The 144,179-nt window shown below is 42.3% G+C and overlaps 1 long non-coding RNA gene across 1 annotated transcript; it reads right to left on the bottom strand.

Moving 5' to 3' along the window:
* Window positions 1-35,421: 35,421 nt before the first annotated feature.
* LOC125754485 (uncharacterized) lies at window positions 35,422-125,352 on the bottom strand. Its single transcript, XR_007408832.1, has 5 exons — window positions 125,121-125,352; window positions 107,888-108,020; window positions 107,191-107,391; window positions 64,475-64,608; window positions 35,422-36,226 (listed from the first exon to the last, which is right to left on the bottom strand). It is a non-coding gene; the product is annotated as an uncharacterized LOC125754485 (long non-coding RNA).
* Window positions 125,353-144,179: the final 18,827 nt, after the last annotated feature.

Raw genomic sequence — 144,179 nt, 5'->3', positions numbered from 1 at the left:
TCCATGCATGTCACAAACATGGAAGCTGAGGCCCAGGGAAGGACTCCCTCCAAATTCTCAAAACTGATTGCACCAGAACCAGCTGCACCTCAAGTCTCCCGGGTCCCATACCAGTGCTTTTGCCACCCCATCTCACCAGCACCATCAGCTTTCAACTGCTATGTAGGCTTCAGCAGCCCGCAAGAGCAGCGTGCAAAAAAAACAGAAAAAACAAAAACCTCAGAGCATGGCAGAGATTTTAGCCTCACTGAAATGCCAATGGCTTCATTCGGCAGCTGTCCAGGTCCCCGCTAAGCTGTTTTCCTCTACTCAATTAGACAGAGCACCAGGGGAAGATCAGGCGGAGAAATTCTCTGGGGTTCCATCTGTTAATAAAAGCCACTGTCAGATTTTCTGCAGTATGACGAATGATCAAAGATTTCTTCCCCCTTTCTTTATCACCTTCTTATTTCAAGGCAACATTAGCCCAAATTACAAGCAAGAAATAGTACAATCTATTTTAAAATGGAAATAAAATAGTCAAAAGGGAAGAGATAGGCCTAATCACTTACACGGCTTCAAATGTTGATGCCACGGAGCAACCATTTTTCAAGAGGGAAGAGTATCTCATTTTGGACAATCCTATCAAATTGCACAAGGCCCATGTTGGTGGAGTCCCTCCCAGCCATGCTTCAGTTGCCTGCTGTTTAACATACGTGCAGGATCTGAGGGCCTTCGGGCACCGGATGCATCAGTGACTGGCAAATTAACAGCCTGTGTCTATATTGACATTCGTGTTCTCAACTTAATGGTTAATTTATTTAATGAACAGCTTCTGTCCTCATTAAGAGGGTAAGATGTCAAAAGTACATTGGACTGGGCAATATGACAAGCAGGTAAGGAGCTATTTTTCCTCATTGACAGGGTTGTTGGCATCATATTCATTTCATAAATATTTGTTTTTGAGTACCTACTATGTGAGTGCCTGGTCCTAGGCTAGGTCTGTGGCTTCCATCCAAAAGAGCTCAATCTCAATGAGTAAGTCAAAAAGCCAGTTTACAAGCACCCAACAATGGGATGAATGTCCTGAAACTCTTTGGGTCAAATGAAGATGATAGAATAAAGTGGTAGCCATTAGATTGATGACTGAAATGTCAACCCAAGCACAAATCTATTAATCTGCTGACTGTTGATAGACATTAGCCCTTCTGTTATTAGGCAATGATGGGGGGCGGGGGGGAAGACCATCCAACAAGAACAGAACCAAGAATTGCCCATCCCAAATAGTATAGGCAACAGAAATTCTATTAAACACAGATAGAACCAACAGTTAGCTCCAAGTGAGATCCTCCAACACAAAGATAGGACAAAATCGCTCTTGCTTCCTCCTCTGTGCTGGGCTTACTCTCAGCTTTGCCCAGCCCTGGTTGCTTTCTGCCTCTCGGCACAGCTGTCTATGAGTACGTCTATCTCCCCTGCTCCAAAGTTAAGCTCATGGGAATTCTGAGTCCCTAGTGTCTAAGCCACCACCTAGGTATGCTGATCTGAGTTAATCAGTGGAATTGAAGTGAAATTCCAAAATAAGGGATATGTTTCTTATCATGAGCATCCTCTCACCCCTTACTTAAGACCAGAAATACAGGAGGTGCTTGGTCGGCTCAGTTGATTAAGCCTCCAACACTTGACTTCAACTCAGGTTGTGATCTCAGGGTTGTGAGATGGAGTCCTCGGTTTGCTGGAGATTCTCTCTCTCCCTCTCCCTCTGCCCCGATCCCCACCACCCCCTCTAAACCAAAGCCTTTTAAAAAAGATTATTTCTCTCTCCCGCTCTCTGCTCCTCCTCCCCCCACTTTTGTTCTCTCTTTAAAATAAATAAAATCTTTTCTAAAAATTCTCTCATCTTCTACCCCTCCCCCTGTCCATGGGCTCTCTCTCTCTCCCTAAAAAAATAAAATAAAATAAAAAACAATAAATATAGAGAGAAGTCCTTAAAAATGCAGATCCTGGAGCCCCACTGTCTGTGTTTGGATCCTGGCCAGCACTTACTAGTTGTGTAACCTTGGGACAAGTGACTAATGCACACTGTGCACCGGTTTTCTCATCTATAAAATGAGGATAGACATAATACTTCCTAGCACTGCTGTGAGCTTTGCTAAATGTATTACTATATGGAAAAGAATTTAGGAGGGGGTGGAGAACCCAGGGTGAGAGGCTTCTGTCAGATTTGTCCTATCCAGGGGCAAAAAGTATCCTAGGGAAATTGCTTCCTTTTCTAAGTGGATTTGCCATTTCCAGAAACTTGCCTATCCTGAGGTATGAGCCACACAGCAGGTGAGTTTCAGCGCCACGCTCTAAGAGTTTTTCTCTTAACTTTTCTGTATTAAAGAAAAATTCTAGCAAAGACTAAGCAGTTGTTACATGGCTCAGTGATTCATACCTTTAAAAATCGAGAATTAAAGGAAAGCCAACAACCTCAATAACATTTCTCGGTAGGCTACTCTCTACACTTGAAAATAGGTATTACATGGGGGCGCCGGGGTGGCTCAGTGTTGAGTGCTCAACTCTTGGTTTCAGCTCAGGTTGTGATCTCAGGGTAGTGAGCATGGAGCCTGCTGGAGATTCTCTCTCTCCCTCTTCCTCTGCCCCTCCCCATGACGCACCTGTGTATGTGTGTGTATGTGTGCACACGCGCACACATACACACTCTCTCTTAAAACTTAAAAAGCGAAATAAAATAAAATGGGTATTGCTGGAGGAGACCATGAACCCGTAGAAGTAGAAATTGTATTTTTTTTCTTTGATCGCACATCACCTGATACAGTATCAGACACACAGTAGGTGCTCAATAAATGTTTCATAAATGAAGAGTTCATTTTATTTTGGGTCACATCTTTTATATATTTCCTTGATGTAAATAAAGCTATGAATTACACTGATGCATATATAGACGTGTGTGTGCAATGCTTCTTCATTTTATTGAAGTCTGTATAGAAAGAGCAAAAGGCTCAAAAGAGATCATAATGGAGGTTGTGGATAGAGCTGTAGGCCCAAATCTACTTTAGCCAGAAGCAACTTTCCAGGGACCATTTTACCCCCTGGTGGGACAAAGACCCTCACATTTTATTTTCTAATTTCCTGCAATGATTTCAGAACCCAAACTTATGAGCATTTATAACTATTTCTAGCCCAACTGATACAGATAATTCCAAATAAAATGCATCAGGGAGCAAATGGGCCTAATGGCATCTACACTGACATAACGCCCACAGGACAGAGATCATGCAACATCATTACACCAGACTTTTCCTCCCTTATCTCCAAAATACTCCTGGCTTCTTCATATCTTTGCTTAAAGATACAGAACTACCCCCCCCCCCATTCTGTCTGTATCCCCTGTTGGTAGGAAAGAAGAAAATGCATGAGATTTCTTTATTCCAGTAACAAAAACTAATCCAAATCTTGTTCACTTTGGTTCAGTTTTCTGCCTTCCTTCTGGATGTTAGCTTTGATAACCCAGATATTAACAAGAATGTTAATTAGGTATAAAACTATTGTGTGCAGAATACGTCAAGCAGGTGTGGTATTTGGGGAGGGGGAAATTTGGAAAGAATTCTAAGTGACAAAATACCACATGTAGTTTAACCCATGAACACAAGATTGCAATAGGTTTAAAAAGGTACTATTTATGATTTTTTCCCTCTTCCTAAATATTTAGGAATAAGAAAAGAATTTTAGCAAGAAACTAAAGAAAAACATTTAATTTTAGGTCACGTTAATTGACCAGAAAGGCTCTACTTTTGTCTAGACTATGAGAAAGAACTCCCTTCCTTGAAGAAAGTAATTAAGAGAAATGGGTATTAAGAGTGGTCCTGTGAGAAATAGAAAACAAGAAAGTCTTTGCAGGTTTAACATCAAGACCACAATTTTAGCTTAGTCATGCTAAAGTACATGGGAAAAATGTACATAAAGTCTTGTATTTTCTATGGAGTTCATTTTCTTCAGTCTGTATTGCTTTTCTTAAAATCAATATATCGTGTTTTTGTCCAATGTTTTAGCTCAGAAACTCAGTAGGGGTCACCTGTTAAACCCCTGTTGCCCAGGCTGCTCAGAACCTATATAACTCTATTGCCACCTGATGCTAACATGTGGAAATTGCAGGGGCAGATCTCTCCACCTCAAATGCATCCAGGACCTTAAACTTGCAGAACAAAGCCACTTTTGTAATTTCACAGAGAATACAGCTTTGACTGACACCAATGCAAATGAGAAAATATAATGACTAAAAAAAAAAAAAACCTAAGTAAAAGCATAAAAGGGGGCAAAATTTTCCACTCTTGATAAAATTACCAACAAAAAATTCTGCACAAGCTTACTTTGCTATGCTGTTACCAAATTAACTCTTGAGCTTTTTTTTTTTTTTTTCCTCCTCTGGTAGAAGTATTTCCAGGAAATTTGAACAATTCCTCCAATAGTTTTTTTTTTTTTTTTTTTTTTTAAGATTTTAACTATTTATTCATGAGAGACACAGAGAGAGAGGCAGAGATGGCAGGCTGCTTACAGGGAAGCCCGATGTGGAACTCAATCCCAGGAACCCGGTATCATGCCCTGAGCCAAAGACAAATGCTCAACTGCTGAGCCACCCAGGTGTCCCTCAATAGGGTTTAGACAACTCCATTGGTCAGGTTAGTAGTACAAATGCTATGATAAAGAGACCCAAAATAACAACTTTTAGTGGAATTTTAGTTTTCTCATTTAAAAAAAAAACAGATATGGATACTTGATAAAATTAAGATTTATTACCAATTTCCTGAGGTCTGATAACACTTTGGTGGGGTTATTTTTTAAGTCCTTAAATATTTGAGAGGAATAAGTAGAATGGGTACTCTGATAGATCACCAAGGCCTGGTATGGTTGCTTTGCAGCTATCAGGGATATCTTGTTGATCAGTCTCATTGTCCAAGAGAGCACTCCCACCACCACAAGCACTTCTTTGTCCACACTGCACACCTTATTTCCACTCACTTCCCACTGCTCTCGATTTTAGTCACATGGTCACCTCTAGAGGTTGACTGGGAAATGCAGTCTTCAAATAGGTGACCATGTATCCAACTAAAAATTCTATTACTATGCAATTATATTCTAAAGATTAAAGGAAAGCTGGTAGTTGCCACCATATCTTGATTGTCTCCTTTAATCTACTCTAGATGTTTGTATACATGGGGTGCTTTGAAGAAAGACTAGGAAACTATCCCCAAATAAAAGGGGCTAAGGAGACATTACAGCTGCATGCCATGCATGATTTGAAATTTTATTTTGCTATTAAGAACATCCATAAGACAACCGGCAAAATAGGAATATGGTTTAGAGATCAAATAATGGTATTGTTTTAATATTAATTTTCTGCTTTTGATAACTGTACTATGTTCATGTAAGGGAATATCCTTATTTTTAGAAGGACTTATGGATAAAGAGGTATCAAGGCTGCAACTTTTTCTTAAACAGTCAAGAGGGGGAGATGGGGAGGGAAAGATGGAGAGAGAAAGCAGAAGATAGAAAACACAAATGGTAAAATGTTCCCATTTGGAGACAAAGGATGAAAGGGACCTGGACAGACTCTTGTACTATTCCTGCAACTTTACTCAAAGTATCCAATTATGTCAAAATAAAAAGTTAAAAACAGCACTGCCTTAGTTCTAACTCGAATTAATTCATTAGATTTTTTTAAATGTGGTTCAGTTATAGTTTAGCTGTTATATAACACCTTAGTTGAATTCAATTTTCTGAAAATTGGTAGACTTACTTTCTATATGGGATTTAATTTAAGCCTTTTTCTACCAGATATTGAAATACATAGAGCTAAGATGGAGCAATTATTTGCAGCATGAGAAATGTAAGAAGAGGCCACCTTTATGCACAGTTCTAGATCTCTATGTGATGTAGCCAGGGATCCAGAGGAGCCAGCAAGGAGGCTTCCTGGCCCGGAAACAGGTGCAGAGAGTGTTCCCCAACTTCTCCCTCTGCTAGAACTGGGAGAGACCCCAAGTTCCTGTCCATCTATGCTCAGGCGTACATCACCAAGACAGTAACAATCTGTGAGCTTCCATTTCTGGAATGCAGAGGAACTTCAGGTCCTCCCGGGTCTTAAACCAAATTCAGCATCCCAAGTCTTAGACCTTCCCCTTGTCAGAACAGACAGAGCAGGCAAAGCCGTGTGAGTACCCAAGTGTTCCCATGCTGCACCAGCATCCAGTGGGATAGGAAGCCAACCTCTCCCACATGGATGCTTTCCAAACAGTAAAAACCCTGAGACATTCAGTCCCACAAATCTCTTGGAGAAACACCAGGATCTATCACAAGCACTCTAGCTTATGAACCTGCTGGCTTTTCTCTGCCCCTGATGGTGCCATCCACCTATTTCAGTGTGGGGCAGAGAATGTCATTCAAACAGAACCATATCTAATTCTAGAGTTCCAACAGTCAGCAACAACCACTGGTCCTTGTCTGGGGTCAGTTACACTTCCACTTCTTTTTAAGCATCAAGCTGCCACATAGTTGTTTAGCTTGTCACATCCCTCTCAGCCTCCACCCTCACCCCAGTGGTTTTAATAGCTCCTATTAGCACTTCCCAAAGTGGGCCCATCAAAGGAAGAGCCAGGGGCCATGAGTGAGCAGAGACCCTGCCCTAAGTGAGCCACCATCCAGCTGTGTTATGTCGTGCTGACTTAAAAGCAGCAGAGCAGCCCATTAGGCTTTGGGCAGCAAGGGGCACCTCTTTTGTTGAAGTCACTTATAAACAGGACCCTGGGGGAGGGGGGGAGCAGCTTTCTGCCCCTTCATGCATAGCTGTACTCAAAGGGGAAAGTAAACTTTTTAAACGTTTTTAATATTTACAGCTAACAGCAATGCCCTGGATTTGCCAAACAACATTCACACCTTCTACTCCTTTCAATTTGAAAAACACAAATTTCCAAATGCCTGTTTTCACAAATTGGGATTTTACTGATGGTGATATTCAGACTCTTTAGATGTTGGTTTATGGGGTTGTCTGCTTATTTGGCTGATTTTTAATTGGAAGAGTCTTCACAGAGATGAATTAAAGAGTATTTCCACCTCAATTGTCTTCTAAAAGAGCCAGGCGGCTAGATAGGGCCAAACAATATTCAGCATCATCACAGACCTATAACCTATAAAATGGTAAATCATCCTGGAAGAACAAAGAGAAACTTGCATGTTCTAATCCTGAGAGCAGATGATTTCCACTTGTTTTTGGTCCTATTGTTCTTCTTTAATTGCCTTCATGGTTCCTATAATGACTTATAACAGCTGCAGCAGAAGCAATGGCATAGATTCTACTTGACCTTCCTCAAGCCAAGCACTCAGAAGCCAACACTCCACGCCCGGCCCCTGTTTTAATGAAACAGACTATTTCAAGCTGTTCTGATCATAAGCTGCAACATGTTGGAGGCTATGACTATTTCCCACCACTAAACTTGCCTCCAGACCTGTCCATGGCCCTTTTCCCTGCATGACCGCTGATGTGATGAGGGGGAAAAAAAAAAAAAAAGAACTGCCTTGAAGAAGGGCATGTGTTCCATTTCCTGACCTTGGCAGCGTTATGTTCTGAAGGACTCTCTTGTTGGAGTCACCATGGAGCAAATCTCTTCCCTCCACTGTAAATTTGTTGAAATGGGGAAGAGAAGTTGCAGAAACACTTGCAAGTAAATAGCCTCTGAAATCAGTGAGGACAGAGAATTACTCTTGTTCCTAATCCCTTTCTTCCTCCTTCACAGAAAGCTGCCAATAACCCTGGCCTGATTCTAACACATACCAGGACCAATTCTACCTCTATCTTTTATGGCCACAATTCCCCATGTCCCTGGAACCCAGAGGTGAAGTGCCGGGAAATGCCACACCCACACCCAGCAGCACACTTCCCTTGAGACGCATATTCTCATTCCTGTAGAGACCAGCTCACCGGGGAGGGAGGCTGTAGTTTGCATAGCCCTCAGCAGGTGCTTTTCACAGCAACACAGAGAACTGACATATTGGGTGTGGAATGGCCAGTCTCCACAGTCAGCCCTCCTCGGCTGACTCTGCAGTTGGGCACATAGTTCGCACCTCAAGCAGAGAACACAGCAGCCTGCCTAGCAAGCTATGATGTCATTAGAGGGCCAAGTAATCAATCTTTTCTACTACCATTTAGTATTTACTCGACATTTACCTGTGTAGCCTGGTGATTAATCCCAAGGACTCTGGTTTGAATCCCAACTCTGCCAATGACTAGCTGTGTGACCTTGAGCAAAAAATACTTCACCTCTTTGCACATCAATTTTTCCATCTGTAAAAGGAAACTACTTCATGGAGTTGTGAACATTCATTGCATTAATACCCCTAGAGTATTTCGAACAAGTGCCTGGCACTTGGTAAACTCTCAATAAATGTCAGCTTTGTCATTATGAGCTCATCTTAATAACTATTAACTGTTCTTGTTAATGTTGGCCATGTCTACCGGGGCCTGTTAGAACCCCAATGAAGAGTCACTAATATTGGGGACTACTACAGTGGGTCACCCCAGATGGAGAGGGCACCGATCAACAATAACCTAGGAAAAGGAGTCATTCCAAATGCCAACTTTGAGCCTCTGACACGCTTATCTTCCCACCCCTCAGGTGCCTCCAGGCAATGGCTGGTGGCACAAAACCCATTTTTCACCTTTGGATCCTCTTCTTCAACCTCTGTCTCCCGGGTTCCTTTTCTCCATTCTTATTCTTCTAAATACTTATGGTTTTCACACTCTTCTTTTCATGCCTCTGCAGGCCTTAGGGCTTCATTAGCAGCACTGCTTAGCATCACAAGGCTAAGATTTCTGATCCCTGCACAGTGCACAAAACGGTTTTTACAGAGGTGTGCTGTTCACACCTCAAGTGTTCGTCTGCTTCTCCTCACCGCCACATAGATCGCATAGGGTCAGTGCAAAATATGCCAAGGGGAAATTCTTCGGATGTGAGAAATTGATAGTTTGAAAAAATATATATATTGACAAGGGAAATTTAAAGTTGCTTTTGGGTTTTTGAAATAAATCATTATTATCTCATCCATTATTTTGCCACATCATGGAGCAACACAAGGGCAGGAAGCCGGAGCCAGAAAGAGCAGCTTCTCCTGACACTTCCAACATTTACTGATCATGGGAGCGTGGACAAGTGAATTTCAGGATTCTCCTTTAGCTAAATTACAGACAAAAATGTCTGAGTTTATCTTATTGGGAGTTATAAGGCCCCAGTGAAATGATATATATGACAGTGTTTTGAAAATTGTAAAGTGCTCTAGCCATATAAAATGATATTTATGATACATCTTATAGCGAGCCCTGAAAGGCACAGAGCAGAGAAGGCATCCAACAAAAAGTCAAAGGCTGGAATTTTAGTTCCAAATTTGCTACAAATTGACTATTTAAGTTTGGACAAGTCACTACCCCTCTCTGGTCCTTAGTTTTCTCATCTATAAAATAAGAGGGTTGGACTAGATGAGCTTTAGACTCCCTCCCCTTTCAACAGTCTTATGAGTCCAAACCAAACAAAAAGAAGAACATCAAACAAAGTAAAGTGGATTATTTTTTTTAAGATAAAAAATAAGGGAAGGGAGAAGAAATGTGTGGGAAATATCAGAAAGGGAGACAGAACGTAAAGACTGCTAACTCTGGGAAACGAACTAGGGGTGGTAGAAGGGGAGGAGGGCGGGGGGTGGGAGTGAATGGGTGACGGGCACTGGGTGTTATTCTGTATGTTAGTAAATTGAACACCAATAAAAAAAAAAAAAAAAAAAAACTAAGTTAACTAATGAGCAAGGAAATGAAAAAGGGCAGTAGTGGCTGCAAAGGGCTGACCAAGACAGACACGGTTTATCAGACACTCCTTGCCCCCAACTCAGACACGCAAATGACATGAATCATTTCTGCAATGTGTTTTCTTCATAAGGAGATTTTAAGACCAACCATTTAAAGACAAAGATTTCTCATTGCAAAAAGACAAATTATGGAGTTTTGCCTATAATTTATCTCACGTCTCATGTCTGCAGGGGCCTATGTACAAGCACTCACAAACACACACATGCACATACACACGATTCACTGATACTTGGCCAACTCTAGTGAAGATCAACAGCCTTCATTGCTTTGATGTGTAGGAGTCCATGTCTCTACATATGTTCATTTCCACAGAATTTTAAAGCCTCTTTATAGGTGAGGAAATTGAGATCCTAAGAGGGTAAAATGAATTGCCAGAAGCCAATGGCTATTTAGTGACCAAGAGAGCAAATCACCTGCTCTGATTACGGCTTTCATTCTATGTTTCATTCTAGTTTCTTGGCCTTAGTATTAGAATCTATCATAAGATCCCAAAATCTTATCCACTGGTTTCTTTCTAAACTTGATGTTTTTCTCACAGTTTTGTATTTCTGCAAAGATGCCTAAGATGACTCTGCAGAAAACTTCTTTGTGTCAAAATCTTTCTTATACCACATTTGCTGGTGAGTTGATAACTGTAAACGTCTACATGTATCAGCACATACTTTGTCTCCTACACACTGGTCATTTGCTCACAGTTCTGTCTTTAAATTTCTTTCTAATTGAACTATCAGCATAAATTCAACCTTCCACTTGTTATTTTTATAATGATTTTAACAATTAACCCATAACTGCCTTCGTCGCTAGCATAATTATTAAAAAATAATGTGTGTGTTCTTTAACATAGTAAGTCTCATTAATTGCATCCTGTCTCACAATGAAATTAACCTATGAAGATCAGAAAGAAACCATGGGATGGAAGCAGCATCAGGGAACTTCCTTGGAGCTGACAGGGCCAATTTTCAAAAAATTAGGCTTCAGAAGGTACGGACAGGGTGTTGGGTGCAGGAGAGATGCAGCATCAAAATAGTAACAACGTCAGTTAGAGGAAGTAGTATCCCAATAAAGGGCTCATGAGGGACTCTGAAAGACATGATGTTAGAGAAATAACACTAATGAAGGAGTTTAGAAAGGATCATAAAATCAAGGCTCCAATCATCAGAAAGAAGAGAATGAACGAGAGAAAAATTCTTTTCCTCTCAGCCAGATGTTTCTAGATCCATAAAACATCGGTTTACTGCTAACTCTCGGGTGCTGATACTTCATGTCCGTAGGTCCAGTGAGTAACCTTCTTATGTATTCATTCTTACCTATGTTTCCTTCTACCTTCCCTTTCATCCATTCATAACTTATCTCCTTATTCCACCTGCCGCAATCCCCAGTTTCCTACGAAACTTCTCTACTATCTTTGCCTGTTGTGTCACCCTCTCTCGGGCTTTTGCTCTCCCTTGCCCTGCCTCTCAGTGGCCATGTTTGCATCAATACCACGTATACTGATTTGTTGCTTTGTCTCTTTGGTCATGGGCTGAACTTGCCATTGGCCCCCTGTTTTCACCCTGAAATGTGGTTGCTACATTTAAGGCACCTCTGGCTCTTACGAAGGTACATATCTATGTACTCTGAAGAATGGTAGGCTAAGGGTTAAATATGATGGAACCCCGAATCCCCACATGACCACCACTACCACTCCTCCTCAAGAGATGTCAATAGTTTTTCATGGCATATAGAAGTTCCAAACTCTTTAGGATGTCTTTCAGAGCTCTCTACTGTTCATTCCAAAACTTTCTTATCTCCACCTACATCACCCATTTAGGGTGGTCAATTCGTTCTCCTGAAAGTAGACAGTGGATGAAATTGACAGTGTATACTATTTCAATAATTATGTTTTTTATTTCTAGAACATTTATTTCCATTTCATTCTTCTTCCAATCTGTTGCTCATTTTGAATGGTCTTTTGCTCCTTACTCATACTTGGCATTCACTCTTTTATTCCTTTAAACCAATAGAACATGGCAACTTTATATTCTGTATCTGGTAGTTTCTTTATCTGAAGTCTTTATGGGATGACATCTGCTACTGGTTGTCTGATCTTTCACTCACGGTGCCTTAGTTCCTTGTTTTGTTATTTGTGTATCTGTTGTTGTGTGAGTTCATGTCCATTGGAACTTTTATATGTGAGGATTACAGGAAGCATGTGTTGAGTGGTTTATTCTTCCAGAAAGGCTATATATCTGATGCTGCCAGGCACCACCAACTTAAAACTGCTTGAAACTAAATTCCTGGTGTCTTCACACCTTGAACATTGTGTGAGCCCAGGCCCCAGATATGTATAAGGGCTATAATTGCTGGGAATTTTCAGGGAGAGAATTTTTTCCTTACTCTGAACCAAAGACTAAGACAGCAGGTTTCTTTGCTGTCCATTTTTGTGTGCCTTTTTGTTCTAGGTCACCTTCTTAGTAAGGATGTCGTCATACAAGAGTCCCAGTGTCGGCAGCTCAGGAGAGAGGTGTACAACTCAACTCTTTACTTAGCACTGGCCCAAGGCTTTGTGTCCTGTTCCCCTCAAGTGATCACCAGGGATCAGAAGACTCCCTGAGGGCAACTGCCAGCCCCCATACACTCTCAGATATCTGGCTTTACTTTTCTACCTTGTCTAAAGTCTCTGAAAATTACCTTTTCTTTCCAGTTCAGCCATGCATTTAGAATGGTTTATTCTATTTCTTGCAGAATTTTTGGCTACTTTGTAGCAAAATTTCATGTTTTATTCACGTTGTTGCAAAAAATGGAAGATCTGCAATTTAAAATCTTTCAGTGTTGTCTCTTGCCCTTAGAACCTTGTATAACTGGGCACCTGGGTGGCTCAGTGGTTGGGCATCTACCTTCAGCTCAGGTCATGATCCCAAGGTCCTGGGATGGAGTCTTGCATCAGGTTCCCTGCAGGAAGTCTGCTTCTCCCTCTGCCTCTCTCTGTGTCTCTCATGAATAAAATCTTAAAAAAAAAAAAAAGAACCCTGTATAAATGTGGTAATTTAGCTTCTGAGATGAACAACTAACAATTCTGGTATAGCACCTCAATACTACATACCCTAGAACCAAGGAACTCTGATTCTCATTTCATTACTCTAGGCCAAGATCACAAATTTCCCTGTAACATGTGAAATGGTATATATTTCTGGCTTTTGCAGGCCATACAGTTTCTGTCACAACTACTCAATTTTCCACCACTGCAGCTGTAAAATGGCCAAAGACAATACATAAACACATGTGCACAGGTATAATCCAATGAAACCTTATTTTGAACACTAGAATTTTAATTTCATGTTATTTTCATGTGTCATGAAATATTTTTTCCTATTTTTTTCCAACCACCTAAAAAATGTGAAAAAAACATTCTTAGGTCATGGACCATACAAAAACAGGTGGCAGGCTGGAATTGACATGTGGACCATAGTTTGCTGATTCTTGCCCTGGACCATGGTTCTCAAATGGGGTACGCATCAGAATCCTCTGCAACTTTTTAAAAACAGAGATGCTCAAACCTACAGAATGACAGTTTCTGATGGTGATGCCCAAGATTGCATAAGTGATTCCTATAAGTACCCCTCACTCAGAAAAAGTTATCTAAATTCTTTTCTTCCTAGAACTTAAGGGGGCCCCCTATGTAACACAGTCTATTATGCACAATTATTCCATTTCTATGGCTCCAAAGCAAGTCACGTAATTACCTAGTCCAAATAACCTGCCACAATGAAAAATAAATACATAAGTAAAAGTGACTAATCCCAATGGCTTTTGGTATATTTATGAAAAATATCTAAAACCTAAGAGTAAAAAATTGATATATGAAAAAGAATACATCACAAATCAAAAAGAAGAGGGATTCAATCAACAAAATAGGCTTGCAATCTGGAAGTAAGAACAATTTATATCCGTATCTCACACCACATACCAAAATAAATACCAGATGCACTAAAGAGTAAAACATAAAAGAATTAAGCCATAGAAAGAAACTAAAAGGCAATTGAATTGAATTATTTATCAAATCTCTGGGGTGAAGAGGAATTTCTATGTTTAAAGGCTTAGCAAAAGCCACAAAGAGAAGCTACCCAGATTTAACAACATAGAAATCTTAGGCCTGCATACATACTAAGATAAAATAGCTGAAGTAAGAGGTAAACAGAGAAATCTGCAGAGTTAAAGTACAGAGCTAGTTGACAAACTGCAGAAAAAAGAGTCTCTGTAGTAATCAAAAGAAATGCAAGTTAATCTAAAATACCATTGTGATCTATCAAATTAGCCAAGGGTTTTCAAAATGAAGCAGGACTCTGACAGGCTAAATAAAGCATCAGCACACTCTGAAATGGCAGAAAAACACAAATCTAGGGAAGGGTTTCAAACCAAATTTCTCCTCTTATTAGGTGTGTGACTCTCCAAAAAAAACTGAAAACAGCCTACAGGTCTAAAAGAGAGGACTAGTTAAGCACACTATAACATATTCACTTAATAACAGATTATGAGGCCATTAAATATTATGTTTACAAATACCATAAACTGACATGGATAAAGGTTACAATATATTAGGTGAAAAAGGCAGGATATAAAATTGTGTAAATATTGTGGCTACAATTACGAAAATCTTAAATAAAATGATTCATAAGGGGGGGAAAGGTGAGAAGAAAGACACAAAGACGTTAACAATGTTTGTGTGGGTGGTACATGCTGCTGACTGTTTTTCAGATTGTGTTTATAAGATTGCATTATATTTACAATAAAAGAAAATGGCCCTTTAAAAAGAGAATCGTCGTGTGAAAACTGGAGTGGGGCGCACCAGTCGGCAGGAAATGGTAAAGTTTCAGGACCGTATTCTGAAATCTTACTATAAAAGCCCTGATTAATGTGAATAGTTCGTGTGGCAAGATCCCAGCGCACAAAGCCGGGAATTAAATTTTAACTCTGCCCTGTGTTTTCTTTACACTTGTTATATCATTAAGACTATAAAGTAAATAGCTACTGTTCTCACTGATAACTAAGTGAAGCTTAATTGTGTGGTTTTAGTCTCAATTAAAATTGCTGAAAATGTGAAAGGCTTTCTAAACAGTCTCACAAATAAATAACACTCGAATGCACAGCCTTCCGCTGGGAACTTGGAGATTTCCTCAGCGTTCTGGAAGTCTCTGTACATAGATCTTAAGAGCTTTAGGTACTTTTGTGACACTTAGATTTACCCTTCTGCTTTGTCTGACCTTGATACAATTTCCCTATTTCTGAAAGGACACTTGAATTTCAAGACAATATGCAATTCTTTAAATGGCAAAGGCATGCAAGTTAAGCATCCAACTCACATCTGCCACAAGCCTTTTGTCTTCAGTCAAGTTCCAAAGAACATGTTCCAATTCACGGTGGTTTCTATAGGGAACTGGCGAATCACAGACAAGCTCTTCCCCCCAAAACGCTCCATGGAGCCCCCACTCCTCTCATCTTTACTTCTTCAGTGTTTTTGAACCTGGCTGCTGGAATGTAGGAGAAGCATCTGCCCATATGTGAAAAGCGGCATTTTTTAATAGGAACACACACTGTCTGGTTGGCTTGTTTCTGCTGCCAACACCAGAACAAACCCTCCCCGTGATCTCTGCCTTCGAGATTTCTTTTCTCCAGGTGGCCAAGATGGAAAGTGCCTTCAGTGCAGACTGATGAATACTGTGTGACAAATCTCATCTCGAGTCACAGCCAGCTCTTCCTGGAGACCTTGTTTTAGGGCTTAGCAAAGTGAAGGACCGTCCATTACAGCTGGGCATTTATGTCTTCAAAATGCTCATTTCTTCTTATGAGACAATAAAATACTTCCTGCAGGCAACAGCAGGTGAGCACAGAAAGCGTCTTAAATATCTGACCTGAAGTGCTAAAGATGCTTAATAATCTTTAAAGTTACCAACAATATTGTTTCCTCCCGTTACCAGGATGTTGTAAAATGTCCTAATTAGTCTTTATGATAATGCCGACACCTCCACAGCACATAAAAAGGACTTTTAATTTTTAAAAGGACAACTCTGGTTGGTTTGATTTTTATCTCTAATTGGCCTATAATGTCTATTCCTCTGGCACTCCAGACAGGCAAACATTAATTTAACAAGCAACTCATACACCATGGGAGACCAGAGAATCGAGTTGGTGGGGCGAGGACGGGGGGGAGGTGGTAAAAGGGTCCAATATTCTGGACACGTAATTGGTTCCATTCTCTTTTACCTCCTGGAAGGTGCTAAACAACCCTGTCTGCTGCTCAGAGGTGTCCTTCTAAGGCAGCTGCCTCCTGAGCACTCCCTGCCCTCAGCCAGTCTCTCCTGTGGCACAATCAGGACTTGGCAAAGCCCAGAGATCCGAGGAGTAAGCACTTCAGAAGACCCACACGAGGCCCAGAAGACCCACACGAGGTCCAGAAGGAGCATGTGTGCTGGACCACGCAGAGAAACTGAGTCCAGGAGAGCAGAGGGCACCCGCTGCTTCTGCACCCCGGGCCCTGTGGACTTAGACTGGTGATCTATCCTCTGTGGACCTGCTTCCTCACCTATAAAATGAAAAGAATGTTCTAAAATAATCTCCAAAATCCTTCCTAGCTTTCACATGGTACAGCTCCGCCAGGAGCACAGATAAGGATCTCGGGTTCCCTGCCAGTTGGCAATGGTGTATTGGCTCCGACCACTGGGACCCATCAGCTCTTCCTGCAACATGCCGTCCAGTGCCGGGTACCCTGTCCCCACCGAGGTCCCCATCACACTGCCCAGGACACTCCCAACCCATGCAGAAGCCACGCACGAGGCGAGTGCACTGTAGGATTCCTCTTCCCCAGCTTCTGCCTAAGGAAATAGATTTTAGATTTTGGAAGAGGTAGCTGAATGATTCTGATGATCTCACTTCCAAAGTGGGACATGTGGCTCCTCCTGAACCACAGAAACATCACCTATGCACAAAAGAAGAGCACAGGCTTTCTCGGTGCGATGAAGCTGGCATTTATCTGAGAGCTCATATGCGGTTGGGGGGCCCTGAGGACTCTAGCTGCAATGAAGACGGGGTGTGGGGACACCGCATATTGACCCCAGATGATTCCAGTTGCTGACTAATGAGACTCCACTGGCTACACCACTTCCACCCCACCCCTTTTCAAGTCCCATTCTCCTCAACAGAGCTGCTGGCAAAGAGAGCAGAAGCCGAATTGAAATAACATTGCTGTTGAAAAGCTTTTTTCTTCCAAAACCAAGAAAGTCATGACAATCTTTTATTTATATTTCCAATACTTCCATTTAGAGTAATATGGGTAATGGCACTGCCTGTTCCCTAGCTGCCCTCTCTCGTAATGGCACTCTTGCCAGGCATCACGCACAGCTCATCAGCAAATCTGGGGCTGGGGCTGGGGCTGGGGGTTGGGTTGGGGGGGTGGCCAGGGCAGGGCTGTGGAGGTGCCTGTGCTACTCGCACACTGGCTACTAGAAACACAATGCGCTCCTCACCCTTGACATTGTGCTACTGAGAGAGTGGCCCTCTGGTCGGTCGATCTTCCTGAGTATCTGTTAAATCAATCACACTGTTAAACACATTAACACCACACACATCCATATTTTTTAATTCCAGGACCATGAAGTGTGAAACAAAACACAAATAATGTAAAGAAACTTGGAGCCAAAATTTCGCTCAAACTTCAACAAGGCTTCCACTCAACCTCTCATCTGTTCCTCTCCATTGATACTTCCCACCTCGTTCTCTTGGCCCAAACGCTAATTAATTACCGGGTAGGGGGAAGAGAGAAATCTGCATGAGAGTGGTGATCACAGTGAAAATTTTGGTTTGCACAACTTTGGATGACACTCAAGCTTAACCTACTCCTGCTACAAGTTACTAGAGTTGGTTTGGGGCGGGGAGGGGGGTTCTTTTCCCTTTTCAGGCCATATGGTACCCATCAATCCCAGCTTTAAATTCACTTCCTTTTGTTCTGTACAGGATCGGATCTAATCACTACTTTAAAATAGAATTTAGGTTATGTTGATTTGACTTCCCCTCAGCCACAAGGGTTGGAGTGAAACAATATTTCTCATACAGAAATGTTGATGTTTTAAAGTGGTAGAATTATTATAGTCTTCCACAAAAAGAAATCAAATTATGAGCCATTTGTGGGGTTATGTGGGAATCCTCAAATTGTGAAAGACCAATTTGCATCACTAGTAGCCACTGTCCTCTAAGTCACTTCGAGAGGGTTGCAAGGACTCAATGCTGGCAAGGCACACTGGGTGGATCAGGGCTCCAGAGGATCACACATCGGTGTCCACCTTCCACCGGCACCAAACACCTTAGGATCTCTGTCACAACTTCCTCACTCAGAAAATGGGAATCATCATATCTTGTAAGGGTTTTGTGAGAGTTAAAAAGATGCAAGTAAATATGGACATGTAAGGTATACTTAGCACAAAATAGAAAATCAAGAAGTGATGCATTGTTGTTATTATTATCCAAAGTAAAAGAATACTCATCTAAGAGTAATGAGGGGGCACCTGGGTGGCTCAGTGGTTGAGCATCTGCCTTTGGCTCAGGGCATGATCTTGGGGTCCTGGGATTGGGTCCTACCTTGGGCTTCCCGAGGGAGCCTCCTTCTCCCTCTGCTCACATCTCTGCCTTTCTCTCTCTCTCTCTCTCTCTCTCTCTCTCTCTCTCTCTCTCCATGTCTCTCATGAATAAATAAAATCTTTTAAAAAATAAAATTAAAAGAGTAATGATATTTAGAAATTATAGCAGAGCTGGGTTGTGGTACAAATCACCTTCATAAGGAAACCTCACAGTAAACAGATGTAAAATATTCCCAACAGAATCCTCACTGAGAATGAAAAGATGAACTAATCTACAAATTCCTGTATCATCATTAGGACACAGATGATAAACAGGCAGCTTCCACTGACATGCCTCTCTGAATACCTACCAAGGCTGTGTCTGAATACCCAGGACAAGACCACAGCCTTGCTGCTCATCACTAGCAAAACTAAAATGCAGCCGAGTTCCTCTCTAATGCTACTTTTTAAAATGTATCTGGCTCCTCCACTCTCTAGTGTGTGGCACCTTCATCTGGCTGGCCCAAGTTTGGCCGTGAATCTCCAAAATGGTGCCTGAACTCTGGCCCTTTCCCTGCCTCTCCCCTCTCCGTGGTGTGTAATGTTGCCAGGGGATTTGATATTAGTCAACAACTGGTTAGGAATAGGATTTAGGATACAAGCATGCAGACTTAACAATTTCATCGGGACCCTGCTTAGACCGCTAGAGTTTATCTACACTTATTCCTGCAGCATTAAAATCTGAGTATCACCCCATGCTTCTTGGGGCACAAAGTCCCTTGGCAACCTTCAGAATATGCCATACGAATAGTCAGCGCATGGCTAGGTCTGAACGTCCCATTTGTCTTCCTGAGAAGTATCATGAGCACAGTCTGACAAGGTGTATCAAGACTAACTCACCAACAACAGGTCCTGGAAAGAGATCTGTCTTATAGATAAAAACAAAACTGGACTAAGTGGGAAAGCAACCTTGCAAAGGAAAAAAAAAAAAACAAAAACTATGGAAAGTGAGGCATTTCAAGGCCTTTCCTGTTAAGTTAATAAAAGGACAATTTATGGAGTGACTCTGATCGGAGGTACGAAGAAGAGATACTTCAAAGCCCACTGATGTCCTCTTCAACGAGGCAGATTTAGCAGTAAGCACACAGAAGTCAAGGCAGGGGGCAGGGAGTGTTGGGGAGGTGACCCTTGTCAGGCAGAAGCAGACCAACTGTGCTGCAAAGGTATCATACACCCAAATCAAGGGGCAGGAACACCTACAGAAAGAGAGAAGCCTGTGGTGTCACCAGCCCCCGTGATCCCTGCCTCATCTCCCAACTGTGAAGCTGCGCGGCAGTACCAGGTGGAGGAGTGCTTCTCTCCTGGATGGTACCGCGATTGAGATCCTTCTATCAAACTACTCTTTATAAGAGCGTAACATGAATTATCCAACTAAACAATAGCAACAAATGAAGTCAGTGATGTTCATGGATCAGGCTTTTCTATAAGCCACATTTAAGTGCATATAAAAAGAGTAAATAATATCTATTTTATCAAACACAGCTTTTTTTCTTTATTTTTAGCCTTATTCTCAGAATTTGTTTAGAATTCTTTCCAAATCACCCGGAATTGTAATTACTTCCAAGCCAAAGCCTCCTCGGGATTGATTTGGACTTGAAGCCAACGTAGAATCAAAAACGTATATTGCTTTCCCTAACTGCCAGCTGTGGTAATTTCAGCCTAGGAAATTGTGATTCTCCTCTTTTACAACTTAATTTTGAAATAACTTCTCACAACTTTCGGCCGTGTTTTCTCAGAGTTCTAGTTCTCTTCTGTCCATGAGAAGGAAACAAAAAAGTTATACCAAAAATCTCTACTACACTTACATGAGGATATTTCCATCTGATGGAGGGTTTTTCAAGTATTATTCTTGTAAAGGAGGTAGGAAGGCCACTCTGTCATCTCATCTTACCTTCATCCTCACTCCTTCCTCAGCTCTTATTTTATGGCATTTTGCATACAGTAGTATTTCTCTCAGCAGTGGGTTAGCAATCTTCCACTTTCTGAGCTACACATTAGGATCTGTTCTGCAAGAGACCAATAGTGGACCAACACTGGGTTGCCTCCCTACCCCATTTCTCCTGCTTCTACATCCTGTCAAAACCCAAATTCACTCAGGTATCTGTATGACTCAGAGAAAGACAACCCCACCCCCAGTTCCAGGGGTAGATCCTGATTTGTTCTTATCCAAACACAGTGATTCTATTTTCCTGGGCAAGTATTGGTCTACAAATGGCCATGTACCCAATTCTGGCCAACAAGACATAAGAGAAAGTCTACCTGGGGCTTCAAAGAAATGTCTTCTCACTTCAAAGGAGACACTGGAAGAAGTGGGCTCTCTTCTTCCTTGGGAGATTTCCATGTTCTATTTTGAAACCTACAACTGCTATTGTCATCTTATTAACAACGTGGGGATGGAATCAACAAAGAAGAGGGCAGAGTCAAAAAAAAATCATGGAGAAGCAAGCCTAGGTCCTGGTAAACTAAACTTGGAGATTCCTTTACCTCCAGATTCTTCCTAGGTGATATATTAAATTTTCTTATGGTGAATCCAGATTAAATGGGGGTTCTTCTGTTACTTGCAGCTCAAAACATCCTAATAGATACAAGATTCCCATAGAAAATAGAAAAGTTTAGCAAATGCATAAGGTTTTAGAACATGGATTTAACTTGGCCATGTGACTCTCTCCTTCACTTGTCTTAACACAGAGACAAATTTATGTCAGCAGTGTTTGCAGTGTCATGGGAGACACACAGATCCAAGTGTTCGTTTGCATTAAACTCTTCAACATCGCAACTACACTCAGTGTTTGATGGCTTTAGTAGACCATTCTGTATAACTGGCCTGTTGTAGAATTGGAAGGGAGTTTGGGGTTTGTTCATGTGTAGTTTTTTTGTTGTTGTTGTTTGTTTTTTTTTTTTTTTTAAGTAAACTGGAACAGCTTGAAGTCCCAGAGGCTAAAAAATTTCTAAGAGATAAACCTAGAAGCTACATAGTGATTTCCAAGAGAAGTAGACCATGGAGCACAAGTATCTCTTGTTCAATGCCAGGACATTAGCGGTGAATAACTACATAAAAATCATAGAATGTGGAGCAAAAGAATGTCATTTTGTTGGGATATAAGACTCATGGAAAAATACTCATTGGAACTTGGAATTGGAGTCAGTTACAGCCATGTCTCCTAGAGCTTTCCAGCTTCCTGTCACTCATCTCTGACCCCGTCCACAAAGCCACCTGAATCCTCCTAGGCTCTGGCACCAACTCCATACACATTCCTACTAATTATAATTAGCATTTGTGTAGATTATGGTTTTCTAAACACCTTCACTTTCATAATCTCTCTTGGTCCAACCCATATCCCTATAGGATAAAAAAATACATTCATTTTATTGATGTATAAACTGAGAGGAAGAGAACTTAAATAAGTTGCCCAAGGTCATACAGCTAGTAAATGGAAGAGCTGAGAACAGAGGTCTTCTAACTTCAAGTTCAAAATTTCCATTTTACTCTGCTCCCCGATCCCCATTCCTGTAAGCTGTAACAAATTTGAAGTTATGCTACTGATCAGCAGCAATTGGTTTGAAATAAGAAATCTTTGTATTCAAATATAAACATGAATATTTGAAAATTGCTAATTTGGGCCAAATGTTGGACTTAAAATGACTGCCAATCTCTTTTGTGTTCTCAAACTCCCTTAAACCATTTGTTCTCATATAACATTTAGCCTAAGATGTAATACACAATACACATATAGTGTTTCCCATGTACAATGTTTTCCAGCTTCTAATTCATTTTAGGCCATCAAAAGAGAACATAAAACAACTCCAGAGCTCTAGACTTTTGCAATTACCTTATGGAGAGGGAAAGGGAAGAGTGGGAAGAGTTTTTACAACTGAGAAAATCCAGATTTCTTATTAGTCATGGTCTAAAAATGACAACCCCCTGCCTATCCAGCAGACCTCCCTCCACCCCACCTCCCAACCCACAAGCTGCAGTTGGCAGAGCCTGCTGCAGACCACATTTTTCTGCCTGGCAATCCATCTACAGGCTTTCGCAGGGAACCCATTTTTGCACACGCTGGACTGGTCCCCATGGCCTTTGGGGCAGAGTACCACCCAGAAGGGCTGGAATGAAGCATGTGAGGTGCCCAGCTGCAGTTCCAGCCCCGGGCCATGGCATCTGGCCACCTATAGCCCACCAGAAAGTAGAACCAACACCAAGGCCCCTCCTTACCCATCAGCCTTCCTCTACCAAGAGCTTACAAGTAAGCTTAATAAAGTTGCTCTGAATACTCCCCCATACTTCCCACCCCCAGCAGCCTTTGTTTATCCAGCTTGACCGCAGTCAGGAGAGTCTGGTGAATGAGGTGAGAAAGGTTACCCTCCCACCAGAGCTGGCAGAAAGTGGAGCAGCCATACCTTACAGTTCAGAAGGAAAGGCATGTGTGATTTATGAGATTCAAGAAGGGTTCCTTGCCCCCAGATGTATTTCTTCAACAACTGTTCAGCTACCTGAATATAGAGGGTAAAACTCTTGTTAAAAATTAAACCTAAAATAAAGTCGGTCCAGGATATCTTTGATGAGAATCCCTCTTCCTCTTTCTCCCTCTCCTTTACTCTGAATTCCTCACACCATGGCCCCCAGGTTACAAACTGTACTTCCCTTTCCACAAAGTCCAAGTTCTCTCTCCATCCCCCAGCTCTACCTCCCCTGTTCTCAAACCAACACATTTTCCCTTAGGCATATAATAATGATTGCTGGAGAATTTAAACCCCCAACAGAGGCCTGTGTTCCAGATGCAAATAGCTCAGAGCAAAATGGTTAAAATATTTTTATACTCTTTCCCCAGGAGGACCATACATTCCATCCAATCAAGGTTCTAGGCCTTGGCTACATGTACAAGTATCAAAGAGTTGGTTTAAGTTTATATTTCCACTTCCATGGTGTCTTAAATTGGGAACCTTGGAAACAGACTTTAAGATAAGTTGTCTGCTGAAGGTTTGCTGGGGAGTGCTCTCAGGATATACGGAGGTAAAGAAAGCAGGACCGGGCAGAGTGAGAAATTGACCCACAATACGGTCGCAAAAGAGACTTGAGGCAATCCAGTGGGATGCTCTAAAGCTGAGATGACCTGTGAGAGTTGCCCCAAGTTGAGAGAAGAGGCCAGGCCTTTCAGTCCTTTTAGCGGCCAGTTATGGGCCTTACATTGTCCTCTAGGAGGGAATGTGCAGCTCCTGTGAGGCAGTTCTCAAAGACTGAAAGCAATTCCTATTGATGGACCAAGCTGTAAGCCATTACATACCAATATTTCCAGGCGCTAGGGATGATTGCATCAGCTCTGAAGAGAGATCTAGATGGAGTGCAACAATATTCACTATAGCCCATCCCGTATGCATTCTATCAAAGGAACAGTTTTCTACTATTCTGGTTGACCTTGTTTCCAGAAGAAACAAAGACCTGTACAAAGACTACTTGCTGCTACAATTTATCTCAAGGCTGAATCTGATAATCATCATCCTCTTCTTCCACTAGATTTATTCTAGATTCCTTTCACTCTTGGCTAGAACCTCTGCTGGTCTAAATGGCATATCTGGTGGGATGACCCAGACCTTAATTTCTGAGGGCTCTGAGCTACTGGTTCCCATGTCAGTCTTGGGCAATGGCTGTTGCACTTCCCTAGTTTCCATTAAGCTTGGGTCAGATGCCCTAGTGGATCACCTAGAAGTCAAACATCTTCCCTGATGTCTTTGTGTATCAGTAGACTTGTTTTCCTAAGATGAGGGTCAATTACTCTTAACAATATGCAACTGCTTTACTTGACTGCTGGTTCCTTGGCATAAGAAACCCAAAGTGACCAGGTGGCAGCCAGTTCAATGGGACACTTACTGTGCCACATTGTGGAAACATTTTTCCTCTGGGAACCAGGATCTTTAGACTCACAGAACCCCAAGTTGTGGGAAAGAAAAGTGGTATCTTCCTAAGTGGGTCACTCGTACTTTTACTTCCTTGGTTTCCAAACCCATGTATGCTACCCATTAAAGAATACCAGGGTGCCTGGGTGGCTCAGTCAGTTAATCGTCTGCCTTTGGCTCAGGTTGTGATCCCAGGATCCTGGGATCGAGTCTCACATAAGGCTCTTCCGAAGGAGACTGCCTCTCCCTCTGCCTGTGTCTCTGCCTCTCTCTGTGTGTCTCTCATGAATAAATAAATAAAATCTTTAAAAAAAAAAAGAATACCATAAAGGCACCTGGGTGGCTCAGTCGGTTAAGCATCTTTCTCCAGCTCAGGTCATAATCCTGGGTTCCTGGGATTGAGCCCCACATCAGGCGCCCTGTTCAGCAGGGAGTCTGCTTCTCCCTCCACCTCTCCCCCTGCTCATGTTCTCACTCACTCTCTCTCTCAAATAAATAGAATCTTTAAAAAAATTTTTTTAAATAAACAATACCATAATATGGTCATTGATTTAAGGTACATATCTTAAATGGAGGGTGGTGCCCCATCCCTATAGTAAATCATCTTCAAGCTGGCATCTAAAAGGCCTCTTTAATAAACCATTTCATCATTCTATCATTCCTGTGGCTTCTGGATAGTGCTGTAAATGATAATACCAATGTGTCCCATGGCCATGTGCCCACTGTAATATCTCCTTTGCTGTAAAATGACTCCCTTGGTCTAAGGCAATGCTATACAGGGTCAATGTCCGTGGATTAAACATTCTGCAAGTTATCAGGTAGTAATACTTGCTGAGGGCCTAAAAGCAGGAAAGGCAAACTCACAACTGAACAATTCTAGTCAAGATGAATAGTCTTTCAAGGTAGTTATCCAATGTATTCAACCTGCTACCAAGTGGCTAGTTGCCTCCTCAACAGATGTTGCCATATTATGGGCTCAGCTTTGGTCTCTGCCGCTAGCCAGTTGCACATTGGGTAGTGGAAATAGTTACATCAGCCTTAGTGATTGGGAGCCATGCTGTTGGGTTGCATCACCCTGATTTTGACACCATAGCAATTCTTTCGTCAGTCATACTAGCACTGAGATGGTCCATGACAGAGATGGGATGATGTTACCTGCCTGAGTCATTCCATTACTTTGTTGTTTTGTAACAACAAGGCCTTCTTGATAGATATTCTCTTGTGATCACGTACATGCAATACAAAATTCATACTCATTGCCCTAGATCCATCTAGACCTTATTGTCCCTGATCTTCTGATCTGTCTCCTTGCAAGCCTCTGACACAAGCAGAAAGGCCATGAGTCTATGTATATCCCTGCCTAGGGCCACTTCACTTTTATATCAAGGGTTCCAACTAGAACTTTGTCCACCAGAGGCCCAATGGGGGCCAGAAGCCAGAAAAACATTGATCCTAATGTTAGTGGAATCTTGTCTGTCCACTGGCTGGTGAAGTCTGGACAAATCCAGGGTACTCTGGCACAAATATGAGCCAATACCTTTCTCAAAAATACTTTCATTTTTAGCCTAATGTCTAATTAGGCATGAAAGGAGTTTCTCACTATGATAAAACCTGGAACACCCGGGTGGACATAGGAGAAGTAATCTTTAGATCACAGGGCATTTTTCAGGACCCATGTCCTGAAAGACTTAGATCAAAACCACTTAGACAAGCATCAAGAGGTCTGTTGAGCCCCATCAGCCATTAATCATCTTAGTAAGTAAGTCATGTAACCTTCTTAGTAAGTCATGTAACATCTTCAAATTTGGCCTCTTTATGTTTAAAATGGAAGTTAATGTGGATGTGGTAGAAAGCCTTGGACTAGGACTGGGCATGATCCTGGCTCTGCCAAATTCCTGTGTGATCTTGCACCAGTACTTCACCCATTCTGGGCCTCCATTTACAATCTATAAATAAAAGACAAGATCTATCCTCTCAGGTTCCTTCCAGTTCAAATAGTCAATATTCTTTGTATATATCCTCAACTCTAAAGCAAGTGGGTCCAACACTTCCTAAAAATGGAGTCAATTTTTATACTGACAACTTTCTTATGGAAAGTTTCAGGTGTAAAAAGAATCAGCTTGTAAAACAGATGACTGAGCATTTCTCAAAATAAACATTTGCCAAAGCTAAGTTAGACAGGGAATTGCCTGGAGTTATGAGCTTCAAATGCAGCATTAAAACTCTTAATAGACTTGGAGATTCATTTGGAGATTTAGTATTTATTAATATCCCCACTGATTCTATTTTGCACTCCAAATTCAATGCAAATGCTATTTTTACCAGCATCTTTATTACATTCATTGAATGGCATGAAGGCATCTCATAGAATTACACAGAAATGTCCTGAAGTTGCTTTTAGAAATTGCTATTTTTATTCTGTAGAGTTAATTGAACCTGCTGCTATATATCTAATTTATGTAAAGCACAAAGACAGCAAGTTGTTAAACAAAAGTGTATTCAGTGCATAATATTAGGAATCGCTCCCTCTAATGTTATGGAATATAGGCTATCAAAAGGATCTTTCTCTCCTAAATGTAATAGCTGAACTTTATTTATAGTTGCATATTATATATATTAAGAGCTATGGAAGCCAATAAATACGGTGAGATGCGGCAATTTCCTCTACTACTATTGGCAGATAAAGTTACTTAAGTCAATATTTTGGTAATTTAAGCATTGATAACCGGCTCTTGAATATATTAATGATGATCCATTTCACTACACTTCTTGATCTGGATCAATTTGTCTATCCCTTCTTTATATAGATCTAACTGGCTCAACTTCCATTCACAGATGTAAAGTACCATCAGTACACATTACTTTTTAGTACTGCTTCCCTCAAATATTGATTTTTAATTTTTTTTGTCAAACAGAATGTGCGCTCTCATTTTGTGCTACTAGGATATACACAGATACACACACACACACACACACAGCTAAGAGCCATCACATTACATGTCATTTTCCTAATAATGCAGGAGCTGATAGGCATGAACATCAATATTTTTAAGTTATTTTTGTTTCAAGAAGCTGAAGCAGACTGGCTTGCTTAAGTAAAGGAGGAGAGAAAAGACATTTATTGAAAGGATCCCAGGTCACTACCCAGAATTAAAAGGAGAATTGAATAAATTCAGAAAGCAGAGGAGCCAGAGCAATCTCCTGACCCTCTGCAGGAGATAATTAACTGATATTTATCAAATATTTACTTGCATATGGCACTGTTCTACGTATTTTAAACATATATTCTCATTTATCTCTCAAAACAATATCATGAGGTAGGTAAGGTACTATCTCTCCATTTTCAAGGTGAAGCAGCTAGGGAGAGGGAAGTTAAATAACTTGCCCAAAGTCATAGAACTAATGAGTGGTAAAGCCAAGACTCCATGCTACTCCTGCACGCTGCCTTTTTTCTAAAGTATGACCACAAGATAACTCAGCTCCATCAACTGCCCAGCTGCCATTCTCCCTGGGTCACTCTTTCAGATTTCACATTCATGGGAAAAAAAACTCCCACCACCCCTTCACCACTTCCCACCAACCTCCACCATCAGGGAGGAAGGGCCATGCTGTATGATAATGGCCCAGAGGGATAATCCCCATGTATCCCATAGCCCCAGAGAAAGGGAAATCCTTATAAGCCCAGAAACCCAACCAAAGTATATCTATTGGGTCATTGCAGTGGGGAGACCACTGAGCCTAGCTCAGAGGAGCTGGGTTGTAATCCCTGCTCTGCTGCTAATTATATAACCTTGGCAAGCCTAATCAACTGGGGCTCCAGTTATTTCATTTATAAAGTTAGGCAACTGGACTACACTTACCCTATTCATTCCACCCCTAAAATTACTTTCTATTTAATAAAAACACAGGTTCACCCTCTTAGTCAACACGTCCTTCAGGTGCCACAGGCTTGAAAACTCTAAGCTTCACAGTTTCCTTTTCTCCACAGCAGGCCTCCAAAAGTCTTTATGAAATCATTCACAAGAGCCTCTCACCTTTGGGGACAGTTCCATGCTTTCTTCATTCAGTCACCATCAAAGAGATGTGGTATTTGGATTTTGTAGCTCCAGGGTCTCCTTAGAAAGCCACCACCTGCTTATCATTTCCAGTGTATTACTCGGCCTCCTCCCCCCAGGCAGAGATGCCCTGGCACAATTCTAGCCTTTATAACAGTGAGATACACTGACTCTGTCCATACCTCATAGCCCCAAGTGATCATCCTGAAATCAATCTCTCATTGTTCCTTTTTCTGTATCTTATCAGAAAGGGAATGCCAAAGTTCAAGCAACTCAAAGGCAGCTAGGGGGTTTAAGTGAGGCTGTCCAGATGTTGTGGACTGCATGTTTTCCTCCAAAAATTCATATGTTGAAGCCTTAACCCCCAGTGTAGTCGTATTGGGATGTGGAACCTTTGGGAGGTACTTAGGCTGAGATGAAGTCATGAGGGAAGACCCTCATGATGAGATTAGTGCTCTTAAAAGAACATGAAGAAACCAGAGTTCTCTCTGGTTTGACATGTGAAGACCCAGCAAGAAGATGGCCATCCTCAAACCAGGAAAGGCTCTTACCAAGAACTGAATCAGCCAGCATCCTGGACTTCCCAGCCTCCAAAACCGTGAGCAATTAACCTCTGTTGTTTAAGCCACCCTGTCTGTGGTACTTGTTCTAGCAGCCCCAGCTGACTAAGCCTGCAGGTGAACTGCTAAAGGCTGTGGATTTTAGCCTTGACCACCTAAATGAAAGTGTTAGCCCTAACTCCCAATCTTTTAGCCCCACCTAACCAATTAAGTTATCAAATATAAGTCACTCCAAATATACAGCAATCCACTATTTCCCAAGAAATGCCTTTGTAGGCATCATGGTTGTAGCAGAGAGAATCATGGCCACCAAAGATTTCAGGTCCTAATCCCTAAAACCTGCAACTACAACTTTATATGGCAAAGATTTTGCAGATGTGATGAAGTCAAGGATCTTAAAATGGGGGTGGTTATTTGGATTGTCTAATTATCTGATTGCCTTAAGTGCCCTCACAAGTGTTCTAATAAGACAGAAGCAAAGGAAGATCAGACGCACATGCAGAGAAGGCACCATGATGACAGAGCAGAGAGAGATCTGAAGCTGCTGGCCTTGAAAATTGGCGTAATGTGACCACAAATCAAGGAATGCCAGCAGTCACCAGAAGCTGGAAGAGAGAAGGAATGGATTCTCCTCTAGAGCATCTGGAGAGAGCACATCCTGATACTGATTTAGAACTTCTGGCCTCCAGAACTGTGAGAGTATGAATTTCTGTTTTCAGCCACCAAGTTTGTCGTACTTTGTTACAAGCAGCCACCAGAAACGAATCCAGTACCCATTCACTTCCTCCCCTCTACTTCAGCGAGCCAGGAATACATACCTGCCCAGGGATGCAGGGCATGGCTATGCTATTTGCTGTCATCCCAAGATGAATGGAAAGTTCATTTCTGCTCTTTGGCTTTGGGCTCAGCCATATGACTTGCTTTGGCCGATAGCATGTTAGTGGATATGCTGCGAGCAGAGACTAGAGGTGTGCCTGTGTGGCTGTGCTTGTCTTCTTATCCTTCTGCCATTGCCATGAAAGAATATTCCCTGGGTAGCCTGCTGGTCACAGAAGAATGAACGCTCTGGGCACCAATGTGAACAAGCTTGCAGCCCAGAGCTCAGCCCAGAGAGCTCAGATTAGCTCAGCTCAACCTCCGGTGGCCTGTGCACACGGGAGTGATAAATGTCTGCTTGTTGTTTAACCCACTGAGAATTTATGGCTGCTTGTTATACAGGGATACACTTGAAATCATCAGATCTAGTTAAAGCTAAATTAATTTCTTAATTTAGATATGCATATACTTCAAGACTTATACAACATAACACATGAACACAGTGCTTTTTCCATTCTCCCACTTCTTGAAACAACTGGATTAAACTTTCACGGATTGACACAGCGATGTCTTTGTGTGACACAGTTTTCTAGAATGCACCATATTATATTCATTTTCATCCAAGTTGTGTAAGAAATTAGACTGTGCAGGTTTACACTGGAAATTTCATCCCAATACACAAGTACTCAGTCTCATAACAGCACATGAGTTTGGAGTTGGTTTTGTTTTGTTTTGTTTTTTCATGCATCACAATTCCTATAATGTAACTTCTATTATTTTTTTTTAAGATTTTTTTTATTTAATTGAGAGAGAGAGGAACGCTGGGTGACTCGGTGGTTGAGCGCCTGCCTTCAGCCCAGGGCATGATCCTGGAATCCCAGGATCATGTCCTACACCAGGCTCCCTGCATGGAACTTGCTTCTCTCTCTGTGTCTCTCATGAATAAATAAATAAAATCTTTTTTAAAAATGAGAGCAAGAGAGAGAGAGAGAGAGAATATGGGCAGGAAGGGCAGAGGGAAAAGAAGAGAGAATCTCAAGCAGACTCTGTGCCAAGTGCGGACCCAGTGAAGGGCTCTGTCCCATGTGAAGACCCAGCAAGAAAGTGACTATCTTGCAAACCAGGAAAAAAGGCTCTTACCAGGAACTGAATCAGCCAGCATCTTGGACTTCCTAGCCTCCAAAACCCTGAGATCACGATCTGAGCCAAAACCAAGAGTCAGATGGAGTCAGATGCTTAACCAACTACGTCATTCAGGCACCCCTCAATTGCTTCTTAAAATGGTCTTTAAAAGCCTGGTTCATAGTGATATCCAATGCCTGTAATCATGAGACCATAACATCTAGATCAATTACTAAATTGTGTGACATTTTTTGCCTTTTTTTTTTAACCTATTGAGTTAGGTGATTGGTTAGCATTAATCAAAGGCATTTCAAGCTATTCTCTACCAGGCAGTGATAGGGGCTTTCTCCAGTTATCTGATGAGTTTACCACAAAGCTCAGCTGAAGACTCCCAGCAATGGTTTGTATGGTCAACCAAATGTATAAAGTTTGCAAAAGTAAGATATTTTAACTGCCATGTGTTAAGACCACTATACCTTTCTGTTCTAACTTATTTGCCATTAGGTTCTTCCCTGTGTCAGGTGTTTTGGAGTGGCCACAGGCATCTTGGAGACCTGGCCTAGGGAAAGTTGAGTCAGAATGCATTTAGTCTGAGCTCAGGGGATGTGTTTCATAGTCTGGTGGCTCACAGTCACTTCTGTGGCACAGGGAAGTTACTGCTAGCTGTCCCAGGGTAGGAACAGCTTTTTGGAACACCCCCTACTGCCCAGTGTACTAACTCGCCTGGCACCAGGACCAGCGCCAGAGGTCACATGGAGATACTCCCAGGTCCTATGGCACCCAACGTGGAAGTGTGTGGGTAGTGGAGGAGAAACCGACTTTGAAATGTGTGGAACCAGAAGCCAGTCTGTGGGAAATTCATCCAATCATCAGAGATTTAAAATTGTAAGTAGAAGATTTGGTTCTCATTAATGCCTAATAAGAACAGAAGTTCCTTCTTATTGAGGAAATATACTCAATAATGCAGCATAGGCAATTATAAATGCACTATTGATTTTTTTCTTTTTGATGGGAAACATGTGACATAAATTTATCAAACTTCCTGGAGCTATTGAGGAAAACCCAAAGCAGTACCACAAACTCAGTACATCATCTGTAACAGCTCAATTACAAATGAAACTCGCTAGTGGTTTTCTCAAATCTGACAGCCAACCTGAAGGTAAAAGGCATTACCCAGAACAAACTATGAAGACCAAAGGAGCTGTTCTAAACTATTTATAATTTTCTTAAATGCCAACAAACCAAATTATCTTTATATCCTCGTTATGACAACTGATATGATAAAATCATTGTCCCATGAAAACATATATTCTCTTTTTCTGGATTTTGTAGTGCTTGTGATATTTGTCAGCTTTTAAAAGATAGATGATTTCTTGCTTCATTCCAAATAACTTCAACTCTGAGCAGATTTTGTACCCTTTTTCTTTAAGTGAGTCCCTGGAAATTGATTTCTAAAAAATGTATTAAATTCAGAGTGATAATCATAATGGTGTTTGAGTCTGATATAAGCGGATACAGCTCTCTGCACCAGCCAACCGGCACTGCTTCTGGCAGGGCCATACTGTGCTGCCCACATTATAGACACCACCGCCTCCAGCTCACCATTCCTTTTCTGTTACTCATGTGCATCACAGACCCAGTAGCCCCATGGAGGGACTGTCTAAAATAGAGGGGCAGAAGAAAGGGAAAAAGAATTTACTAAGCTGCTACTGCCATGGTCCAAATCCAGGATCCTCCATTCCCTAGGCTGTATAATCATGGGTATTTCTTCAAGAATAATGATAGCACCTTTTACAGGAAGCCACTGTATTAAATTAGTTGATTCATATAAAGTGTTTAGAACAATACGTAGTACATGGTGATAAACTCAACAAAGGTCAGCTCTAATTCTATCCTTGTAGTTGTTAGGCCCATCTGCCAGGCCCTGTGCAGAGTACCAGCACCTCCCTCAGCTCTCAGCCAGCCTTATAATTACCATGTGGCAAAGGACAAAATGAGTTTCACAGAGCTTCAAAATTTGCACAAAATCCTGTCACATAGCTAGTATGAATGATAGAGGGAAAATTCAAATCCACGAATACCTGACTCCACCCCACTTCTTTCCATTATACCCCTAAATTCAAAATGGTTTTTATTATCACGTCACACAAATGAAAAAGATGAATTATGTCAAGACTAAAAATTGATGGTTGGCTTGTGAAAGGGCTTTTTCATTTGTTTTAAGTAAACAAAATCAAAAATATTGGAGAAAATTTACACGTATACAATACTTGTAATTTCATACTCTACAAATCCAGAATCATTTGATTTAGGGGCATAAAAGCACATTTTATGTGAACTGGCTTGCTCTTGAAATTAGTCTGTTATATTAAATTAAAAGCATTTTTATTCAGACAATCCTGACAAATTTCCCAATTGTACTGCTTTTGAGGGGTTTTTTTGCCCCATTTTTGTTACAAATGGAGCTACAAGCTGCTGAACTTTAAGGAATCCAACATCACATCGTTTCCTTTTTTTTTTTTCTTGCCAATTTATAATGAGGGAAACTGTTGAGAACAGAAAAATGCAACTACACTATAAAAAAAAAAAAACAACAACAAAGAGCTATTATATTATCTGGAGTTGGTTTTCTTTACAGTGAGGGGTAGAGACCAACAGCATTCATTTGGAGAAAAGGAATTGAGATGAAGAAAGCCCTCACTTCTTTTTTTTTTAAGATTTTTATTAATTTATTCATGAGAGAGAGAGGCAGAGACATAGGCAGAGGAGAAGCAGGCTCCAGGCTCCATGCAGGGAGCCTGATGTGGGACTTGATCCCAGAACCGTGGGATCATGCCCTGAGCCGAAGGCTGATGCTCAACTGCTGAGCCACCCAGGCGTCCTGAAAGCCCTCACTTCTTCATCCATGCCTCCCAATGAATGGAGCACAAAGTCTGCCATGTATAACACAATGGTCTAGTAAGTTTCTAGCAATCTGCACTTTTTGTGATTTTTTTTAAAAGAGTTTATCATCTACACAAAATTCTGAAATTGTCAATAATTCTATGGCAAACTATGGTAAAATGTTGAAGAATAGCACTATAGGCAGAAAAAATGGCAAAGCCAAATGCCTTCAGTTGGGGTCCATGCCTGAGGTACTTGAACTCCAAAGAGCTGAGGACGGGGTTGCAAGAGGAAAAATGGTAGGAGATAAAGATGGAGAGGTTGGTGTAAGGCCAGAGTAAGGTAGAGTCCAGCAGATCATTAAGAATGTTGACTTTTATTCTGAAATGGAAATTATTAAAGAGGTTTGATTTGAAAAGTGTCATGACAATTGAAATGCTGGGAACCAGACTGCAGGAAGATAAAAAATAATAATTCTTTAAATTCTTACTATCATTAAATCTTTACTATACTTTCATCATAGTATTGCTTCCCTCCAGTACATAGTATTCCTTCCCTCCAGTACAGAGCTTTACAAACCTACAAGCCTGGGCCAGAGGCTGCACTGAATGTCCCTTGGAAAACATTGTCCTTAGGGGGATTTCCTTCAGCCCACCTAGGGTGTTAAAAATCTCTTGAATGAGGCACCTGGGTGGCTCAGTGATTGTCTGCCTTTGGCTCAGGTTGTGAACCTGGGGTCCCGAGATCAAGTCCCTCATCAGGCTCCCCACAGGGAGCCTGCTTCTCCCTCTGCCTGTGTCTCTGCCTCTCTCTGTGTGTCTCTCATGAATAAATAAAACCTTTTTTTAAAAATGTCTTGAATGGGGGACACCTGGATGGCTCAATCAATTAAGCACCCAACACTTGATTTCAGTGCAGGTCATGACGTCAGGGTCATGAGACTGAGCCCTATGTTGGGCTCCCTGCTCAGCTAAGATTCTCTTGCATTTAAGATTCTTTCTCTCTTCTGCCTCTTTACAACCCCCCCCCCCCATTCACACATGCATGCAGTCACTCGTTCTCAAAAATAATAAATAAAAATCTCAAGTGTACTGCCAATATTAAAATGGAGAGATCTCACATTAAATCTGGAATTCTAGATTTCCTTTAAAAACCAGAACATCTGGGAACTCTGGGCCTGCCTTTCCCCAAAGCAACAATCAGCAAGCACTGAGGAATAGCTGCCCCTACTTAAACAGAGCAGGCATTCTGCAGGCACCCAGACTGTACCACTCCCTCTGCAAAGCCAAGCCCTAGCTACCATTTATCATCATTCTTCAGCTCCTGTAATTCTTTCAGTGGATAGTGGTTTTTGCATAATTGGTCTTAGAACACTTTCACACTCTTAAAAATCATTAAGCACTCAAAGAGCTGTTTCTATATGTTATAGCTATGAATATTTCCTTATTAAAAATTAAAATGTGTGTTAAAATACAGACATTTCATGTTAACATCAATAAAATATTTTTATGAAAAACAATTTTTTTCAAAACAAAAAAAGATTATGAAAAAATGGCATTGTTTCATATTTTTGAAAATCCCTTTGTCTGGCTTAATAGAATCAGCTGGATTCTCCTGTTATGCATTTAATCTGTTGTGATATGTTGTTTTCGTTAAAGCAAATGAAGAAAATTCAGCTTCACATAGTTGTATAAGTAGCTGGAAAATGGAGACATGTTTCCATAGCATTTCATACAATTGTCGATATTCTTCCTTGATTTAACCCTAAAACTCAGCAAGTGGTAACTTCTGAAATCATACCAAGGAACACCTACTCTGTACATTAAAATATATTGGTCTATCTTACACTTTGAATGTATCTTCTATCCATACAAGACTTTATAACATGCATCGGTCATTTAGAAAATATTGGTTCACTGAGTTATCTCTGAATGTTGACATATTTCATTGTATAACATTAAAAAAAGAGAATACCACCATTGTTTTCAGTGTGACCTCATCAGAAAAAAATCTTTAAAATATTAGGATGCTATCAAACTCACAATGGTAGATATAAGTGTTCCTAAATTCTAATGTAGCTTGAAAGCTCCAACTTTATCACTGACAACAAATTCTGACAGCTGTTTTCTCTAATATGACAAGCTAACTTCATTTATTTTTGAGAAAATGTCTGCCAGATACCCAAGCTTGAAAAACTTAAGTTTGAAAAAAAAAAAAAAAATGATGTTCCATGAAAAAAAAAGAAAAAGTGGCTAGTTCAGCTTGCAACTCAAAAAAGAATTTCCCAGGTGCTTTTCCTTAGGACAGCCACCATACTTCATTGTGCAAAAGGGTTTGATGTATACTTCCAATCTTGTCAAAAAGAATCTTAAAAAGAAAAAAAAAAAAGAATCTTAAAAAGATATATACTTAGCAAGAGTTAAGTTCTAATAAAATTAATAATTTTATATTACTCAACAAGAATTGAAATTTAATTATAATAATTGATTAATTCATTAAAATAATCTAATAAAATAATTGATGGTTATAATAAAATTATAATCATTTCATCATGGGCATTTTTAGGTGAAACTGGCTTTTTTTTTTTAAGGTATCTGTATGGTAGTGAAGAGTACAATAACTAGTAGACTGGTTTGGTACCACTGCCTTGATTCACGTGTAGTCATCATTACTTTTGCACCATCAGAGCAAATATTAATACAGTGATAAAAGCATACTTACTTTGTATTTTATGAAAATAGTTTTGACCTCATGGACCTCCTCAAAAAAATCTCAGGTACCCCCAGGAGTTCACAGATCACATCTGAGAACTGCTATAGTAGAGAAATACTTCTCTCTGCCCATTTCTGTATCAAAATCAGGAAAATAAAGGATGCTCCCAGAGGATGACACATTTTAAGAAATTGGAAGTGAGCACCCATCTCTAGTTTAAGGTTCCTGCCTGGTCCCTGTGGCCACCTAAGTCTGTAATAATGGCCCAAACATGTTACAATCACCACTGCCACTATATTTGCCCTATTTTCCACCCTAGAGTGACCACATTTCAAGCTGTCAACAGCCCTTCGCACCAGGTATGTATGAACAATAGGAGTGACACTTTGATGATCTGATGACCCAAAGCAGACACAGTTTGGAAGATGATGGAGAGCTTCTGGGAGCAACAAACACAGACCTAGCCAAGTTTCTATATTTTTGTCTCAAAGACATTAAATGAGAAGGGGAATGACTACTCATTTTTACAAAGCTGCTATTTACATATTTATTTATTTAACATTTATTAAGCCACTACTATATACTTAATCCTCCCACCTGCCCTGAAGGTTCATTTGTACCAATCTCATTCCACTCAGACTCTTAAAAGTCCACACACTGCTGGCTAGCAAAAGGAGGTATTTAAACCCAAGGCTCAGTGACTTCCAAGCCTCACAACTTCAAACAGTCTGAAAATCCTAACATTTGTAACTGGATTTCAAAACAACAATGCATTTTTTTAATTATATACAACAGGGGAACCTGGTTGAGCATCTGCCTTCAGCTCAGGTCATGATCCCAGGATCCTGGGATCCCCACAGGGAGCCTGCTTCTCCCTCTGCCTGTGTCTCTGCCTCTCTCTCTCTCTGTCTCTCATGAATAAATAAATAAAATCTTTAAAAAAATAAATTCTATACAACACATTTCTAGTGATATTAAATAATATAAAAGGGAGACCTAAGACAACAGTAAATAGTGCGGATAATAGAAAGTAATATCCCAGTTACATACATGTCATGATAAGAGTAATAACAATGGAGATGACTGGGTGGCTCAGTGGTTGAGTGTCTGCCTTTGGTTCAGGGCATGATCCTAGGGTCCAGAATCGAGTCCCACATCGGGCTCCTTGTGGGGAGCCTGCTTCTCCCTCTACCTGTGCCTCTCATGAATAAATAAATAAAATATTTTTTAAGAAGAGTAATAACGATGGTAACAATTATCATTTATTCAATCATATTTATGTCTCAGGCACAATTCTAGCTTTAGGGGATAGGCAGTGATAGAAACACAGGTTCTCCATGTGCCAGCCCCTAGTCTAAGCTTTGTTTACACATTTTATAGAGTTCACTTCAACAACCCTGTTAGGCACATATTATTATCACTTCCATTATATGAAGAAATGAAGGCTCAGAGAAGTTATTTATATTGCCCAGGATCACACTGCTTATTAGGGCAGGAGTCAAAATTCGATCCCAGGACTATCTACCTCCAAAGCTCAACTTGCATCAATTCAAGTTGAGCACCAAAATTATGCCTGGCCGCTCAGGACCTGTGTTGCAAAACTTCCCGCTCTGTAGACAAGAGTAGGTGAGTACTGTTGGACTCTAGCAGGCACAGCACAAATCCCAAACAAGGGAAAACTAATTGGAGAAGGGTGAGCAGGTAGTGATCAAAGGTGAAGAAATAACCCATGTCCAAAAGAAGGATGGTAAGGGAGACTGGAGAGAGAACCGGGGTTCCAGAATCTTCTCCCAGGAGGGTCAGTTAAACTGGTAAGTTCTAATTTCTAACACAAACGCCCCTGGGAGTGTTAAGCATTAGTTCTCTTTCTTGTGAGTATGAAATCATAACAATTACTAGTTCAAGAAGCTTAACCAAAGAAATCCAACTGTTCTGGTCAGGGCCATAAAAAAGAGAGGAATGAATTGCAGCTTTGGCTACTTGAGAAAGAATATCAAGAAAGAAAACTATGGTGATGCTAAATGTTTTTATATACTATATTATTTAACCTTCTCAACCCCCTGTATAGGTTTGACTAGTCCTCTTTTCTGATGAGAACACTGAGGCTGAGAGAAGTGATCCGCCCACCCAGGTCTATGGATGACAAAGCCCATCCTCTCTCCAGACTAGGGTGTGGCAAGTGCCAAATCCTGTCCATTGCCTACATTTATAAACAAAGTTTTATTGGAACACAGCCATGCCCAGTCCTTTACATATTTTCTGTGGCTGCTTTCATGTTCCAACAGCCTAAGCTGAATAATTACAACAGAGACCACACGGCCTACAACATCAAAAATATTTCATATCTGGCCCTTTGCAGAAAAAGTTTGTTGACCTCCTCTCTAGAGGAGATTTCCCACGAGCTGTGCTGTTTCTTCAAACTAAACCTTCCCAGGGCCCTCAACATACATACGAAACAGACACAAGCCTAATATTGTTAAAATTGCATCTTATAAATTCAACTTTACAGAACATTGACTGACTGCAAATTCAGTCAGTAAGATAAAGTTAGTTTTGAGTAACACCAAATTTGAAAATAGCAAGTTTTTAGAGCTTAGTTGCAGTCTCGAAGCAGCACAGGCATACTATTTATACTTCATCTAACTTTCTTCCAGGCTAGCTCACATTGACCCCAAAGCCTGAAGAGAAGTTGTTCTAGAAAGCATTTGCTTTCCAAGTCAAATCTTTGACAATGTCATCATTTCTACTCATGGCCATAAAACTCAGTGAATGAGAAATAAATATTCATGGAATGACCAGATAAAGAATTTTCACACTGTGATATAGTTACATTTTCATTTACTGTACAATGCAATTTTTAAAATTTTTATTCTAATAATACAACACACTCAGGAATACCTTTACAAACTTCTGGTGTGGGGGCAAGGCCCCTTTTTTGAGTGTACATGAACTATTTGGAGTTCCAAAGTACTCGTTTTTCCTATAAAGCACAGTGATTTGTAAAACTGATGGAGAGAGCTGTGGGTCAGGTAAGTAAGTCTAGGTCAGTTAAGAGCGTCTTTTTGCAGAAGTAACTCAAAAGTTCAAGTCCTTGGTTCAGTTTATCAAACTTCTAGTTTTATCCCTTTTTCACCAATTTCCACTTTCCTTTTATTATTTGTTTATATTTTTATTTTGGTTTAGCTTTGAGGGAATACTCTTTCCAGGTTCCTGAGCTGAAAGCTTATTATATCTCAGGTTGGGTTCCCTAGAAGCAGAGCCTGGGATGAGGATTCTTGTAAAACTGGTTTGTTATAGAAGCGCGCACAAGAACCTATAAGAAATAGCAGGAAGGGAGTGGAAAAGTCTAACCTCATTCCACCTAATCCTCAGGGGAGCTCCATAGCATAAATCAAGCATGGCCTGTACCATAGCCTGTCCTAACTTGTAGCAAGGAGGCAGGACCTGTGTGGGCCAACATTATAGTGTGGTCCGTGCTCACATCCAGAGTCAGATAATCCTCCTCTGACAAAGCATGGGGTAGGGGGAACCCATTCAATCCAAGACCCCAGCACATGCTTAGAACTACAGATAGTATTGAACCCTGTATATACTGTTTTTTCCTATACCCACCTATCTAGGATGAAGTTTGATTTACAAATTAGGTACAGTAAGAGATTAAGAAAAAAAACTAGGGCAGCCCAGGTGGCTCAGTGGTTTAGCGCCGCCTTCAGCCCAGGGTGTGACCCTGGAGACCTGGGATCAAGTCCCACGTCAGGCTCCCTGTATGGAGCCTGCTTCTCCCTCTGCCTGTGTCTCTGCCTCTCTCTCTCTCTCTGTGTCTCTCATGAATAAATAAATAAAATCTTTAAAAAAAAGATTTAAAACAGCTTTAAAAAAGAAAAATAATAATCAAGGAAAATAATTATAATAACACATTGCAATAAAATTTATGTGCATGTGGTCTCTCTCTCTCTCAAAATATCATACTGTACTCACTCCTCTTCCTGTGATAATGTGAGATGACAAAATGCCTAGGTGATGAGATGAATGGAGGCGAATAACTTAAGCATTGCAATTTTATTTCTGCAAGCGTAGCGGCTTGCTTACAGAGTGTGCTTGGCGCTGGCTGGGCTCTGTGCATCACACGGTGTGAATAAAGTTCACAGGCTTTTAGCTTCAGGGAGTTTATCATCTAGTAAGAGATACAGGCATGCCAGAGGCATGACTGGATCTGAGCAAGAGCACACATGCCACAATCATGAGTTTGCTTCTGCGACTTTATGTAAACCCGGGCACCCGTGAGATGGCAGCAAGAAAGGAGAGAGGGGAAAATGGTGACCAGCAGAGACAGATGAGGAGACACCAAAGAAACATGCTTTCTACTTTGCATTTTTTTTCTTTTGGCCTAAAGGCCATGGAAAAAATACCAACAGCAAATGCCTACCACGTAGCACACTTTCTAGCTGATTCTCGCACATTATCACCCTTAACCTTCATACCAACCCTTTGCAGCAGGAATTAGTTTCAGCATTCTCTAAATGAGAAAACTGAAACTCAGGTCACTAATAAATTGAGGGACCAGAATTCAAAGCACATCTTTTTTTTTAACCATACAACCTCGATTTTTTTCCATCGCCGTATGTGGTGTGCCTCCAGGGCTTTAGGATGCACAGATTTAAGTTCGGTAACAGAAGCAGTTTGGAAAGTTACACACCTTAACCTGAACTAATTTAGATAAATCACTCTGTAAAGCGAATCCAATCACACCCCATTCAGTCCTGACTCACCAGTAAACTGGGGTCAACCTGTCCCTCCTGGCCTTAGAGGGGAATAAAAGAGAAGAGGACAAAGGACAGAAACAGAGCCTGGGTGGTGACTCTTGAAAAACTAGTTTGTTGCAGAGGTGCTCACAAGAACCTATGAGGAGTGAGATAGCAGGATGGGAATGGAAAAAGTCTAACCTTGCTCCCCTGAATCCCATGGGGAGCTCCATAGCATAAATCAAGCATGAATTGCACCATAGCCTGTCCTAAATGGTGGCAAGGATGCAGGACCTATACTCTTGCATTTGCCCAGACATAAGGACTGGCATGTGTAATCGTAGTAAAATTTTAACATTTTTTTAAAGATTTTATTTATTCATGAGAGACACAGAGGCAGAGACACAACACAGGCAGAGGGAGAAGCAGGCTTCCTGCAAGGAGCCCCATGCAGGACTCGATCCCAGGACCCTGGGGTCACGACCTGAGCCAAAGGCAGATGCTCAATCACTCAGCCACCCGGGTGCCCCAAATTTTAACATTTTTAATAGGCTTTTCTTTTCTTCCCCTCTGAGTACACCACTTCTTCCCTGGTCCAACTTTGCAGCCATCTGCAAGGAGGGAAATTAGAATTTATCCATGAAAGAACGTAAAAGCAAATGCAAAATAACTTATAACCTGTGTCATTGAGAAATAACATTATGCAGCACACTAATGTCTTGAATGATACCCATCCTTATACCTGCCTCTAACGCAACAAGGGTTAATTCAGGAGGTCTCAACTCACTGAGTTCTCTTGTGGTGTAGAATCATCACTTTGGGTTGTGTGTGTCGGACGTTAAACACAGAAGACACATCTGACTGGATGACCACATCTCGGATCCCATAGTTCTAGTATCACTATGCCTGATATTAGCAATCAAGTGTCTTGTTAGAGAATAATCATTATATGGCAATTTTTTGATAGGTGGAAAATAAAATGCCTTGCAGAGAGCCAACCTTTCACCAATTTTCACAAAGATGCTTTCGCATTGGTAGCATCCCAACGCAAAGAAAATTCCTTTTCTTTCTATTCTTCTAGGGCTTTGTACTGATTATAGCTGCAGAGATGCCATGTAACAAACAACTCAAAAAATTTCAGTAACTGACAACAGCAGGACTGCTATTGTGGATCACAAAGAAAAAGAAAAAAGAAAAAACAATTATTTACTTTTCATGGATCTGCAATGTTTGCTGTGCTCTGCTGGACTCAGCTGGATTTGGACCAGTTTGCCATCAAGACTGCAGGTCAGGTTTTAGTTCTGCTCTATGTGTCACTCATTCCGAGACCCAGGCAAAATCAGCTGTAGCTACCTAAAGCATGTTTCTCTGATGGCAGACAGCACAGGCTCAAGAAGTTAAGCCAAAGCACACAAGTGAATTTAAAACCTCTGATCATGTCACATTCACTCATCTTCTATTGACCAAAGCAAACCTCAAAACCAAGGACATCAGAGTGGGGAGGGAAGTATCCTCCTCCCACTGGGGTGAGAAAGGAGAGTGAATTTTTGCTAAACAGTAACAAAGCCCTACACAGACTTAGTCTATGGCACTCTACAGTATTAGGAGGATACATTGTAGAGAAATCCCACCACTATTACAGCTCAGGGAATAGTAGAAACTATTTTCATATTGAGACAGGTCATTTCCCATATACCACTGGTTTCTGCACACTGGGTTTTGCATACTGTTTTAAAAGAGATCAGTCTGCTGATCTTTCACTTTTTTGTGGATTGGTATAATACACCAAAGTTAAGCAAACTAAACACTATCTATAAAGAATCTGAGAGTAAGTATTTTTGACTTTGCAGGCTATCTGGTCTCTTGCAACTATTCAATCTGGCCACCACAGTGCAAAAGCAGGCACCAGCAATACTTAAATAAATGGGCATAGCTATGTTCCAATAAAAACTTACTCGCCAATAAATAAAAATGTCACTATTTACAGACGACATAAATAGAAAACCCTAAAGATTCCATCAGAAAATGGTTAGAACTAGTGAACAAATTAAGTAAAGATGCAAGATTCAAAATCAATACACAAAATTCTGTTAGGAAAAAAAAAAAAAAAACGATTACCTGTAGAGGAAGGAAGAGAATTGGGTAAGGGACAAGTATGGAAGCTTAACTCCTTTGACTATAATTTGTTTTGTAGATTTAATCTTGGAACTATGTCAATATTTTACATCATTTTAAAACATAAATAAATAAATAAATAAATAAATAAATAAATAAATAAATAAGTAAATAAGTAAATAAATAAATAAATCACCCAAGAATCAGAAAAAAAATCTGTATAATTTCTTTACACTAATATTATCTATCAGAAAGAGAAATTTAGAAAACAATCCCATTTACAATTGCATAAAAAAGAATAAAACTCATAGAATAAGTTCAACCAAGGAAATGAAAGTTCTGTATATTGAAAACTACAAGACTTGAAGGAACAAATTGAAAAAGACACAAATACCTGGGAAGGTATCCCATACTCCTGTGGATTAGAAGGACTGATATCCTTAAAATGTTGATACTACCCAAAGCAATCTACATATTCAATGCAATCCCTATCAAAATCCTAATGGCATTTCTCATAGAAATAGAACAAACAATCCCAATATTTGTAAGGCACCACTAAGGACTTCAAATAGCCAAAGCAGTCTTGAGAAAGAACAAAGCTGTAGGCACCACACTCCCTAATTTCAAACTACACCACAGAGCTATAGTAATTAAAACAGTTTGGTATCGGCACAAAAACAGACACATAGATCAATGGGACAGAACAGAGAGCACAGAAATAAACCCACACTTATATGGTCAAATAATTTATGACAAAGGAACGAAGAATATACAATGGGGAAAGGGTAATCTCTTCAATAAATGGTATTGGGAAAATTGGACAGCCCCATGCAAAAGAATGAAACTGGACCACCATCTTACAACATGCACAAAAATTAATTCAAAATAGATTACAGGCTTAAACATAAGACAGAAACCATAAAACTCCTTGAAGAAAATATAAGGGGCAAGCTTTTTGACATGAATCTTGGTAATGATTTTTTAAATCTAATACCATAAGCAAAAGCAAAAAAAGCAAACATAAACAAGTGGGACTCCACCGACGACAAAGCTTCTGCATGCCAAAGGAAGTCATCAACCAAATGAAAAGGAATCTACCAAATGAGAGAAAATAATTCTAAGTCATGTATCTGATAAGGAGCTAATATTCAAACTGCACAAAGAGCTCATACAACTCAAAAGCTAAAAAGCAATCTGATTTTTAAAATGGGCAGAGGATCTGAATTTTTTCAAAGAAGACATATGGATGGCAAACAGATAAATGAAAACACGCTCAATGTCATTAATTTTCATTTGCACGATCAAAACCACGATGACGTATCACCTCATACCTGTCGGAGTGGCCACTAACAAAAAAACAAGAACTAACAAGTGTTCGCAAGGATGTGGAGAAAAGAGGCCCAGCACTCTCATTTCTGCCACATTCTACTGGTGAAGCACCTCTTCTGTCATCTATAACCATGTCCTCCATGTCCAATGTAGGCCTGTGTCTGAATGTCAACTTTCTCACCTCTGGGCCTTCAAATGAGATGAAATTATTTTTGATGCTTCACATTCACACTGCTAAGCAGATCTCCCCTCCTACAAGGCAACAGCAAAACCTCCTGCTCTGAAGACTTCTCTGCCCAGAAAATGGTGCTGCCATTCAGCCCCAGGTGAAATTAATTAAGGTAATTTAGTAGCAAAGGCAGGGGTTGCCTATTCTCTATCACGTCTGGCATAGCTTGAGACATTCTAGGCATCCCCCACTAGACTGAGTGTAGGTGGGTCTCTTCTCCCAAAAGACCTAGCTCTATCCAAACATCTGGCCCCACGTGCCATGGGGGAAGCCTGACACAACAGGGCTTATAAATGGTAAGGTGTGGGGGAGTGGAGCCAAAGCAGACAGCTCCTGAGGCCCATGCACAATGTTGAGTCCAATACAATTTTCACCACTATCACACCCCCAGGGCACCTGGGTGGCTCAGTCAGTTAAGCATCTGCCTTTGGCGCAGGTCATGATCTCAGGGTCCTGAAATAGAGCCTCTCACTGGGCATCCTGCTCAGCAAGGAGTTTGCTTCTCTCTCTTCCTCTCTCTCTCCCAAATAAATAATTTTTAAAAAAAAATTTTAAACCACACCCCCTAGGTGTGTGTTAAACTACACCTCACTCTTAGTCCAGAAACACCTTGAAAAATTATAATTTTAGATTTTACAATGGAGTTGCTACCCTCCTCGGGCCCAATGTAATTCTGATAATGGTAGGTGCGTTCACCAAAAGGATAAAGTTCTCCCGCACTGGCCCTCTGTGCTTCCATCAGTCCCTTCATTCTCTATCTCAGTCTTTACCATCTGCGTCTCCCCCAAACGCACAGGCACTTCCTAGACTCACCGAAGTCACTCAAACGACCACACTGACTTTGGGCAGGAGCTATAGCATCTGCACAAGTTCACCTTATCTACCACCATGCCCTGCCCTCCCGACCTGCCTGCACCTGGGCTCTTCCCTACACCTCCTCTTCCTGGCCTCTAGCCCAAGCCAAGAAGCCGGATGGTAATTAAAGAAATAAATACCAGATTGTCACAGACACCGTTTCCAGCTCCAGTACCTACAACCACGCAAAGGAGATGATCCAGAAGAGATATCAAAGTACGAATATCCTTTGGCCTTTAGTGTGAATATTGCAGAGTATCCCTCTGTCCTTCCACTGAATGAAACGAGGCCTGCCCTGTTCCACCCCATATCGCATGGAGGGCCTGAGGGACGGTGGATGGGGGACAGATTCCATCCAGACCCTGTACCTTTAATCCAGCCAGAAACACCCACATGCTATACACCTTCAGGACCATAAATCTGAGCTGTCAACACCCCAACAGAGCTCACGGCAGTCATCCTATAACCTACTCACCCTAATCCTTTCTAATCTGCCGTTTGTCTGGTTACTGACTCTTGGTTCTATCTCCCATTTATAGTCCTGTTGGCTTGACAGATGCGTGTAATCTCCTGCTCTCTCGCCTCCCTGTCAAAGGCACTGTCTTGGTCTTTGCTCACCAACTCCTGTGTTTTCTACTTTCAGTATAAAACCCCCCAGAGTGCCTATGAGGACCCCAACAAGCTCAATCATGGGGCAGGGATTCACAAAATCAGTCCTTTTTATCTTCAGTGCATGGCCCATATTGGGGATTCATGAAAATTTGTTGAATGACGGAGCGATGCGTAAAGACCTTGACCTCATAAGCAATTGTCCCATCAAACCCAGACAACCGGCCCGCAACGAGCTATTTCCGAATGCGTTTGTGTCAAGTGCTGGCGAAAAGTGATACCCAGGGGAAGACGAGCCAGACTGAACTACTTAAGGAAACAAAGCATCTTTGAGACATGAAATTAATTAACTGCTTCCAAAGGGAGCAGAAAGTAGGAGGTTAGGAGGGGTGAGAAATTTTATATAACTTTCCAAAGGACAAGGGACTTGATAGTAAACTAAGAATTTCAAGCTCTAAATTCAAACACTGCCTTCCAACCCCATGGCTTAGCTGTGTGGGATAGGCACTCAGAATCGGGATTTGGTTATGTACAAAGGGAAGCTCTGAAAGAGAAAAAAAACAATAAATTAAATGCATAAATCGAGAGGATTTGGGGCTTTTTAGAAGTTACTGCACAATATTCTCTGAGGGTGATTTTAGACTAGACCTTGACAGGGTGAGATTGTGAATATAAAAGTGAGCTTTTGTCAATCAGAAGGCACTTCTGCAGAAATAAGTTTCTAGAGACTAACCAAAGGGAATTTCAAAGATCTAGTTTACATTCTCTGTGTCTTTGGGCCCATTTCCTTGGGATTTAAGAAACCATAAGGATTTTGAGATCTTGAAACAGCCGTATAAAACACTGTTTGGTATGAGTCTCACAGTATTTGGTGCTCCCAGGCATGGACATTTTATTTCGGTCTGTTCTGCTACCTAATTCCATTGTCCAGGCCTCCAGGCCTTTGCATGGTTGGCCAGCTTCCTAGACAGAAGGGAACAACAGCTATATCTTTTCTCTGCCCCCCATGAATCTCAGGAGCAAAACAGAAGGGAGTGAGGATATGTCAATGGAGGAGGAGGTCCTGAAGCCAGGATGCTTCCAGCCCAGAAAGGATGTATATATAGGGACATCTGGGTGGCTCAGCGATTTAGTGCCTGCTTTCCACCCAGGGCATGAGCCTGGAGTCCCAGGATCGAGTCCCGCATTGGGTTCCCTGCATGGAGCCTGCTTCTCCCTCTGCCTGTCTCTCTCTCTCTCTCTGTCTCTCTCTCATCTCTCTCATGAATAAATAAAATCTTTAAAAAAAGGATATATATATATATACATACTATATCCATGAAGTCACATAAAAGTGGTCCTACAACCAGCAAAGGGGATTCTTCGGCAAGTACCTAAACTAAAAAAAAAAAAAAAAAAAAAATTCTGAAAGATTCTACTAGAAGTCATGTCTTCTGTTTATTAAAGATGTCATATATCTGCTCTTAGTTCTGCCGTGTTGATCATGAAGATAGTTCAGCCCTGCTGCTTGCCCCAAATGGTATCCTGATCCTGCTGTATCCAGAATCTGGCCATCAGGACACCCGCACAGCTGCAGTCTCCTTGGTCATGGGCGGTGGAGAGAGTGTCTTCTCTCTGATTCTCTTGCTCTGTGATTGTGTGTGTGTGTGTGTGTGTGTGCACATGTGCACATCTGGACGTTTTCGCTACGTCTCCCCTCTGTCTTCATCTGTGTATCTTTCTCTGTGTTTCTCTGTCTCCCTCTCTCTTTGCGTGGCTGCCTCTGCAAACCCCCTAATTTCTCTAAATCTGTATTTATATTTTTCTGTCCTTGAATATATGTGTTCATGTATATATTCCTCTCTCTCCGCTTCCTCTCTCTGCCTTTCACTCGGTCTCCCTTTCTTAATCTCTATTTCTTTGTCCTCCTTTCTCTCTTTTTGAATCTGATCCTAACCAAAATCATTTCATTAAAAACAGAAAAATAGGGGCACCGGTGGCTCGGTGGTGGAGCATCTGCCCTTGGCTCAGGTCATGATCCCGGGGTCCTGGGATCAAGTCCCATATCGGGCTCCCCGCAGGGAGCCTGCTTCTCCCTCTGCATGTGTTCTGTCTCTGCCTCTCCCTCTGTATCTCTCATGAATGAATAAAATCTTTTTAAAAAAACAAAAATATCATGAAGTACTTACTGTGTGACCTAGAATATTATCCAAGAAACCAAGCTGAATTAATGGAATTACTTAGGGAAAAAAAAAAAAAAAAGGTGTGTTCAATAAAGAGCAAATGATATTGATATGATCCTCTTAAAATATTTTTGTTCATAATGTAACTGGCAAGGTCAAAATATTCTGAACCCCAAAATCATGAGGCCACGGGCACCTGCAGCCTGCTCTGCCCGTTGCAGCAGCTCCGGGGACTGACTGGCTCCAGGCACAGTGAAAGAGGACCTCTTGGAGAACAAACAAAGTCAATGCAGATACCAAACACCAGGAGTCAACCCCACCTGCCCCCTTCTGACTGGCCCCAGGACATTGCAAGACCCAAGTGTAGCCGCTAGGAGCAGAGCCCTTGGCTCAGAGCTCTCCAGGGCGCTCCAGGTAAGGACAGCAACCCGAGAGGCAGTGGTCTCCTCCTGCCTTCTTGCTTGTGTCGAAAACCAACAGAGAAAGAGAATCAGGCCTGAAAATCCTTGGATCACACTTAGCCCTTTTAAGAAAACCCACCACACCCCCCTCTTTCTTTGCTGCCTCGGCCAGGTAACTCAGTTCCACACTTAGACATGCACATGGGCCTGTGCACGCTCACACACACATACACACAGCTAGGTTTCTTTCTCCTTCCCATCCTTCCCGTGGTAGCTAATAACTGAGAACATTTATTAAAAGCTAACTACGTGGCAAGCATGATTTTAAACACCTTCCGTGTCTATCTCATCTATGGCCCACAACATGTTATGCCGGTGCTGCTATTATCTCTAATGCCCAAAATGAGGGGCCTGAGGCACAGGTGACTTAATTTACCAAAATGCACGCAACCCGCCAAGGGAGAAGCCAAGATTCCAGCTCCAGAACCAATACCGGAAACACTACTCCAGGTTGCCTAAAGCTAGCTGTTGATGATTAGCAGATATTAGCAGAGAAAGCTATGTGCCCTCTTTATTCTCTAATGAGCTCCCAGGACCCAATAGATAACAAGCTTCTTAAGATCAAACGCTTTTAGAATGCTGAGCAGCACAGAAAATTTGGGGTCACTTTGAAGGGGAACTAACTACTTTGAGTACTGGGGGGAAAAAAGAAAAATCACATTTCCCCTGACTTTTTATTTAAAGAATAATCAAGAAAATGTTTCCCCTTTCTCTCTCACTGAATACAATTTATCTTTATCAAACCAGAAAAGAATGTAGCTCCAGCTGGAAGTTTCTCACAAAGCCTTGGGAGATGAAAGGTACAGTAATAGATACACAAAGCAGTTGCTTTTTATCTGTGAAGAGCTGGTTTCATATGGTCCTTTCATAAGAGTGAAAAATAAGACATTGTGTTTATGTGGAGCATACATTTGTCTGCGTCACAACAACAACAACAAAAAAAAGGAGTATTACTGTCTACTGGGACAACCTAAATTCTTCACTGTTTGTATTGGGTCTGGCCCAGGTGCTCCATAATAGTGGAAAACCTGCTTTTTAAGCACCTCAAGTGTAAACCAAGTGGCCAATTTAGGCTCAAAGCAACTGCATTTGTTATCTGTCCTAAACAGGAGCCCACCCCATACTTTTTACTCAGCTGAAGAAAGGGAACACTGGAAATTTCGGAAACAGGACAATTGATGGTACCTGGCTTTGTGTCAAGCAAAAGCCAGCCTCTGCATTGAAAAGTCGTGACCTTGAAAAGCTGGTTAAAATGGATGATGCGTTGGCTGCTGGCTGGAGAGCCAGGCGGGAAGTAGGTCAGCGGAGTTACAGGCCAGCCTCTGTCACTCCCAGCCTGTGCATCTCAGAAGGAAAAAAAAGAAGAAAAAAAAATCTCAGACAGAGTAAGACACTGTGTGTGGTTCCGGGCAGCATGTCGTATTGACAAAACCTTCACCACTGAATGAAATCATCGAGGGGAAGCTGTCAGCCCCTGCCACGTCCAGGAGACTGCTTGCTGCTCGTTTAATTAATTAGGGGTTGTCCTGTGTTTTGTTTTGTTGTTTGGTGAGGTCTCTGTGGACCTCACCACCCTGTCACCTCTTACAGGCTGCCCACCAGGCACCTAATGGCCCTGGCCCCGCTGACGGACAGCAGGAGCTAAAGAGGAAACCCGGATCTCAAAGGGACTTTTTTTTTTTTAAGATTTTATTTATTTATTAAAGACACACAGAGAGAGGCGGAGACATAGGCAGAGGGAGAAGCAGGCTCCATGCAGGAGGCCCCATGTGGGATTCGATCCTGGGACTCTGGGATCATACCCTGAGCTAAAGGTAGACACTCAACCACTGAGCCACTCAGGGACTTTAGACTTGGGGATGAAAGCCAAGCTCTGGACCCTTCCCCTCACCTCCCCACCCTCCACCCCACCTGCCCTGCTCTGAGAGGCACTGCAATGCATTGTTCAGGGACACAGCTTCTGGAATCAGACGGCCTGGTTTTTATTCCTCTGAGCTCGCTCATTAGCTGTGTGACCCCGGACACAAATCCTAACCTTTCTGCTTCCCATTGTCCTCATCTTCAAGACAGCAGGAATGATTGCACACACCTTGTGGGCTTCTCTTGTGTTGCACGTCCCATCAGAACACCAGGAGGCAAAGTTCCCTCAAAGCTGGATACTCTGAGGAGGGCTTAGTAAGAGAACTGGTTACAAAGGAGTGTGGAGGATGCAGCCAAACCACATGAGAGGGTGCAGTGCCCCTAAGCTAACAACGGTGGGGGGTGGGGGGTTGGTCATTATCATGCCCAGGCCTGAGGGGGCACCCGTCAGACGTGGCTATCTACACCCAAAGAGAGGGGTGCTTGGTGAAGAGGGGTGCCTGCTGAGTTCTGAGCTTCACTGCAGGGAGGCAGCCAGGAAATGCAGGAATAAACATACTGACTCCTCTCCTCCCTCCCCCAGGGCTTCCATTTTTCCCATTGGCTGAAACCAAAAGAGAAGGGAAGTCAAGGGAACCCCCAGTGCCTTCCGCCTGGGGCCCTGACCAGGGTGGGAAAGGGTAGAGAGTGACTCACAGGGGCAGATGTAAGCAAGCGCACGTCAAGAATTCCATGAGGCAGTGGGATGCAGAGCCTAGAAAACACATTCGGTATCCACTAATGGCTTACTGCATGTCCCTGGTCACCAGTCCTTGGGTACACCATGAACTGCAGGACTTGAACAACAGGGTGGGGACTGCAGGTGCTTTGCAAATAAGGCTCTGGTGCCCAGCGAAACCATTGCTCCTTTCTCATCCTGCCTCCAGGATCCTCCCAGATCCCCCCTGGTCACATAGCTCACACCCTTCTGGTCCTAAAAGGAAACAACCTCCCAGCAGTGGGGAGGGAAATTGGCCCACGATCCTTCAGCACCCCGCTAGCCTTAGTGACCACAGCCACTCTCCACATTCACCCAGCCAGTTTCCAAAATCTTTTTTTTTTTTCAAAAGATACTTTTATCAACACTCTATACATGCATGCAACATATGGAGCCGTTAAGATCAGGCACTTCTAGGTAAAGTAGGGCCAGACCCACAGAGCCAAGCCCAGAGCCACAGAGAACACTCTTCCAAGACACCTGACCCACAGGTGTCCCTCACGTTGTTCTTGGTCCTCCCCTGGGTCTCGCCTTCCAGGTGCTGAACCAGCAGTCCTCAACTGCTCAATTACTACCCACCAGGGGATTTGGGAGCTTAAGCACTAGGACTGGAACCTTACCATTCCCGAGTGTGTAACTCATTATACAGGCCCTTTCACCCACACTACATCATTGCATCCCAACAACAAGCTTGAGCTTCCCTAAGTTCACTCCAAAGTGAGCAGCACAGACAGGCCTGGAAACGTTTTTCATTTGTTTTGTTTTGTTTTGTTTCAGGGCACAAGGAGGAGCCCAGCAGATTTGGTTAGGTTGTCATAAATGGGTTTTTTTTTTAATTCTTATTATATTTATCAGTTGCCAACATCTTTTCTTCTTAACACTATTTAAAATCATTGTCTGTATTTGCCTGTGTGATGTCTTCCTCGCCACCTCGAACGCTGGGCGGGCTCCCTGGAAGGAAGGCCCATGCCTGTCTCCTGCATGGCCACGTCCCCATGTCTAGCCCAACGTCTGACATGCAACCCACACACGCAATTCTTATTTGCTGAATAAAAGGGTGAATCCCTTAGTCCCATTCTTTTAGGTTATTTACCCTAACTAGGCTTCAAGGTTCCCAAGGCTAAAAATAACCAGGTTTTGACTCAGCAGCTGGCGAATGTCCAGATTACTTTTAGCTGCTAAGGTTAGGGAGGAAAAGTGGGCCAGACCTCACTGGAAGAAACTTCCCGCCGGTACCTCCTTGCTCAGCAAATGTTAAAGACTCGTGTGTCACGAATATTGACCAAGGCGGGCGCGCCTCTCCGTTTTCCCAGGAGTCTCAAGCCTCAACAGCCTATAGTTTCTAGAAGTTTACGAATTCTTTCCCACGAGACTGTGAGCCCTTAAGGAACAAGGACTCTGCCCTACTCATCTTTATTTCCCTAGGAATTAAAAGTGCACCTGGATCAGGCGAGGCCCCAAATAATCATTTGATGAATGTTTGTGAATGATTAGCAATGCAAGCCTGAGCACTCGTGTATGGAATCCTGGAATTTTATGACCAGAGGGATTTCAGCTACCGTCTAAAAACTGCTCCGTCTAGGCCACCTGGCTGACTCAGTTGCTAGAGCATTTAACTCTTGATCTCAGGGTTTTGAGTTCAAGCCCCACATTGGGTGTAGAGCTCACCTATAAAAAATTTAAAAAAAGAAGCCTAGGTGGCTCAGTGGTTGAGTGCCTGCCTTCAGCTCAGGGCATGATCCTGGGGTCCCGGGATCGAGTCCCACATCGGGCTCCCTGCATGGAGCCTGCTTCTCCCTCTGCCTGTGTCTCTGCCTCTATCTCATGAATAAATAAAATCTTTAAAAAAAGTTTTTTTTAAATGAAGCTGCTCTGTCCAATGTGTTAGCCACCAGCTATGTGTGGCAACTGAAATTAAATAAAATTAAAACATATTCCGTGCTAGCACTTTTCCTAGGGTTCCGTGGCTGCCGCTGCCATACAGGATGGTGCCGAAAGAGAATGCCTCCATCATCACAGAAGACCCTTTCAGACAGCGCCAAAAAGTGTCTCGGGCTATAGCAAGAGAATGGAGTCTCAGAGAAAGAAAGAAATTTCTTCCCCTGAGTCACTCAAGAAGGTGAGGAACAAAAACTGGACCAAAAAGCTAAGTGTCCTGCTTACCAGTCTGTGTTTTCCCACCATTACACTGGGTCCACACGTTCTGAGGGCCTCACCTACAAGAGCCACAAAGTGCCCTCCTCTTCCAGGTCAGCTCAGCTCTCTAGGGGGCCAGTAGGAAATCCTAGATGCACCGAAAACAAATGCTACACCCAGCGAGCAAATGAGGGGAAACCATACCTTCCCACAGAAAGCTAGAGGCCGAAAGATCTAAAGTATGCCCAAATGTGGGTTGCCTTTATATTTAGAGCCTTTTAAAATTGTTTTCATTTCCATGTTGGAGGTTAATACCCAAGATGGACACTTTTTTTGAAGAGTTCCTTTTGATTTTAATTTCTTAAAGTCCTCATTTGAACTCTGCTTTTTGTTTATATTATACCCATCCCGCAATTTTTCTTTCTTTGCAGGTAACTTGATCCTCGAAAATGTACAGAATCCATCCACGCCCACTGCTTTTCATTAAACATCAGCTCTTCCTTTCAACGGAGTCTTTGAGGATTTTACGTCGCCTTTTCTAAATGAGTGTGTGTGTGTGTGTGTGTGTGTGTGTGTGTGTGTTTCCCCTGAAATTACATCAAATTAACTTCTTGAAAATGTACTCCTTTTCTTAATCTTTAAATAGCTGGGAATACATTTTGGCAAAATCTCAAGGAAACCTATAAAAGGAAAGAAACCAGCTTCACCCACTTCTCTCCATACTGGAAGCGGGGCACACAGTCTGTGTCAGGGCCTCCACACACACATGGACCTCAGAGCGGTCAGCACCCAACTGAGGTGCCTAAATCCCCAGAGGTGGGTGCAGATTCTGCATCTAAAGCAAGTCACCACATCTTGTCCCCAAAACGGGACATCCACGTCTTTGTTTTCACTAGAGCAACACTGCCAGAAGCAAGATGCAGAGAAGAGAGCGTTGGCTCAGATGGCCTGGGCTGCCAGTGGAAACATCTGCCATGAGCAGACCCAGCAACATGTATGTAGTGGCAGCTCCTCCCGGGTGCTGGGTGGTCAACAGCAAGCCCAGAAACTGGTCGCTCAAGCTCCCAAAGATCCAAGGAGGGTGCAAAAGACTTCAAAGACCTCCTGATGGACAAATGGAGTAGGGACAGAGAGTATCTAAAAAAATTCCACTGATGAATCATATTTTTTTTTTCTGGTATGTCTCCTACAGTTTCTGAAGATTTCATTATCCTCATAAGTGAAATTCTTAAAATTGCTGAAAGAAGGTGCTTATTGAAATCTATCGCTCCCCTTCCCTTGGTAGGCTTTGATTTGAAACATGCAAAACACATCCAACAGCCTCTTCTTCCCTGAAGACAGGGGAAGAAAGGAAAGAAAGGAAAGAAAGAAAGGAAAGAAAAGAAAAAAAGGAAGGAAGGAAGGAAGGAAGGAAGGAAGGAAGGAAGGAAGGAAGGAAGGAAGGAAGGAAGGAAGGAAGGAGGAGGAAGGGAGGAAGGAAGGAAAAAAGAAAAAGAAAAAGGAAAAAGGAAAACAGGTCCCCTTACACCAGTCAGCTCCCACCTCTTAAAGAAAAACGTTACCTAAAAAGTAAGGTATTGGAACCAAAATATAGTAGCAACTTTAAAATCTGAGTCCTGCTCTTTCTTCCTAATGAACAAAGAAACACAATTCCCATAACCTGGAGCCATGTGTGCACGCAATTTCAGAGCAAGGACTGGAGTTGTCATCTAGGCCAAACTCTTTATACTGCAAATGAGAAAACGGAGGCCCAGAGAGGTTAAAGAATTTTAACAGCTAGCAGGTGGGGCGAGCCAACACCGGGGCCAGGTGTCCAGGGTCCCAATCTTTTTTGCTCAAAGAAAAAAAAAAAAATCATTCTGTTACTTAAAGCGAGGAGAGAGGACTGTTCGAACGTGGGGAATTAACGCGGCTCCTTAACCCTGCCAGTTCAGCTGTGGAGACAATCAGGGTCAGCTCTAGACAAAAATACAAACTAACTGGAGAAGCAACACAAAGGAGTGTAGCAGAAAACGCACCAACCCTTTGTGTCATGTGACCGATGGAAACAAAAGTCCCTGCGCACCTCGCAGGAATGAACATAAAGGCAGGCACGGGAAGCACTCTGACACTGGGCGGTGCTCTGAAAACAGAGGCCATCAGGTCGCAAGTGGACTTCGCATGAGGGTTCGGTGCTGGCCACCTCACCTGGGGACATACTTTTGAGCCTTTGCTGCAGTTTCACCTAGAGGCAGTCCTCTGCCCCCTTCCTCCCTTGTCCAGCCACGAGGGACAGCTCTGGGGGAAGTCAGGTTGGGATTGATCATGAGGAGCACAGTCACCTTCTTCCTTCCCCTGCGCTCTTCCCCATAGTAGGGAAGGATTCAACACCATTCTGCGGCTGGGCACAGCCTTTCTTGTGCATTTTGTCTCTCTGAATTGCCTTTAGCAGTGGAGAGTATTTGTTTTACTGTTTCCGTGTGCCCTGGTTTGGGGCATCTTTACTTTGCACACCCACACCTAAGGGTCATCTTTGGAGGACTGCCCTCGACCCATTGCGCACGCCCCCACCCCATACACAGACAGCCAGGAGTGCCTGGGAATCTACCTCTCCCAGGAGGCCCCTGATCAATGATGGACAACGGTTTGCAAGCCCAGCTCTCTTGGACAATGCCTAGAGTAACTTACACTCCAGAACGCCCCTACCAATCTGAGCGAAGCCACTTTGGGGGGCCTTTCACCTGAGACTCTACCTTTGCTTGCCCCTTCATCCTCTTCCATAACCTGGGGGCAATTCCTTAGTAAGCCCCTTGCAGTCAAATCCTTTTATACCAAGCCTTCAGTTGGCCATTAGCTTAGCCCAAAGGAGTCTGGATGGGTCTGTGCATTCGAGCTCACTGAGACTACCCAGGGTTTGTTACCCAGCTAGCAATGGAGCATCCCCTCTACAGATGCCCCGTGGAAATTGTGGCAGCAGTGGGGAGCTGATGGAGGATGTGATACGGGGAGCTCCTTGGCCCACCTCATCTCGACTATTTTTTTTTTTTAAAGATTTTATTTATTTATTCATGATAGTCACACAGAGAGAGAGAGAGGCAGAGAGAGAAGCAGGCTCTATGCACCGGGAGCCCGATGTGGGATTCGATCCCGGGTCTCCAGGATCGCGCCCTGGGCCAAAGGCAGGCGCCAAACCGCTGCGCCACCCAGGGATCCCTCCTCATCTCGACTATTAAGGGTTGGACTAAGTGGGCTGGAGGGTGGGGAAAGCGGGCCCTGGAAGAGCTGTTTTTGCTGCAGGCAAACTCCAACACCATCAGCTCAACTTGTGGTCAGGCAAACTTGCAGGTGTGCATGTACTGTACTAAAACAGAGGCGGGGTAGCAGATATGTTTGAACATCAACCTGTAGGCAGGTAGGAAATACTGAAGTGTATAATCCAGAAAGCGAACTGGTATCAGGATTCTGGAAATAGAGTCCAAGTCCTGCAAGTCAGACACCAGAATGGGACTGGAGGCTTTCTCACCTGAGTCTTTTTATCTTCTTCGGTTTTATTAAGGTATAACAGACATACAGTAAAGTGCATACATTTCAAGTGAATGAAAGAATTTTTACATATGTAACATTCCCATCACACCAGAAGCTTCCCCCATGCCTCTTCCTGGTCCATCTTCCTCCCCAGAGGCAACCACAGTTCTGATGTCTATCACCATAGACCAGCTTTGCTGGTCTCGAACTTCAAATAAATGGCATCCTATGATATGGATTCTTTGTGTCTGTTTTCTTTTGCTGAGCATTACATTTGTGAGATTCATTCAGGTCGCATATAAGCAGTTTATTCAAGTTGCCCTTGGTTGCTCTTATTCCATGGTTTGAGTACATGGACTCATCCATTTGAGTAGTTTCCAATATTTCACTGTTGTGAATGAACCCGCTTATGGACATTCTTGTACATGTATTTTGGTGGACATATGCACTCACTTCCCTTGATGAAAGACCTGGGCATGGAACTGGCAGGTCATAGGAGAGGCACGTTTACCCCTAGAAAGTTTGTCAAGTGATTTTCGAAAGTGACTATACCAGTTCACACTTCTCTCGGCTATGTATGAGAGTTCCACTCAACCCACATCCTCGTCAACTCTTGGCATTACCAGTCTTGTTCATTTTAGCCATCCTACTGGGTGGGTAGCAGTTTATCACTGTGGTTTTAATTTTCATTTCTCAGCTAGTACTATTTCTCATCTAGGACTGATCTAGGTGCCCAAACTGCGGTCATCTCTCCATGGCATCCGGAAGGTACTACTTTGCCCCAGCCACAGAGATTCAAATCGACCCCTCTGAGCATTTATACACAGAGTCAGTCCATGATGTAGTAGATAAATAAGGATTGCAATAAGCAGGCTTCTACCATGGAGCTCAAGAGAAATAATGGCCACACGACTCCAACACATCACTGGCCGAGCAGCCACCTCTCCTCGAGGTGGAACTTCCAGATGTTTCTCCACATCAAACTCTAGCCAAGTGCCTGTCTCACCCAGAGGAGCCGAGGAAGCCAAAATACCCACTGAGCTTGGAGAGGGGAGGCTGTGAAGCTGGAATGAAACAGAAAACAATGCCCAGAGCATACAGTATGCAGATCTATGTAAATCAAATATAAAAGCCAGAATGCAAACCTTCAAGCGATAATGCTCTCCAGCTGTCATACATGACAATCTCCATTCCAGAGACCGCTGGGGCACTGGGGAACCAGCAGGCAGCATAGTTCAGCAACGAGGGTATGCTTTTCCTCTTTCCTTTAATCTGGGAGCATGAGTTCACTGGGTCCCTAGGGATCCATAAAATATGGAAGTCTGTTGTTTTGTTAACCAGTTGTCCATTTTTATTCAAGTAAATGAGGCACAGCTTCTTCCGGTTGGTCTTTAGCTTCAGGGTCAAATGTCACTGTCCATGGCATTTGCTGCAGACATAGGAAGGGCAGCAGTAGCTGTCCTGAGAATCTGCCCTGGGGTGGGGGTGGGGGTGGGGTTCAGTGACTCTGATTTGACTCAGAATCAGGAGCCTGACTTGAGCCTCAATTGCTGTTTATCTGATGACCTTGAGCCAGTCACTTCCTCTCCTGAACCTTGATTTTGCCATCTGCAGCGGAGCAGGTTGGACTAGGGTCACCGCTAAGATCTCTTTCAAGGTCTAGAGCTGTCTGAGCCTGTGATTCTCCGTGAGGCCCCTCCAATCTAATTGTCAATCAGCGGGAGTCACCCGCCAAACACAAATGAACCCATTCCCATGTAGAGCAATTAGAGCTGAGCCATTTCTGCCACACATCCAAGATGATAGAAAGCCCGACTCCGATTCTGTGCTGTATAATTGAGCATTAAGACACAACAAGGGCTCCGTGGCGGCATAATAATGCATGCCTGGCTGATTTATTAAGCATCCGACTTAGAAGTGCATTGTCCCGTAATGCTGGTACTTTAGGCAGCGCTCCATGGAAAACACTTGTGGTGCCGGCAGTTGTGTTCAGATCCTGTTACATCCCGCAACTCCCAACTTCCCCATCCCTGGCTGCAGCCTTCACCTCCCTTTCCATCCCGTTCAGAAGCCTGGATCCCACCTCGCTGCACAGCCGCTTCTGCACAGTCTGTGGCGCCCCCTGTTGGCACAGGGATCTTGTAGACGCGACAGCTTGGCAACATCAGGCTCTAGGCTGAGCAAAGGGAGTTAACGGCACTGCTGCGGGACCTTGAGAGACCTCAGCAGTAATGCCAGCCCGGAGATGAACCCCGAGAGAGAGACAGAGGCACATCCCCCCACGACCTGCCCCCTTGCCCAGCCTGATTTCCTGCAGAGCACTTATCTCTACCTGCCACATTTATATTTATGCTCACTCCGTTCCCTCTGTCTTCCCCAGCTAGACTTACAGTCCAGTGATGGAAGGCTTTTGTCTGTTTCATTCTTTATAGAATTCCAGCACCTAGGATGTTGCCTGGCATTAAGGAGGCACTCGATAATATTTGCCAAAGAAATCATTTATTTGTTCGATAAATATACAGGTGGCAGCAAGGGCTATTGAGGGAAATAAAGCAGAGTAAAGAGTGTGAGGCGCTACGAAAATGAAAAGGTTGCTATTTCAGACACAGTGGCCAGGAGGGGCTCTCTGGCAATGACACTGAAGCAGAAACCTGAAGGAAATGAGAAAAGGAGGCATTCAGATCCACAAGGGAAGAATGTTCTGGGTAGGAGAGCCAGGGCAAGGCCCCAAACAAAGGCTTAGAGTGTTTGTAGCTATCAGTAGGGCTGAAGCAAAGGACAAAATAAGATCGGAAGAGCCAAAAGAGCACAGAGGCCAGTCACCTGGAGCAGAGGTCACCAAACTACAGACCAGGGGTCACAGCCCACCTACCGCCTGTTTCTGGGAACAAAGTTTTGTTGGGACATAGCCACACGCGTTCATTTACATATTGTCAGTGGTTGCTTTCATGCCCACAGAGTTGAGTAGCTGCCACAGAGACCAATGGGCCCCAAAGCCCAAACTATTTATTATCTGTCCCTTTGCAGAAAAAGCATGCTGGCCCCTGCCCTGGATCCTTAAAGGCCACCGTAAGGACTTTGGCTTTTCTCTGAGGAGCATGACAAGCCATTAGGGGACTTTGAACAGAAGAACGACATGATCAGACTCACGATTTAAAAGGATGGGGGTGGCTGCTGAGTAAAGAACAAATTGTAGGGGTGAGAGCAGGGAAATCAATTAGGAAGGGAGAAATAAAGACAGTTTGGACTGGAAATGTAATCAGATTAGAAAATGCACAAAGTCTAACCGTTCTCACAGCACACAGTGGGTTGGGTGTGTGCTGCCTTGGTCCATTTTGGCCCTCAGTGCCTGGGTTTATGTGAGGGTGCTAGGGAGCAGTCGGGAAAAAGACGCAATTTTTTCCAAGGCAGGAGAGAAACTACAGCAATGATGCTAAAGGTTGCAATGAGCTAATACCCTTTCCCAGTGACCTCCTGTTGGCTGCATATTCTGAGCTTGGGCTGGAGTCCAGGAAAGATCCTGGTTCACTTCCTGGTGGTAGAAGCTGCTGGTGCTGCGGTTACGGGCTGTGCCTGGCCTACCTCACTGAGGCAGACTTCAAATGGTCTGGGGGGTGGAGGTTACAGGTCAGGCAGGCCCAGCCAGATGACAGTCCTCAGAGCCACGGCTGTTGACTAAGGATGCAGGAAGTCAGATGCTAGAAGAGGTATGATACCAGCAAGAGATGGTCAAAAAGAAGGTGTGAGGGTCTTACAATCAGCCCACCAACCACCAAGACTGGGGATAGGATTTCACTTCCCACCGTCTCCCTCTGCACACCATGCACACAGGCTGCCCTTTATTTATTTATTTTTTTTCAGGCTGCCCTTTAAAGGAAAAATATTTTCTTGCTGTTCTTTTAGTCTCCTACCACACACGGGAGTCCAAGAGTGGTTCGGTGAGATTATGAGGGAGCCCAAGAGGTCTTTCTTAGTGAGAAAAAGAGTAAGAGGAATGTGAGTCTTGACAGCCCCAGGCTTGAACTTTATTAACTATAACATTAGCTGTGTGACCTCAGGCCAGTGACTTAACCCTTCTGTTCAGTTAAGAGGAAAAGAAGGCAGAGTTGCTATGAGGTTTGCAGGTAACATATAAGAAACCCTTGACTCGTATCAGCAGCTATTATTGACAAGAAAGACTTAAGCGATAGAAAAAGTACGCTTTGTCTACCAGCTGTGTAATCCTGAGAAAGATAAATAACCTATCTGAGCTTCACAGTTTCCTTATCTATAAAATGAAGAGCGTACCATCTATATAGCAGAAGATGGGATTAAATTCAAATTAACTCAGAGCAAATAGCAGATATAAGGCACTTTAGTAGACACAGAGTGATGAGTGACACAGGGGTGACAAGCAAGCTCATGCTTCCTGACTCTGGCCCCCACCGATTCCCTGCCAAGCTCTGAACCCCAGATGGGCCTGGAATTACCCTGGAGTCTGCTGAGCCCTCCACTCTCATGTGCTGTCCCTGGCACTCACCACAGTGCTTGTGGAGCATATGACGGGCTCTGTAAATGTCTGCTTGTTAAATGAGTAAATGAACAAAGGACTGAAGAAAGGAATTATTGAAGTTCCACATCTTTATGTTAATTCCTACACCTCAACTAATACCCTTGTCACGAACATGACACTTTGCCATCCAAGCTTTAGACCCTAAGACCAAAGAGACAGAAGTCGCCAGGGATCAACCCGACCTGTTCTCTTCTCTGTAAAATAATAACGGCAATGGCTTCTCAGTTTACTTCATAGGATAATTGAGAGGGTCAAATGAGAACCAGCATACACATGCTATAAAGGTAGGAGGATGTGCTTAAGAAACTGGGCATCACAATAGTCCAAAGTTCTCAGAAGCTTCCATGGGGCCATTTGAGGTCAAAGGCGAGAACATTGCTTACTAGAGTGGAGATGAAGCTGTGATTCTCAGGCCAGCAAGGTCTTGAATAGTGCACAGGCTATACGATGGGTTCCTCTCTGGAGCCCCCATCCCTAAGCTTGGGAGTACAGTACCAGCAGACACAGCAGTGATTGCAGCAGAAAGAGCAGCGAGCATTTAATGAGCACGTACTATGTGTATGGCTCCACGCTGAATGCCTCTCATCACCCTCATTATGTCTCTAAAACATCAGTTTCAGCTGAGAATGGTCATTAGAATATTGTTCAGTAAATATTTACTTCCCACCTCCTCCATAGCAGGAATATATTTCCCACTCTGTGGATGTGGGGTTTGGCCATGTAACTCGCTTTGACCAATGGAGTGACCGCAAAAGTGACAATGCATCAGTTACAAGCCTAAGGAGGATCACAGGTTTCCGCTCACCGGCCTAGAAGATTTCAAACTCCACCACAAGAAAAGCGTGCTCCTGGCAGCCACTGTCCTCCAGCCCGGGCTGCAGAATAATAACCTGCACGAAGCAATTACAACCTGGGTCGGAGGCTCACTCTTCCGCAATCTAGAAAAGCTCTCCCCTAGTTGACTAGCAGTATGTAAGTGAGAAATTATTGTTGGCTGCCGCGGAGATTTGTGTGGTCATTTCCCAAGCAGCAATAATAGATACCCTGAATAATTAATTTTATAGATGGGGAAGCCAAGGCTCAGAGAAGCTAAGTAACTGTCAGCCAGCATATAAATGGCAGATCTTCCAGATGAACTAGGACTAGGTTCTGGATTATTAGTACACTGTCCCGCCTCCTACTTGCTGAGGAGGTGCCTTTTGTGTCAAGCTATATGAAGAGAACAGCCAGAGCAATAAAAAGTAAATGAAGTCTCTGGGCCTGCTTTGATATTGAGAGTAAGCAAATCCAGAGGGGTCTGTCCTGCTCTCCTCAAGAGGCAGTTTGTCCCTCTGCAGCCCAGGAGTCCTACCCATGCTAGCTGTCTTTCTCTACATCAGGGCCCATGGCCATGAGGGGATTCTACAGAGGCCCCCAAAAAGCCTGGGCCAAGCACGGATCTCCCCACCACAGTAGTAGTACACCAAGGTTCCCCAGCTGACACTCTGATCCCCACAACCAGCAGAATAATTTCAAGAGACTCCAGCAGACTCCCGGTCTTCAGACTGTAGTGGTAAAGAATGACTGGAACGTTCTGAAACAGGTTTTTTTAAAGGTATGTCAGGAAAAGAGATGATCCAATCCAGCTACATTTCTGGTTTTTGTGAGTATTTTCGTCCTTACTCAGAATGACTTCTTGTGTACAAAATGACATTTTCAATTCATAAAAATATATCCTCCCCCCCCCCCAATTCGCTTAAAAGTACATCATGCTCTCCTAATGGGCACTAGGATATCATTATCTCAGTCAGAGCTTCCTTTTTCTCTCAAGAATGGAAAATTAGTGAGGAAATGAACAAAGCAGTTGTTCATTAAATGCAATTCCCCAAAAGGGGCCTGGAAGCCCAGGGAATCCCTCTGACAAGTTACCCAGAACACTAATAAAGCCCTAAGCCATACAGTAAACTGAGAATATAAGAGGCTGAGCCTGACACACACACAGGGAATGCCAGGGCTCTGCTCTGCCAGCCTTCCCTCCCTGGCTCAGGTTTCCTTCCAGCTCCAGATAACTCCCCAACCTAAGACATAGAAACACATTTTCTATGGGGCTCTCAGAAATCCACTGTATCATCCAAAGATCAAGTGTGGCTGCACATAACAGAAAATCCACTTAACGGTGATGTGGATAAAATGGGGATTATTTTTTCTCATGAAAGAGAAGTCCAGAAGTAGACATTTCCTGGCATTGATTCGGTAGCTAAGTGCATCAGGGCAAAGGCTCTGCAAGTCTCTTGGCTTCTCCCATATGGTAACAAGATGGCTACTCCAGCTTGAGACATTACATGGGCAGAAAGGAAGGAGAGAACGGTGCCAGAAGGAGGGAGGAACAATGCCTAAATTTTCCCAGAAAAGCAAAATTTTCCCAGAAATCCCTATCAGGCTTCTCCTTACGTGTTATTAGCCAGAACTCTTGTCATAGGGCCACTTTGCTGCAGGAAACCTGAGAAATAGGACTTTGTAGATGAGCACATTCGGGGCCCCAACAAATTAGCACCTGAGGAAGAAGGGGTGAAGGGTTATTCTGAGGCAGCTGGGAGTCCCTGACAAACTCACCAGCAAAATTCTCAGGGTTGACATCAGAGTTGGTTGTGTTGCGTCATCCAGAGAAGGTCTGAGGGACAGCTACAAATTCACCTAATAATCAGGACCTCTTTTTCCGTCTTCACTCAGAGGTGTTATTTCCCACTCTGCATGGAAGATAGAAGACAATTAATGCAAAGCAACACTTTTGAATTGAACATTCAGTTTCTGCTGTTGACGGGAAGATCAGAAGGAAAGGCAGCCTTGGGACTTTCCTTTTGAGATGACATTTGTTTTTAATAGCAAATGACTTTCATGTCCGGAGTAAGCCACTAATAGAATTAACCAAATGAAAGCAACAAAAATAAAAGTCTAAGCATATGACCCTAGCATCTGTCAGAAAAAGGTAATCAGACAAATTGGGGTCCCCATGTGACAGATTTTTCTGGATTATCTGGAAGAGGTTTTCAGAAGCCAAGTAAATTGCCTCAGTGCAGCTGCCCTGCACCCCCTATTAATACTCTGATGCAGCAGGATAAGGATTTCAAAATGTAAATGACTGTAACTGGATAATGACTAACGCAATGAAGAAAAGGAAGGGCTACCCTGAGAACTGAAGGAGCAGGAGGGAGTAATTCGCTGGGTGCCAACATCACTTTCTCCTGTATAGGAAAACCAGCTTCCGGGTCACATAGAATTAGAAGAAAGGAAGGAATGTCAACTCTGAGTGTATCTGTCTTCACTCCTAGAAGATGGTTTCGTGGACAGAAAATATAGATGTCTGTTACCTTCCAAATAAAATGAACTTACAATGAATTCTTTGGTGAATGTTAATTTGCCCACAAAGACTGAATTTCTAGATTTTTACGAACTCTGAAGAAGATCCTGCCTGGTAGACTTGCTCTGCTGCCCCAGGTCCGAGCCAGAGCAGCCCAAAGGGAAGGAGGGGACCTGGTGCCTCCTTTTTTGATGGAAAGAAATGCAAGACCAGGCTGCCCACTGTCATCTACACACTCAGCTCCTGGTTAGCCATGCAGGGGTGCCTGTTCAGTGGCTTATTTTTAGGGGATGGATGAGGTTGTTTTTGAATTCCTGGCTTTCTTATTCTGTAAAGTTTAGCTACTTCACATCTTATTTAGGTATAACATAGATGGAATATTATTGCCAACAGAAATGAACAGGCAAGATGCCTTAGTTTCCCAGGGCTACCGTAACAAAGTCCCACAAACTGGGTGGCTTGAAACAACAGAAACTTCTTCTTTCACAGTTACAAAGGCAAGAAGTTGGAAATCAATACTGGGCCAAATTCTCTTTGAAGGCTGGAGGGAAGAATCCTTTCTTGCCTCTTCCTAGTTTCTGATGGTTGCCAGCAATCCTTGGCAGTCCTTGACCCGTGGCAGCATAATCCTCATCTCTGCCTCCATCTTCATATGGATATCTTCCCTTGAGGTATCTCTGTGTGAAAATCTCTCTCTCCTAAAGGACACTATTCATTGGATTTAGAGCTGACTCTAACCTAGTATGGCCTCATCTTAACCTGACTATATCTGCAAAGACTGTTTCTAGATAAGGTCACATTCATTGGTACCTGGAGTTAGGATTTCAATATATCTTTGGGGCTGAAGGGGGTACAATTCAACCCAGAACATAGATAATAAAAAAAAATTTAATGACTTTTTTCAATATGTGAGTTAACTTGAATTCTGCTATGTTCATGAGAGGATACAGACAAAATAAGCTGATGACACAATGTCTCCCTAAAACCTTACTCATCATTTTTTTTTAATGATTAAACACACCAATCTTGAAGAACGCAGCAATCTGCACTGGAAATAGACTGCACACATTAAGACCTGAACTCTAGTATCACCTCTGTCACTAGCTAACTAGGAAGTCTAGGTAGTCATGTCACCTCTCTGGACCTTCAGCTGTTAAACCTAAAAGGTGAAACTTAGACTGAATCAGAGTTTCTTGAAGGGTGGGATGTATATCATTAATTGTAAGACCAGATGGCTGAATTCAAATTCAACACCGAAAAAAAACTGTACCGGAAAATTTCATGCTATCAGTTTTATGGCCCAAATCTTACTTTAGGAGCTAAGTTCATTTTTGCTCAATAACAAACCACCCAGAAATGGGTGAGGGGCACAAGACAACAATGATGTATTAGTGTTCTCACACCTATCAGTCTACTGGTCCTGCTGATCTGGGCCAGGATCAGCTGGCCCCGGCTGAGCCCACTATTGTGGCTGGAGCCAGCAGATTGACTAGGGTTAGCTGATGACACACCCAGTCATTAGCCTGGTCATTAGTTGGGTGGGGTGATGGGGTAACTGGGTCATGTGACTCTCATCATCTATCAGGCTAGCCTGGGTTTGTTCATGTGCTAGTCAAAGTTTCCAAGAATAGTAAGAGAAGGAAAGCCCGAATATGCAAGTACTTTTCAAGTCACTGGTAACATCACATTTGCTATTGTCTGATGGCCAAAGCAAATGACATGGCCAAAACCAGATTCAGTATGGGAGGGGGCTTTACAAGAATGTAGATATAAGGCACAAACAAATTCAGGTGCAATAACCCTTCACAGACTTAATATATTTTTAATATCTCTTTAGTACTTGTTAATCGCTGTAAGCAAACAAAAACTAGAAGTTGAGTTCAGAGAATCAGTATCTAATTAGAATTTAATAACATTATTTCACTTTCAGTGTATTTATTTTATGATTATCTTGTATATATGTCACGTGGGTTTTCGATTATTGTGGTAATACAGAGACTCCTTTTTTAAATAAATTTGTAGTTTTTCCAAGGGAGATACTTTCAAGAATATAAGTTAATAATGACATAGTTGGTACATATGTATAACAAAATCATGACACAAAATGGCTGAAATTTGGGAAACAGTGGACTAGATGATGTCCAAATTCCCTGCACGTGTACTATAATCATGAAAGTAAGGGCAAAGGCCACATCTCCAGAAACATGCTAGAATTTTGAGACCAGCATGTCACCAGTCCTTACAAAGCCTCACTGTTATTGGAGAACTTGACTTTCCACAGAGCTTGCAACAATGAACTGAATAAAGATGAACTGGTTGGGACCAATTCTAATAGGCTGTACTCTTGGTCGTGAAGCACATACTCACCCGCCATGCCACACAGACTCAGGGTGGTATTGACATGCCAGTATGGTTCAGCCATGAACCTAAATGTAATAGGATGAATACTGTTGTAAGCTAAATGCCCATGCCCCCTAAAATTCATATGCTGAAGCGCTAGCTCTCAATGTGATGGGAGTAGGAGGCAGGGCATTTAGAAGGAAATTAGGTTTAGATGAGATCACAAGAGTAAAGCCCCAGTGATGGAAGTGGTACCCTTACAAGATGAGGAAGAGACACCAGGGTCCCTTGTCTCTCTGTCGTGTGAGGACACAAGATGACAAGATGACATCTGCAAGTCAGGAAGAGGGCCCTTGCTAGGAACCAAAACAGTTCGCACCTTGACCTTAGAACTTCAAGAACATCTCTTGTTTGGGCCACCCAGCACATATTTTGTTTTAAAAGCCCAAGCTGACTAAATTATTAGACCCTTTGTACTTGACACTTTGGGAAGCTATCACTTAGTTCTGAGAAATTGACATCATCTAAAGAATTTCTGGAAGTTCACTTGGCAATAGCCTTTGGGTTCCATCTGAAAATCAATTTTGTTATATTATATGTCCTTGTGTTTTTACACCATTTGATCACCTGCTTTAACCTTTGACTTGCCTCTAAATTATTTTTGGCAATTGGGGAAAAAAGCACAAAGGCTGATCACCACTGGACCTCAGACACGGAATACCCCCCCATAAAAGGAGTTATAGGAAAGTTTAAGTCATAATACTGGCAATAGCTTAGGAATAACATACATATTTTCAATGTGATAATTTGAAAGGAATGGCATTCATTTGGATCATTTCTCTATGTTCCCTCAAAACAAATCCAAGCCCCTACCATGTCCAGCCATAAACATATGCAACAAATCAGATCTACAAGGTTCCCTTTACAAATGTCCATGCATAAATTCTATCCCAAAGGTAGTATCTTTTGTTCCCAAATGTTCTGAAGTTCAACTAAAAGATAAGGCACTTGACCCCAACTCAGCAAAAGAGAAACTATTCCTGGACCCAGAATTCTAATTCTGAGAACACAAAGCACATCTATCATGGTCCAGGTAGATATTTTCTTTTTTTTTTAATTTTATTTATTTATTCATGATAGAGAGAGAGAGAGGCAGAGACACAGGCAAAGGGAGAAGCAGGCTCCATGCAGGGAGCCCGACGTGGAACTCGATCCCGGGACCCCGGGGTCACGCCCTTGGCTGAAGGCGGCGCTAAACCGCTGAGCCACCCGGGCTGCCCTCCAGGTAGATATTTTCTAGTAATACACTCCATATACAAGTAACCACACATTGAGAACTTTTAAGATACATTTAAAATATACATCCTATATATACTGTCAATTCATAAATCATACAACCTCCATTCCCAATGTGCAGATTCCTTAATAATATTAATTTCTCCCTTCCATGTATAATGCGGAGTTGCACTTAGAGAAGGAAATGTCAATCCAATAGTATCAAAGAATTCCCCTTCCTAAATATAAAAGAAAACAACAATAACAAAAATCTAGCCAAACGCCAGCTGTTGTAGCTTAGACCTATGACAATAAAGTAGTTAACTATTTCACCATGCAGTCCTAGACAAATAAAAGATGGGAAAATAAAGTCATAGATGCCTTTTATGTCAAGTAAACAAAGTGCCCAGGTAACCCCAAATCCACAGAGACCCAACACAATCAAATTGAAATTATTTTCAGGTCTGGGAATTGATTTTACCCTATACGCAGGCCAAGAAGTTAGCTGGTTACTATTTCACAGGAGCTAGCAGAAGACATGAGACTCCTAGGTCAGAGACAAAAGACTTTATTGTTTATGGCAAGGCAAGAAGCATGAGCATCAGAATATGTGCCGGATCTCCTTGCCCCAGAATCCCATAGGAGTAATGACGTTAGCCCAGATGGATGCTGTGCACGCAATGAGTTTGCAACACAGATGAGGAACACTGAGCTTAGGGCCCATGCTGTTTTCTGGTAAGCAGTAAGCAAGCCTTTATCCCAAAGAGAGACAGCACTGTACCCCTCAATTCTGTTCACAGTGAACATAACCCTGCGAAATAAACAGTCAAAGCTTTGCATTCTTGGCAAATCCACCAAAAAAGTACAGAGCCCATGGCAGATTGCATTGCTCAACAATAAGGAGTTCTTGATTGTTAAGTGAGAAGTGAGCTGGATATTTGCAGTAAAAACAAGCCTACAGCAGGTGTAGTCATCCTGAGACACCGAAGATGCTACCTACCGTAATGAAGAATCTAAACCCAGTTGAGCATATGTGCATGCATTTATATTTCTCTCAGATGTGTTTCTGAAAACTCGTGAGCAAACCATATTTGTGAATCAAGTCATCTTTTAAATATTCTGGAAGAAAACCCCATAAATGAATCCTTTTATAATGGAAATATTCATCCCTTAGTTCATCTGTTTATAAATTTGCGGGGTTATAAATACTGGATTTTCTTAAAGCAAGTCATATCCATACTGGTGCAACCCTTCCATTTGTAATAAGTTGTGGTAAATCATAAAAAGCAAATCTCTCAAGCATGTCTGATTTGACCACACCCATATAAAGTAATTGACCAAATAGATCCCATCCTGATTTAAAAACTACATCTGTTTTCTTCTTTAAAATTTCCCCGTAACTATTTTTATATGCCTCAATTCCTGGGTCAAGCCAGATGCTGCTGCTTTGGGAGGATAATCTTATTTGTTGGGATTCAAAGCCGGGTTACTAAAGCAATCTCCATACACACAATCCTTCTAATACTCCACTCGGGCTCAAATTAGCAGGGTTATAGGGAGAGATCTCCAGATTTAGACTCTTTTTTAGGCTCTTTTCTCACATATTCTCAACAGAGACGTCTTCCCCCTAGTTCCCCTCCTCTTACCAAGAATATGCTGCTCCCTCATTGATAGGAATTTGGAAATTCAACCACCACTGCTCAGAGCAATGTGGCAAACCTACAGGACTTTCCAGGAAGAAAAATGTCTACTTTTCCCTTTATTAGATTACATTTCAGAAATGTATGAACCGCAGTCAGCAGCAGTGAAGTCAGGTCAAAGTGACATAAAATATTATTTCTCTGCCACACAAGAAAGCACTAATAATAAGAAAGAATTTGTAGTACCTGCCAATGCTTCTTAATAGTCCTCTAGGAATCCACACAACAGCTGAGAACATGGATGGTACCCAAAAAAATGTTGCTGAAAATGAGAACATACCCTATTTGGTACAACCTAATACACTGGTATCGTACTTCTGACATAAAATATTTCAGATGCATACTTTCATTAGATGCTCACCACAATCCTACGAGGGAGGATAGACAAATCACTTGGGTCAAAAATCAGTCAAAAACTGATTTTCTTTTGTGGTGCCTAAACTGACCCTTGGTCCTTTATTCTTTCTAATACCTCCAGTTCCACATTTAGACACTGGAAGGTGGCAAGCATTTGTTGTTACCACCTATGTCTGGAGATGGAACCAAAATGAGCAATATATTATAGTTCACTATTCTCTCTACAGTAAATACACAGATGATCATTCAAGCAGCTAGCACCAAAGGAGGTACAAGAAGAAAGTCAAAATTGTAGGACATCTCTGCCTGATGGGACTCAACACTTATTGGCTAACATGTATCTGCACCCATTGCTCATTGCCTCACCCAGCTGGGTTTTAGAGTCACCATGCCTACAATTTTGCTTAAGTTTCAATCTCGTATTTTCTTTCAATATCTTAATTTGTCAACTCTTATGACATTTTGATAACAAAACTCTAGGAGAGGCTTCCCAAACTCTACTAGATGCCTGAAAACTGTAGCTTCCATAAAGAGGTACAGATTTGGAGCTATGGTTATTAAGGGCAGAGGTCACAATAGCTTCTAGTTTACCCATTGGGAAGAATGGGGGCAAGACCAGGTGACTCTGGGAACACAATGTGATATTGTAAGAGGGAGTGGGGCAGCCTGGGTGGCTCAGCGGTTTAGCGCCGCCTTCAGCCCAGGGCATGATCCTGGAGACCCGGGATTGAGTCCCACATTGGGCTCCCTACATAGAGCCTGCTTCTCTCTCTGCCTGTGTCTCTGCTTCTCTCTCTGTCTCTCTCTGTCTCTCTCTCTCTCTCTTTGTGTTTCTCATAAACAAATAAATAAAATCTTTGAAAAAAAACAAAAAAGAGAGAGAGAGTGGGCTTAGGCATTAAATAGAATTGTTTAAATAACTATGGGTAAGTTATTTAGCATCTCTGAGCCTCATTTTTGTCACCTGGAAAACTGATCAAGTAATATTTATTCGATGACTATCAGGAGTATTAATAGTGATTGAATGTATTTGATATATAATAGGATTTGTTGTTGCTGCTGTTGTTGCTTTGGGGTGTGTGTGTGTGTGTGTGTGTGTGTGTGTGTGTGTAGTCCCTGAGGGAATAAACCATATCTTATTCATTGTTGTATCTTCAACATTTAGCACAGTGTATGGAGCATGGTAAGCTCTCAACATGGCAAATACAGTGAAGGTATTGACCGAGTCAGAGACAGAGGCATTAAGTGCTATGTAAGATTTGATCAAGTGAATATGGTGGGCAGTGTGGGGTGAGGATAAACTCGGTCTCATGAAAGACCCAGCAAAACAGTAGGACCTCAAGCTCAAAGCTGATATCCCGACTCTAGTGCAGGGATCAGCAAACGTTCTCTGTAAAAGGCCAGACAATAAATATGTCAAGCTTTATGGGCCATCCGGGCTCCGTCACAGTTACCCAACTCTGCCACTGTGGAGAGAAAGCAGTCGCAGACAATAAGCACATGAATGAACGTGGCTGTGTTCCAATAAGACTTTGACTACAGACACTAAATATTGAATTTAATATCATTTTCACATATCACCAGGAATTATCCGTGTTCTAATTTTTTAACCATTAAAAAATCTAACTACCATTCTTAGCTTGTGGGCTGTACAGGAATAGGTGGCAGGCTGGATATGACCCGTGGGCTGTCGTTGGCTGATTCCTGTGCCAGGGAACTGACCCAAGGATGCTGCGATGGCACACTCACCCTCCCTCGCTGAATCCTCAAAAAGCCTCCATCTTTGCTCCCTGTAATAATTTCCTGTGGCTGCTGTGGCAAGTTACCACAAACTCAGTGACTTAAAACAACACAAATTTGTCCTCTTAAAGTTCTGGCAGTCAGAAGTCACAGGAAGCTAAAAATCAAGGTGTCAGTAGGTATGGTGACTTCTGGCAAATGTGGGTGAAAATCCTTTCCTTGCTGCTTCCAACCTGGCATTTGTGGCCACATCACTCCAATTCCTGCTTCCCTTTTACATATCCTTCTCTGACTGGTCCTCCTGCCTCTTTCTCACAAAGACCCTTCTACTGGGCCCACTGGATAATCCAACATCATCTCTCCATCTCAAAATCCATATCTAATCACATCGGCAAAGTCCCATTTCCCATGCAAGGTGACACAGTCACAGGTTCTTGGAATCAGGATGCAGACATCTCGGGGACTCCTCCTCAGCCTACCACATTCTTGTTCAGGCCTTTCATGGCATCAACGCATAAAAGAGAAGGTGCCGCCACCTAGCACATAGACCCTGTGTCCACATAAACAGTGTGATTTCCCTTCCCTCCCTTCCCCCAGAACAAGGAGAAACGCAGAGTCAATATTTTTTCAACTTCTCCCCTCTAACTTCATCCTATGAATCATGACCATTAAATTAGACACTGCCCCAGTAAGTAATGTAAATGAAAATAACTCCGATTTCTTAGAAAACCCTCTCAATACTGGCCCTGTTTTCCTCTGAGTTATTTTTAAAGTTACACAAATTTTTCTCAAAGGCATACCAGAGACTTGCTTTCAGCTTCTTATCTATGCATAGCACAGACAATTGCATTATACCTAAGAGAATTAATGTGATTTAATTATATTATATTTGGTGGTAGTTTAATATCAAACTTCCTTTGTACCAGAAATTATTTCTCGGTGAAGTTAAGATCACTTATTACGCTCATTCTTTATTCATTAAACTCATTAAGATCAGTGGGAATTGCTTATAAATAACTATACTATTGATTTGAAACATAGCAGATAAGTGAGGATATTCTAAGAGTGTGAGAGCATAATGCTTCTTTGTTATTTTCTTGGGAATTCACGCATTGGGAATCTATGTGTAGCATACTTTCCCCAAGAATAGATGACACATCATTTAAAAGTTTTCTTTTCTCTTGCAAAGACAACTGCCTTTCTTAGGGATCTCTTAAAGGGCTCTAAAGCCAGAGCCACCATATATGCTTGTATGGGCTGTTCACCTCACAAGGCTACCCACCAGAAAGGGAAGTGGGGCTGAAATCTGACCCATGCTCTGCTACCAAACTGCACATCCTGGCACAGGGCTATCAGAAGGGGGAGGGAACCCTTCCTTAATTCACACAAAGTGACTGTATGCCCATAAACCCATGCAGACCCACTTAAGAGGTGGTGCCTTTTTCTACTTTGTAAAGACACCTCATGGACCCAGCAGGGGCCTTGGCTGAAATCCATGTGGGTTAGCTTGATCAAGAAAGGGATATTTATTGCAAGGTTATAGGTATATTTCTTGTGACCCAAGAGCAAGAGGTACGGTAGCTATTATGTGGGATTAGAACACAAAAACAGAAAGCTGTCAGAAGAGAGAGGCAATAACTAAATAAATCAATATTTACTGGCACATGTAGTCCTCACAACAACCTTGCTAGAGCAGAATAATTAATCTCATTCTATAGATGCAGCCTCTTGCCAAAGGTCACCCAGCCAATAAGTGACAGAATTTTCAAATCTAGGCACATCTGTCTGCAATGTCCTTGTGCTGTCCACTACTTCACACAGTCTCTCTCGTTCTCAATGTGTGTTTTGTGTTCTTACAGCTCCTCACTGATATTTCCTCCTCTCTTGCTTCCAAGCACACAAGAGAAATGCACTCCCCCCTCGAAGTTAAATGTGCATGTGTGGTTTGCTTTGGCCAATGAAATATAAGAAGTGACATGTGTCACTTCCATTTGGAAGCTCAAAAGAACCTGTCTGATTTGCCCTCCCCTCGCCCCCACCAAGGGGACTGTAGACATTTTGGGTGGTGATGTGTCTGTCAGCCTGCATCCGTGAGAAGGACATTGTGGAATAGAGTCCTCAGCCAATCTGCAATGAACTTATAGCTCAAGTGAAAAGTAAGCTTTGACTAATTTCAGCCACTAAGGCTTGGGCTTATTTGTTACTGCAGCATAAGCTTGTCTAACCTGCCTGGTATAACCTACCTTGTCCAGCAGCTGGCCAGGTTCCTCACCCAGTGAACCGTACAAGTTCTTTCCTGGCCCTGCTTGCCCCAAACCCTGCCACCTTTCACAGGCCAGCTAAAATCTCACCTGCCCCAAAAGCTTTCCGTAACTCCTCCAGCTGACATTAATCCTCACTTTTTATAATCATTATTGTACTCACTATCAACATCACATAAATCAGAATCCAGCTACACTACACATAACACTTTATGTCTCATGGATGCTCTTGTCACTTGTTTCTTTCTTTAGGGCAATGTTTTAACCCTCCAACTAAATGATTAGTCCCTTGTGAGCCAGATATCATGTTATACACTTCTGCATGCCTCCCATGGTGTGACCAGAACCTTGGCGGGTAGAGCGTAGAAACCCAACAAATAGTTACGACCCCACACTGTCCTAAAAGAAGTACCCTGGGGAGGGTGGAGGAGGACAAGACAAAGGGAGCAGCATTTCTTCCTCTGTGTACCTACAGATTTGAACAGCAGAACATCCTTCCAGATGGAGGGAGGAAAGAGTTAAATTTCAGTAGACTATATTCTGAGACAGCTAACATCTACAGAGGTTATATTTCTCATTAATATAAAAGAGTTAATTATACATCTTGGAAATTCTATTCACGCCAAATCTTCTTTTAGGGTTAAGTCATGCATGATCCATTTATATTCAGGCATTAGCCCTGACAGTGTCTTGTTCTGTTGGGCCACCTTATGCACCTGCCCTAAGGATCCACAGGGGCTTTAGGAAGCTGTTCGCGTAGTGGAACATTTTCCCGAGAAGATGACCTACACTGCAAAATACTTTATATAACCAAAGGCAGGGCATAAATATTTTATAGCATAGAGTCCATGAAAACACATCTTCATTTCTGTAATGTGCTATCTCAGAACATATCACTGGGGGAACAGGACTTGCCTGAAAGATTCAACAACTCCAATTTGCCATAGCTCATTAGGATGCCCTAGAGAACAAGCACAACAAATAATTCTAGATCCCTGCTGCTCATGGGCTAGTTAATGTGGACTGGCCACACAATAGCAAACCTTGTCACCTCATGAAAAAAGCCACCTTGTGTGTACAAAGTGCATTTAACAAGGAATCAGACAACGTCAGCTGGAAGGAGCCCTCGAGACATATTTTTTTCTACAGGTGGGGAAAGAGGGTTCAGAGAGATGACGTGAGCTGGATTTAGACTCAATCCTTCACTGTTCCTGTCATACCCACAAAATAAAAACCTGTGGGTAAAGTGAACATAGAGAGCATATCCATGATCAGACCTATATTGCCGGCTTTGAAGTAAAGTATCATGTCACCATTCAGGCTTTTCAGTAAGTGGTGCTGTGTGTGCCTATCTGTGAATAACTTCAAATTTCTCATTAATAATATGTTTCCATAAATACCAAACCTCACTGGAATCCCTCTCTTGGCATTCCTAAAGCTAAAATCTCCCACCATTAGTTCTTCAATAAGAAAATTATTTCCTGGTAAGTGATGAATTAGAGGCTTCAGTTTAAATTCAGCCTTCACATTATTTTTTCCTCCTTCACTGATCACCCACTTTGTTCAAAATTGGTTATAACCACCCAGATCTCTCAAGCCAAGACATCACTACACTGTGTAATTAAATTCTGATATAAATAGCAAGGCCTCGATGCAAAAGTGACCTTTTTGATTCAGAAAGTCCTTCAAAATTTCAACAGGACAAATAGGAAATTCTTAGTTTTGAGTTGTTCACAGGGCCAACAATAGCTTTGCAATCCCTTTGTCCAGCCCAAGCATACAAGGAAAGGATTCACACTTACTTACTACCAGAGGTTTCTTTTATGCTTCTTCACCAAGCACTGCAGATTTGAGGAAATCATTGTATAACCCTATTTTTAAATGTTCCTTTCAAATGTGGTTTGAATTGCTCACAGAGAAGAGAAAGGGGTGGCCCCTTTAGAGGTTGGCCTTGGCAGAAGCCCATTAAAAGGAAAGCTGAAATCATGGAGCATCTCAGCAATACTATTGCTGGCTTTGGAAGGAGGAGTGATCTAGTGATAAACAAGTAGCTGCCTGAGAAATCCTAATTTAGAAAAAATAAGTCAAGCACTCCGCTGAAAATACTGTTGAGCCAGTAATCACCCACCCGGGGCGGCCTCTCCTGACTTCCCACTCAAAGACTATAATGGCACTGGGAAACGCCCAAACTCCAAAACTCCAAAACCAGCAAAACTCCAAAACTCTAAAACTCCAAAACCAAAACTCCAAAACTCCAAAACCAGCAGCCAAAACTAACCTAAAGGCCAATCTAATTCCGGAACCCAGGAAGAAGCTCCAGTATGTACAAAACTAGACACCCAGATTTCTCTGTGCCCCATATGCAGGATTCCTCTCCATAAAACAAGAGTCTTCAGAGATGAGAAGAAAGGGTCTGCCTGAACAGATAGAGGATTTTACTTCCTACTCTACCCCATTTCTGGAAATCAAGGGAGTGTATCAACCAGAAAACCATGTAGGCTCTGCTCTGTTGCAGAGTCACATTGTGACCCTCCTATGACTTTCTATATTCTCTTCAGAAACACTAACTTTCTATATCCCCTTCAAAAACAGTGACTTTCTCATCCTCATATTAACACCTAAGAGGTGTTCTGTAGCATTGCATCCTGGGAAATGTAGTCTCCACAGGAAACAGTGCTCCCCAACAGGGATGGAGGGTAGAAAGGAGAGGAACCTGTGTGGAGCATTCTGGGAATTGTAGTTTTCTTTGTGCCTTCCATTGTTTAAAAGTACCAGTGAACCTGGCAGTGAACTCAGGGAATCTCTAGAGCTGAGTTTCCTGCTAGATGGATTTGTTGTGTCCTTCAGCTTGCCTCTAGTCTGAAGAAGTGAAGAGCATTAACCATCTGCCAGATGAACAGAGAAAAGGGCCAAAAGCAGGTAAATCAACTAATACTATCATTTGGCAAACTCTGAGCTGATATAGATCTTGCCTCATTCCGGGAGGAAAGGCAATAAATATCACAGGGTCTATGGGGAAATACAGCCAGGCGAGAGAAAGGAATAATGTCTTGAAGACTAAGAGATAGAATGTACTCCTGAAAATATTTTGCCCAGGGAAATAGAAGGAAAAAAAAGGAATTTAAAAGGATACAAGACAAAGTCTCTATTCGAAAGACAACATGGCAAAGAAAACAGCGAAAGGTATGAAGAAAACGACAAGATAAGGAAACCAAAAGCACTAATATATTCACAGTGACAGTAATAAAGAGCAGAAACAATAAAATAAATGAAGTCAAGTTGGTGAAACACAAGGTTAACTAGAGATGCTTTCCCAGAATGTAGACAGAGATGAAAACAAGGAATTAATATAAAAGAAAAAATAGAAATGGAAAAATAAAGATAGGGGTGGTGTTTCTGAAGAAAATGCTGAAGTAAAACAAAAGCAATAATAAAAGATAAAGGGACTTTCTACCCACAGGTCCTGTCCCTGTGCTTTCATAAAACCACATTTTTTGCACAAAAAGAAAAAAGATAAAGGGAAACTATCTTAGCTGAAAAAATATAAATGTGCTGTATTCCATTTGAAAGGATTCATCACAAACCAGGAAAAAAAAATCAGTGAAACATTTTCACCTAGGTTAATTTGTGCAATTTTTAAAAAGCGTATGAATAAAGAAAACATCTTTCAAACATTCAAATAGGAAACAATAAGTTAACTCTGAAAGAAAAAATAATTGAGTCAGTCTCAGACTTCTCTTCTGTAACACTAATTGCCAAAAATAATTAAGTAGGATCTGCAGAGTTCTAAGGGGAAAAAGCCCATTTGTCTTTTATGTATAAATACAACATAAAATTATTCTCAGATATGCAAAATCTAAAACTGTATATAATGCATCAAACTTTCCTTTTAAAAAGTCACTATGTAATTCAATCAACTGAAAGATTAAACAAAATTAAGATTTTAGGATTGAAGAGGTCAAGATGTAAAGGAACTGATAATATACATTAAAATAAGTTAACTATAGAGATAAATCTAAAATAATTGTAAATCTGGCTCTAAGCCAAATACAGAGGTCAAAATTTATTCTTGAATGAAAATTATATAATGTTTAAAAATGCATTATAATTATTGGGATTTATAACCCAGATCATATAAACAAAGTTGGAGAAGAAAGAAAAGAGAATATGAAATTGGGCTAAATTTCAAATCTTATTAGAAATAATTCAAAGGTGCTGGTTTGGCTAGATTTTTACAATTAGAGAGATATGAGTGAAAATAATGTTTCTGAAGAACTTACAATTAATTCACTAATAGAATGTGAAAGAGGATACATATCTAGAAAAGATAAAATAATGCACTTAGAATGCAGCAGTCACTTAAAGCAATCTAAATCCTTATCCATTGGTTGTTAACCAATGGATAATTGGTTGTTAACATCCATTGGATGTTAAGTAAATTATTACTATAGAACTACAGAAGGGAATAAAATGTAGCCATTTAAAGTCATATTATAGAATATTTTGTCTTGGAAAAAATGCAGAAAATATTGGAAGTGGAGGATAAACTTCAACTAAAAATGCAGAAAATATTGGAAGTAGAGGATAAATTTCAACCTATGATCCCAATTTTAAAACCATAATTTTATACATTATGTATTTTGTAGCAAAAAAATAAAATACACACATAGAAAACAAGGACCAAAAAGTTACACACCATCAGGTTAACAGTGATTATCTCTAGGTCAATAATAAGATTTTCATTTTCTTCCATTTGCTTCTCTATATATGCGTAGAGCTTATGCCAAAAGACACTTAAATATAAACACCATAAATATAAATCAAGCTCATGCTATATCAGGGGTCAGCAGTTTTTTTTTTCTTTAAAAGGCCAAATAGTAAATAGTTGAGGCTTTATAGGTCATACCATCTCTGTCATAACTCAACTCCGACATTGTACTGCAAAAGCAGCCAGACAATATGTAAACAAATGAGCATGACTATGTCCCAATAAAACTTTATTTAAAAACTAGGCTGGATTTGGGTCCATAGTTTTCCCATCCCTATTATGTAGCAACATCTGACATGAAAGACTTAGAAATTATTTAGACGCATTATTTTTCTGTCTTCTGTAATTGTTTAGGATAAACATATCTAAACCAGTACTGTCCAAAAGAAGTTTCTGGGATGATGGAAATGGTCCCCATCTATGTTATCTCATACAGCAGTCACTAATCACATGTGATGTTGAAATGTGACTGGTGCAAATTAGGAACTTGATTTTTCAAATTTTATTTTATTTTAATTCATTTAAACTTATATAGCCACATGTGAACCATATTGGACAGGACATGTCTAGCACACGTTATTGTCTGTGCTTTCCATCATCCACAGCTAGGAAAGGTACAACTACATACTTTATCTCTCTAATTTCTTGCCAGACAATATAATCTCAGACTCATTGCTTCTCAGTTCTTAGCAGAACTCCTTTGAAAGGACAGAGCACCTGGGTGGCTCAGTGGTTGAGCCTCTGCCTTTGTCTCAGATAGTGATTCCGGGGTCCTAGGATCGAGTCCCATATCGGGCTTCCCACAGCGAGCCTGCTTCTCCCTCTGCCTGTGTCTCTGCCTCTCTCTGTGTGTCTCTCATGAACAAATAAACAAAAATCTTAAAAAAAAAAAAAAAAAGAAGAACAAGAACTCCTTTGTTATGAATGAGGATTGTCTGAAGGGCACTTATTTCTCTTTGGACTTACCTATATATTCGCCACTGTTCATTCAGCTCCTACTATGTACAGACACTATCCAGGCTCTGAGCAAACAGTAGCAAGCAAACCAGACAAGGTCTTCCCTCAGTTTATTCTACAAATCATTTAAAGATGCTAAAAAACATAATACAGTAAAAATGAAGAAAAATGAGTAAGAGAGCCAAACATACACTGCCTATCAGGAAACAACTTAAATATAAGAATAGTAAAAGGTTGAAGGCAAAAGAATGAACAAGGGGCCCAATAAAGAAAGGCTATAGGGAATGATGGGTCTGTGGAACTGGAGAATATTGCCTGGCAAAGGCTAGTCAAAGTTGAATATATATTTTTAACACCCTGCAGGCCAAGCAAAACCTGTCTGCAGACAAGAGCCAGACCACCAGCAGCCATATAGTAACCACCTAAGTCGCCTTATTTAGAACCCAGAGAAGAAACGTCCATTCTGAAAAGCTACATTTCAGCTAATTGACAGGAATATATTTTTATCTTAAGGAAATGGAATCTTCCCTTAAATATAATTTACATGATAATTAAAGTTAAGTATGAAATAAATGCAAATATTTATAAAGTATAGTTTGATGAGTTTTACAGATGGATATCCCCATGTAACCACCACCCCAAGTGGGATTTAGATCAGGAGTTGGCAAACTATGGCCTCTGGGCCACATCTGGCTTGGTGCCTATTTCTGAATGGCCAACCACCTAAGAATGGTTTTTATATTTTCATATGACTGAAAAAAAATTTGAAAGAATAATATTTCTTGACATGTAAAATACATATGAAATTCAAATGTCAGAGTCCACAAATAAAATTTTATTGGAACACAGCCATGCTCGTTCATTTACATATTGTCTATGGCTGCTTTGTGCTGCAATGGCAGAGCTAAAGAGTTGTAACCCAGACCACATGATGGGAAAAGCCTAAAATATTTACTATCTGATATTTAGCAGATAAAGCTTGCCGACCCCTGATGTAGAACATTACTGTTACCCCAGAAAATTCTCTTGTGCCCTTGTATGGTACATTCTCCATATTCTCTACTCATTCCAGGCAACAACCAATCTGATTTCTATCACTATAGATTAAATTCACCTGTTCTAGAACTTCATACAAATGAAATCATATGAAATATTTTTTCTTTTTGTCTGACTTCTATCTCTAAATACAACGTCTGTAAAACGTAGCCACGTGACATGCATCTGCAGTTTGTTCATTTTTATTGCTGTGTAGTATTTCATCATGTGAATCTACCACACTTGCATTATCTGTTCACCTACTGACACCAGTTCTGAGTTTTCATGAATAAAATTGCTACCATTCATATACAAGTCTTTCAGCTAAACACTTAGTGAAATTAGTGGGTCATAAGATAAGTGCATGCTTAACCTCGTCAAAAACTGCCAAACTTTTTGACTCTCTTCCCAGCAATACCTCAGAGTTACCATTTTAGTACATCCCTACTAGCACTTTTTAATTTAAATCAGTCTAGTGGATATAACTTGATATCTTAGTGTGGTTTTGATTTGCATCTCCCTGGTGACTGAGGATGTGGAGCATCTTTCAATATGCTTATTAGCCATATATGCCTTTTCTCTTGTGAAATATCTAGATCTGTTGAACATTAACAATTATTCCTATTTTCCTATTTGCCTTGACTACTTGGAAGCTTAGAGCTCAAGGAGAGGCCAAAATATAACAACTATACAAAACATCCTGGCATTTGGTGCATTCTAACTGAATCTTGGTTTCATCATCTGTTTTCACCCTTATATCGGCTCTCTCCCATTTTCTTCACCTACTTAATTTTGATCCTGTGTTTTTCAGTTTCTTTAGCATGACTCAAATCCTATTGTGGAATGAAGCAGGTGACAGGCAAAAAGAAGAAGTATGAAACCGGCTGACTTGCCTTTTCTGTACCGAGAACTGTGCTGGGCACTGGAAATACAGAGAGGAACATGTCCTCATCCTCCAGGAGCTCATGGGAAAAGAAACCCGTAATTCGAAGACAAGGTAACAAATGCAGCAGCAGTGGCTTGCCCTGAAGGACAGTGGGCTACGTGGGAGCTTAGGGGACAGAAAACTTTTTGGAGATATATCTTGGCTCGGTGTTGATTGAAGAACGAGTCAGTGTGGCCCAGAAGGAAAGAGGAGCCCTAGGGATGTGATGGGGGTGTGTATGCAAGAGAGAATCTTTTAAAACTAAGGAATATTTCATGCAAGATTGCATGATGCATTCTGAGAACTCACAGAATTTAGCACAGCTGCAACAAGAAATAGGAAAGGTGGAGGAAGTGAAAGGCAGTCATTTGACACCTCCTAAAGTCTCAAACCCAAAGTCAAGGGCAGGGAAATATCACTCATCTTTGTTTTTGTTTTTGTTTGTTTGTTTGTTTTTTTAATCACTCATCTTTGGTAGCAGGACCTGGCAAAGTCACATTGTAAAGATGTGGCCATTCAGAGTGTGAAGAATTGGGGCAATTCATGCAATCTGCCACAGGGGTATTCCACAGAAGAGGTAAGTACCTAAATCAAAATCTGGACAAACAGTTGGATCAGATGGACTGGATTTCTGAACTACATTGGGTGTGAACAGCAGCCTGGGTGCTGCGGTTTCATACCTCTGAGACACTTGAGAGAAATACAGAACAGCACAGAAGATTCAGAACTGCTAAATAGCTACAGCTCAGGTACCACCAACTACAGAGCAAGAGTTAAGTGAACGGGAGCTTCACCTAACAAACTGAAATGTACCCACAATGGCAGCTATCCCACTATCACACTATTCTCTAGATGGAATTTTTGCATTTAGAACTAAAACGGAGATTCTGTTTTAAAAATCCACGTCAAAAAAATAAAAATAAAAAATAAAAATCCACGTCAGCAGTGATTCCATTACCCAATTATCACGAAGTGTGTGATTATAACCATTGGATAATTAAACTATAATGGCACTAATGCAATTGCGTTGTTAAAAAATATCCCTGAGTACCACGCTCCCCCCCAGTACTAGTTAACTACTATGCTAATGTCTTGGCACATGTGACTAATAATGAAATGAGTTATAACTGTGTGTTTGGATCACATTACATTGCTTCAAGTGTATCATAATATTTTATAGTTTAATGGAGAATCTGGCTTATAGCAATACAGGAAAAATAAATCTCGGCCAATCATCATCCATTTAAAAAAAAAATCTATATTCAGCAGCCGACAAGATTTTAACCATCAATAATAATTACCCTGAAACCTTTCTGACACAATAGGTAGATATTTAATATCAATAACATAAAATACACCCTCACTAATGGAGATATATTAAGATATTGATTAGTTATGCAAGAAGGTTTATGCTTATTCCAGTCCCACTAGTAATTATGAGCAGGCTATTGACTACTCCTTGAACCACATCTTTTAGTCCATTTCCCTTTCGCTACCCCAGAGTACACTTGGCTGGCAGATAATCAGAACAAACAGACATTCCTAGAAAATGTGAACCATATGTGCAGTCCGGCGCAGCAGGCGTTTACTGAATGCCTACTAGGTGCACTTTACTGTGTTGCCAAGACCACATGGCTATGAAGGCACAGCCCCTTTGCTCGAGATGCTTACAGTCTAGTGGGGGAGACAGACAGGACCACAGAACGTGTAATGGGGAAAGATGTGCTCCAGGCATGCTGAGAAGCAGCTGAGGTGGGGACTTGGACAAGCAACTAATGACTGTAACATAAGGCAGAGGAAGCAGAAGCAGGGCTGGGAGGAAGCAGGGGAGTTGGAAGACTGCCTCCAAGAGTGGGGCCTTTTCACCATTTTTCTAAAGTTAATATGTTGACATGACAGTTGCTAGGACTCAGGGGCAGGGAAAAATATCAAAGGAAGTAATGTGAAAGCAAGACCTAGAGATGTAGGCAAGAAAGACTGGAGGCTGCCCAGCAGGTCCACTACCTGACCAAGGGCAGCCCCTGACTCAGACCAGCTCCCCGTAAGCACCCTAGGGCCTGGCTAGTCCTCCCAAGGCCCAGGTCAGTACCTCAAAGGAAACACTAACACTATAGGGCTTGGAAGGAGAATGAATGAATGAATGAATGAATAAATAAATAAATAAATTTTTACTTTTTATTTATTTATTTTTTTTACACAGAAAAGGAGAAAGTCTTACCAAGACAGTGAAGAGGAACTGGTGGTGAGAAATCAGAAGAGACTCTGGAGGAGTGGCATTTGGGAACCAAACTTTAAAATGATGCAAGAAACAAATGGATTTCTTTTGGTGTCAAAATTGCCTGGGATGATTTCAAATTCTCTCACTGTCTCTCTCTTTTTCTCTCTCTGCTGGACTATTTCCAGCCTCTGAGTTTCCATGCCTACACCTAGAGGTGATGGTCCTTGTCCCTACCCTAGTCCTGGATCCTTGTTTCCTGCATTTGTGGTGAGCTGGGGTCTTGAGGGGGCCCGGGACCCAACAGAGAGCCAGAGCCACCACTTTGCAGCTCCAAGCATCCTATCCAGCAGCTATTCTGGATTCAGTAAATTGCTGTATCCCTTTGGGCAGCAGGAGACCAAATGGCGAGGGTGCCACCCCTGGGTGGCGAGTTCTTCCAAGAATGAAGCTCATTAGCAATGCAAAGCAACGGGAAGAGAATATTCTTTTAGCGTTGAAGACAAGCGCCAATTCCCCAGGCAAAGACTGATGTTTTTATTTTTTTTTTAGAAACATTTTTAAAAAATAGAAGACTCCCATTTTTTCACATTCCCTTGAATGGTACAGAGGTAAATGGAGTGAGAGAAAGAAGACCCTTTTTTAAATACGATCTGTTTTCTTGTGAGCAGGCTGTTTAGAATGCCAATGCCTGCGGGCTATAGGGGAATTCAGGTGAGAGAATTTCCTTCCTTCCAAATTAGAAAACAAAAGAACTAGACCTCAAGGCCATTTCTGCTTTGAAACTCTTCCTGAACATGGTGTTTCACAATTACAACACAACGATTAACAAAGAATGATTTTCTTTCAACTAGAAGTAGAAATGAAACACAGACACCCTGCCGGTCACTCCTGGTGGCAAAGTTGCTGCAAAGCAAATAACAAAGCAGCAGAACTGACTATGGTTTTCTTATCAGAGCCAGCCAACAAGAAGTTTATATACAATGGTTTGTACAAAACCTTATTTTCCACCTCAATGCACAGAGAGGGGAGCCTCTGCTCACTACAGGGGTTAGTAGAGCATTCCTTACACATAGAAGGTGATGCCAATTAGGAAAAGGTAACCAAACCTTTTAAAGCTCATCAGAGCCCCTTAATGGCCTCTACCTAAAACTGTCATAACTTGAGGCAAATAATAAGGAAGCTCCCACCTACAGTTTCACAGAGCCCTTCCAACGCACATCAACCATCTTGGGGTATCTCTTTTTCAACCAGCTAGTGAGCTCCTAGGAACTGGGCATATTCCATTCATCGTTCTATTCTCACCTCCTGCTGCAGGCTCTGCCTACTGGTCAGCAATTAATATGTGTTTATTAAATAAATGATGTAGACTTTGATGCCCAGGGAGTTTATCACTTGCCCAAGATCACACACTGCTGATTAGTAGCAAAATCAATCCAAGTCTCCCAGTGCCCAAGCCCCTGTGTTCCTTCACAATGCCTCAAAAGGGATTAAGTTGATTAATAATGGCTTCCATTTCATGACACACATGTCCCCTGGCCCAGTACTATCCATACATTGTTAATTTAATCTTTGTTACAACCCTAGAGGACAGATAGTCCCCATTTTATAAAGGCCTACCCAAAGGGCCCATCTGTCTAAAGTCACAATGCAAGGAAATGGCCAAGCTGGCTGACGTAAGTACCTTACACCAACCTGGCCCCACATGCCCTGCTTTCCCCACCCTGAGATGGCCTCCTCCCTAACCAAAAGAAACCAAACACATTTGCCAGCATGGATCCTGAATGGCCGGAGACCACGAAATGACGAAATAAGTTGTTGATGCATTTTTGGAAGGTGTAAAAATCTGTTTCCTCTTGGTGAGAATTTTATGATAAAATCAGAATCAAGCTAAAAGTAGGATGAGGGAAGGAAAAGAAAGGGAGTTTGGAGATGCTGTATGCCTGTTTAAATCCTTTTAAGGCACAAACTGAAGTCCTCTAGGGACACAAACAAGGAGAGGTGTGCTGGGACAACCCAAAGGATTCTAGGAGCGGTTGCCTGCTATGTGCCTTGGTTCTGTGAGATTAGTTATTATTTCAGAAGCACATAGAAATAAGTAAACACACTTTCAAAAGGTTGGACTTCTATCTTCCTCCAAAAAGCCAACAAGGAGCTCCCGCTAAGAAATTGTCACAAACATACAAAGAATCATGTTACTACCACAGGAGTCTTTTTCCTACAGCCTGGAAATGTGATCTTTTCTGTTCAAATGTGGTTAAAATTTGTTGGGGCTGGAAAACAGATTATTCTTTCCTTGAAAGGGCAAACTGACTGCTTTGTGGCTAGTGCAAACAGGTTTTATCTTGGCTGATTTAAACTCCACTTATGTCAGGTGGGACCCAAACAATGTGTCTGCTCTGACTCCCCCTATCTTATCTAGGTAGCTGGATCGCATGGGCTACTGTGATTTGAGCACCAGGATGCTGAATCCTGGTCTTGAGGTTCAAGAACCAAACACAAGAAAAAGAACCACAATCAAATTAGAATCTTACTGACTCCAACATCATGGACTATTTGAGCAAAACAAAGCCAGAGATGATTCTGCCCAATACCCTCATTCTGAGGAGGAAACTGAGCCTCACAGGGAAGTGGCTTGTGGCCTTATAAAGCATGCAAGGAAAGGGGTTGCTTTACACCAATGTCATGAGCCCACAAGGTACCAACCCAGCAGAAATAGCTATGTTGTTTGTTATTATTGTTGTCATTTTTACACTGGAATTAGTTGCAAATATTTAAAAAATTAGGAGATTCAGGGGCATCTCAGTGGCTCAGTCAGTTGAGCATCTGATTCTTGGTTTTAGCTTAGGTCGTGATCTCAGGGTCGTAAGGTAGAGCCCCATATCCAGCTCCTTGTTCAGCAGGGAGTCTGCTGGAAATTCTCTCTCTCTCTCTCTCTCTCTCTCTCTGCCTGCCCCCCTCAAATAAATAAACAAATCTTTTAAAAAAATAAGATTAGGACGTTCAGTATGGTGGTTCTTAAACATAGAATCACCATATGGCCCAGTAACTCTACTTCTGGGTATATACATGTGAAATAAAATATATATTGGTCTTTGTCCCTGGTTCCTGGCACAGAGCTCTTAAAACTATTGTAATTTCCTAAATGGTAAGAACACTAGGCGAATCCTTTGTTCTAATATGTGGTCTTTGACTCAGTTCCTGAAACAAGGCCCCTAAATCTCCTGGAATTTTCTGGGTGTTAGGCATGTCTTTGGTTCTTATGAGGTAACTCTTAGTGGGCTCCTGGATAGCTTCAGGATGGGAACTGGTCACCAGAAAGACCATGATTAGAAGCTTGGACTTTCAGCTCCACAGCCCCTACATTCTCTGGGAAGGGGAGAGGGGCTGGATATTAAGCTCCCGAGATTCCCAAAGGTGTGGGCTTTAGAGAGCTTCCAGGTTGGCAAGCATATCCACATGCCACCCCAACTTCATGGGGACAGAAAGCCCCTGAGCTCAGGACACCTCTGGACCTTGGCCTATGTATCTCTTCATTTGGCTATTCATCTCTATAATATTGCATATCCTTTATAAGACACTAGTAAACATAAGTATTTCCCTGAGTTCTGTGAGTTGTTCTAGCAAATGATTAAACCTGGGAGGGGTTCAGGGGAACCTCTGATTTACAGCTGGTTGATCAGAAGCACAAGTGACAATGTGAAACTTACAACTATGTCTGCAGGGAGAGGGGTGGGAAGTCTTGGGAGACTGAGCCCTTAACCTGCAAGGTCTGTGCTAACTCCAGTTGACATCATTGAATTGTAGGGCACCCAGCTGGTATCACAGAGAATTGCTTGGCGTGGGGGAGAAAACCCAGACAACTGGTATCAGAGGTGAAGTGAAGTAATGTGCATGTGGTAGTAGTATGAGGGTAAAGGAAAACAGTAGTGATTTTTCCTAGATGATACCCAAAGGAATTGAACACATCTCACTCAGGTATATATATAACCCAAGTGTCCCTCAATAGATGAACAAATAAACAAAATGTGCCATATACTAACAATGGAATATTATTCAGCCTTAAAAAGAAAGAAAACCCTGACACATGCTACAACATGGATAAACCTTAAAGACATGGTAAGTGAAAGAAGCCAATTGCAAAAGGATAGTGTGTAGTTCCACTTATATGAAGACCTAAGGGTAGTCAAATTGGAGACAAAGAGTAGAATGGTGGTTACCAGGGGCAGGCATAGGAGGGAAATGGGGAGTTAGTGTTTGTCGGGTGCAGAGTTTCCATTTGGAAAGATGAAAACAGCTCTATGGATGGATGGTGGTGATGGTAGCACCATAGTGTGAATGTACTTTATGCCACTGCACCAAGTGCTTAAAAGTGGTTAAGATGGTAAATTTTATCATTATGTATATCTTACCACAGTAAAAAAAAAAAAAAAACAACAGACATTTCCGCATAAATATCCAGACTTCCAGTGTCTTTTGAAAAATAGAAGATCTGAGCCCACATTCTCACAGGGATCTGAGAAGCCTCTGTGCCGATTAGACAGAGGAGACACTCCAGTCTTATGTGGTCACCTCCTCTCCCACTGCACCCATCAACCTTACCAGCTGAGCTCCTGAGGCCACTGCATCCCAAACTGAGTTGCACATTGGAATCAAATAGAGAGCCTTCAAAAAATACCCCATACCCAGGCTCCACCCATATAACTAAATCAGAATCTCTGAAAGGTCAGGCCAACACACTGGTCATTTTTTTTTTTAATTTATTTATGATAGTCATAGAGGGAGAGGGAGAGAGAGAGAGAGAGAGAGGCAGAGACAGAAGCAGGCTCCATGCACCAGGAGCCTGATGTGGGATTCGATCCTGGGTCTCCAGGATCGTGCCCTGGGCCAAAGGCAGGCGCCAAACCACTGCACCACCCAGGGATCCCCATTTTTAAAAGCTTCCCAGGCCATTCTAATGTGCCTCCAGAACTGCTCAGCACCACCAGCCCAGAGTTCTGATTCCCAGTCTTGGCCACACAGTAGTATCACCTGAGGGGGCATTAGAAACTATTGATGTCTCCTGTAGATTCTGACTCCATTGTTGTGGAATGTGACTGACTATTAGGATTTTTAAAATTTCATTAGGTGGTTGACTATACAGCAAAGATTAAAAAGAACCACTGTTAGAGGCACTTGAGTTTGTATTTCCATAGAAACACAGCACTTGCTTTACCTTTACTCTTCCACTTTGCCAAGTTAAATACCTAAATAATTCAAATATATGTTGCATATGTATATGTATACCACATGCATACATACATATAAAAACATAAATGTATATATATGATTTTGTGAGACAAGTAATTTAAGCGGCACATAAAACAAGTAAACAAGTCACGGTGTGTGTGCACGTGTGCAGGTACACACTCCATCATCATGCTACCCTCCATGATTGACTCCAGACTCACCCCATAGACCAAAGATAAACCATCAGTGAGACCTACAGAACAGTGCTCACACTAGAGTTTAGTGATGAATGAGTTGAGTAATTGTATCCTCTCTAGAACTGGAGACAAAAATGACTATTTCTTGAGCACTCATGGCACCTGTGTGCTTTCCTTAACTATCTCAATTACTCTTCCCAGGCACACTGAGGGAGATACTGCCATCCCCATTCCAGATGAGGTAAGCGTGAAGACCTACACAGTGAATACTTTGAAGGGAACACCACTCCTTTGAATTTGTAAGTTCTGGAATTTTTCTTAAAATCAGCTATAATCTTTTACAATCACACCTTGTATGTTCCCAAAATATTCTGTTAAATAGGATTTTTGTAATGTGCTTCGCATTTTAAAGGCACTAAGGGAATTTGATATTTGTAAGGAACACTTCAGAGAACCTTTTTATAAAACAAATAACCCTTTAGTACTATGAACACTAATAAGCTCTTAACGTAGCTGTTTTGTGAGTTAGGTGTTACAACTGCAGAGCTGATTTTCTTACAGGATACTGAATCTGTTTCCAATGTATATTCCAAAGAGTATGTGTGTAAATCAGAGAATGTTTAAGAAAGAATGTTCTGGGTAGAAGCAATAAGCTTCCAAATTCTGCCTCCTAAAATAATAATAGTAATGCTAAGAAATATTCTTTAAAGATTTATTTATTTGTTTGTTTGTTTATTTATTTATTTGAGCAGGGAGATAGAGGGAGAGACTCTAAGCAGACTCCTCACTGAATGGGGAACCCCACACAGGGCTCAATCTCACAATCCATGAGATCATGGCCTGAGCCAAACCAAGAGTCAGACACTTTACTGACTGAGCCGTCCAGGTGCCCCCAATAATGCTAAAGTTGTCTTAAGTTTCCTTCTCCCAGTTTTCCAATTGCAAAATTTGTCATTCCTTCCTTTCAAAGAAATGCTGAATTGAATTGAAGACCACATCTCAATGGTCTTTCTATAATCAATTTTCTATCATTGTGGCAGATAGACTATCTATCAGCTGAGGGGTTGCTGGCGTGACTCGGTAGGCTAAAATAACAGCAAGGATGATCCCAAACTCAACTGCTTGTTCTGTGCTCCCCTGTTAGTTCACACAAGAAAACTTAAACTGAGCTGAAAATGATCTAGTTAGTTGTACCATAGGCAGAGAAATAGAGGTACAGAACTTTAGAACAGAATGTTCCTTTAAAAAGAGAACTGAAAAGTAATTTATTCAACAAGTTAGGAACCAACTACAGCTGTTATAGCCTCAGGCCTCTAACAGAGATAACCTCTCGGGAGCTCCTGGTAAAAGAAGGGGATGGAATACAGAATCAACCCCTGCCACCAGGAATTTGCATTTTAAAGTATGGGCAGTCTTCATTCAGAGGCTGCCTTCATAAATGTTCAGAACTCATAATTTTACAGGTGGTGGTGACATTCCCCAGACAGCATACAAGTGTTTATTTCATCCTTCATGCCCTTGAAGAGGAGCACAGAACCAGCCTTGCTAAGGGCTGGGACCTAGGATGAGGAAAGTGACATGTGATTCTGGGGCAGAAGGAGGAAGTGAAGAAGGTAGAAATCATGAAGGTTTAGGAGGTTCAGGTGGAAAGAGATATGTTGGCCTGAACCAAAATTCTGCAATAATAAACTACAGAATGTTTGGCGTTTCTCTATTTTAGTTTCTGAACTGCATTCCTACTTTGTCCCCAAGCTGCCACTCACATCTACCCTCTTCCCCACCAAGGGCTAACATCTCACCTTGATCTGCTTCAATCAAAGCTCCACTGGGAATAAAGAAGTTCAGACTAACTCCCTCATAGATAACAACTACAGGCTCTGGACAAACTATAAAAACTAACCCTAAGGCCCTGGAGAGAAACCAGAGCAAGGAGAAGGGTGGGGGAAGTCTCACTTAGAGGAGCCTTGAGTGCTTTGATAATTTTCTGCCTCAAAACCAAGTCCCAGAGAAGCTAGGCAGCTAAAACCGAGATTGAAAATTGGCAGTCTACCATCTTGAAGAATGAGTAGACAGAGCTTGGAGTGACCACAGCAGCTAGACAGTGAGGTGGGAAATCCTGGAAAGGAAGGAGCCAAAGAGAAGCAGCCCTGAACTTTCTACCCAAATCTCTGGCTCATTATTGAATTACATGTGTGCAGTGAAGGCTCCAAGGACCCAGCTAAGGCTAGAAGAACTGAATAGATATTGCAGCTCCTGCCTATCTCAGAGGAAAGAGAATTTGGAGTTTGAGTCCACCAAATGCTGCTAACACCAAAAAATCAATACTCTTCAGAGGAACATAACAGAATTCAGAGCCTCTACAGCATATTACTTACAAAATGTATCCAGAACACAAGCCATCCTTATTAGTTGTATCATGACAGGAAATGTGACCTCTATTGAATAGAAAAGGCAAGCAATAGTGACTGACTCCAAGATGACCCAAATATTAGAATTAGTAGATAAGGATTTTAAAGCAGTTTTTATAACTATGCTTAGTGATGGAAAGGAAAATGGTTTATAATGAATAAACAAATAGGCAATTTCAGTAAAGAAATAGAATCTATTTTTTTAGACAAATAGAAATTCTAGTACTGAAAATACAACATCTAAAAATTCACTAGATGGGTTTACAGAAGATGGGAGAGAACAGGATACAGAGCCAATGAACTTGAAGATAAATGAATAGAATGATCCAGTCTGAAAAACAGAGGGGAAAACAGTGATTTAAAAAAAAGGGAGCCAATATCAAAAAGCCTAACATACATGTAATTGGAGTTCTAAAAAGAAAAAGAGAGAGGAAAATAGGGTAAAAAAAATTTTTTTGAAGATATAAGACCAAAAAAATTCACAGATTTGGAGAAGGACATAATTTGCAGATTCAAGAAGCCCAGTGAAGTTAAGCAGGATAAATACAAAGAAAAACACACCTAGGCTCATTACAGTCAAACTTCTGATGCCAAATATAAAGAAAATACCTTGAATATAGGCAGAGAAAAGAGAAAAACAACACCTTACCTACAGGGCAACAATAATATGCATTATTCTTGACTTATGATGAAAAAAATGGATGCCAAAAGATGGTACATCTTTAAAGAACATAAAGAGAGGCACCTGGTGGCCCAGTCAGTTAAGCATCTGTCTCTTGATTTCAGCTCAGGTTATGACCTCAGGGTTGTGAAATGGAGCCTGGAGTCAGGCTCCATGCTGAGTGTTGAGCCTACCTGAGATTCCCTCTCCCCTTCTACCTTTCCCTCTGCTCCCCTCACATACATGCGCGCTCTCTCTCTCTCTCTCTCTCTCTCTCTCTCTAATGAACTAAAATAAAGAGCAGAAAGAAAAAAAAATGTCTATTCAGAATCTATATACAACAGAAATATCCTACAAAAATGAAGGAAAAATTAAGTTTTTCAAATATATGAAAACTAAAAGAATCCATTGCCATCAGGTCTGCACTACAAGAATGTCAAAGGGAATTATTCAGACTGAAAAGAAATGACACCAAATTGCAACTTGAATCCTCAGGAAGGACTTAATACTACCATAAGTGATAAATATATGGGTAAATAATATGAATTTCTCTCTTAATCTGTTTAAGATATATGACTAAGGCAAAAATTATAGCATCCTATTTATTGGGGTGTTTAGAAAATGTACATGAAATACATATGACAACTACAGCATAAATACTAAAGGGGGAGGGTAAAAGGAAGAAAATCTTAGAGGTTCTTACCTTTTTTTTTCCAAAATAGTACAATTTTAACTATACAAATAGGCCATGAAAAATTAAGGATATAAATTGTAATCCCTAGAACAACCTCACACATACACAAAGCGCAAAATGGTATTCCATTCTTTTTAAAAAATAAATAAATAAAAGCATAAGTCCACAGAAATACCACAAAACTGTTCACAGCAGACTCATTCATACGAGCCAAAACTTGGAAATAGTCCAGGTGTACATTCATGGAGCAACAGCTGAGCAACCTGTGATGTGTTCAGACAATGAATACTTAAAAATACACCAAGCAAAACCAGAAAATAACTGATATATGCAGCACAGATGAATCTCAAAAACATTATCTAAGTAAAGTTCTAGAAGACACTAAATTTAACCTGTAGTGGGGAAAAAAATGAAATATTAGGATAGGACAAGGTTTGACTGGGAAAGAGAATGGAGGAGCTTTCTGGGGAGATGGTAATGTTACATATCTCCAGAACAGTTTGTATTATACTAATGTGATGGCATCTTAAGATTTGCACATTTCACAGTATGTAAACTTACCCCCCAAAATAAATTGTACCATAAACAAATACTGAACTCTAGTTAATGACATGCATGTTGAACTATATAGTAAGAGGTATACTGGTATCTTCAACTTATTTTGAATGCATTCCCCCCCCCCCCAAAAAAAAGAGAGAATGAGAAAGATGAATTGATGGATGTCTATTGGCTAGAAGGATGAATAGATGGATAAATTTGTGATAAAGCAAAATGCTAATTCCAGAACATAGGTAGTAGTTTGAGTCTTCAGCCTCCCCCAAAATGTGTGCATTTTAATCCTTCAAAGCTGTGAATATGTTACAGTACCTGACAAAGTGGGTTTTGCAGATGTTATTAAGAATCTTGAAGTGGGCAGCCCAGGTGGCTCAGCAGTTTAGCACCACCTTGAGCCCAGGGCCTCATACTAGAGACCCGGGATCGAGTCCCATGTCGGGCTCCCTGCATGGAGCCTGCTTCTCCCTCTGCCTGTGTCTGCCTCTCTCTCTCTTTCTCTCTCTCTCATGAATAAATAAAATCTTAAAAAAAAAAAAAAGAAGAAGAAGCTTGAGGTGGGGGCGGGGGCAGTGCCTGGGTGGCTCCATCAGTTAAGCATCTGACTCTTGATTTCAGCTCAGGTTATGGGATGCAGCCCTGCATTAGGCTCTCTGCTCAGTGTGGAGCCTGCTTAAGATTCTCTCTCTCCCTCTACCCTGCCCCTCCCCATGCTTGCACTCTCTGTCTCTCAAAATAAATAAATAAAATCTTCAACAACAAAAAAGGAATCTTGAAGTGGGAAGATTATGCTGGATTATCCAGGTGGGCCCACTGTAATCACAGAGTCCCTAAAGAAAGAGGCAGGAAGGTCAAAGGCAGAAAAGGGGACCACACAAGCAGAGGTCAGAGCAATGCAGCCACAGCCAAGCAATATACATGTCCCCTAGAAGCTGGGAAAAGCAAGGAATAAATTCTCCTCTAGAACTCAACCCTCCTGACACCTTGATTTCAGTCTTATAAGACTCATTTCAGACCTCTGACCTCCAAAACTATAAAATAATATACTAATGTGCTTTTAAGCCAGCAAGTTTGTAGTCATTTGTTACAGAAGCAACAGGAGACTCATACATAGATACATGGCTGTTCACTGCACAATTCTTTCAAATTTCTGTATATTTCGAAATGTTTGTGATAAAATGTTGAAATTAAAAAAAAAAAAAAAAAAACTCCCATTAGCCAAAGGTAAGGAATTGGGTAAAAGGCAAAGTAAACTATTTTCACAATAATCTCTAACAACCTCTCAACCCTCCCAAAGTTATCTGAAAGTTCTAAATAAAACCCCTGTTTGTCATTAGAATCATAATCACCTGATTATTAAAATTAGATTAAGTTATGGGGGAGGGGTAAATAAAATTTTCTGGAAAATGTGAAAGAATCAAACTTTTTATTTAAAGAATCCACCACAGGGGGAGGTCACCCTGGCCTGGTAGCTCTCCTGGATCCCATTCCATCCCATGGTAAGCTTATTTATGTTTTTCTTCTACCTGTGAACCCTTGGGACCTCCAGAATGTTCAAGGCTTATTTTTATTGTTGTTTTTCTTCCTTAGAAGAATCCAAGAATGGAAGAGAAAGTAGGACAAGTAGGGACAGGCAGCAATTACTTAACTAACTGGACCAATTGTATATATTTAAGTTGAGTGTTTATGTATCAGGGACCCTCTGGGTTAGAGAAAACAAGGCTATATTTTACTTCACCCAGATAATAATAGGTTTTGGTCCTTTTTAGGGATCACTGGAATCTGGAAGTTAGTCTTCCTTGCGTCCTTCTAAAGGTGCAAACTGCCTTTGAAAAGAACAGTACAAATTCATACCAAATAGAAAACAAAAAGCAGGCAAACCTTAAAGTTGATTTTAAAATTTATAGTTTCAAAATGGCAAACAAAAGCTTCAACAAAAATTTTAAACCAAGTTTATAGCTCCAGCCATGGATAAAAATAGAACAGAGTCATGCACAGAACTCATACACAGCCTCAATAGAGTTGTGTTCTCAGGAAGGGAAAGATCTGATTTCTCAAAATCTGTTTTTCAAGCAAAATGAATAAAATATCTCAAATATTTTATCATAAGTGCCAAACATGGCAGATGGCATTTGCATGGAGATTATATAATCATATTGAAAACCAACCATAAAGTTCTAAGAATATATGCAGAGTGAAAATACCTCCACCTCATCCTCTCACAGATCAGAGCAGCTCTCCTGCAGGGAAGGCCCTCAGCCTCTGAAGGCCAGAGAGAGAAATGCAATCGGGTGAGAATTCCATTTCTCTGGCTCAAGATTCAAACTTGAATCAAGGGTTCAGTCGGTGCCAATGCTTCTCATTATCACAAATACCCAAAACCCAGTGATTAAAGCCCAAAATAGCCATTGAATTCAAGAAGGATCTACTTTATAGATTCTTGCATATTATTTTCATGAAAGACCCAAATTTTCAAATCAATATTTTTTGAGCGCCAATTAGTATCTTCAGCAATCACTATGTTTTGATTAGTGCTTGGTTTTGGTAATGTCTCATCTCAATATATGTTTTGGATAAATGAATTCATGAATGTGTGAAGTTATGTTTTAAGAAATGGTCTTGTTTTCTAATGGAACGTGAGGAAGGCTGTTTCCCTCAACAAGACCACTAGCTGCTGCTTTTCTCACAAGGATCCAGGAGCCTTCACTCCATCACACCTAACAAAAGTGGCACATTGAGCCACTTTTGAAAATTAAATCAGCTTTATGGAGCTGTAATTTACATAAAGTAAAATTCACCAATTTTAAGAGTAAATTAAATGAATTTTAACAAACGTTTATAATTATTGTAGCTACCCCTACATTTATGATCAAGAAAATTGCCATCATCCAAAAAGTTTTTGCCTGCTCCTCACAATCAATTCTATCTCCCTACGTCCTGCCCCCAGGAAACCACTATCACTATTGTTTTACCTTTTCTAGAAACGCATATAAATTGAATCATATAGCAGGTAGTCTTTTCTATATGGCATCTTTCGCTTATCATAATGCATTTGAGTTTTAGCCATGTTGTTGTGTGTATCAATAGTTCTTTCATTTTTATTTTTCAGTAATATCCCATTGTACGGACGTACCACAACCGATGGGCATTTGGGTTGTTTTCGGTTTGGAGCAGTATGAACAAAGGAGCAATGGACCTGTAAGCATAAGTTTTTGTATGGACATGTTTTCTATTCCCCTGGTTTAATTTTTAAGAGTGGAATTACCAGGTCATATATAGTAAGAGTATATTTGACTTTATACTAAATCGCCAAACTTTCTTCCAAAGAGGCATTCCTAAACACACACACACACACACACACACACACACACACAGAAGCATCCTCAACAGCAGTGTATAAGAATTCCAGCGTGCAACATCCTTATCAATACTCAGTATAGTTATTGTTGTTGTTTTGTTTTTTTTTTTTAACTTCAGCCACTCTGGTGAGTATATAGTAGTATCTCATTGTGCGGTTTTAATTTGTATTCCTCAGCTAATGTCATTGAGCACCTGTTCATGTGTTTGACAGATCACTCCTGATCACTAGGATGTTGTGTGGTATATTGCTAATAACAGAATCAGAAGGATCAAATAATTTCTCCCTTGAAAATAGTCCAGAGTCATAAATCCAGAGGTATGTAGATTCTGGAATGACTGGCTCAAGATAAGACCACACCTAGAAAAGATAACATACCTTAAAAAGATCCACACTTTAGAAAAACCTTTCAAAGCTAAAGCTGAATAGCTAAAGGCCAAATTAATTGTCTGCCTTCTCTCTTCCTTAGGGGACGGAGGAAAAAATAAGAAAAACAATCACCTCACAAATGGAAAGATCTGGAAATGATACAGCAGTTTTTTCTCTAAAAGACACCCCCACATAGTATATCACTAGCTATCAGATGGCCATATGAGATCTGAAGGCTTCAGAACACTAAATTTGCCTCTCAAAAGAACCAAATGTTAAACTACACCACACATGTCATTCGTCTCTTACAGCATTCAATTTTCTCTTCATCTTATTCTTTTTAGGTGGGATTCAAAACACCCACCAGGGATATATTTTTTTAGAGAAAGAGAACGTTGTTTTGGTAGAAAATGTGTTCAACTCCTAATCATTTGTCAAGGTTTGTTTTTTTTTTATATGAGATGTAACTTTCCATCTACTTAAAGTACAGTAAATTACTCATATTCAGGACATCAAAAAATGTCACCCCTTTACTTAGGAAAAGAATAAAATCAGTCTATACAATTATCCTCTCCATCACTAACAGTCTTTAAAAAAAGTCTTAAGGAACATATCTGTATAATTCTTCTAAATTCTCTACTAGAAACTGGCATCAACCCTGGGAATCTCTTCTCCAGAGTTTCGATCTTTGTTCCAATTGTATCCTCAGACATCTGCTCTCCAGCCTTGAAGTTGAAGAATCAAGCTCAATAAATTGGACATTTTTTTCAAAAGCAGAAAGTCTCCTCAAAAGTAATTTCTATAATAACTTAATTTTTGTCATCAAAAAAGGAGAGCAAAAGATAAAAGAAACAAGGCAATAATCTATTTACCGCTGAGATTCATTCATTTGCATCACCCTTCCTTCTGTAAACCTCACCTGTACGTGTATTTGGTCAGAGAGCAGGAGATGGGTTGGCTAGCCCACATTCTGACCTCACAGGTACAGACATATGGCGATGATGAAATGAAGGAGCCTCTCTTTTGGGGACACTAGATATTTCCATCCTCTTTTATAAACTATGGGGGATGGGAATTATATCTGTATCCAACTAGATTTTTGTTCCCATCTTTAGGATACGGAGAATACTCCATTTTCATAAATACTCAATACTTGACTTATTTCTTTGACAAGCATATTTTCCAATGTAAGATATGCCACTTTAAATCCAAATATAAATTTAAATGCCTGAGATTTGGCCAAGAAACAGATTGAGTATCAAATGAGAACATTGTGGTATTTCACACACTTATGTGTTAATTACTCCAACTAGGATTGATTCCCCAAAGATGTGTTGCTTGACATCCGTCGATCAGTCCTTTTGTGGAAACCAGAGTTATCTAATCAGTTGCAAAACTCAGAATGATAAATACAGTTATGGCTTGCCCCCTCCTCTATTTTCTCATGGAAGTTCTTTGCCATAATCCATCTCTGAATCCAGCCTCAAGATCATTTAACTCTGAGTAGTTGCCCCCAGCCCCAGTACCACCCTGATATACCCCAGCCCCCACACCATTTGTGCACCAACCTTTATTCCCTTCATCTCTGCAGTCAGCAGCAGAAGAAAAATAGTGCAAGCAGTAGAGGGAATAAGGGAATCTGAAAACAGCATTCCTGTAGTTCCTAACACCATCTTAAGTAGGGGCGTTGATCCTGCCTTTTTAAAAAATTCACCACACATGGTAATTATCTAATTCATGTCATTAGTGATGTTTTTCCAACATTGTTTTTTTTAAAAATACATCCAAAGCATTGTTATTCCCTTAAAAATCCACCTGCAGGTATAGGATGTGGAGAGGGGGGCCAAACTCCTCTGCACCACATCTTCATGCACCAAGGCTCATGCCACTCTAAAGAGATACAGATGCAGAAGCCAGGAAGGGCCACAACCTGGAGCACTCTAGGGGTGAGCCAGTGCCTTAGAATTCTCCAGCCCGCAGGTGCCAGTGACTGCCTTCCCCCTCACCACCTTCCCCCACCACAAGAACAGGGCTGAGACCATGCCACTTGGTAGCAGCTCTTACATTATTGATTGATTAAACAGCATTGATTAAACCAGCAAAACCTTCCAAACTCTGGGGACTCACAAAGCTCAGGCCTTCTGCGTGGCCAGGTTTTGCTCACCCCAGAGCTCAGGAGAAAAGATTTCTGGGGTGGCCCACCTTTACTCTCCCTGACTGCCAAATGTGACCACGAAGGAGAAATAACTTAAAGGAACGAAAGAAAAACAGCTCCGAATAGGACATTTCTAATAAGACTGCTCCACTGTAGCACTCTGTGACATTTACAGGTGTAGGATACAGGAGTCCTTCCCTCTACTTGGGCTCCTTCTAAATACACATAGTTCTCACAGCTTAGAAATGAAGTAAGAAAGCAGAAGGTCATGGAATGTGTAATCTCAAGTCATAGATACTTAGAGCCAGAATGACCCAAAGGTCTTTTAATCCAACCATTTTATTTTACAGACAAAAACACTAGGACCAAGAGAGGCTAGGTATAATTTATTCAGGATTATAATCTGGTTGTCTAAAATCAATTTAATGCACCCTCCTTCCTTTACCTTCTAAGACAAAGAACTATAAATTAGTAAGCCAACAATAATGACGATGATGATGATGATGATGTAAGTTTGTTGTATGCTTACTACTGCCAGGCACTGTGTTGAATGCCTTTCACAGATTTCATTTAAACCTTACAACAAGTCTAGAGGCACATACTCTTATTATCCCCATGTTAGAGATGAAGAAACTGAAACATGTTTAAGCCACCGGCTAGAGGTCACATAGCAACTAGATGAGAGAGCCCATGCCCTTAGCCATACATTCTATACTCACTGAAATTCAATACTCCTGTTGTGACCCTAAGCACTTCCTGAATCATCACTACATAAATTACTCTCAGTATCCTCATAGATCATATTTGGTCATGGAGAACCAGGATAACCCATTTCTCCAAAATATCACAAAACAGATGATAGCTGCCTTTCCACTTGCAGTATAGACTAACTGTTTTGGTATTCTCTGTTCTCCAAGCAAGCTGGACTGTCTACAGAAAAGCCAACTCCATTTGACATAACCTTAAGAAAACCAATCCTTGTTTGGTATTTAAAGGACTTTTCAGTATTTTCTGCATACATTTATTTTACCGCCAAACACGTTTTACCCTACCACCTGTAGCAGGCATGAGTATCCAACTCTGCCTTTGAAAGCCTAACACCAAAATGTTCACTCATCTGACAGCATCCCAGAGCCTGGCCACCATGTGCCAGCAACTCCCAGGGTCCATGAGGATGCCAGAGCACTGTTACTCACATATCAACTTCACCCCATGCACCTGGAGAAAGAGGGCATGAAGACTTGCTCATGAAGAAGTCTGGTCTGGGATATTCTAAAATAGTATAAAGTGGTAACAGAGGCATTTCAAATGAGTTCCCCATACCAGCAATATTCCCCATCTGGGAGCACAGAAGTGGCTGGACAGAAAGACACTCATAGAGGTAGTATGGGGGTCATGGTTAAAGTGAGTGGGCTCTGCCCTCAGGCCTCAACGTGAATCTTGGATCTTACATTTCCACACTCAGAGATCTTCAGCAAGCTATTAACCTCTGAGTCTCAATTTCCCCAACAGTATAAGGGAAAGAACAATAGCAGCTATCTCAGGAAACTAGTGTGAAGATTAAATGAGATAATATATTGAGCGTCTAGCACCATGCGTAGCGCATAATACAAGTTAACTGTCATTCTTGATGTTTTTGTTTTATTAACTCCAGCAGAGAGAATTCTCCTCAACTTTAATCTAGGAGAGGAAAGGATGAGATGGGGCTGAGGGGGGTGGGGGATGGGTGGGAAGTTCATAAAAAATTAGGCAGAAAAATCTAATGCCAGTGGATCCCAAAACCAGGAAAATCTAAGGAGTGACTCTAAGTCTAGGCACAAAAAGAGAATCTGGCCAATTATACCTACTTTCTAAGACTTTTCAAGTATATATTTATAGCGTATGTTTAGGTGTTTATGCTTAATATATAATTAGCCATTTTTCTTCAGCATATCCCGTAATTATTTTATCAAATGCACATCTGTTTTAATTAGGCATGTACACACTTTACTATACTGTAAAATGTCAAACACACTGTAAAATAGCTCAGAGTACATTAACACATAAAAACAAAAATTCATTTGACATATCACAAACAGCTGCAAGAAGCTCATAGACTCAACCAGCTGCTACTCGACAGCTTCCAGCCAAGGGCTGTTTCATTGGGTCCCTCAAAGATTGTTCCCATGCTGGAGCTGCAATGTCTGTTTTCAGTTCTCTTGCCTCAACTTGATTGTCAGACATGTTTGGGGAAGTATGTGTGGCTTGGCTGGAACCACACATGCCAGTCAGTCCTTAGCTTGCCAAGTTGGAGAATCTAGTGCAACTAATAATACCAAATACCTCAGATCCAGAAGGGGCTTCAGCTGTCAATTAGTAGACTCCCTCATTGCACAGATGGCAACACTGGGAACCCGACAGAGGAGCTGAGTTAGTGAATCTACCCAGGGTTATCCCTGGGTCATTCAGTGCCCAATCTGGTGTTCCTTCTACTCCAGTGGTTTCTTAACCTGAGTGTGCATCAGAATCATCAGAGTTACTGGCATAAATGCCAATTCCCAGAGCCCACCCTGACCAAGAATCTTGAATGGGAGGTCTGAGTACAGCCCAGGAATATATATTTTAACAAGATTGTTGGCAATTCCAAAGCTATTTTGTATGCAGAATATATATAAAGAACTCTTACAACTTAAAAAGCTATGTAACCCAAGACTCGAATGAATATTCTACAAAGGAAGATATAAAAAATGGCCAATTAGCATGTGAATAGTGATCAATTTCATAAGCCATCAGGAAAATGCAAATTAAGAACCACAATGAGATATCATTTCACATGCACTCAAATAGCCAGGGTTAAAAACACTAACACCATCTAATGTTGGCAAGAATGTGGAGCAACTAGAACTTTCACACATTGCTGGTAGGAGTGGAACATAAGTTATTTTGGAAAGCTATTTGACACTTTCTTATCAAGTGAAACATACCTTTGCCCTATGACCCAGCAGTTCAATCCCTAGATATTTTCCCAAGACAAAAAAGACATATCTCCCCCCACCCTCAAATAGTGTAAAGAATGTTCACAGTAGCTTTACTCATATTCTCTAGGAAATAACTCAACATGGCCATCAACAGAAGGAAGGATAAACAAACTGTAGTGTATTCGTAAAGTAAACTACCACTCAGCAACAAAAGGAACTATTGATATGTACAAAATCTCATTGATGTTATGTTGAGGGAAAGAGGTTGGACACAAAAGAATACACCTGTAGGATTCCTTTTCTATAAAGTTATAGAATGAGTAAAATTAGTCTATGATGATAGAATCAGAACAATGATTGCCTATGGAGAGGGAGTTGACTGGGAAGGGGCTTTCTGGAATGATAAAAATACTCTATATCTTGATAGGGGCATAAGTTACATGGATGTATATATTTTTAAAAACTCATCAAACTATATGCTTAAGATCTATGATTTTCATCATATATACTCCCCAATTTTAAAAGGAGGAAATAAATAAATAGCAAGTTCTATAGGGACATATTTTTACTAAATACTGCTATCTTCCCTACTCTGATTCATTTTTTTTTACTCCCTTACCAATATTTCTATCACCTCCCAAATAATCTACTTGTACTCAAATCCTTGTCTTGGGCTCTACTTCTGGGTAATCCCTTTGGCCACATTCTCTGAATATGATGCAATAAAACTAGAAGTTAATAAAAAATATTTAAATAAAACCAAAAAGAAACCTTTATAAACTCTTGGGAATTAAAAAGAAAAATATCCATCCTAAATAATGATAAGGTAAAAATAAAGAGCAGAATGCCAGATAATTATATACATCACATTTACAGGATATGGTTAAAGCTGTACCTTTTATAATATGTAGCTTGAACATGTTACTTTTTTAAAAATAAAATATTGAAGTTTTTAACTCAAGAAACTAAAGAAAAAATGACAAACTATATCTCAAGCAAGGAAAGAAGATAATGAAGATAAATACATACATAAATGAATTAAAAAAATAGAAAAACAAAATTGATAGATGATAGTAAGAACTGGTTCTTTCAAAATTGAATAAAACAAACAAATCCCTGGATAAGCTAATCAATAAAAACAGAAAGTAAAATCATAAATAAATACATTTAGGAATGAAAGATGATAGATGAATGGGTACACAGAAGATTTTTAAATTACAAGTGAAAAATTCACCAGGTGTGTAAATAGATTAGCAAATCTCAGTGAAATGGATAACTTTTGGCAGAGTAGGGGTGGGCGAAAAGCAACAAATTGACTTGAGAAGAAGTAAGTTAATTTTTAATTACCCCTGCCAACAAAAATTCTGGAGCCATATAATTTTATAGGTAAGTTCTTATAAATCCTCGAAGAGCAGAAAATTCTCATTCTATTCTAAACTGTCCCATTACACACACACCAGAAAAAGGACTGTCCACTTTATTTCATAAAGTCATCTTCACTGTGATACCAAACATGGCCAAAATGGCACATGCACACACAGACACATCACACAAATGTAGGTGTCCAGAGAAGGGTTAACAAGCCTGACTGCTAACCTTAGAAAGATCTATTTACAAGACCGGCCCTTGACTGGCATCTGGGAACTTGGAATTCAGGAGGATTCCCATCCTCCTAATTGATAAGAGTGGCTCACCACACCTAAACTGTTTGTGCAACAGTATGCTTTATGCTGAACACCAGCTTTCCCTCTGGCAGCCTGAAATTTTGGTACCTGCCTAGTACAGGCTGCCTATGTGATCAGCCTCCAGTAAAAAAAAACCCTGGCCCCTGAGTCTGTAATGAGCTACTTTCCCAGTAGACATCATTTCACATGAGCTGTGACACTCTGCTGGGGGAATTAAGCGCATCTCATGTGACTCCACCAGAAGAGGACTCCTAGAAGCTTATGCCTGGTTTTCCCTTCACTGATTTTATTCTATATTCTCTTACTACACTAAATCATCGCATGAGTATGCCTATCCACATGCTGAGTTTTGTATATCTTCTTGTGAATTAACAAGCCTGGGGATGATCAACACAAAAGGCACTAGCCCTTATGTATAGATATTAAGGTTTCAACTGAGGTGCTAATAAACATAAAAATCATAATTTTCCAAAGTCAAGTTTGAGTTTAATAATATAAGTGTTAGAAATCTAATAATAGAAAGACAAAATCTAGTGATATAGTAGTGCAGATAGGGGCAGTAAGTTTTAAAGTATATTTTTTTTACCAAAAGAGGGTTGAAAAGGCATTCAATAAAATTTAATATTAAATCCAAAAATTACTTAAAACTGAAAATAGAATGCTTAGAACTCCCCTTCTCCTGAAGATGATGATTATCCTCAAATCTTTACCACGATCACATCAAATAATAAAATATAGTCCCTAAAGCCATCCTCGTTTAAAATTGAGACCAAAATAAGAATTCCCACCATAACCACTACAATTAACACTGTATGGAAACTATTCATGATGCCATAAAATCTGAAACAAAAGTGAGAGGCATTATTGTGTTCAGTAGGAGGAGATACTTACATGCCTAGAAAATTCATGTTTAGCAAACTATCTGAACACCAGAAAAGTATTTTAAGAAGTAATTCTTAAAATAGGGGTGCCTGGCTGGCTCAGTCATAAAATATGTGACTCTTGATCTTAAGGTCGAGAGTTCAAGCCCCATGTTGGGAGTAGAGATTACTTTAAAAAAAAAAAAATTTTTTTTAAACACAGAACACTAAAATAGGCCGTGCACAAAAGCTACAAAAGCTACACAGTCTAGAAATAACTTTCAAAAGCAACATGAGTGATCCATCAGAAGTAAATTCAAAACTCTCTTGAGTAAAGGTAAAAGTCAAGAGTTACTTCTTGGATGAGAATACTAAATAGTATCAGGTTACCAATTCTTGAGTAATTGATAGCTTTAATATGAATGACTGAATATACAAATGGACAATGGCCAAGCGTTATATAAAAACAGAACTCTGGCCCACAAGTACAGCTACTGGCCCAGGAAGCCCACCCCTTCTCTAAAATAAACAGATCATGAAGTCAGACTTGCAGGAAGTCTCTACTCTACTAGAGTCTATTACCGTTAATAACAATCCAGGAAGTTAAAAAAAATAACTTCTGTAACTATTAGCCCAAAATGACCAGGACTTGATTAATAACTGACAGCTTCCCTAATTTTGATCACTGTTCCTTCATTTCCCCACTGACAACTTAGGGCCAACCAGAGAAAGCCAAATATGTGCCCCTAAGCAATCACTTAAGATGCCCCACTTTCAGTTCACCTATCTCCCACCACTCCATGCCAACGGTCTCCCATCAGGGCACCCCTGAAACCCTCCCTTCTCTCCACAATAAAGTGTTTCCACTCCTCTGCCTGCCTTTGAGTCTCTGCCAAAACACAAGTGATGGTGGCTAAGTCCCTTGCTACAGAAAACTCTAAATAAATAGCCTTTGTTGTTTTCATGTAGTTGGTCTTGATTTCTGTAACAATACTGATGAAAATTCCAACAAGCCTTTTGTTTAACCCTGGCAAAATAATTATAAAGCTCATCTTGCAGGATACATATCTGAAAATAAGAACATTTCTTAAAAACGAAAATAATGACAGGGTCCCAGCTCTTGTAATATTTTTAAATAATTAATAAAACAACATACATATTTAGCCTTAAGCCCAACACCAATATGTGTAAATTTTCATTACTTAATAATAGAATCATCACAAATCAGTAGAAAAATGAAGATCTTTTCAGCCCATAAAGCTGTGACAATTACCCATTTGTGAAGAAAAGTCCAATTAAAAACATCTCAGGGGTACTTGGGTGGCTCAGTCTGTTAAACATCTGACTCTTGGTTTCAGCTCAGATCATGATCTCAGGATTGTGAGATCAAGCCCCATATCAGGCTCCACACTCAGCCCAGAGTCTGCTTGAGATTCTCTCCCTCTCCCTCTGCCTCTCTGCCTACATGTGCTCTCTGAAAGAAAGAAAGAAAGAAAGAAAGAAAGAAAGAAAGAAAGGAAGAAAGAAAGAAAAGAAAAGGTCAGTCTAAAAAAAAATCTCAGAAATATTTCCAAGTAAATTCTAGAGAGATTTAAAAGGTAAATATAAGAAGTTACAATGATTAAAACAAAACTATTAGAACACATAAATGAATCGTATCTAATCTCTAAAAGTCTAAAAGGAAATTTTAAAAAGGAAATAATCAAAAAAATATATAATTTATGCATTTAAAAATAAACAGGACAAAAAACAAAATATTTATACTAAATACCACACAAAAATTATAAATATATATATGTAAATAAAGAGCTTTGATAATCAGATCAACATATAGATAAATGGACAATGTGTGGAAAAGTCATAAGCAGAAACAGAATGGCAAGCAAGCAAAGAAAAACAGACAACAACTCAAGTAATAAGATGCAGCATTTTAGCTTTAAAATTAGTCATTTTCTTAAAAATAGGATTACCCAGTGCTGATGAGGTAGAGTGAAAAGGGAGCTCACTTCTGGTGGACTGTAAGTGGTACAATCTTTTTGAAAAGTGTTTTGGCAGGGCACATGACGAGCTCGAAAAATATTCATATCAGCCAAGCCATTCAGCCTAAGAACAGGAAAAACAGAGTCATGCACAAAGATGCTAAATGCAGTCCTATTTATAATAACAAAGAAGTTGGAAACAACTGAAATGCTTCAGATTGGGAGACTGGATAAGCAAATTATGGTACATTCAAAAGAAAATGCTATTCCCTTATTTAAAATGTTTATAAAGAGTTTTTGGTGATATGGGGCAATGCTTATGTCAAATATTAAGCCAAAAAGCACAAAAGTACTCATTTGTTCAGTTCCATATGATCTCAATTACGTCAACAATCTAACAACTATATATATAGTATACGCATATACATATATGTGTGTGCGTGTGCCAGAGCGCGGCTTGATTGTCTCAGAACGGCAGGATAAGGGAAGACTTTTTGATTGTTTCTACTTTTTTTTTTTACCACTTTTTTCAATTTTCCATTAGAGGGGTTAGAGGAGGCAAAATTTTGTTTAAAAATTTTTAAAAATATTGGTATGAAGTTTCTCATACCAATATTAGATTTTTTTTAAGAGAAGAAACTGAAAGAAAGAAAGAAAGAAAGAAAGAAAGAAGAAGAAGAAGAAGAAGAAGAAGAAGAAGAAGAAGAAGAAAGAAAGAAAGAAAGAAAGAAAGAAAGAAAGAAAGAAAGAAAGAGAAAGAAAGAAGAAGAAGAAAGAAAGGAAGGAAGGAAGGAAGGAAGGAAGGAAGGAAGGAAGGAAGGAAGGAAGGAAGGAAGGAAGGAAGGAAGGAAGGAAGTATATTGGTGCCTGTGGGCTAAGAGGTTACCTGATTAATTAAATACTGCCAAAGAAGATCTCTACAAGGGGATGTATCCACCATGTAGGCCAAGGAGACATAATTACCATAACATGGAGGGACCCTTCCCCACAACCTTCCAGAAACCTCCTGCTTTTCCAATGTACGGCCAAAAAAACGGACTAGCAATCCTAGGGGGCACTGAAATCTAAAACAGTTGTGAGAAGCTTTTAAGTTCTATTTTTTTTTTTCTGACTTTTTGAAACCTATTTCAAGGGGTTCCATCCATGATTTGCAACTATAAAGGCGTTTTCAACCCTCTGGTTTTGTCCACATGCTGTAGAAATCAGTATGAAAGTGATAGTCTCTAATGTGATTTCACCAGGGAAAACGCCTAAGCAATGCCACATAATTTAGAACAATAGATGGTTCCAATCAATAACCTTGGCATCTTCCTAAATCTTTTTATAGCTGTTCTTGTCTTGCCCTGGAATACATATTTGGTTCTATCATCCGTGGGAGGCATGCAGCATGTTTCATCATAACATAACTGGTCAGAACTACTCTGCATATATCAAGTGGAAAGCCATTGTCTCAAAAATCTCCACATGCCTTGTTTGCAAGGAGTCTAGTTCCCTTCTGATACTCCTCTTACCCTTTGATAATCCAAACTGGCTGAGAACATTCCTCCAGAATGGGGATTCCTATGCAGGTGACCACAGTTCTTTCCAGGAGCATCACCTAGTTCCTCGGCACTCAGTTTCCCTGAAGCAGCATCCATGTTGGGCCCCAAGGTTCCATGTTCAGTGCTTTGCTTCGCTAATACAACCACATCTGGCTACGGCTTGGGCCCAGAAAGCAGGTGAGTGGGGGGGCCAGGATCTGCTAACACGAGTCCTGGGGCCCCTTTCTTCCCCTAGGATTCACACCCAGAGGTCTGGACTTTGCCTTCGGAACCATAAAAACACAAAGAACATAGCTAGATGGCATCACCCCCAAAGAAAGAGGCAGTTTTTCTGTCTTCAAAAGTGGATTGCAGGGACCTCTTCCTAACCCCCTGAGACTTTACAAGTGACTCCAGACTACCCACTCTTCTGAGGGCTACCTTCATGGGTTTTGGCAGAGGAGAAGGTAAAATACACAAATGTACCTCCCTCCGCTCCAATAAAGGCCTTCCGTTTCCATGGGCCTTCCCATCACCAGGCAGGGCTGCCTCTTACCAGGTTCCACACGTTAGGAGTTTGAAGCTCAAACACTTGCCTAAGGTTAGATGGCCAAGCGTCCTTTTATAGTTTTCTCTCTTCCAATGTAGGCCCTTGTCCTATTCCCTTCTGTCTCTTCTCTCCCCAGTCATCTTCCTCCTCTCTAGCTTCTCATTCATTAGCAATATTTCTTGAGAACAAATATTAATCTAATATTTAGTAGGACACAAAGACATTAATCCATGCTCTCAAAGAGTCTGTCATGTAGATATAGAAAGAAGACCTGCAAAAGCCATGAGACAACAAGCACTAATTTTATTTCTACTTCTCATTTCATTCTTCACCACAAACCCCACTGTCTGTGTCTTCTGCTACCAAAAAAACAAAAAACAAAAAACAAAACAAAAAAACCCAAACAAAAAAACTTTGACTCTTTTTCTTTTACCTATCATTACTGTATGTGTACATCATACAAAGGCTGAAATATAACTACGGTTTCCAGAACAATAATATAAACATCCATGTACTTCCCATTCTACCTAAGCAATAACAGCATTTCCAGTCAATGGTTGTCTCTTAGCAGTTGAGATGGTTAATTTCTGGGGGTGCTTCAGAATGGACAAGCTTAGCAAGACTCAGCATTCTTCCAATTGGAGAAGAGTTGAAAAAAAAATAAGATTATGCAATCAGACACATGCTTTCTGTTGGCAGCCCTTTGGTCCAAAGATGAAGTACAGACTGATGTCAGCCAAGGGCTACAGGGCTTTGATCCTAACACACTGCAGAGGGCTCGAGGAGATGGGGATCCGATGAACGACAAAGATGACCACGAGCAGCTGCACACACAACAAGCTGTATCAGGAAGCATGTGGGCAGAACTGCATGAGCCTCAATGCATGAGAGTGTCCCATGGAGGCTGCTGTCCAGCAGGGGAGGAGGGCCAGGGACTCCTGGGAGAAGGGGGACCAGAGGGGAGCTTACAGGTCTCCTCAAAGTCCAGGGTCAGCAGGATGGCAGGACGTCTCTCTAAAGAGCCCTCACAGCATAGGGTCTTATAACCACAGATGCTGGGGGTGGTCTTGTGTGGTATGCAAAGCAGGCCTGCATGGCTAAAATCATGCTTATCTGGACTACTTTTTTTTTTAAGATTTTATTTATTTTGCATGTGAGAGAGAGAAAGAGAGGGGGGGGGGGAGGGAGAGGGAGAGAGAGAGAGAGAGCTAGCATGAGCAAGGGAGGGACAGAAGGAGAAGAGAGGGAGAAAGAATCCCAAGCAGACTCCACGCTGAGCCGGGGGGCCTGACAAGGGGCTCGATCCCACAGCCCTGATCACAGCCCTGATCACCACCTGAGCTGAAATCAAGAGTCGGACGCTTAACTGACCAAGGCCACCCAGGCACTCCTGGGCCATTTTTAAAATAATTGAATATATAAAATTTTGAGTTGGACACAAGCAGGCTTTTAAGCTATTGGCTCTCAGTCTGCAGTGAAGAAATAGATAACCCAAGGGCCCTCTTTGGCCCACTTCTATAACACATACTCACCTACCCAGCATGGCAAGTGTTTGTCATCTCCCTTGGAAGAGACCTTCCATCACCCACCCTTACCCCTTCACCACTCCCACTGCCCAATCTGACTTTCAACCACTGGGTGATGCTGGGGAGAGGGGAATTCTTCCTGAAGAAGGCACTTGGACAGACCCTCAGCCTGACAGCTGGCAACAGCAACACATCTGCACATCAGCCCCAAGGTGCCCATATACAGCTGATATACTGCCCCAAGGGGCTGATGTATATAGGGAGGAAAGATGGGAATCTTCCCATCTCTCTGACCATTAGGGTTTTTGACCACAAGTAAACTAACAGCCTTGCAGGTATCTCTATGAGTCAGAAATGGACTTTTCCACCTCTATTTTTAGACACACATACACACACACACACACACACACATACACACACACACCTGTATGCAGACTCTTTGTAAACTTTAGAGGAAAAAAAAAAAGGAGATGAAACATCTGAAAAGTAATCTGTGAGATCCTTCTCACTTTATTCCATGATTGAAATATAGAAATAATGGTAAACTTTTTTTCCAAAAATTTATTTTGAAATAGGACCTTTACATATCATGTCATCTGATGCTAATTAGTAAGGAAAAATCACTCAGCCACAAAACATTTAATGGAATGCCTAATAATTAGCATTTATTAAAAATGTATTTATTTTGGCAGAATCAGATGCAAGGATATTTAAAAAGTAATAAGTATCAGGTCAACCAGTCGCCTCAATGATGCAAGATCACTCTTATAATGTACCTACGAGGTCTTACTCATCTAATGGACCCTCCATGGCACCCGTTGAAAAACAACTGCATGGTTTTACAGGGGATCCTCTCAAGAAACTCATTGATAATAGTGATAAAAAGAGCCAACCCCAAGGAAAGGCTAGGCCTCTGGGGTTGAGACCATCTCCCTGCACAAAATGGACAAGTGAATTAGGCAATTATCTAAATAATGCCTTCTCACTTTTCCTCCTTGCTCTTATCTCAAGAAAAGCTTCCGAGAGCTCAGACGAATATGGGTTTTGTTTATTTTTGCTTTTGGTTTATTTTCTTCATGTTTATTGAATCATACAGATAAATACATTATCCAGCCCTTTACTTGGGGAAAAGCAAAGGATCAAGGAACACCTTCATGTCTTTACCAGGCACTGGCAAAAAATTACTCTGCAGCCCTGTACCGGGGCAATGTGACTCATTTTTGTCAGTTTTCTTTTTCCCAGTGGGTGAAATTTAACCAATACTTTGTTAGCGAAGGTCTAGTTGTTCCCCAGAGGAAAATTATAGGAGTGAAGATATAACCTCTGCCATGCCACATTTGAGCTTACAAGGATAGATTTCTGGGTCTAGCCACTGTTTTGAAATTAGGTTTTAAAAGGAACAGGTTTGTTGCTATGGATTTAAGGGGCAGAAGGGCCAACATTCACTTACAGTTCTCAAAAATAACAGCGAGCAAGAATATTTCCATCCTATTACAGCTCAGAAGAAGGATTAAAAAGAGGGGGGGTGGGGAGCGCGAGAAGCTCCCTGTTGGACCAAAGTGAAGCACTGATGTGGCCACGAATGCTAATAACATTAACTCTGCATTATTGAGATTCACACACTCACTCACTTCATTAGCAAGAGCATCCTCCAGATTACAACAGACGTAACTGGTAGCTTGAAACTAATAGCCATGGGCTGCGTGGCCATCGCTCTGTCGGCGCATCTCCGGGACCACTTCCCCTGACAGCTGCTTCCCGTGTATTTCAACCAGCTGGAAAATCTGCCTTCTCCTTCTCTTCTCCCTTTAAAGCAGAAGCCTGCCAGAGGATTTCGGTGCATTAGGACAGACTTTATTAAACAACTTAATCCATCTCTGCCTGCCTAGCATGGCCTAGGGAGTCCTAATTAATCAATAAGCATTTATTGAGTGTTCCAGTGCGCATAACAGTCCTGAGTCAGGTGCTGTGGAGCCTTCAAGGATCTAGTTAGGAAAATGGAGCACATGGCGTCCTAGAAGGTTTCCTGACAGTATGAGTTAGCACGCGGGGAAGAGGAGGTAACGTCTGTGGAGGGCCTCCTGGGCACCAATGCTGCGCTGGATGCTCTATATACATTATTATTTCAGTTCATCTCTATTAATTTGCTGCCATAAGAAAGTACCACGGACTGGGTGGCTTAAGCAACAGAATGTATTTCCTTGCGGTTCTGGAAGTTAGACGTTGAAGAGCAAGGTGCTGGCAGAGTCGATTTCATTCCGTGGCTTCTCTCCTTGGCTCACAGGTGGCCATCCTCTCTCCTGCTTTCACGGTCTTTCTTTGGTACTCACTCATATCTGTGTCCAGATTCCCTTTGCCTATAAGGATGCCAGTCATGCTGGATTGGAGTCCGCTCTAAAGACCTCATTTTGACTTAATCACCTCTTTAGAGCTCTTGTCTCCAATGAGACACCGCTACCATCCAACCTACTGGGGTTAGGATTTAAACTAGGACTTGTTGAGGGGGTGGGGGGTTCAGTTCAGCCCATAACATAATCATGCCATGGAGGTAAGAGAATATGCCAGATAGGACTCCTTCTGCTTAAAAACAAACCCAAACAGGGCCACCTGGGGGGCTCAATCTGTTAAGAATCTGCCTTTGGCTCAGGTCACGATCCCGGAGTCCTGGATCCGGCCCCACATTGGGCTCCCTGCTCAGCTTCTCCTTCTCCTTTTGCTGCTCCCCCTGCTTGTGGTGTGTTCCCCACCCCCACCCCTGTCAAATAAATAAATAAAATCTTTGGGGAAAATATAAATAAATAAATATGAGCCAAGAAAACAGAAAATTGGACCCAAACAATGGGTTAGGATTAAGGATATAATTTTTAGTGATAAATAACAGGAAAAAAAAATCACAGAGGCTTAATAGAAGTTTGGTTCTTACTTTCAAAAAAGATAAGAAATAGTCCAAAACGGGAATGGCCCTCTAGGACAGCAGGGACCTGGGCATCTTCTGCAGTTTTTGTTCACAAAATCACCTCGTAGTCCAAATGGCTGCTGAAATTTCAACCACCGAGTCTATATTTCACTTGGTCGATTCTGTTCTCTCAGAAAAGCTCTCCTTTCAGAGTTGTTAAGAAGCCTGCAACATACTCAGGGCTTATCTTCCCTAAGCTCCAAATCCAGTGGAAAAGAGCAAGAGCCTATCCTCTAGAAATATCAGCAAAGTTTTGCTTGTGTCCCATTGACCGGGATTGGGTCACACGCCCATTGTTGTGGCCAGAGAAATGTGATGTCCTGACTACCTTGGCTCCAGACACCAACCCAGAGGGGCTGAGCATGTGGCTGGCACGAACTCCAGAGGGAAATGTCATTTAATGCTTTATAGGTGAACGACAAATGGATGCTGTGCAGGACAAACCACAAATGTCCACAGGGTATTTTCCACAGTGTTCAATTCACATCAGGACAATGAGACTGAGAAAGGCCACGTTACTTGGCCAGGCCCCCACACCACTGGTGGAATGAGGATTCAGATGCTACCTGAGACAGCAAAGTCCTACCACTTCTTACTCTGTTGCCTTCATAGATTCAAAGCCCAGGGATATCACCATGGGATGGAGCGAGGTAGGAGGTGCTCCAGAAAGAAGTGAGTTAATGAACCGTGGGTAAGACTTAGATGCCAGGGGAACCAAAATAAAAGTACCACAGGCAAGGAGATTTTCTTCACAGAAAATCGGGGCCTGAAGACAACCTATGGAATGGTTGTCCTGGCAAAATACCAGGGCACCCTCAGCCACCACCACTGAAGACCACTTGGCAAATTTTCAGATCATTAGTAAATATTCCAAGGAGAAAAAAAGAATGTGTTTTAGAATCACATGGTTTGAGTGGGGAAACCTGTCCCCATCCTCATGGAGGGTCAGAGTAAACAAACACAAAGACTCTAAGAAGTCCTGAGTGATTTCATTTGGCTTGACCAGAATTTCCCAAATAACTTTTATTTGTTCCTCAAAGCTTTTGGTTGTTGGTTGCTTTGTTTTGAACACCTATTAATATCTTTCGTATTCTGAGAAACCAACGTTCTTTGGAAGGTACTTCGAGAGGAAGGAATTGCTGATTTAATCCAAAGCCTGCCTTTTTAGAAGAGGAACCCAACGGGTCAGGAAGGTTAAGGGGCATCACCAAGTGAGTGGCAGCCCTGAGACTAGGAGCCAGGCATCCTCTCTTGACCTAGTACAAACCGTTTGTACACACTTGCACAGGGGTGGTGGCTTTCAAAGTACTATTATGTGAAATTATCTGATGTTGAACATGACAAAACTAAACCTGACATTGTTCTCACTTAACATTTCAGGTCTCACTGAATGACAGTGATAGGATCATCTAAGTAGATGAGCAGTTCCTGCGTTTCCAAGAATTGGGGTGTGTGTTTCCACGGGCTCTTGCCTGCACCCCACACCACCAGGAAAGATACTCAGAGTTAAATTACCCGCAGCTCTTACCCTACCTTACCTACTTACTCCTATAGGGCTAGGAATTATTTCCACGTCCTCCCTTTTTCCTGTAAGTTTTGAGCAGATACATCAATCAGTCAATCAAGAAATATTTATTGAGTGTTTACTATGCTCTCAGAACTGTTCTAGGCTCTGTGAGGCACGCAACTATAAATCGACCTGGTGATTACATATTGGATATTTACTATGTGAGAAACCCTGCTAAATATTGTAGGAGGTACAAAGTTAAACAAGCTGTTGATCCTTTCCCAAGAAGCTTCCCATCCAGTGAGGATACAAGGTAAGTGCTCAAATAAACACAATGAAAGGCAACATATGATCATGGAAGGAAACAGTTGTTTGTCGGTTGGTTGTTAATGGTGGGGGAGGCCTTGGAGCTGGAGTTCTAGCATCTGATCCAACTACACTGGCTCCTCTCTGCAGGTGAGGAGTGAAGTTATAAAAGCTGTTGGGCTCCTGATTTTGCAGCTGAATGCAGGAAAGCCTCTAACAGAGGTTCTTAACCCAGACTGCAAATTGGAATCATCTGGGGACATTTTAAAACACAGATGTCTGAGGTTTCATCCCTGACTAGCTGACTCCAAATCTTGGGGCTTAGGGCATTAAGATCGTATTTTCTTTTTAAAGCCTCGCCAGGTGACTTTGGTGGGTCAGGGTTGAAAGCTGCTGGCCTCAAGCTTTGCAACAGGCCAGATGGGAGGCGGGGAGGCTGAGACTGGGCTAGATGGGAACAAGGGAGCAGGAGCTGGACTGGGGCACCATGGTGAAGGAAGAATCCAGAGGCTCATACTTGGGGCAAAGAACAGAGCATCGAAGATGACTTCAAGTGACAAAGCCTAGAATGGCCATGTGGAGAATGTGCTGAGCAACAAGGATTCAAAGGTGTCAAGAACACATTAGAGTTGAACAGCATGGATCAGGTCTGCCTGGAGCCTTTCTCTCCCACCCAGGGAGACTACTCCCAATCAGGGAGACCATTCCCAATCAAGGAGAGCATCCCCAACCAGGGAATGAGCATTCATCCTGAACTAGTTTTTATTTATTTTTTTCAAAGATTTTATTTATTCATGAGAGACAGAGAGAGAGAGAGAGAGGCAGAGACACAGGCAGAGGGGGAAGCAGGCTCCTCACAGAGAATCTGATACAGGACTTGATCCCCAGACCCCGAGATCACGACCCAAGCCGAAGGCCGAGCTCAACCACCGAGCCACCCAGGCATCCCCTGAACTAGTTTTTAAAGCACCTTCAGGGCCACTATTGTGCAAGGATCCCACAGTCAATTCTCTGAAGCATCTTCTAATCACAAGCTAGCCTGCCTCGGGGTCTTGAAATAATAACCTCAAGATGGGCTAAAGCTAGTGAGTGCTTACTGGGTGCCAGAGCTGCACTACAACTTAGGCTCTTATCTCATCTCATCCCCCCAACAACCCCACCAAACCAGCCCAACTGCCATCACAGATAAAGAAATTGAGACACCAAGAATTTAGGGACCGTGCCCGAAGTGCCACATCTTATGAGCAGAAGGACTAAAATGCTAAGGATCAATCAGATGAATGTTTTACTCCTTATTTTCCTCTGTAAAAACATATTTTGTGTAGAGTGTCCATGGCCCAATTTTTGTTGACTGAAATTTTGCTGAATTTCTATTAGTGACAGTGACTGAGTTATGTAGGATCAAAGATACACTCAGAGGGAGCCCCAGAGGATTTGGAACAGGGAAACATATATAGATTCATTTAATTCTCACAAGTCTCTGAGAAGACTGAAGTTCAGAGAGGTTCAGGATCTTTCCCAAGCACCACTGGGAAAAGATGAAGTTGAGATTTTTTTTTTTTTTTTTTTTATGATAGTAACAGAGAGAGAGAGAGAGAGAGAGGCAGAGACACAGGCAGAGGGAGAAGCAGGCTCCATGCACCAGGAGACCAACGTGGGATTCGATCCTGGGTCTCCAGGATCACGCCCTGGGCCAAAGGCAGGCGCCAAACCGCTGCGCCACCCAGGGATCCCTGAAGTTGAGATTTGAACCCAAGTTTATCTGAATCTAAAAACCAGTGCTTTTACATCATAACCCTGTCCTGCCCCCAGTGTATCTAGGACTAACCCAGGACCCTGACCTGATGGCTGATGTCATGAACAACCCCCCTAATGTGTTTCTCTCCCCCTCACCTCCCCACACACATATGCCTAGCTCCCTCCTCTGCCACCTGCCCACCCCATAGTGGCCCTGGCTCTGGCTCCAGCAGCGGGATAGGCTCCCTCCTAAACAGACCAGTAAGGTGACTTCAGGTGGCAGTTGGAACAAATGGCGTGAGGCCTCCTCAGGCCTGTGGGAAATGTGTTCAGGAACAAAACCCCAAAAGAATCCCCTAGCAGCGCCGGCAGCCAGGTAGAGCAGAGGAAGATATCATGTTGGCGCAAAAGGACTGGACTCCTGCAACATCCACTCACCAAGTGACTGCCGAGTCTTGTTGTCGGGAGCAGGAAGCGGGCAGCCGGGCACATTCCAGCCATTCCATCACCCCCGGGCTCGGCTGTGCTCAGGCCGTCTTGAGGCCAGCCAGGGAGTGTCCGGCCTGCCACCAACTGCTTCTGTCAAGCCACCTGGCTGCCAGAAGAAGGGTCTGACCAGAACCTCAAGAAGTGGAAAACTCCCCATCTCATCTCACCAGTGCCCTGCGACAGATGCCGAGGTAGGCTACAAGCTGAAACAAGTCAGGACCCCAACACCATGTGGATGGTGGGAGAGGGGTGGCTGGGAAAGTGACTGACCCTGGTATGAGTACAACACACTTTGCAAGACAGCTCATTGATCACACCATCAGGGAAGGTGAGCACAATCATCTAGCCTCTTGCTACCCAATGTGTGGTCCCCAGCGCAGCCGCAGCAGCACCAGTACTGCCTGGGAGCTGGTTAGAAATGCAGAAGCTCAGGGTTGTCTGCGTGGCTCAGTTTGTGAAGCATCTGACTCTCAATTTCATGATCTCAGGGTCGTGGGATGGAGCCCCACGTCGGATTCTATGCTCACTGGGGAGCCTGCTTAAGATTCTCTCCCTCTCCCTCTGCTCCTCTTCCAGTTTGAACAATAAATAAATAAATAAATAAATAAATAAATAAATAAATAAACAAACAAACAAATTCTTTAAGAAAGAAAGAAATGCAGAATCTCAGGCCCACCCCAGACCTACCAAATCTGACTCTGCATGTTAACAAACTCCCCAGTGACCATACACACACTGAATGGGGTGTGCTGATGGAGAGCACCCTTCTGGCTTTGCAGGGGATGAAGCAGGTCTAAAGAGGTCAGGGGACCTTCCCCAAGGCCTCAGAGCTGGACCACGCCAGACCTGAGATGGATAGTAACCCCCCACGGACCCCACTTTCCCTTTGTTGGTTCACTTACACCTCACAACAGCTGCACGTCATAGGCAGAGCAGAACATACTGCATACTACCCCCACTTTACTAGTGAGGAACTGAGGAACGGAGATTTTAAGGAATTGAAGGAACTGACACACCAGGAACTGACAGCCAGGACTCAGGCCAGGAACTCTACTTCATTCTGCCCAGTGTTCAAGGGCAGGGGCCCACGGACTTTTCTATAGAGGGTCAGATGGCAAATACATTAAGCTCTATGAACCATTCAGCCTCTGTTGTGGGTTTGTTTGTTGTTTTTTTTTTTTAAGATTTACTTATTTCTTTGACAGAGAGACAGAGCACGAGTGGGGACAGAGGGAGAGGGGGAAGCAGATTCTTCACAGAGCAGGGAGCCCAGTGTGGAGCTTGATTCCACAACCCTGGGATCATGACCTGAGCCGAAGGCAAACCCTTAACCAACTGAGCCACCCAGGGGCCCCCCTAAAAAAAAAAAGATTTATTTAGCCTCCATCATGATTATTCAACTCTGCCACTGTAGCAGAAAAGCCATCATAGACAATAAATGAATGGGCAGGACTATGTTGTAATAAAACTTTATTTTTTTTTTGTAATAAAACTTTATTTATAAAAACAGGCACAGGGCCAGATTTGGCCCCAGCTGTAGTTTGCCCGGCCTCATATCATCCTGCTTAATGCTTACGAAGGCAGTCTCTACACCAGCCTTCCTATCCTACTCCAGTCACTGGGGAGAGGAAGGAGTGAGTGGGGCTTTCTTCCCCCAGGGAGGGCCCCTCCCAGAATCTCATATAGCACAGGATATTTGTCTGGGGAAAGAGAGGCTTTTATCCTGCCCCAAAGGGGTTTGGAACAAAACAAGGTAGACCTCACCAGGGATGCTGCATCTGGTTAGGCAGGACTGGCCCTGAGGAGGCTGGAAGGGGCTTAAATCCTTCCTGCTTAGCCCTCACTGAGCCAAGACGTGGCTCGGGACACACCAGCTGGGGAGAAGCAAGCCCTTTGCTAATTGCTCTGCCCAGAGGGGACCCTTTCTGTAAAGGGGTGGGGGGGCTTTTCTACTTCGTGCTAGCAGCAAACTCTGGTAAATCCAGGTCCCACTGCAGGCTCAGCGCCCTCCCCAAAAGCATTCCTGCAGCAGAGACCTGCTGCAGCTGCTCTGCCAACACACTCCTGTGGCAGGGAGGGCGCACGAGACAAAAGGAAAAAAACCCCAGTAAGCAACGTGGGACTCGGGAACAAAGCTAGGGACCATCCTTTAATGTTTGCGTTCATTAATGTTCCCGTCAATTTTAAACACTGGGGTAGAGTTTCCAGACTTTGCAGATCATTTAAAAGCTTAAGGGATTATCAAACTAGTCATTTAAAATGACATTTTCACTGCGCAAATATTATTCCATTAAAGAGCACGCATGGCACAGGCCGCCATCAGCTTTGGCAGGGTGACAAGGCCTTCCTGCGTCGCATACCCCACTGTTTCTTCATAAAGCTGTCAAGCCCCCGCTTAATGAAACATATATAAACGCAATGATGTTAGCCATGTCACAGCAAGCTAATTCATTTTGGCTTTTTCCCCGTTGTGCTGCCCCATTAAGGCTTTTATCAATGTGTCCTCGTAGGATCACCCCAGCAGGTCTGCCATTGGTCCAAGGAGATGAAACCCAAGAAAGTGTTTAATTTCCAAACAGGCCTAACATCTTAAAGAAATAAATAACCAACAGACCCGGATTGAACGTAATGGTAACATGCACAAGGCAGACAGAAGGAGTTTTACAGACTAAAGAGATACTGTAAGATTAATAAACAGGCCTCATCCCTTCCCAAGGTCCTTTGACCTGAAGAGCTGCTGACCTTAGTTCTTGGAGGTAGGTTTCCTTCTTTAATTACTAAGTGACTAAAAGAGAATCCACTTGGCATAGCCAGGGCTTAGAAAAAAAAAAAAAAAAAAAAAAAAAAAACCTCTTGAAGCTATTTCCAGACCGTTTTTCAAGACCTGCATCTGCCTGGCTGTTCTGGCTCTGCCATGCTTGACCTTCTCTGGGTTTGCTCACGGAGTCTGGGAGAAACGGACAGACGCCTCACTGTGTGGCTCTCCCCTCGTCGTAGTCCAATGAGCCAAAAAATGACTTACATGGAAAATGGGGAAGCCTTCACCCACCCCAAAACCTCCAGAGGTCAGACCCTTTTAGACAACAGTGAGAGAAGACTGGCAACATGATCAACCGATGAGGACTCACAAAGCCAGACGGGGCCGCTCACCGACTGTACTAGGGGTGCCTGGACTAGAGCCATCTGAAAAATCCTGTCTCCTTTTTAAGGGTAAATAAGAGGATAGAACTGCTCAGGAAAACAAGCATTTCCAGCGACTTTCTTCTTGCCATAAAATTACTTCCCTTGAACATACATCCCTGAGGAAAATTCACAAATTGGCCCAAATGACTGGATGTCACTATTTTCAGCTGCAGAGATCTGCTTACGTCAACGACAAGCTATAAATACTGAGCCACTTGGGAACAGTGTTTACAACAATTCCACCTAGGACTAGGCTTTGACACTTGAGGCCTAGGAAGAAAGAGTTCTTGAGGAAATCCGTCAGCCTCTCCAAGAGGAGAGAGCAGGTCTGGACCATTCTACCTTTCCAACCACCAGCCCAGATGTGTGTACGCATGCATACGTACGTGCGCACACACACACACACACACACACGCACACACCAAGGCCATGTGCCACCATGTGCTGTGTATAACACCTGACTCAGGCCTCTTCTCTCCAGGGACAGCTAAAGAAATGCCTACTCAACCTGTTTCTCATGGGAGCCACTCCTGCCCATTGAAAGAAAGCAGTATTTCCTAGAATGCAGCAGTGAAACAAAGGGTCAGATAATTTGGGGTTAAAAAAAAATCTATCCCTTTCTGGGTGATTCAGAAGAAGTCTGTAGGGCAGCCGGGGTGGCCCAGCAGTTTAGCATCCGTCTTCAGCCCAGGGTGTGATCCTGGAGACCTGGGATCGAGTCCCATGTCGGGTTCCCTGCATGCTAAGCCTGTTTATCCCTCTGCCCCTCTCTCACTCTCTCTCTCTGTGTCTCTCATGAATAAATAAATAAAATCTTAAAAAAAAAAAGAAATTTGTATAAATTTGTATATTCAAGGCTCTGGAAAAGTCCTATGATAAAGACACTTGCCAAATTTTGTTTTACCTGGCATTTGGCGATCTTAACTTGACCAGTGAAACTTCTTTTTTTTTTTTAAAGATTTTGTGTATTTGAGAGAGACAATGAGAGTGAGAGAGAGCACAAGCAGGGGGAGGGGCAGAGGGAGAAGGAAGCAGAGTCCCCACTAAGCAGGGAGCCCGACGTGGGCCTCAATCCCAGGACCCCGGGATCATGACCTGAGTGAGGCAGATGCTTAACAGACTGAGGCACCCGACCAGTGCAACTTTTATCCGAGCAATATTCATTATCAAGGAACACAGTCTTAGAAACTTTGATGGAACACTAGTTCGACACAAACGACCCCCCAAAGAAAGAAACTCTGATGACACCCAGTCCGTAATCCTCAAACAGAATATTTTCAATTCAGCATGGACACTTCCAGAAAAGGGGGCGACATATTCATGTAGGATAATCCTGATTTTTCAAAACCCAACAACCTACCCTCCTCCCTCCACCGTACCGTTGACTGAAGCAAATACCCCATAGTGTGTGCAGCTGTGGACAACTGACACAAAGGCATTTGTGTACAGGCCTTCCAAGCCATCAAGGGGAGAGAGAAATTTGTTGCCGGGGAAAAACCTAACTGCACACTGCCAACACCAATAGTCTTCCTCCACAACAGACTTGGTGCCCGTGCCAAAAATCACTCTCGGTTCCCTTTTTAATTCTGCCCTCCTTTATCCACTAAGACTGGGGGGAAATTATTTTGATTGGAATTGGACAGCCACCTGCAGCTAGATCTTTAGCTGTTATTAGTATTCTGTTTAAGCCCCTTTACAACAAGCTCATTGAAAAAGACAGTGGACTTTTGAAGTTGTCCAGTACTATCTCCAGTGATTTTCTCAAGTTAACAACCTCCATACCAGCCAATTGTGCCGGCTGGGGAAGGTGATAATCTCCTCCCCGGGGTCGTGGTCAGGAATTAAGGGGTCTGGGATAAATTACAGAAGCAGTCTCTGCCAAGAGCTCTCTTCTCCTTGATCTTACCCCATGCTTCCTCGCTGTATTTTTATTTTAACACAACGCTCAGGTGCTTTTCTATCCTCTCTTTCCTACGTTCCTCCAACAATTCAGGCCCTGGTGTCTTTCCCCAGCCTCACACCCACTTGGAGCTGATCTCTTAGGTGCTCAAATCCTGATCTGGAGTGACGCCTCTAAACATTGCTTGCTTAAAATGATTTCTATCCAGTTACCCAGGATTCTTTTTCTAACAGAGAACACAAACCGCTCCCCTTCATTTTAAAACCTCCAACACTCCAACCTCCAACACCCACTACACTTGTAATAATAAGCCTTTATACTTGCTTATTCATTTACAAAGAATCTCCATATACAAAGTCCCCATTTACCTTCACGTGGTACTGTCACAGGGACTTGGGAATATGCTTCTTGGGTGCTTATTATCCAGCCATTGAACTCAAGAGAGCCAATTTGGTTCCATTTTTCTGTATCAGTAACTGAAGGAACTCAACCAAGTCTGAGCTGGTCTCCAAGATGAATGACAAAGAGAGAATTCAAATTTATCTCCCACAAAGCCAAAGTCCTAAGAACTCAGAAGAGCCCTTAGTTCTTTGTAATACTGAGGATGAAACTCCATGGGTAGCCACAGAGAACAGGCTTTGATCCTCCAACTTTGTTCTTCCTTCCCCTCCTGCCACAGCTGAGACCCATTCCAGGAACATCCACCTTGTGCTATTTTTCTTGGGGGGCAGAGAGGGTTGGCAGGTTTCCGTTTCCTTGCTTTAATTTTTTTATTTTAATCAGTGGGGACTCAACCCTTCACTGTTAACACTTTTCTATCCCCAGATGAAAGTAGAAGTTAATATCACAAGAGTTGAGACAATGGAAAAGCCCAAAGGAAGCACTCCTAATAAGAAATAAATCCACCAGGATTCAAATCCTGGCTTCACCATGTAAGGGCTGGGTCACCTTGGGCAAGATTACTTAACTTCTCTGAGCCTGACAGCCTTGTCTGTAAAACGAAGATAATACTGCCTTCTTCGTAGGGTCCTTGTAAGGATCAAAGGAGTGAATAGTTTCTAGCACCTAATAAGTACTGGATGGCATTTTATTATTCTTCTGTCTGAATCAGCAGAAAAATGAGACTAATAATAGTATGTAGCCAACCTATTACTCTCTTTAGCACAACGAGCACCCAGCGGGCTTAAGGGCTATTGATGAGGTCGTACAGCCCTCCTTTGTCATAAAAAGTCCCTTCCTTCTCTTACAGAAGCTCATTATTAGAAAACTCGTAGAAAGTGAAGGCTACACTCTGAAAAAGAGTATGATATATGTTGGTAAGTTTATAAGAGCTATGAAGGAAGTCTGGATTCACTTTGCTCAAACATTAAAGGCAGGGAAAGTCATATTCATTGCATGTCTTCCGAAGGGCTTGATCCTTACTGCAACCACATGAGGATGGCACCGCCACACCCATCTCAGGATGACACAGGCGGCCTCAGGCTGTCCTCAAGAACTTGCCCACAGCCTTCAGGTGGCAGAGGAGGGATTCAAACCCAAATCTTACTCACCTTAAAAATCTATCCTTTCTACCAAACGCCCACCAAACATCAAAAAGAGGATTGTTGTTCTTTTATCTGTTTGAGAGAAAGACCTAATATTGTTTTAATGCTGACTCATTGTTCCCTGGCACCCCCATTCTACTGCAAAACATCACATTCGAAATCATGACGGATAACAGTATTAAGGCAAGAAAGAGGACAATCAAACTAGAATAGAGGCTAGACAGTTATACCGCATCTGCCTACCCTATGAGGTTCTAGAAACTTCTAGAATACTGAAAGAGCCAAAGGTTCTCAAGAACCAGGACAGTGCATAATGATGAAGGCCAAGTTGAGAAATGGTCAGCAGGGGGCCTGAGTTTGTTTTTAATTTTGGTGGTTTTTTTGTTTTGTTTTGTTAACCATACAAATTGCAGGGAAGCGAGCCTGCTTCCTACACCTGGGAAAACCTTCACTTAAATGATTCGCAGATGTTCAGACCACATCATCATCATAGCACGGTCCCCAGCGAAGGCTTCTGGAAACCTAACTGAGGCTCCTTAGAGGCCAGGACAGGGCCTGGGAGCTGGACACCGAGAAGACATGAGCTCTAAGATCTGTCCATCTGTCCTCACCCATGTTGGCTTCTGTCCCGCCTCACCATGGCTGCTCACCAGTGAGCTGAAACAAAGTCAGCCTGGACAAGCCAGCAGCTGGATGGCTCTGTAGCTGGTTTCTGGGGTGTCACCTGTCAGCCCTGCTCTGCGCCCCCACCAGGAGCAGACACTAGAAGCTGCACACTCGGCGCAGTGGGAGAACCAGGCCCCCAAGCCAGCAGATGTGGCGCAGGGTGTTGGCTCAGGCACGTACAGGATGTGCAGCTTGACTCCATCCCCCTTCGCGCTCTTCCTCTGTGAAGCGGGGTAACAGTGTCTACCACTGGGGCTGCCGCAAGTAGATGAGTTAAAAGACGTTATACCTGCACAGAACTTGTGGTCGGAGCCATAATAATCACTGACATTTATTGAGAACTTCCAACGAGCCAAGGCTACACACTAAGTGCTTTACGTACATCATCTCATTTAATCCTTAGTGTAGCTACATGCGTGGGAGTCCATTATTCTCCCCATGTTTACAGAGAAGGATGTTGAGGGGAAAGACTGCCAAGTCACTGGCTCAAGGTCACACCGACGGGGTCAGAGGGGAACAGAGCCAGGCAGCCTGGCTCCGCAGTCCATGTTCTCACTAACCAGGACCCAAACACGGCTTCCGTTCTGCCAAAACTCTATCTGCAGACTCTCACCATAGATACGCACGCTGAGTGTCTTCTGTACACCAGACACCAGTCGCAGGACACAGAGATGATTAAGATGCGGTTCTTCTGTGAAGGGAGTGAGCGCTTGGCAAGGGAAGAGCAAAGTAGTCAGGGGGCTTTGGAAAAAGTGCTCCGTGCTATACAGCAGTGCGAGGAAGAGGAGCTAAAGATCGATCCCAAGACCAGAGCACCTTCCTTGGCAAGGGCCCAACATTTGCGTTCTTATAGCACAATCAAGCGCTTCTGGACACGCATTGCTTCCTCTCCGGACAACTCTATGAGGAAGGCACCAGTGCTAAGCTCTTGATGGATCAGAAAACTGAGCCGCAGAGATTGTATTCTCTTGCGAGGGTCATGCGGTCATCAAGTGGTCATCAAGTGCCAGATCCTGTGCATGTGGTACTCTAGCCATCATGTGCTACTACCTCCCATAGGGGACACACCATCGGCCCCACACATCCTCCTCTCTCTGATCCTCTTATCAACCAGGAGAGGCTCGGAGGGGAGGAGCTATTACGTGATTTGCTTGGATCAGCCACAGGGTCAAGCACAAGGTCACAGAGCATGTTTGCTGCTAACACCGTAGCCTGGGTCTCCCCTGACAATGGTGCCTCATGGCAGGCGGGAAGGTCACCCCTGGCAGGCCTGGGGACAGTTGGCAGCCTTGTAGAGACACCCACTGAGGGCAGCCACTGCTGGTACGCCCTCTGCGGGAGCCCAGCTAAGGCCTTGCCAAGTCAGAGGCACACAGCTTTCCTGTGTGAGCCATCCTCCCCTCCTGCCAGCGGGCGTAGCGTGCAGAAAAGATGTGCCGACCCCTCTGTGCCTTGGACCACTCTCCCGGTCTGTTCTCTTAGCCCCGAGAACTCAGGGCCATCAGCAAAGGGCCAGGATAGAGAGCTGCGGAGGAGAGAGGCGAGGGAGCTAGGGTGTGGACTCTACTTCTCCTGTCTGGATCTGCTTAATGTCAGGGATGAGCAAAAACCTTCTAAGGGTCCCTCAAGGAATCTGCAGCCTCACCAAGGAAACAATAAAACTTGCAGGCAATAGCTGAAAATCACGCAGTGCCAAAACGAATGCCAGTGACCTCGAGCCATGTCAAGGGTTTTGAGGACAAGTGGAAGCCCCACAGTGACTGCTGGGAAGATGTCACGAACACGGGGATTGAGCGGTGCCCAGAAGTGTGTACTGCAGCTCAGAATTTTAAATAGGGCCCCCTCTGAGCTCTGTCAACACTGCTCCTCATCCGATGACAAGATAACGGCTGTTTCTGCTACAAATCGCTTTGCAACATCACCCTTCATACCTTTGGTCCCAGATTACGTCTCAGATGCTGCCTGGCCGGGAAGCAAGGCATGCTGGTCCTGCATCACCCTGGTTCCTCTTCCCCAGGGAGCCAGTTGCAGATCTCGGCCCTGGCGTGGATTTAAAACTAGGTGCCCTCAGCGGTCAGATCGGGCCTTGTCACCCAGGTCCTGGCACTGTCTTCTTCCTGTTTCACATTAACATAAGCATTTCTTGAGGCACCCTTTGCATTAAATTAAATTTACAGCCAATAAAATGGGAGGCTCCCTCCACCAAACTCAGCCTCTTTCCGCACCCAGTTTGTATAATGGACAAAGCATCTGAACAGGGCAGACAAAGGGGCGCTACTACAGACTTCTCTATTAAATACTGAGAGTAGGGGCACCCAGTTGGTTCAGTGGTTGAGCATCTGCCTTTGGCTCAGGTTGTGATCCCGGGGTCCTGGGATCGAGTCCCACATCGGGCTCCCTGCTCTGGTGGGGAGCCTGCTTCTCCCTCTGCTTGTGTCTCTGCCTCTGTCTCCCATGAATAAATAAATAAAATATTTTCAAAAAAATTAAAAAAAAAAAAACAAATACTGAGAGTAGTAAGTGTGGGAGGAAAGGCACATAACTGTTCTCCCTTCAGAGCATGGTGACCTCGTTTACAGCTGTTCTCTGGCAGCTGGAATGAGAACTTGATTTCTGGCTGAGAAAACCAGCACTATCTTTCCCTTTGTTCACCTGGCAAAGATGTCGGATACCGGATACCGCAGCTCCTGGGTCTTGCTGCAAGTCTCATCGATGGCAGTTTGCAGGATGAACATAAAGTGAGTGCTGTCCCCAAAGGGCCAAAGGTCATGGTACCGGAGACTAGATTTATAGACTGTTTCCAACAGCTCCATTGGCTCCAATGAAGGGAAAAATGCCTGTGTCCCTGTGGCAAATTCCAGTTGGTATTTTTTTTTCCCCAAAGAGATGTATGAGATGGTGAGCAAACACTGGACACTGTGCCAGGATTGGTAAAAATGAATAATTCCTACTTGTATTGCTTACAATTTCTTAGACTTTAACTGTTCATCACCCTAAATTTTAGTTTTATGCTCACGACACTCCTACCCCAGCAAGGCAATTTGGTGGAGAATCATATTTTAAGGAATCCATCTAAATGCTCCCAGGGTTTCCACATATTTCTGGATCACTTTTATCACTGGTAGATGGGACCAGCATGTGAGCTATCATCCTTATTCATTACCAACCTAAAATTCAGACAAGCTGAACAGAACAAATTAAGTGAAAATATTAGCTGTAAAATAAAGCCATGTGTTTCATTGCACACCCCCAGGCTGATGTTTGAGAAAAGGTAACACCTGAGTCTGTGTACCCAGTAATCTCTTTTCACAAAGCACTGAGGATGTCCCCACTTCTAAGGCCTGTATCTTGAAACGGTTGCTTTACAGGAGGAACTCAGGATCTGCGAGTCACAGGATCAGGGAGGGATGTGCGCTGAGGCTAATCATTGTATGCGTTCAGACACTCATTCGACCAAATTAAAAGCAACTAAAAATAAAAGAACCCGTTAGAGGTCTCCCCAGTCATACCTCACTGATCTGTCTTCCAGGTGACTATACAGGCGGCCACATAAAAATCTTGGGATTTCTCCCAAGAGAGTCAGGAAAACCATGTCTTCCCCTAAAGGCCAGCACAGAGTCTAAGATATGTGCAAAGAAGAACCTACCAGCAAAAGGAGGCAGGCTACTTTACTGAGATGTGGGGGAACCAGCTCACATTTCCTGAGGTCCTACTGAGTCCCAAGCACCTCGTACACATTTTCTCACACCGAAACCCTATGAAGTGGTGCCATTAGCACCCCCTCCTTATTTTGCAAATGAGCCACAGAGGTTGAGCTGTGCAGAGCAATTGTGAAGGTCACTCGCCAGAGGTGGGTGGCAGGGTCTAAGGCCTGCCTCATCCTAAAGCAGGTGCTGCCTCTGACCGTGACACCTAGCAAAGGCACAATCACATAGGAAAGGGGGTTTTTTTGTCAACTGAGAAATGCAGTGCAAATATAAGGGACCTGGCCTGAGAGGCGCTCTCCCTCTCTCTCTCTCTCTCTTTTTGCAGCCGCTACTATTTTAGTAGTGTAGCTGACTCGGTTTCAGAGTTTCCCTTTTCATAATCTTCTCTGTATTTAAAACATTAAGTGTTGCTGATAACAAATACTGACAAAACTAGACAAGAAATCAGGTGTGCCTACAGTAGCAAGCCTTGTGTTCATAAAAAATAAAAATTAAAAAAAGCAATGCTGGCCTCCGAGCATTGCTCAGCAGACCCTTGATCTCTTGGTGAGCATGGTAGGAGGAGGACACACAACCTGGATTCCAGTCTCTGCCCTACCATTATGAAAAAACCTCAAGCTGGGCCAGCAGACTGTGAACTTCCTAAGGGCAGGAATCCTACCAGAATTACCCACCAGGAACTAGCAAGGTGCCTGACCTCCAATACACACATGGGGACCCTCAATACACACATGCTACTTGATGGATTGGATGAATAAATGAAGGAACAAACAGCGACTCTGATTCTACAAGAAGCATTCATGTAGAACAGAAGTTCCGGTTCTGACATTAGCTGGCTAGGTATCTCCAAAAGTCAATGAAGTTCCTCTGTGTCTACTCCTCATCTACCCAAATAGGGTAAAAATGCCTCTGCCATAGCCACTTTATGCAGATGCGATATCAAAGGAAACAAATGGACAGACGAGCTTGGTTCGCACCTATTCGAACATAAGTTACACCACCATATCATAGAGACGAGGAACTGCAGTGCATCACAGCCCACGCCATTGCTTTACAGATGGGAAAGCTTCAGCCCAAAAAGAAGGGTCAAGAACTGGCCTTTTGCTTGCTGCTCTACCTTGCTGATGACATATTAGCTGAGTTCACGGTGCCCTTGCCAGAGACGGCCGATCTTCTTCAGGCTACTTCATTAGATGGACCATAACCTCTTCCCAAATGAGATACTCTTCAGAAGCAGATTTGGACAGAAGATTCCTCCTTACATGCCTGCCTCTGCCTCCTGAATGTATTGGGAGCTATTGGGCAGAGTTATCCAGAATATGGAAATACAGTCTAAACCCACCTGATAGATTTTTTTTTTTTTTTAAGATTTATCTACCTATGTTTGAGAAAGAGAGAGAGAGAGAGATTGAGAGGGGAGGGGAGAGGAGGGGCAGAAGGAGACAGTCCTTAGCAGACTCTGTGCTGAGCACAAAGCCTGACGCAGGGCTTGATCCCATGACCCAACACCATGAGCCAAAACCAAAGGGGCCACCCAACCAACTGTACATCCTCCGCCCCACCACCCAGCTGACAATTCTTCTAATGATGCTTGGGCAGGTCCACCATTTGGCCTGTTTCTCTCTCTGGCCTCAATCTCCACCACTGTCCAGGAACTCCTCTGTTCCTACCTGCTGGTGTCCTCACTATCCTCTGATGTATTTAACACATGCCAGTCTCTGTGGCTCCTGCTACATCATTCTTCCCTATCTCCCTCCACTTCTCCATCCACGTGCCATACATCAGTGCCTTGAGATGTGATCCCTGACAGCCATGGTTCTGGTTCCTTCTCCCTTCCTCCAGCCAGCTCACACACTGATAGCTGTTATGGGTTGAATCATGTCTCCCAAAGAAATATGCTGAAGTCCTAACCCTTGGTACCTGTGAATATGACTTTACTCAGGAATAAGGACTTGGCAGATAGAATCAAGCTAAGAGAAGAACATACTGGCTGAGGGTGGGCCTTCGATCTGATGATGGCTGTCCTTATATACAGAGATGTGAAAACACAAAGGAGACACAGGGAAGAAGACCATGTGAGGACAAAGGCAGAGACTGGAGTTACAATGTCACAAGCCAGAATATCAAGGATTTCGGGCAACTACCAGAAGCTAGCAGAGGCAAGGAAGGATTCTTCCTTAGAGCCTTCAGCAGGAGGAAGCATGGCCCTGCAGACACTTTGATTTCGGACTTCTAGTTTCCTAAACTGGGAGAATAAATTTCTGTCATTTTAAGCCTCCCCATGTGGTACTTTGTTATATCCGCCCTAGGAAACCAACACAGCATCTCAGACCATCCCTTAGGCTTGCACGCACCTGGCTCACCACACGGTACTGGTCTCCTTGTCACAAGCATATCATAGACCTATAAACTGCCCGAGGAGAGGAACTGGCTCACAAACATCTTTGTAGTCTCTCTAGTGCCTCGTGCCTAGAGGCCTGATTAATTTAACCTCAAGCAGGGTGACTCATCAGGAACAGAGACTGCATTAGAAAGGGCACTTGCCTTCTCCTCTGATTCAAGTTCTAGCAATGTGGCAAGGTGGAATTTGGAATGTCTTTTTCTTTCTTTCTTTCTTTCTTTCTTTCTTTCTTTCTTTCTTTCTTTCTTTCTTTTTATTTTTTTTTTTTAGAGAATGTGTATGTGCAAGTGGGGGGAGGGGCAGAGAGAGGGAAAGAGAGAATCTCAAGCAGGTTCCACCTGCAGCGAGGAGCCCAATGCAGGGTTTGATCTCACAACCCTGTGATCGTGACCTGAGCCAAAATCAAGAGTCAGACGCCTAACCAACTGAGCCACCCAGGCGCTCCAAAAGCTCCAACTTATTGAAACAAGCTTACCTAAACTCTTTTCTTATACTTTACTGTCACCAAACCCTACACCAAATATATCCAAACTCCTTCCCCTGCCTCTCTGACCCTGCCTAGCCCTATCTACCTTACTTTCCCCCACTACCATTATACATGTGTGTGTATGCATGCACACACACACACACACATACACACTCACCTATGGCTTAATTATGTTGGACTTGACCCTGTGTTGTGGTCCCTCTCAATCTTCAGAGTCAAATCCTATGTAAAATTAACTCTGAGATTCAACAGTCCAGCCCTGGCATAACTAGACAGAGAGATGACAAGTTAAACAGTCCTGGCCACTTGGCCAGCCACCCCACTCTGTGCACATGGGTGTAAGAACTTGCACTCCCCTCAACAGATCTTAATTTTAGCAGCCTCTGGTGGTTCAAGCATCTCAACACACTGAATATGTATCTAGTGTCTAAAGACATGCATTTTTCAAGCAACACCATGTTGTAAAGTCCACACCTATGCTGGACCCAAGAAGCAATAATCAGATAAAATTCGACTGTAAGTGATTTTCACTTGACCGCTGGGTAGTGTATGACTCGTGGATATTGATTCCCTTCTTCTCTCCCCTGCTTATTCTCTTCTTCACCTGAATCATCCCTTGTCTTACCTCTCTGTGAATCCAAATCCTACCCAGCCTTCAACATTCAATTCAAACACGATTCCCTCCAATAAACTTTCTTTCATTCCCTGAGTAATCACTCCAGTCTCTCAGCTCCCATTGAAACCTCTCTTTTGGCATATGATTATAATTACCTTATTTTATGGGTATTTGGATCTATCTTTTATCTACTAGTTAATTCCAGACTTGAAAGCTCTAGAGAGCAACAATCAGGTCTTGTAATTTCTAAGTTTGGGGAATTAAATGAAAAAATGTAATCAAAGGGCCTACATGATGCCTAGTACATAATACGTGCTCAATAAATGTCAAATCCTTTCCTCCTTGCATATCTCTGTATCCCCAGAGAACTTTGCAAAGTCCCTTGAATCTTGTAGCTGCCTAATAAATGTTAGTTGAACACATGAATCAGTGCATAGAAATTGGTAGTGTTTCAACTAAGATCACTGAGTACAATTTGGATATTTTCATTTTCCTCAATTCCTGAATTTGTGGCCCCATAAAGGTTATTTCTGTTACAAGCCTCTGAAGCAGAAAGTAGTGTTGTGATGCTGGAGGCACATGGTGGAAGGCCAAGGTCACCCAGTAGTCAGTCCAGGAGTAATGTCAGATCACTGCAATAACCTAAGACCTCAAGAGCAGGCGGACAAAATAGGCAGCATCGTAGCCAGCTTTTAAGCCAGTTAATTAATTCAGTCGTTGTAAAGAAATGGCATACAATTAATCCTTAGTTTTGCACTCATCTCATGTCTTTGATATTCTTTTATTAATTTCTAGTGTTTTCATGTTCATATGACAGATCTACACCTCATCGTACATATCACCACTTTGCTTAGCAAGTTTAGCTTGCATAGAGTTGGCACCCTTTGGTACTCTAAGTTATTAGAGGCTGCATAAAATCTAGATGTTTCTGAGAGGGAGAAGCAGAGAACAGATTCAAGAAGATCCTTCCTTCATCCCTCCTCCCAACACCACGGGACCTATGCAGTCCTCCTGAAAGGGAGTATGAAGAATCCCAAAACTCTATAGATGGCTGGTCACTCCAGAGCAGGTTTGCCCTGAGCATTGGGTTACCCTGTTTGTGTTAACAGAAAGAAAAGCCAGCCCAGAGCCCCAGACCCCCCTGGCAGAGCCCTGATTTCACACACATTTTCCCCAGATTCCTATTGGCTTGGCTGGAAACCACATATTAAAACCCACCAATCTTTCCACTTGAGTCTGATGAAAGCTTCAACAGAAACAGCTGCACTTCACATGTGGTTTAAGTTAATATCTTATCCCGACGGTTTAACTCTAGCTGGCTGGCCTGCTTTTTTAATATTCACAATCCTCTTTTGTTTCGCATTAAGAATATGTCTTTCATTACTCGCCAGAGCGGAGGAGCACAATGAAGCTGGTAGCACTTCATTTCTGAAATGTCTGAAATAATTGTTTGTATTCTGTGTTATTTAAGGAACACTCCTAGTTAGTTATCTCAGAAGCATATGAAAGTGTTAAACAACCTAATATGAACATTGCCTGACCTACGGGGAACATTTTCCTATTAAAAAGGTAAAGCCACACACTAATGGCTCAGATTTAGTTTCTAAATCCCAGAGCTTGTTGAGTCAAGCAACATGATAAGTTCACTGTTTTGTTTCCTCCAATGGCTCTCCAAAATATCCCATCCCTTCAACAGATAGGAAAGTCTAATCAATAGGTACCTAATTTCACACGCAGGCACACCACACACATATGCACACACATGCACACACACGCACACACACATTTCACATCCATACTAGGCTCAACTGACTTTCAAGTTCATAGAAATCATACAACTCTGCTTTCCCTGGAAGAATGTACATCGAGTTCCAAGGTTTACCCACACCAGCTCCTCCTCATAGGATGTGATGCAATCTGGGTACATCTCTGCTCCATGATGTCATTTATTGTACAACGGTGAGCTTGAGGTGCAGGGAATATTTCACAAGTTTCTCTTTGTCCTAGTAGCTCCCTAAAAAGGCTCAAAACTGGAAAGACTTCAACAAGTCCTTTTTGCACTCATTAGTCATTAAAGATAAGGCTACATTTTTGGAAAGATCTTGAATTTTTCCCATGTTTTATTTCTGTGTTTCATCCCTCACTTTGAATAAGAAGAAGAATCACCACAAAAAAGAAAAAGACGGAAAAAATTGCTAACTATTAATGCGTTAATATGTGCCAGGCCCTGTTCCACATGCCATCTAATTTAAGCTTTAAAACAACCAACCCAAGGAGTGAGGTACTATTATTATCCCTGTTTTATAAGAGAAGCTGAAGCACAGAGAAATTAAGTAACTTACCAATATAGCGTAGTTAGTAAGTTACTATGGCAAACAGTACTATGTAAATCCCAATATCTTTTTTTCTCATTCTCCTCTAGTCACAGAACTATAGAAATTAGAGGTGTATTGATTTCTACTGCCTGGCTATATGACCACCCAAATAATGATGATGTGCTAATCAAAATTCTAGGATGGTCCCCAGGACCCCACTCCCACCCCATAGACGTCCTATATAATCCTCTCCTCTTGAGTATAGGTGGGACCTGTGAGTGATGACTCTTTCAATTAGGTTACCTTGCATGACAATAACAAAGGGATTTTACAGATGTACTTAAGGTTCTAAATCAGTTGACTCTGAGTCAAGGAATAGAGAGTTTACCTTGAGTGGGACTTTCCTAATCTGACGAGTGCTTTAAAGGAACAGGGCCTTTGCTGAAGCAAAAGATTCAAAGTCAGAGAGATGCTCCTGTTGGCCTTGGAGAAGCCATACTGCAGAGTGGGCCACATGGTAGGGAATATCAGGTAGCTTCTAGGAGTTGAGAATGGACCCTAGCTGACAACCAGCCAGGAAGTGGGACCTCAGTCCTATAACCACAAGGAACCACTGCGCTTGACAAAGCACCCCGAGTCTCAGCTGAGATCACAGCCCTGGCTGACACTTTGAGCTCAGCCCAATGAGATCCTGATTGGAGGACTCAGCTAACCCATGCCAGTACCCCTGACCCACGGAAACTGTGAGGTAATAAATTGGTTTAAGCCAGCACATTTGTGATAATTTATTACACAGCAATAGAACATGAATACAGACTACCTTTCTCAAACTCCTTTGCATCTGAATGTTGCCACGTGACTAAGTTCTGGCCAGTAGCAGAAGTAATGAAAACAATTTCCCTTCCGTGCCCCACACCCTCTCCCTTTCTCTCTCTTTTCGGGCTGGAGAATAGATGTGGTGAGCCATCTTAAAACATGAGAATGAGAGCAACTACCCAAAGATGGTGGAGCAAAATAATGAGGAGTCTGGATCCCTCAAATTACAGGGTTGCCTAACCAGCCCTGAACTATTTAAACCCACAATGTTATGAGGATGTGAAATAAACTTCCATCTTGCTTGTTGAAGGTGCTGTTATTTTGTTTCTGTATCAGGGAACTGAAGCTGTACCCTACCTAACAGTGGCAGAGCTTAAACCGAATCTAGGCATCTGACCGCAGAGCCCATTCACTTAGCCCCTTCACTATCCTGCCTCCCTGGCAATTTATGGCATTGCAGTAGGATTAGAATGCAACACTGTTAGAGCTAAAAAGAGACTGGACTGGTTAGGTCAGTCAAGCTAGTTAAGCAGACAGGAAAAGACACTCAGACTCCCTTGGATGATGAGGATTTATCGCAAGGCTGTGTGGAAAATGGGATGCCATAGAAGTTGCCTCATCAACTTTGCATCCCAGGTTGGAGGATACATCAACCTCATGGAGACTTAGATCCAACTCAACATCTTTGGGCGAGACAAAGCTCAAGCAACCTGTCAGGTTTCTCGGCATTCACTCTGAAGAAAAGACACTTTGATTGGGCCAGATCTCCACCAATCAATTAAGTAGCTTGGTTATGCAGACTCTCCACAAGGTACCTCAGAGCCATCTGATTTCCCTTGCGCCAAACACAGACATGGCTACCTGCGGCTGCAGCACGTCTGCCCACCCAGTCCGCGGTAGCCAGGATAAAAGTGGGTTTCTCTTAGACCCATGTCCCAGCCATACGTGAGATGCAAGAAAGACGTGGTCTGAGCTCTTTTATCTGACAGAAGTGATGCTTGCTCATATGTGCCACTCCAGTACTGAGACGTGGGTCTTCTCCCATTTCAGGGAGGAAGATCCCAGAAAGGGAAAGAGACTTGGCCTGGTAAAGAGGACAATTTCTTTCCCACTCATCCGGAGTGGTCTGTATCCCCCTACCAGACAGTACTGGTGGCCGTGGCTTTTCTGCTTCTGGAAGCCACCCCTTAGGTAGCCTGAATATAGACATTTACAGGATCTCCGAGACAACGCTTTGTCTGCTGTCTATTGGTGACAACACAACACTTTTCAGAGTCTTGTCACTTCCCGCAGGACACCATTTCAGAACCCAACAGACACATCACAGCATACAAAATGAAATGAAGAATTGAGGCAATTAACAGATTTCTTAAATTCATTTCTGACCCAGGTAGCTAGATAACTCATCAAGTCTCCATCCACAACGTGTGTTGTTTTGAGGTAAATTCGACCCTAGTGTATTTACTTTTCAATAAGTCCCAAATTCAAAACCACTCAACAGAGAAACCCCTCCTGGGATTTCACAGCCTCCGTAATGAAGCTCCCTTATTGAAACTAACTTAAATCTCTCCGGAGCTAGCTAACGTCCTTCTGTGCCATCCTTGGAAAATACAGAACAGCCGGTGTGCGGGGTGGAGGGGGCGGGCGCAGTAGGAGAGTGAAATAGGTACACAGACCTTGATATTAAAGTTTTCTGATTCTTCAGACTGTCCAGGTGCTTGCTTTTTGAAACTGCACATGGCTTATACTGCTATTCTTGTAGTTTAAGGGGGGAAAAAAAAACTAAGTAAAAGCATCAAGAAAGCCAGCGGCATTTTAAGAGATTTCACTTCTACTTGATGCTTGTATCCATTTTCTGGGAGCCAAGAGGACGTATTATATTATACAGGGTCTCTGGAAACACTTAGAGTTCAGAAAGACCTACAGCCTCAATCCAAGCAGAGCAGGGAGAGTGTAAAAGCAAAATGCTGACCTTATTTTCTTCCATATCACACTGGGGTAAATGGCTTGCCCCCTCCAGGCCCAGCCTCTACCAGACTCTATGCCTAGGAGGCCAATCCATCTGCACAGCATCAACGGGCTCCCACATCCTCTGACTTCTGATTGAGACTGACCAATGGTCAGCGTGGCAGTTAACTCTGTGTCAACTTGGCTGGCCATGGTAACTAGATATTCAGTCAAACAGTATTTTTAGATATTTCTGTAAATGGGATATTCTTTTAGATGAGATTAACATTTAAATCGGTGGACTTTGAGCCAAGGGGTTCACCCTACAGAGCATAGGTGGGCCTCACGTCATCAGTTGAAGGCCTGGCTAGGATGGAGACTCCCCTCCCTCCAGAGAGAATCAGTACTATTGGCAGACAACCCTTGGAATTGCACTGTGACTGTTCCCTGTATTCCCAGCGTGCTGGCTTGCCCCATCAGGATTTGGGGCTTGCCAAATCGCGTGAGCCAATACCTTAAATCATTGTGTGTGTGTGTGTGTGTGTGTGTGTGTGCACGCGCATACAAATCCTGTTGGTTCTGTTTCTCTAGAGGACCCTGACCGATACTGGCAGCCGTGGTAGAAATTGAGAGGCAGGAAAGGGAGCAAGTATCTATTCCCAGCTCCTCCCCGATCACCACAAAGTTCTTCACTCCTGACAGGCACTGTCACCACACAGCCCTGGCCACCTCTGGGTAACCACACCCTCCATTGCATTGTCAGGCCTGCAGATGATGACCAAGCCTCTCTTACTAACCCCAGTGGGACTGCACTAACCCTTAATGTTTTTTCTATACTCTGCTTACCCCTCCATAAATAATCCTTTTTATTACACTCTCCTCAAATTAATCCTAACATGAATGTGCCAGGACCCCAACTGACATAGGTGTCACCAGAATGTGGGGACCACTGTAAAGTTGGTGTGGCATTCAAGGCCTCTCTTTGACCTCCAGGCCTCCCTTCTGGGACCATTTTTCCACCATGTCTGTTTACCCCAATGGACATGAGACACCCCCCACAAAACACTCAGCACTTAGGCAGACCACCTGCTGTCCCTGCCACAGCACCTCTAGTCACCCCTCCGGGTGTCAGCAGCCCACATTACGTACCCCCATCCACATTACAGAAGAGTAACTTGAAAACTCCTAAAAGCTGGGAGCTTCTGCCCATTATGGCTCTGCCTTATTTCATCACAGCCCCCAATTCCCATTCCAGAATCTTCTAGCTTCCATCTCACCAACCACTCAAGTTGTTTCAGTGTGTTGATTGTTGCTGTTTTTCAATCCAAGTCTCCCAAGTCTTCTCCACCGCATAGTCATATTTGTAGCCAAGTGGCTACGGTATCTAGGTAGGTATGGAAATCTGTTAGAGCCAGTGACTGCTTCACTTTCTTTTCACACCATTTGCTCAAGAATATTTGAGCAGGTGTGGCATTTCTGTTTTGTTTTGGCATTTTTTTAAGACTCTCCAGAGGCTTTGTTTTTTAAAAAAATAAATAAATAAATAAGTAAATGCCATAGGAGAAAGTGAAGAATGATATAGGTTTCAGATAAAATTATACTCACTTCTCTTCTTCTGGATTTTCCTAGATTGTGTTAAAAATAGTAATACATGTTTTTTCAGCCTACCACTACGTCTACCACAGAAGTAACGAAAAGCAATGAAAAATGGAAATGAGCCACATGACAAAATCAGTTCCCCTGAGGTTTCGGCTGAAAAAGCAAAATGGAACAAACAGAACCAAGGCTGTAGCCGTACCTACAATTAGCATAATCAGCATCAATGAGGTGTCAAAATATCAGAATTAATGGGCCCAGGTCAGCCACCCAGGTAGTTGCCACCTAGTCCAAGCACACAAGAAGGGACTCGTGAGGGAGGCCTGTGGTCAGACAACGGATTTTGAAATTCTAAAGGGAGAAGACAGAAAGCAAGGTAATGAGCCACCCAAAAAGGCAAATTGTCCATATATGTGTTCAAATAGTTAACACTAGGTAACTGGATTTTTTGAAAACCAACACGTGTTCCTAATCTGGACTAGCCCAAAGAAAGCCTGGAAATTTACCACAGATGGCCAAAGAAAGGAAAAGGAAGAATCATTGCCTCGCCTCCTCCCACTTGGGCAACCCAGCCTGACACCCTCACTGGCGCTAAGGTCTGTGGAAAGTTCCACAAAGCCCTGCTCTCAGTTGAGGACTAATTTGATACATAATAGCTCCTAATGACATAAGTCTCACAATGCACACTCCTCAGTGCAGAGGAGACTGACCCTGACCCCTTGTGTCCTGAGCTCAACCAAGATGGATCCTAGGCACTCATGCCATGTCATACCATGTCTGAGTTAATTTTAATTTGAAAGGATTATTGTGCATTTCTTACAAGGTTTCTGGGGCAAGTTCTGGGGCTATAATTATATAGGCTTCTCCATTTCTTTTTACTTCTTTTGAGAGAGAGAGACCAGAGGGGTTGGTGGGGAGGGGCAGAGAGAGAGATAAAATCTTAAGCAGGCTCAACGCCCAGGGTGGAGCCCATCACAGGGCTCCATCTTTAACCCTGAGGTCATGGCCTGAGCTGAAATAAGAGTCGGACACTTAACAGACTGAGCACCCAGGAGCCACTGGCCTTGTCCATTTTGGTTGATATTACCACACATGGCAATTGGACAGACACAGATTTAAAATATCAACTCTTTGGAAAATAGTTGCATTTTATTAGAAGTCTCTTGAAGCTGGAAAAGTGGGAAGAGTTGAAGGAATGTATGTCTAATGGTGGAAAGACTGGCAGTTGGACGAATACTTTTGGAGAGAAGATTTGCCTTGTCCACTCGTCTCCACCTCCTGTAGTGATGTGGCCCCTGGGAAAACCCTGGTCCTAGATTATGTTTCCAAAATTGAGTATCAGTTCCCTCTTTCAAGCTCAGGAGAAGTAAGCAGTGAGTTGCCCTTATTCGTGCATGAGAAGAGAGAAGCCCTCCTCTAGACCTTCCCTGAGCCTCTGTGGCCTGGCACCGAGACAGAACCTGGCAGAGACTGACTGCCTCAGGACCATCTCCTCACAACACAAACATCAGCAGCTATCTCCCCTGTATTGGTCTGAAGCTACCTGTCTGCCTCATGCCTCAACATGACCAGAACACACAATCAACAAAAGGACTAGGACCTGGTGGTAGGACTCTTCTCTTAGAAGCATAGACACAATGACTGGCAGGGCAGCCCGAAAGCCAACTTATCTGCCAATATCCTCATTCTACATCTTCCTCTGGTCAGGAGAACATCAAACTATACCCAACCATGCATCTTACCATTACCTAATTTCCCTATTTGTTCCTTTTCAGATGATAAAAATAAAAATTTTTTAAAGAGGAAAGTAATGTGGATGAGCCTACAATTTCTAGCTTAACCCTAAAGAATTGATTATGCCAAAAATAGATCCCCTGATAAGCAAACAAATAAATAAACCTCTCCTTTTAGAGTTCATTCAGAGCAGAGTCTAAGGGAGGCTCTATACCCCCTACCGTTTTCTCTGAACTATGGGCTGGAAAGCCTCCAGCCCAATGCCCAGCAGCAAAAATCAAACTTCTATGGTTAACCCAATGAGGAACTCAATGAATGGTGGCTTTTTTTTTCTTAAAGATTTATTTACTAATTCGAGAGAGAAAGAGCACATGCACACGCAAGTAGGGGGAGAGGCAAGGGGAGAGAATCTCCAGCAGACTCCCTCCTGAGAGTGGACCTAACTTGGGGCTCAATCCTCTAGCCCATAAGATCATGACCTGAGCCAAAACCAAGAGTCACATGCTTAACCAACTGAGCCACCCAAGCTCCCCATAGTGGCTTTTTTACAAGCTTAATTCCAACCCCCATGGTCATCTCCAGGTGCTGTTACAGGATCATCCTGAGGGTCTCCTGTGGTCAGGCTACAACAATACATCAATCTCAACTGATCCCTGGTTCTTGGTCCCTCTCCAGAAGGGGAGTTCACCAAGATGGCTGCTCCCCAGCCACTGTGGGTTGGGTCCCAATCCATGTCAACTCTACCCCCCTGTAATGTCTTCTCTACTACAACAACCTTTGGGGGACCTTAGAATTAACTTTTAAAGAGTTCCATCATCTCTTTGCCTCTGGCATAAGAGATTCACCTCTAGAATATGCAAGGCCTACCATAGGGACCTCAGATAGGAACTTTGGCCCTTCCTCCATATAAGTTGTTGCACACAGTTCCTGGCTTAATTTGGTTTGGGTTTATTTGTTTGTTTAGGGATATGATGCTTAAAAGTACTCATTTGTTAAATGCAAACACTGAAATATGCGATAATTTTTCAAACTTTGTCCTGGTTTTACTTCATTTTCCAATAGGTCATAATCCCCATAACTGGAAGTAACCCTGACTCCTTAATCTTCTAAAAAGCCTTTTTTTTTCTTTTTTTAACGGAACCACATCTGCCACGTTCACAGCAGCACAGTACCAGGCTGGTAGTTGGTGATCAGTAAATATTCCTGATTCAACATCCCTCAGATGGCAATCAAGTTCCCATTATTTCTGAGCACAGGTACCAACTAGTCGGTTCTTCCTTCATTAATTTGCTCTGACAGTCTCAATCCTAAATTATCTCTCCTCTTCTCGGCAAAAAGCTACTTTCAGTCACCCTCCATGCTTATCCCCTAATCAATCCACAACACTGGCATTCTCCCACCTTCCCTTGTGATAGTCTTCTCCTCCCACCTTACAAAGGTACCACAGCAAAAATAAAGCAATTTTTCAAGCACCAGGGGGTGAAAAACATTAAAAGCCCACACAGCAGAATACAACCCACATTTAAGTACTGAACACTTTTCAGATACAAGATAAATTCAAAACTATTCTTATACCTAAAGAAGAAGGGTTGGCTATGAATCTGCAAATCCTTCCCAACTCACCAAGTATGATCACTTGCCTCCAAAGATGACCGTCATCAACATTTCCTCCATCTCTAGTCAGGAGGTGAAGTCTATACCTCCACTCCTCTCAGTCTGGGACACTCCAACCAACTGAATAAGGTAGAAGTGACACCTCAACAGTCCTAGACATAGTCTCTCAAAGGACTGACAGTTTTTGCTTTCCCCCACAGAGCCCCAAGCTACTGTTTAAACAGACCAAGTTATGCTGCTGGGGAGAGAGAGGCCATATGGGGATATCACTTATGTGCCAAAAAGGTGAGGCAAGAAACTATCTTGCATATCCCAGCTCTGTCCATTCAAGTCATCCCATGAGATCCCAGACATCCTGGAGCAGAGATGAGCTGTTCCTGCTGTGCCCCAGCCAAATTTCTGCTCTACAGACTCATGAAAAATAATAAAACAGTGGTTATTGTCAGTCCCCAAGTTTTGAGATGGTTTGTTATGCGGCAATAGATAACCAGAACGCCAAGAAAGAATCCATGTCAATGAAAGATTTCAATTTCGGAGTTAGGAATTGCATTTGTATGCAAATAACAAAGGCTAGGAAATACTGCTTTAAGTATACTAGGGCTTTATTTTCTCTCATAGAACAAGGTGCAATGGCCTCCCAGCATCACTTTAGCAGAAACCAGGTCTCTGCAAATCTCTGTTCTTTCCCACGTGCAACGAGGCTGTCTGTTCCAGCTCCAGCTACCAGCATTCCAGGTGTTAGGAAGGAAGGAAGGGATGATGCCTTTATCAGAAAAGCAAAACTTTTCTAGAACTCCCCTACAGGGATCTCTGTTTCTATCTCATTGGCTAGAGATATGTTGCATACCCACCCCATAAAAGGGAGACTGAGAAATATAGGTGTGTAACGGGCAATGACCACCCCAAATAAGACTGGGGTTTGGTTAGTAAAGAAAGAGAAAAGGACACTGCAGAGGCAACAAACTGTTTCTTCCAGTCAATCAGGAAATCAGTTACATTAGCCAAAGTCCAGAAGCACATAAGGCTTCTGGGTCAAGCCAGTGATGTCATCAAAGACCCAGGAATTTCCCATGTCTCTATTCTGCTATTCATAGCTTTGGTCTCTGCTTTGTGGGAAAGCTGCCAATAGTGATCAAGCTACATGCCTTCTTGTTCCTATCCAGCAA

The sequence above is a fragment of the Canis lupus genome, chromosome 37 (genome assembly GCF_003254725.2).
Source record: "Canis lupus dingo isolate Sandy chromosome 37, ASM325472v2, whole genome shotgun sequence".
Lineage (NCBI taxonomy): Eukaryota > Metazoa > Chordata > Mammalia > Carnivora > Canidae > Canis > Canis lupus.
This window is presented reverse-complemented; position numbering and strand designations above follow the sequence as displayed.